Here is a 126,989-nt window from a genome sequence, read left to right as displayed (position 1 = left end):
TTTATATGTAATCCCTGTGTAATTTCTAGGCAAATTAGAAGGGAGGGAACAGGATCATGACTGAAGTTGCTGACTGTTCTTTACAGATTTCTGAAGAAATTGTAAGATACCGAGTTTTCTTTCTCAAAAATCTCTGTGTGATGCCATGCAACACATAGCTTTAATCTGATTTTTTGTGTAGAGGTTGAGACGTGTTTTCACAACACCAATCTTGAGATGCTGGGGTTTCATTTAGGGTAGCCTACTAGTGAAAATTAAGTCAGCAGGCAATATACCATATTTCATATACATATTTCATAACATACAGAGTCAAGAAATCAAATCCTATTTGACATCGATTAATATTTTTTCTTTAATCTTAGTGCTTATGAAGTAAAAGCAACCATGCAGCTCATAGGAGTGCTCTTAAAAGAAATTAATGTAAGCAGAGAGAAGCAATGAGTTGGCAATGAGTAGAGAGCAGGCACTATTAGGTATCTGTGCTTAATTCCACATATTCATTCTGCATCCACTGAAAGAGGTTAGGGACCAGTAATTAAAGAAGGAATTAAAATGCATACACACAAGTAGTTTTAATTTGTTCCAGCTATATTGCTTGATGTTGTAATCTTCATGTTTTATGTATTACACTGCATAATTTAAATAAAGCTGATGAATTATTTTTAGGATCTCTTGCTCCACATTCAAAAACAGCATTAAAAAATTACTCTTTCAAAGAGGAGATGGAGTATCATTTTTCTTTTTCAGGAAAACCAGTCACATTTTTTAATTTGATAGAGCAAATGCTACAATTACCACAGCACTATTGGGTTAGGGTTTTACCTCTAGATGCTTTCTGTATGCAGAACAGACTCTAAAACTCAGTGTCTAATCTTTCCTGGTTCATTCCTCAGATGCTCCAATATCACTAAGCATGAAGAATGATAGTGAAATATGTGCCAGTTTCTCCAGAAAATAATACAGCAGCTTCCCATGCATGCCTAAAGCCAGTAATTACTACTGTAAAAAACTTAACTTATGGGTGCAACAGGAGACACTTGGTCTCTGCTGCTTTCAGAGGCCTCCTAAGTTTGCACCATCCCAGCTGCTGTCTGTCATTGCCAGTACTTGTGTGGCTGCCAGTGTTTAATACCATTGCCCAGAGCAAATGTAATTGACACAGGACTAAAACCAACTGCCCCTGCAACAATCTTGTCTTCATTAAGGTTTCCAATGTTGCTAAAACTGGTGGAAATGCCCACAATGAACTTTGCCTAGATTAGAAAATTCAGGAAGATTTCAAAGAAACTGCTACTTTTTTCCTCTTTCCTCAGCAAGACTTGGACACTTCTGCTCAGAATCCCAGTTAGGGGTACCTCCCAGAGCTTTATTTACACTCATATTTCTTCTCACGCTGGTTTTAGGCCATTTGTTTCTGGAGAAATCTGCTGCCTTATGACAAACTTTGCTTTTCTGATCTACAGTTTTGGAAAAGTAGATAGCCTGACAGTTTCATTAAACATCTATGTTGCTTTTCTTTAAACAAGTAATACATTTTTTGGTGTGTGCTTTTACTGAACTTTTATTGTGGGACAAACACAGCCTGAAAAGGAGAAGGATGTAGGCAGTTTCTTAAGCAGAGTAATGGAACATCTAGGTGGCCAAATAAAGTCTGTGTCATTCTGTATGCAGCATGTCAGGTGGTGATTTTCATAGTCCTCTGGTTTTCACAGAATGGGTGAAGTTTGAAGGGACCACAGTGTCTGATCCAACCTCCCTGGTCAAGCAGGGTCATCCTAGAGCACATTGCACAGGATATTTCTCGAATATCCATTGAAGGAGATTTTACAACCACCTTCACATTAAAGAAGTTTTTCCTCATATTCAAGTGGAACATACAACATTTTTGGGACATGTACTCTGCTGCACGAGCGCTAGAGAAAAGCTGTTAATGTAATTTCAAATATTTTTCTCATTCTTCTTTCCACTCCTCTGAGTTTATATCTAAATTTTATGTAGTGATAAGAACTGTTACCAATTTGTTGTTGCACTCAATATGCAAAATTCTTTAAAGTGCTGATACAACCTACACACTGTTTAAGAGATAGAAAAGCTGCAGCATAGAAGCTGCTGTCTATGGACTATAAATCTGTAGTCAAAATGGCTGTTTGCACAACTCTTGCACCGCTTTGCTTCTTATCCTTACCTAAATGACACTTTTATAATATTTCTTCTGTAGTCTCCACGTTAATGTGTTGGCACAGCCATGAGCAGTGTCTGTTACAAAAGAAAATCAGAGAAAAATATCCATTTCTAATTACAAACTGTATGATGCTAACAGAAAATAAGACATAAGGAAAAATATTTCTGCTGCCTTCTTGTATGTAAAGGTATCTCCTTTTTAGAGATTTCAAAGGACAAATTAATGAGAAAAAGATCCCAGAAATGGCTGAAGTAAACAAGAAAACTGCCTAATCTATTCCTGGTATAATAATATAACTGTTTTAGTTACATGTAGTTAGTTATATTTAGTGACTAACTTACTCAGCAACATCATTGTGGTTTCTAATAAGTAAATTCCTGAGTGGTCTGGAAGCTGGTCCTGAACATTGTCTCTCCTTCCATAAACTTTTCTTATAGAAGGGAACAAGCTTCTAGGAGGCTGCTTTCTGAAAAGGAAATATGTTTTTTGCCCAGAGGTTAGTTTGTTGGCAAGTCTAGTGACATTCAGCAAGGTTCCAAGGCATTGGATTAATGGCTGAAAATATCTTCCAAAATGAATAGAAAATGTCCTACAGCATAAAAATGCACAGTAGGAGATCATTTTACCTACAGTTTAATGTGATAAAACTGCATAATTAATGAAGACCCTTATCATGGACAATATTTTCAACCTGTTGGCACAGGAGATTTCATATTCATATCAGTTATATCATTTGTATACAGCGTCTGGAGCTCAAAGTTGCACAATTTATGCACATGAATTATGTGAAAGGTATCCTTTGGCATCACAGGAGTGGATGCTGCCACTGCATTTGATTGCTGGTCAAGGAATGGCCCTTCTGATTGGGTACTTTTTAATGTGTGATTCTGCTTTGTGCTTCTGGCAGTACAACAGTGCAGTGGATTCTCTCTGGCCCTAGATTTTGACATATGAGATACAGCCCAAAACAAGAGACAAGTTATATTGCTGCAGTGTGAAGGCATGAGTTTTCTCACACTCCAGCTATGGTGCTGACAGGGAGGACAGATGCAGCAATCCCACTCTGACAGCTCTTGTATGGTAATTATAAGAGGATAAATGTAATTGTGTGGGGTTGGAATTAGTAAGATTCTGATCTTGCAGACACTACTGGTTAAAAGACTCATTCCTATGACTGCAGCTTCTGAATTGCTAAGATTCTTCCTGGTTACTGCTATACTGGCTTAAGGGTTGGCCTCAAGTTAGGACATGTCTCTGTAGATGTGCATTATTGGACCATCTCATTAAGGAAAAAAAGCCTGTTTTTATCTCTGAAGAAAAGGCACACCTTAAGGGCCTTTACACCTTTATAGCAATAGATGTTGTGGAGTCTGGAGCATTAAAGGAAAACCATAAAATAACAAAAAGTCCTGAAGATGATGTAAGATAAACACAATGAATTTAAACTTTTCATTCAGCTAGAGAGAAGGGGTGAAGAGGGGGAAGGGAGGAGAGAATCATGTAGCAAATACACAATGTTGGTCATGAAATTAATACCCATAGGTTACACTTTTCTTTTGTCTTTAGATTGCCCATTTGTTTGATTCTGTAGCATTGTTAAGTGTCAAAATCAAAGCCACAGCATAAATTCCACTGGACAGCAAAAAACAACAAGTAGTTCAAAGTGACTGCTGATGTGAAAAGCCCGTGTTCCCTTGATGTTGCTGCTTGGCATCACTACCGACTGGGTAGTGAAGTGGATAACAAATATTGGCATGGGTAAGTGGCAAGTGTTGCTGAAGACCTAGATTTTGTTTGTAGAGCAAACATCCACAACAGATGGAAAGATCCAACCTGGCAGGCCAAGTAGGGCTCAAACTCAGTTATGCCTGAAGAAATGTAGTTGAAACATGATTGTGTGGAAATAAAGTAGAGGATGAAAGCCATTAAGAAAGAAAATAAGTTACTTATTTCAAAGCTGTGCCATACCAACCAATGGAGACTCCAGAGACATCTTAAGTGAAGCAAAGGATGTGTATCTTTTGTAACTTAGTAAAAACATGACTTTTCCATATCTGAGATTTTAACTGCAAAGCTGATAATTCTCAATTCATGTATAATCTCTGTTAAAATATCTAAAATATTTCTCATTCTAATATACTAAGCAGTGATGAAAGTTTCTGGACTCCAGTTGGAGAGAGCTTGTGTCATCATCAAGTTTTGTGAGAGAGGGCTCTCACTTAGCTGGAAAAGGCTGTAGATAATTATCACATTTGAAAGGCATTTTCATGGGGCTGATAAATAGAACTGCAAAAATGTAAGCTGGGAGGGATGCTTTTTATTTTTATTGGAGTCCCATGTCAGCTGTGCCAAATAGCTATGCCCACCCTGGTCCCATTGTCCTCAATGGTAAGGTGGGTATTTACCTATCACCATCATAGCGTCTATTGTACACACTTCTAGAATCATCCATCTTAAGATGCTGAGATCAAGATGTGGGAAACCTTGCCACTTAGCAAAGATCAAAGAAACTGGGGATGATTGTAACTCAGTATAAATCACTAAACACCTTGTAGGAACAGACTCACAGGATTATTTAAATAAGGTTTTGTAACACAGCATCCTGTGGTAGGAAGCCAAACCATTCACTAAGAACGCTTTGGAAAGCGCATATCACAGTGTGACAGACCACACAAGAGAAGAGGACATTGGTTAATTAGGAGTTCCATGCTAACCCCATGACTGAGTGGGAGCCTTGGCACCACTACTTCAATAAAGACAAATCAGAATATAGATCAGAATACTTGTAAAGGAATAAAGTCAATTTTCTGTAAGAGTTTTGAACTGAATATTTCTTTACTTTCCAAAAATTCTAAGTTTCCACCATTCACTGACTATTTTCCTGCTAAGTTTTGAAACTTTCCAATGGCAAAAAGATAGGAACACACAACATAGGCACTAAATCAAATCAGCAAACCCACCTCCCCCCAAAAAAAAATCAGCAAAAATCCCAAAGTAGCAGTAGTACTTATCCATTTCTTCCCACAATTCTAGCACAGGGAATTGTGTTCCATGTTTGGAACATGTTTGATACCATAAACAACCATTTACCCATTTTCTGAAACTATAACTTTTTCAAAATAAAAAACATATCCAGCATATACTCTGCTTCTCTTCTTTAGGATGTGTGCTGAGGATGTTCTAAAGCAAGCTTTCCCAGACCAGAGTACTGGTGGCATGGATCACCTTTGTTTTCATTTGTGGAACAAACAGGGCCAACCACAGAAACTGCTCCAATGGAAAAGAAACATTAAGAAAATATTTAGTCTTTCCTAGCTGTTCCAGCTGTGGTTCTGGCCTTCACTTTCTCTGTGAGGACAGTGCATACAAGAGGCAGTTAAGATACTTATATCTGTCCCATTCCAAGTGCTTAAATAAGATTCCTGACTTTTCCTGGCTACTCCTCCAAGTATCTGGAGGCAAGAAAGCAGCACTATGCATCCTATCAAGTATCTACATTAGAAAATTGCCTCCTGACCCCACCTTTGAGATTGCTACTGTGGAAAACACAGAAGTTGTGTGTCTGTAAATGTAATAATAAATCCACTTCACTTGATTGTGACATAAAACATACCCAATAGTTCATGCTTATCAATAGCTCACTCCACTGCTATGAAGATCCAGATATTTACAGAAATATCTTTTTCTCATACATGGTTTTAATAGGGAATGCATTTGTAGCAGCTGAAGAAGATAGGAATATTAAGGTTGGTGTTACTATGTAAAAATAGTTTAAAGTTTCCTGATTGGGAGGGAGGGAGGGGGGAGGCATTTCTCTTCATAAAAATGTGTCACTGGAAGGGTACCTTATAATGCGTTTTGTGACACTTCATCACAAGTAAGAGATAATTTTTCTTCCAAATAACTAAGGTTTTTTTCTGCAGTCTCAGTGTTCCTCTCTTAGTTTATCCACATATTTTTCTACAATTATGTGTGTTTTTGTAAGCACACATTTCCAGTATCTCTGAACTTGCTTCCCAGGGTACGACCCAATGATTAAGGCTGAACTAGTCAAGTGATTTAACATACAAAGATTTCAGGTAGGGTGTAACCGGAGGAGGGAATGCAGCCCACCCAAGTCTGAGACTGTGAATGCCAAGTTCAAGTAAATTTACTAGCAGGCTTTTCCTTTTAACCCCCCCACCAAAACATATAATCAAAAGGTGAAGAGTTCAGTTATGGAACAAACAGGACCTCTTTAAAAATATGTAGCTGGCTGTAGCCAAAGACAAACTATGATGTCATTGGGTGGGAACTTCCCCTCACTGTATGCAAGCAACATTGGAGTGATGCGTTGCAAGATGTGAATAAAATCACAGGAATGATTTTAGTATATCTTGGGGTATAGATGTTACAACTAGTCTGCAGTATCAGTGATTTTCTGTTTCATACCTTTGAATGTTGTTCATTGATGCCCACACAATTTTCCATCCCCAGCCACGCTATACTCATAGGCAGCCTGAAAGCTAATCTGATTTGCAAAGTTGTCAATCACAGCATCGATTAGATAGTAGATAATGGTGTTAATGCAATCATTAAATGGCAAGCAGCTTTTGCAATGTTTCCTTTGAGTAGCTTGTGGGGCCCCATCTCTGTTACAAATGCAGTTGATTCAGGGAACCTGGCTATGGACAAGTTACCCTATACTGGGTGTTAACATTTATATTGATTGGTCCTGCAGACGGGTTGGTACCTAGTTCATATTTATGTCTGTTTGCAGAACTGGAAACTAGTTTTGCCCTCAAGAGATTTCCCATGCAGCCAGTTAGGCTTAGCTACCTTTACAGCAAACTGCTTGAGAAAAGGCCTTATGTGCTGCTGTCAGAAAATGTATCAGAAAAATGTGTTTTAAAGAAAAATTGGTATCTATGTTGATGTTTTTAATTCTCAGTATTCCATGTAAGACTCTTAATGGTGACAAAAGAAACCAAGGTCAAATCTTGGCTTCACCCTATCACTATAAATCAACCTCTTTTGACAGCACAGGGAGCCTCTATTTTATCCTGTAGGTTTTACACTGTAATATGGTCAGCTGTGCGAACCTCCAAAACACTTAGGCCAAAATAAGTTAAAGAAGCAAATTAGCTTGATTTTTTTTTTTCCTACTACAATATGGGCATAGAATTCTACCCAATCTTTTCACAGGATTGACTATTAGAAACTTTCTTGGTCTGTGGTGAACTACATTATTATATACATATAGTTCAAATATGTAAATCCAGATAAAATATCCCATCTCTTCTTCATTTTGCTTTTCCAAAGGTGAATGGAATGAATATTTCAATTTTGATCAATTTGACTTTTCAATTTCACTGACGTAATTTTCTTTTTTATTAATCACACTCAAGAAAAAACATTGGGTAGATAACAAACAGCTTCACAACTGGCATTGATTTTGAAAGAAATCTGTTAGCAGTTTTCAAGTACTGTATTCACAAAGGTCAATAAACTTAAAATGGATAAACTCGTTGTCTGAGCATATAGACTGCTGAGGGGAAGATGTGCTTCATGAAGAGCTGATCTCTTTAAAATCATCTATCTCAGGTCTTTGCCTTAGGTAGCTTTTTACCATTACAAAAGCGTATAGCCATGACATTGCCAAGACATCTGTGATGTCTTATATAAAAAAATAATGAATATCCTGATTTTCAGATAATGTGAAATTTGCCTGACACAAAGCCAAACACTTCACAGTCTTCTTTTTATATATGGATTTTTCATTTTGTTTCTTGAAAGGAAGAAATTACAATGAATATCAATATTGGGCCAAAAGAACGAATTTCAATTTTTTAATACTGTGTATATTAATAAAATGTTTAATCAGCTTGATTGCTGTATTGATATTTTATCATGACACATGACATTATCCATATGACATTTAACAGTATTTCAGTTTTATGAGTAAAAGCATCTTTCATAGTTTAAAGTGTATGTGACTGGTTGCATTGTTAGTAAGGAAAATTATTTTACTGTATGCAATTCTAGATTATTGTCACTTAAGGAGTGATATTGTCTTTTGGGTGAGTGAAACAGCCATTATATATATAAAGCCAGAAACAATGTATTTATTGACATCACTACTGTTTAACCTAGAAACTCTCAGAAACTAACTTTTGCATTGTACATACAGAAAAACATCTGTCCATGCAAGCTGTGCTCAGGGCAGGTTAGAATGTCTTGCAAAATCCATATTCACCACATAATTTCACTTTAATTTGATTTGAAGTGTCTGCACAGCAGATGTGTGCTAAGTGTTTAAAGTGATTCTTGGGAGACTAGGAGTGCAATTCCCTGTTTGTAGGAGGCCTACTACAGCATTTGAAAAAGAAGCAATAGCAACATCAGCATTGCTCATAATGCCCTTTGGAGCCGAGTGGAGCGGAGGTGCCCCCGGCAGCTCCTTCCAGTGACAAGCATTCCACCACGCTACTGAGTGGAGCGAGGAGTTTGCCCTGAGACACAGCTGACTTCCCCTCAGATGCCCTCTCAGCCTGTAATCCACAAACCCCACTAATCTGCACTGGGGCTTCCCTGCATTACTGTGGATTAGTGACGTGCTGCTGTATCATATAGCATATTTACGCACTGTTTACAAACCCTATGCAGTTTAACCCATGACAAGCATGGCTCTGTAATCTTGTGTACTGCCAACCTTGTTTAGTACAGGTATAAAAATATAGATCTAAATAGTGTTATGCTTACTTCACAGGGGAGTTTTATACAGCATACTGCATGTATACTTTATAGCCAGCTTTTCACATCCTTGGGAAGGGAGGTTAAGTATCATTCGGTGCATTCAGCCGTGCCTTTGCACAACAGCAGCCTCTCACAAATCTGTCAGGAGGCAGTGGTGTTCAGGGACTTCGCCTGGATTCCCCTTTACTCCACAACTCTTTTCTAGTGGCTTGGCTACCAGCCTAGCAGTGTTACTTATTCTTCCTCTCTCAAATAAAATCTGTAAGCCTCTATCCTACAGGAAGCCTGACAGTCTTAGACTCCCTGCTCCTGAAGGCTTCAATCACCCTGTCTTTTAAGGTCTACCAGTAGTCTTCTGCCAAGCATGGCTCAGTTCAAAGGTAGTTGTGACTAATTCAAAAGGAGAAGGGATTTAAAGGAGGCACCCATCACCACTGTATTGTCTCTTTTTCTTCACTTTTCTGTGGTAAGCCAGCAGACGAGTTACTGTAGCAAGATCAGGAAAATTGGAAGAGTTCTTCCCTAGGCTTTTCATACTTCTGTTCTTCCTGTGGCAGGTGCCTGGCGCCTATGCCCGTGGCAGCCCCTCTCCTCCCCCTTCCACCCCATCAGTCCACAGTCTCTCTGCGCATAGCTCCCATACACTGTTGCCATCACCAGTGCAAAAACGTACCCTTAGGCCCTACAGAAGGATTGGCAGCACTGAACTGTTTTCTCTTGTTTGGTAAGAAGGGCCAGACGCAAGCATTGGAGTGCAAAGTCCAAGATCCAGCGAGGAGTAATAGGGTGCTGTGGGAAAGACAGCAGGGCAATCATGCCAGGAGAAAGAGTAACAAAATGCCTTCCTTAAAGTCTGCTTACAGCATGTGGATATGCACACAAACAGCTCTCCATCTCTGCACCTCACAAACACATCACAAATTCCCTAAGATGTCCTTTAAGAAGAGAAAATAATATATGTGGAGTTTCCGGGAAAGACATGTTTGGCTATTCCTTCAGGGCCCAGGTTGGGAACTCCTTTTACTTTTAAAACTTGCACCTCACTTGACATCATCTCTCTCCTCTGCAACCTCCTCTTTCTCTTCCTTTTCCTGTCTGACTGCTGCAAGACCCTGCATCAGTCTCTACCCTGCTAAAGCCTCAGCAAAGTTACAAAATGTGGCAAGGACAAGCACAGGGGAGATTCTGACACTGGTAAGATGTGCAAGCCTGAGTCGCATGGATGACTAATTTTGGTGGCAACAAACTACTGATTATTGCTGTAGTCTTTAGTTCTAACACTAATTTCACTATGAACAAATTGCTGCTTTTTCTATAGTATAGATTCCTTCTCTAGGTACTCTGGCGGCTTGCTGAGCTGTGTGTTTTCATTAATGGACTTTAAACAGAACCAAAAGAGATGTATCTTTCTTCTCTTCTAATGTGGATATAATTTTACATTTCTTCTTTGTACATCTTACTTTTTTTACCAGGATTGCAACTACAGTGAAGGTAGGAAAAGTGAAGTCAAATGAGATTTGTGGTCTATGAATCTCTGGACTACATCATCAGAGTGTTGGATGATATTACCTCTTTCTTCTTCCCTTCTCACTCCAACAGGTGGGGTATTTTTGTGGTGCACAATTGTCATGGGAAGCTGGCCTCAGAAGCAAAAAGTATATTTAGGACCGCCCATGTACAGTAATGACAGAACTGAACTGTATCCTCTACTCTTTGAAAAATGTAAATGTTTAATATGGGGATGCTGTGCCTGTGGAATCAAAACCATTAATGCCTGTTGAAGTTATCACCCTTATTGAAGCATTGTTTTTGATTGACTGTGCAGCAATCTTGGAGAGGCTTCTGTAACTTGCATCTCCATTGAATTTTATACTAGATGCAGCATTTACCAGCATTTCTGAGGAAATTTCTAGGCAAATTGAACTGCAAATTTGCTTTATGTGTGACTCTGGCATACACTAAGAAACCACCTACTTTAGAGAAGTAGTGGGAACACGCTTCACACAACATGCACAAACCCTCTTATGATTTAAATGTGAACAGACTATGTATCTTTGCCATGTTAGCTCAATAATCCAAACTTCCCTCGGGCAAGTTGCCTGTGTGTCTAAACAGCACACATCTGTTCTTTTCCACCACTTGTTTACATGTTCTTCCTCTCTGTGTGCCTGCTCCATCCTCGTTTTAAAGACATTCCTTAATGCTTTGTTTATTTCCCAAGTACATTTCACAACTGCATGCTGTAACAGTAGTATGTGTTGGGTGCTGGTTTTATATAATTTATGATCCAGTGTTTGTTTTTAATGTATTAGTGTGTATGAAGAAAAACTCCATGAAGTCATTCAAGGTTAAAATCAAGCTTTCTGGCTTCAGGCTGACTGGGCAGCATCACGAAATACCACATTGCATGGTAACGTAACTAATGAATCTACAGTGATACATACTGCAATATAGAGCAGGGGGTTTAGGATAGGAGAGAAAAATCTAATTAAAATTAAATTAGCAATAAAATTAAAATTAGCAATTTAATAGTCATCCAAAACATTAATATATTTTTTATTAAGAATAATAATAAGAAAAATACACACTGAATTGAGAAGAAACATAAATATTTTTTAAATAATAACATCTTCAGTCTTCTGTTCTTAGGTATTAAAGAGACTGATTTTCATAAATGCTGAGTAAATATTTGTTCAGTAGCACTGAAAAGATAATGCTGGATAAGTGAAAGAGAACTTCTATCAAGTCCACTATTTTTGCAGTGTAAGTACAATGTTGTACAAATATCAGGACTATGAAGATGCTTATTTTACTATAGAGAGAGCTGGAGTAAAACATTGCTGCTGCTTGAAAATTGTCACTAGAGCAGCCCAATTCTGAGAAGTATCTTACAAACCTTTTAGCTTAACACTATTTTGTGGGGTTTTTTTTACTGTTTAAAGTGTTCTACAATTAATAAACCACAAAGTCTGAAATGGGTTGTTTGTTCCTCTACTGAAATGTCAATTGGTGCTACCAAAACAAAGCACTCAGCACAGGACTTGTTTACATGTTTAGTCTGCTTGCCTATCATATTTGAGTACTGATCAGTGCTGCCTCAGTCTCTTTTTCCAGAGCCTCTGGTTGCCAGCCTGGAGTAGAGCCTGAAGTGTGGGTTTTTATGAAATGCTTCACAATGAAAGTAAAATCCACAGAGAAATATTTTCCCTTTTTTATGTAGAAATCTCAGCAAGCATATGAAAAAGTCCATGGCATTAGGAATGGGCACATCTGACATTTCATTCCTGTAAAATGCGCCCACAGACTAACAATGCATCATTCAGAAAAGAAACCAAGTATTTCCAAGGTAGAAACATAAGCAAAATAGTATTCCTGTACATAAATTAATATTACTGTAGGAAAAATGTTTCTGCTGATTGATCTGTTGGAATTAAAAAACCCTACAACTGGCAGAAGATCAATGTAGAATTAAAAATCAAATGCTGAGGAATTCATTGAGATGATGATTCTGCTACTAGGTTTTTTCTTTTCGAGGAGGGAAAGTAACTTAGCAATGCAAGTCTCTTTTATTTGTGATGGTTGTAAACAGGCAAAAATATTTTTTTAGATGTGTATAAATACTATTGCATAATGCCATGTTGGTCTCTGATCCTTGTGAACGCAATTATTTCCTTTGGACAAAACCCTCTCTTCATTAGCACTGAATGGTATTTGTCAGTCTTTTTCCTGTTTAGATAATTTGTTCTCTGTTTATATATTTCAAAACATTCAATTGGTTGGAATAGTATCTGCAGCTTTCCATCAAAGGAGTGATGGCAGTGGCTGTGGGTCTAAATCTCAAAGCACCACTCTGTAGACTTCCTAAGTGATTAGTACAGAGTATTATCGCTCTCCACCATCTGGCTATCTAATATGGAAACGATATTAAAGGAATCAGAAGATCTATACAGGCTTTGTCATTTTGGACGTAAAGAATGTCACAGCAAAAATGTGGAAGCTATGTTAAAAACAACAAGAGACATGCTTAAACATAAAATAATTATTTCTATTTGCAGGGAAGATGTACGTCTGCCCTCCCTCATTTTAATTACTTGCAAGTATATAAAGCCATACATATGTATGCAGAGATAATGCAGCTTAGCACATATACGCAGGCTGCATGTTTAGCATGCTAGGAGTGAAACCTGTTTAAATTAAGAGTCTCATTTTGGTTTTGATGTCACTACAATCAGTTGATGTGTTGGATGGTTTCTGAGGCTTTGATTCATCTATGCTTTAAAGGTTTTGAAGTTAAATGCTTTGGGTAAGGCAGAATTAAAGAATCATCAGAAATTTCTGTGCTAAAGCCTCACAATCCAATACATAAAAACTCTTGTAATTCAGTGTACTGTCTATCTTTGTGTATAAAAATATCCCTTTATAAGGAAGAACAAAAGATACGCTTCTCCACTCCAGGAACATTACATGGAATAAAGAGCCTCTGAAAACCTCTGAAGCACAGAATGCAAGCTTGTGCTGCCAGACAAAAGTGAAAGCCTATCCTGTTTTCTCTCTCCCTGATGTAGTTGCTGTGTCAGATGAGGGCATCAGGGCAGATTCAAAAGTCAGAATGAAGAAAAGAGGAACAGTACAGAGAGAAGTGTGATGAATTCAGTCCTACAAACACCTAGGTTTTCCCTGTGCAAGACCAGCTTTAGGCTTTTAAATTTGTTTGTTTTACAGAAGTGCAGATAAAGGCAGTAATTAAAAATGGGTTATCAGATTCCACTCATTTGTAGGTGTTATGCTCCAGGGTATTGTAAGCCCTGTATCCGGCAAAGAGGAAAGCAGAAAAAAAAGGGAGGTTTTTTCTCCTGTTTCCTTCAAGCTGTTTAGGAAGTTATTTCTTTACTTCTTTTTAAACGGTTTTATTTTTATCTCACAATGAAAATCAGTTTCTTTGCCTTGCCAGAGAATCCTGAGCTAGTGGGCTTTCTACTCATGTCACAAAAGTGCTGTAGCTGATTATGAGGACACAACATGTTTGGCTGAGCAGCACAACTAATAGAGCCTGGTTTGGTATAGATTTATGTATTTTGGTCCTGAAATCTCCTTCCCCACTGCAGTGATCTCAAGTCCTCCTCTGTGGCACCTGCTTCAGACAAAAGACAGCATGAACTGCAGCTAACCTGGAGGAAAGACAGTAGCAGAGCTAAGAACTTTTCCCTCTGCTAAAGAATTATTTTCCTTTCTCTTCTTGCTGCAGAAGTTTTTTACAAAGCTTGTAAGGCATTAATTGTCTTTAAGATGACTATCCTGTTGCACATATGGCTGAAATTGGTCACTGACTTAGATGATAAAGGGCAATGGCTGACAGCAATCACATGTGCCTAAGGAAACCAGGCTATGAAATCACTTCTAATACATGTTTTTATATTTTATATTCTCAGTACTTTTGATCACAGTTTTCTGACCTTTGGTTATGTTCTTCATGATATCCAAGGAGCATAATAAGTAAGAAAACCCAACAAACAACATCTTCTTATCCAAAATGTCACTTCTCTTTCTTTTCCATATATCATGAAAAGAACACAGTATCTTTTCCCTTTGTTTGCAAATTAACTATTATACACATGAAGGCTGTGGAACTGTGTAGCACTGTTTTTGGCAGCAAAGCCAGCTCAAGTCAAGTTGATGAGCTTTGTTTACTGCTTCCAATCTGATCAAATCTACATTGTACTTTGCATCCACAAAGAAGTTGTGTGCACAAAGCTGTCTCTGGACTCTAGGATAAGGTGGCTCATTGAAATGACACACAATTTAAAAAACCCACAAAATTAATTCTTTAAGGTATTGTTAATCCACACTTTTCAACGTTCTCATTCTCATCTCTTCTGCTTCAGTAGTGCAGAATGTGCACTGCTGCAGTGAGGAAAGGAGCTGGGAGATGAGTCTTAAAGCAGATCTAAAACAGATATGCTACCGAAGTGGAATAAATTTGAGTTATTCCTGAAGTGTAAAATTCTGCTCTGACTGAAATACAGCAAGTTTGTGTTTTATTGCAGAGTGGATAGAATTCCATCTTGGGCAGCCACAGCACAAGGGCAAGAATCCAGACCCTACTGACATCAGGAGTAAAATATCCCATGAATTCAGCGTTGTGGCACTGAATAAACTCCAATAGTTGCAACTCTGTTATAGGAGAACTGTAAAATCTGTGAAATGTTATCTATCAGTTGAATCTCCCCTGCCATTACAAATTCCAATCATAACTATGGAAAAATAATTATTAAAGGACAAAAAGATAAAATTAAAACTCCTCCATACTTAACTGTCCAAATCTTTTCAGAAATTATTTAGGATACAAATAACTTTCAATTCTGTGTCTGCATTTGCATGCATAGTTTAGGCAAATATTTTATGAGAGTATTTAAAATTTTCTGGCACCATTTTTTTTTTTAAAAGCCAGTGTCAATTAGTACAGACTGTGACCCATTTTCTATAAAATTGGCACTAACAACACAGAGAGGGGCATGAGCACAAGAAATGTACACAGTTTAGCAGTACTAAAGACACAAGTTTAACTTACCTAGAAAAAATCAGGTGCTGGCAGAATATACAAGAAGAGAGAAGAATTGTCAGCCTCTGTGCAGGGTTCAGCCAGCTCCTAATAACCTTCAATGTCTGGCTTTTCAGGACCTGCTCATCAAGTCCTAATTCTGGAGGATTCCTTTCCCCCGAGTAAGGAGCACAGAGCAACCCACACAGTGAACACTCTATAACAAGGCCTACGAAAACTAGCACAAGATAGGTTTTAGTAAGAAAATATACATCTTCCAAACAATTTAGATACTTTATTTTCAGTTTACATCCAGAAGTATCAATGTAGTCAAGACACTGTAATAAGCTAACTCAGTTAAATGTATTTGTTCTCAACTTTAACTCATTGTTAGGCATGTACACTCTATGGGTGAAAGCAGGAACACAAGAGTGGCAGTGTTTTTTTCTGATCCTAAGCGGCCATTATTTTTGGCAAAAATTGCCTTTGTCTTCCAAGAGCTACTGTCTCCTTCCAGTGTGCTAGTGGCTTTGTAGTAACTGTAAAATCTCTATACAGCATAATCACAGTAAGCATATGCCCCTTCTGTCTGCAAAGGACTTATTAAATATTCTATTGCCCTCATTGTAGAGAGGCAATATACACGTTCCCTTTTTTATGGTGTAAATTAGAGAAAAAATATGAAAATGCCACTTTGAAAAAAGCAGATTTAAATAAAATATGAACCACTTTGTAATTCTCTAGACTATTCCTTCTACTACAGCTTTTATTACAGCTTTACATCCTGGATTTCTACCAACAGAGATGTCATCTCATGCAATTAAACTAGACCATTTTCAACAGTGTTGGATGCAATGAATCACTCAGAAATAAACTTTATGAAATATGCCTGGGGGACAGTAAACTTTCAAGCAATAATACTTCAAAAGATTCAGGAATTGGTATTTATAAGACATGTCTTTTATGACATATGGTTTACTGGAATTCTTATGGGTTTTTTCTGAAATTATCCACTAGTAATTTAAAACATGATTTTAAAATGAAGCTTTACAAAGGGTACCAGCTCTTTTGTCAAGGCTTGATACTTATCACACAAACAAGAAGTTACGTTGTCCAGTTTTCATTGGACAGATTTTTGTGGTGGTGATTTCTTTAGCTGTAAAGCAGAGAAGCTCCATCTGAGATAGACAGACTGGCGTATACACCAGGGAGCCATATGACAAGCATTAAACGGCTTAGAAGATTGTCTTAGTACATTATTAGTTCAGCAGTTGTAAGGATTATTGCTGTTGTTGTTTGGGATTTTTTTTCTGGCAATATCATAGTAAACAACAGTTTAAAGGAGAACAACAAAGTAGTTTTGTTGGTGCTAACAGCAGTATTTTTCCAAACAGAAGAAGGAGTGCAGGAAAAAAAAACATAGATTCCATGTCTCCACAGTACTAACACAACGTTATTCAAAGATATCTGAGCTGCTTCAGAATGACTTAAATCCACTCTGGGAGCAGAAAAAATTAATTAGTGCAGGATTCTCTTTGGGATGTTTGCTTGGCTAAGAAGCCAAATATATTCATCCAGTTGTACAGCCACAGTAAACACAGCCATCCAATACCCAGTACCCAAGACCTGGACTCTGCTTCTCTTGAGCTATGCAGCAAAAGTAATAGTTCCTGTTTAAGCTACAAACCTTTCAGAGAAAAAACAAACCTTCTCAATATTAAGAACAAGATAATTAAGGCAGTCATTAACCATAAAGAATAAAAGTCAAGACATCTAAGTTGTGTGCTAAAATACAGAAGCTGAGGAGGAATTTAAGATAGGTTACATTGCAAAAGTTGAAATTGTAGAAAAAATTACCTTCCCAAAGACTTTCCAAATTACTGTACAGGAGAATCAAATTGCATTTCTCAAGGCTACAAAAGTTCCAGTACTTGAGACAAGATGAAGATCTGGGCGAGAATTAAAATTATAAGCATTACAGTTTACACTGACAAGACTCTATTTTAGGTAAAAAGTTAACTTCTGCCTAGCACATGACAGATTGAGAAGATCTTTGAGAGGTTTGAGACAAACATAATGCTTAGGTGATAAGTATTAACTGATAGGCAGGAGCTGTGCCTCCAGGTGACTGAATGAATATGGAGAGCAAGGATGAGGACAAACAATATTGCACATAGGCTGAAAGCCAGACATCCCCAAGCAGATGGTCAAAGTTACGCTGAGATCTTAATTTGAAAAATATGAATGAGAGAAAAACCTGAGAGTGAATTTGATAGAGATGGTAACTTGTCCATTAGATGAAAGACAGTAAAAAATTAAGGGTATACACAAAGGAGTCAATGAATAAAACAAATCCTCCAAAGGCAATGCGCAAACATGGGGTAATCATGAGTCAACATTATCATAAAAATCAAGTGAAACAAGATTTCAAAGGCAGAAATTTGACCCTGATTTGAAAGATGTCAACAAACCACAAAAAACAATTAGGGGCCTTGGGTCATTTGAGACTTGAGTGAAAAGAGATTCAGCTGTAAGGCAGACAATGGACTGTAGATCATGAAATTTTAGAAGAACTTAGCCAGCAAATATAAACAGAATATTGACTGAGGCTGGAGATGAATAGGTAAAGTGCAACATCTATAAAAGCAAATACACACGGAGTTATTTTCAAAGACATGAAGAACCCTTAGGTTGCCAGATCCTTGTTGGAGAAGTCAGTGAACTCTACCTAATCACACTTCCTCCCTCTGAAATCTCCCTAATTACCATTCTAATTACATGGATGTGACAAGTCAACTGTCATTTGTGGTACTTCCCATGAGTCTCTGGAGTCCTGCAAATACAGTATGTAATTGGTAAAGCCTGCTGTAGACCCACACAGAGATTTGACACAAGTGCAGCTCAACATATCCTTCAGCAATTCAATTTGCTTTTTTCCCCCCTTGTTTTTCTGCTGGTCCTTCTCCTTGTCAATTAAGGGAACAGATCCTTGCCATACTACATCACTTCTGAAAAGCATTAGTCACTGAATGTACCTCAAGTGAGGGATCCTATTATTGCCTTCCCAACTGTCACAAAAGCATAAAGTGACCTTTTTCTGGGTATGATTTCACCCTTTTTGAAAGCCTCAATGCACCTTACCTATCTCAGAGAGCTATGTTGTGAGGAAGGTCCTTCTTAGGATTGTAGATACCATTTGGCCAAGACAGAGCAGAAAGACAACTACATGTCCCATAGTATTATTTGTCTGTTATTTTCAGTTTTGATGCTTTTGTGTTTGCTCAAAATCATGATGATGTTTTTAGGAATCAGTGAAAATTAGAAAGAAAGAGAGCAGTTATGTCACCCATCATGCTATCTTACATGGGGAGCTACAGCATTTGGTCAAAACTCAATGCAAGTATATTCAAACTGAATATTTTGAACTGAGCATGAGTTACGTGTCAAAAAATTAATTGATTCCCTGTGTGCCCACCAAAAATAGAGCTTTTGATAGAGTGCATTTTAATGTGTCTGAGCTCCTTCCTTTCAGTGTTTCAAAGCATGTGTAAACTTTCATGACTTTTAAGCTGTAGAGTGATTATTTTATATGTAAGCAAGTTCAGCTCTCTTAAAATGAAAACCATCCAGAAAGTGAATAAAAATAACACCAAATAACACCACTTTTTTTCCTTCCCTACATGGGTACAGGTTCTTCTGGTAAGACTAAATGTTTTGATCAGACCAATGAACAACAGTTCTTCTGGAAGCCTGGAGAGATGTTTTTCCCCTCCATCTCCTCCTTTTATCCTAGTTACATTAAACAGCTGTTAGTCCACTATCACAGATACATGATAATGGTCACATTATGGAGACAGACTGGATGCCTGACAAAATGACACCAAACATGGTTCCTTCAATAGGGCTGCTTAAAACATTTTTCTAACCTGGACTGAAAGTTAGATGTACTCCTGGAAATGCAAATATTTTCCTCCCTTTCAGTTATTGCAGCTCATCTAGGGCCAGAGTATGAATGTGAATTGAAAGTGGCTCAACAAAAGTCTGCAGTATTGAACAAGAACTGTACGATATAATCTATTAAAGACATAGCAGTGTGCTAAACTGGAGAATTAAAACGTGTTTCTTTCCCCATTAGTCAGAATGTGTTTCTTTAATTGTATTTGTGGTTTTTTTCATGCTTTGTCATACTAGAATGCAGACACTAGTTAATGTCTTTGATCTAGTTTAAAATCATGATTATAAATAAAGGAACTTTCAAATGGTTCATCCTTGTGATTTTATAAATTAAAACTTTGAGCCTCAAGAAGAGTATCAGGAAACTCCACCATCAGCAAAGACGTGGAAAATAGTCTCAGAGCATTACATACAGATGGATCCAATAACTCTTAAGAGATTTCAGTGAGAGAAACTGGATGCCACATCACATTGCCCCAAGTGTGAGTAGTAGCTAAACCAATGTTAGAATTGAGATATCTTGTTTCTGTTGAGGTCAGGGGCGCTTTTCTTCTTCAAACAATAAGTTACTGTTTCCCTGAATATCTGGTAGGAAAGGTATTTTGAGCATCACTGGTTTTTTGTTCTAGACTTTAGGTTAAACATAAACAGACATCTTAAGAGACTGCTGATGTGAATGGTGGGTGGGATTTTTTTCATGGTTACACCCAGCAACACCGGGGTAAATCAATTTCAAAATTCATGTGAAACATAAAACAAGATCGCTTAATTATTTCTTCCTAGGTAGGCTCTAACTTGGCAGGATCACAAAACCTACACTGCATGAACTTTTCTGAGCACTTGAGCTTTGAAGAATTAGCCATAGCCATCAGCAGGTTCTTCCATCATGATGAGGGTTAAGTATAACAATCAAAAAAGGCTGTTTTGACTCAAGTGTTTCCAGTTAGAGAGCAGATGTTGAATTTAATCATTTGGGCTTCAAAAGGATTTGCCAGAACAAGTACTGGACTAAAACACAACGTTTTTTCCCTAATTCTAAACCAGGTGATAACGAAACTGGGGCCTTGATCCATTTTCCCCACCTTCTGCCTTCTAACCAACACGCAGATTAGAGGCTATGTCTAAGCAAGACACAATCCTGGTTGTTCATGGAGGGAGTAGAGCCGCTCTAGAACTGCTTACTTATGGTACAATATATATATTATTATTATATATACTTATTATATAATACATATTACTTATTATACAAATTACAGTTCACATAAGCCTCTGTCTATATTGACTGGTGAAGAGTCTCAAATTGCATACATTCACACCTTAGGCCAAATGAGCAACTGTCAGAAGCTCTGGTAGTGCTTGTGAACTAATGTCTGGTCTCCTCTTATGAAAAACATAGGTACACATCAGAAATGCATGAAGAGAGAAGAATGAGCTGAACGTCAGGAAGAATTCTTGTACATTCTGGCAATAAGGAGCATAGATTTTCTTTTTCTTAACTAGACAATGGGCTCTGCAAATGTACAGGAAAGCCTCTATTCCACAGACATCCCAACTTGACAGAAAATCCATGGATAAAAAGGAAATAGATACAAGGCCACACACAAAGCCTACATAGTGGTGACAAACATAGTGTGTTTGTGCAATACCTGAAGCTTGAGAAGGTAGGAAGCCAGAGCTAAAAAATAAGCTTGTGGCTGAAGGGAGAGACAGACAGAAGAACAAGAGGAGAGAGGAGAGCAAGAAACAGAACAGACTGGCAGCATAGAATCAAGATTTTTCAGTTTAGTAAGTAAATACGTATTTCCCCCACCCACATCTGGAATAATATGAATTCTGGATTCAAAACTGCATTCTTTACTTGCTTAAGACTCCCAGTAAAGTGTCTTTTGCTCAAGGAATGCAGGATCTAGTTAGTGTCTCAGCTGCATGACTTCTGCAAGTAGTTGGCCATATTCACTCGAACTTTTTAATTTCAGGCAGTGTCTTCTCTTACTTAAACACTTTCCATCCATTTTTCCCCTTCACACGCTTTTCTAGAACCTCTTTTTCAGTCAGGAAAAAAGAAAAGCTCTAGGAAATCGGACATTCCACATCAAACCTAATTTGACCTCTAGACCTAAAAAGTGAAGTGGGTTTAATAAAGTTCCAAAAAAGTGAAATCTGCTTTTATTTCAGGGTATAGTCTCTCATATTGCAGTTGTGTAAAGGTTTCCTATCAAACTGAATGTTTCACCTTGCAGACTGGCATACTTAATGGTCTCCAGGACAGGCAACTTTTTGCTTAAACCCACATTACACTTGTCAAGAATCAGAGAAACAAGATTCTGTTTCAAGATTGTAATAATCAAAATCACTTAGAGTTGTTTTCTATTCTATAGTTTTGTTTGGATGTATATAAATATTTATTAAAAGAAAGCTATCTACTCACATTACAAAATATGAACTACTAGAGATATTCCATTATATTATTTGTATTCTAATTAATTTACACTTTGGAAAATGTAGTGACATATAGAATTTGTGCTTCTGAGACAAAACTAAAGAATCTTTCAACCTGCCAATGGAGCAACATAGGGAAGACTGGTTTTGTTGACTAGAAAAGGATGATGTAACTCTGCTGCAGAATGGGGATTTACTTAGATGGTTTCTGGTGGATTTTCTGTGATGAAAAGTGAAAGGAAGATTAGGAAAAACATAGATTAGGAAAGCATATTCTACATCTGCTGCTTGAAGTATTTAAGAGGAAATATTAAAACTAGCCAGTGAGACAATTTGCAGGGTGAATGGATAAAGCAATAAATTAGCTTTAATAAATGCTGTGTTCAGGGACCAAAGACTGTAGGAGTTCAGGCTAGAGATTACACCTAACAATAACACCCAGTGAAGAGTCCAAGCTGGTAAAATATGTCATGGATCATTAAGTTTGTGCAGATGTGCATCCAGCCATTTTTGCCAAAACCCATCAGGTCCTAGATGCAAGGTTTTAAAATTGTCTTTGTTGAATTTCATGTAGCAAACATCTGCTGTTCTACTTTTCCAGCCTATTGAATCCCCTAAATTCCAGACAATCTCTGCCATCATGCTATCCTGCACCTGCTTTCCCATTATCTACCACCACCTCTCTGTCAGCACACCAGCTTTTAGCTCTCCCAGTTCTCTTCCACCTTAAGTCTGATGGGACTGCTTCTCCATCCTTCAACAACCTAGTTTAAAGCCATCCTCAGGAGGGTGGCAAGCCAGTTGGCAAAGACATTCCTGCCTCACTTTGTTAGGTGAATCCTCTCTCCACCCAACAGATGTCATTCCTCAAAAATCCTGTAAGAACCTGGAAGTGTCTGAAATATTACATTGACATTAACAGTATTTCTTTGTCTATGCTGATCTTTAGGCCATGTCCCTCACAACAGGGTACTATCCAAAGGTTCGCAAGTGAAGAACTGCTGCTCTTGGTAATCAAATTTTCAGCTGCTTTCCACTGTTCTGTTCCCTCCTCCTGAAATGTGAGTGAACTGCCTGTGATCAACAGATCATGAAAACATCCATTTATATTATTTTTTCATGACAGATGTCAATCAAATGCAATTTATATTTATTAGCTACATCTGATAGTATCTTCATGCACTTCTTTTTATACCAGTCATTGTAGAGACTCCAGACTACTTGGTTTTCGACCTTTGCATTAAATTACCTTATCCTAGGCACTCCTCAACCTCTCATTTTCCATTACCTGTAGTACTGCAGCTCAAAATTTTCTTTGTTTCTCTGGAAAATCTGTTGTTACTATCAGGTCATGGTCTGTTATTCTTCACTTGTCAGAAAACAAGATGCTGCATCAGCAGTAACAGTAATTATGACTTCTTTTGTATCAATTATGTCCTCCCTTCTTATCACAACAACCCAAGCTTCCCCTACAGCTTCCATGCCCTCTCTTTACATTACCTTCAACTCCCTCCCATGTCCTACACAGTATTCTAATGTCTCCTCTAGGCTCCCTGTAATACATCCCATTCCTGCCTTTTTACTACCTAACTCCCCTCAGTGAGTCATGTCCCAGATACTCATAGCTCATAGCTCCCCCGTATCTCTTGCTTGACTAAGACATGTATTGATAATATGTGCCATGACAGATAGCGTAATGAGCTGGCCAACACTTGTGGATAGCCACTCTTGGAGAAACAGACACACAGCATTGTTTCTTCTTTCCTTCATTTGGGAGTTAAATGGGTCTTTCTTTTCTCCCAAATCACCCACTTTTAGGCAAAGTGTGGGAATATCATACTCTGAATCCTCTAACACTCTATAGAATTTGCCTGAAATTAGTGGGTGGATTAAGAGAAGGAAAGGTAGGTGAGAGGCTAACAGGCATTGGCAGTGCAGTTGTGTAAGCAAATACAACCACAGAGCTGACCCTGCTTCCTCTTTCTGCTAGCGTCACACAGCTGTCATAATGTGATTTTTTTTCCTTTGAAGGGACAACTGTACTGCTGAGAGGTTAATCAGAAACTTTCTTTAATAAAGGCAAGGCCACAGAAAATTGATAAAGCACTGGCTTTAGCCCAAACCTAAGCAGAAATGAAAAGCAGTTTCTGCCAGGCACAAGGTCAGTGACCTCTGTGAAAGTTGTGCAGTATTTGGGCAGGCAGAAAAATCACAACTTGTTACTTCATCTTTCTTGTCCTCAAACATTTCCCTCCAACACCACTTCTGTGGCTTGTAGGGACAATTAATGGAAACTGCTACCACCTCCAGATAATGTACTTTTCATTTCTCACTTCCTCTCATCCTGAAGGTAGTATATTCAGGCAAGTCATGCGACTGAAGAATACATCTACAAGCATAAATTTAATGCTAGGCTAGTGGGTGCTGGTTAGAGACAATTTTAGCTCCATAAAAATGCACAGCATATTCATTTGTTAAGAGCACTATTAAATGCTATCTTAATATAAACATTGCATTGGACTTCCCTGACAATTTTACAAACTGAAGTGTTTAAAGTTTTCTCACTGACGATTTCTGCAAAAAAATTAATGAATTGTTTTGGAGCAGTTTCAGATACAAATTGCTTTTTAAATTCGTATTTATACAAAGACACTTAATTCCAAAAATATTTTTCTTCCAGTATTAAATCTATAACTCTCTAGAATCAAAGGTTTATAGAAGTACTGTACTTGATAATGGTAACAGGCTAGGAAGATGTGACCACTTATGCATTTAGTCTCCTACTGATAGCTGATATTCAAATGAAATGTGAATAAACACTGACAGCAGCCTCATCCTAAAGCTTCTCTTGGATCCCAGGACTTCTGCATCACATCCAACCTTTGGCCTCTACAGACCTATGCAAATCAAATAAAAATTCTATGTGAATAGCAAACACAGCTCATAATGGATCAGAATAATGGTAAAAGGAGGAGCCAAATACAGGAACTGGCCTCATTTTTCACTGTTCTTTCAACCAGCTTCTAACCTCCAGCAGCCATGCTGTTTCCTCCAACCATCCTATTTCATTTCTTTGCTTTTGTGACCTATGGAGAACCAGACATAAGCATATTTTGCCTCAAACACTGTGACTATTACAATGGGAAAGATGTGATCTAAAGATGTAGAGGTGAGGCAGCACTGTTCTGACCCAACTTCCTGCTCTACCTTGACACTTGTGCTCAGTGTCCCCATCCGCACTCACCTCCTGTGGGAGGGGTCCAAGGGCTGGCTATGCACTTGTGAATAAAACAGGGAAAAATATCTGGCTTACCTAAGAGGTTTGCACCATGTTATCTATAAGAGAGCAGGTCAGGCCCTCTCACACTCTTTTCCCTCTCTTTCACTTTCTTTCTCACGACCCCAGCTGCAGGCCGAACACATCAGGACCCGTGGTGGTGTGTTTTTATTGTTAGCTGTTTAACTGATGTTAATCACTTGTACCAATGGTCGACCCCAAATTCCTTTCCCCTGAAATAGAATGGTTTCTCCCTAAGTTCTCCCCACCCTTCTCCTGTGTCACTCATCATGGTATCCTTCCCCTTGTTCCAGAATGGTCTATGTCAGTTTCTCCAAACACCAATGGTATTGAAGTTCCCCTTTGTCCATTATTGTAAACCCTGCCCTTTGTTCTAGACCCTTCCCTGTCAATCCCTTAACCCTCGAGGTCCCATTGGCCTATGTGACCAATCCTCTCCACCCCCTCATCCCTGTTGGTCCCTGCATTGTAATCCCCTCCTCTTGCTCCTCCTGCCTGAATTCCCCATTGGCTGTTTGTTTGTACCATCCCATTGAGTTGCTGCTGTATAAAATTCCAAGCACAGTGATGCTCAGGGCTCTTTGGTCCCTGACCCCCTTAGGGAGTAGAGTTCTCTGTGACTCATCCCAAAGGCTCCTCTTCATCCTTTATCCCTGTCCTTGGCACTTTCATTGACACCAAAAGCCATAGAGCATGCCACTCTGGCCCACATGTAACTCACCAACCATACCCCCTGATTGTGTGGATTTCTGGGGATAGCCCATGCACCTGCTGTCGTGCCAGGGGCTAGCCTGGGCTGGTCAACCTCAGGCACAGCAACAAGGACCAATGCAGGATCTGAGGATTGGTGATAATTATTTGTACTCTCTCCCTTTTCTTTCTTTCTTTCTGTTCCATCTTGCTTTCCCTGGACAATACAAAGCTGTCATATTCTACCTCCCATATTGAATTCTGTTGTGGGTGTAGGGAGCTTGTGGAAGTGTGTTGTGGCTTCTGGGCCAGCACCTTTGAGTAGTTCATTTTACAAGTTGAGAATGTAATGAAGAGTATGGTATAGAATTAAGGAATTGTTAGCCATCGCATTTGTGGAAATGTAAGAACTTAAGGGCTTGTTAGCCAACAACTTAAGGCTCAACAGTGGGCTTGCCGAAGTTAAAAATGCAAGAGTTCAGCCTGATGAGAATTTGCAAGTAACCTCACCCCTCTACTGATGAGTCATGACACCATCCCTACTGTATTTAAAAATGAAAGTAGGAATCTTTATGTGTATATATACCACCTGCTCCCTCAGGTCTGGTTTATGTGGGTAAGCTAATCAGTATCGGCATTCAGCTTGGCTTCTCCCATAAAATGTCATGACAGGATTTGGCTTCCAAGAGGCACCAAGTCCTTATTTAAAAGAAAAGACCATCTTCCCTCCCTTCCCTCAGACAAGCAGCCTTTCCCATACACTGTCCTATTTGTTTCTCCAGTGGTTCCAGACACCCTTACAAACCTGTGTGCATACCTTTACATCTTTCTTTGCCAGTCAGTTTTTAAGCTCTATTCGGTAGCTTCAGGGAGACTCAAAATTTCTATTCTTTATGTAATTCATCACCCTTGAGGCCATTCCAAACACGAGACTCTACAGCCAGAGGTGAGCCCTCAGTGCAGCGGTCAGAGTGCCCGGGGCTCCGTAAAGCAGCGCACATTCAGATCAAGACTGTCTGTTCTCTCCTAGACCGCTGCTAAATTACTGTTAATTGTCGCTTTGCTGCCCTATGCTACAGCGGGTTATTTTCAGGGACGCCACTCCCGCTGCCTGCAGCCCAGCATTGGGGCGAGCGCTGAGCAGACGCTTCTCGTTAAGATACCGAGTGCAAGCTGCGCTGGAATCGCGGATCTCCGGTTCCAGGCCGCGCCTCTCGCTGCGAGGGGCGGTCCCGGCACACGCCGGGGCAGCTGAGGGGCAGGGCCGTGCGGCCGCCCCTCCCCGCCGCGGAGCGTGCCGGGAGCTGTAGTTCTACGGCCGCACGGCCCCCTTTCCCCGCAGCTTCCCCGAGGGGCGCGGCCGCTCCGCCAGACCCTCTCGGTCCCGCGGCTTCCCGGTGGGCAGCACTGCTCGCCCCGGCCGGGCATGCGGCCGCTGCTGCGGCGGATCCTCCCCGCGCTGTGCTCGGCGGCGGCCCGAGCCCTGCTCGCCAGGCGGGCCGTGCCCATGGCGCTGCGGCCCGCGGAGGGAGCGGAACGGGCCGGGGGCGAAGCCCGGAGCGTGGCCGGGGTGGCCCCGAAGCACGGTGAGAGGCGGCGGGGCGGGGGCAGAGGGCAGGTGCTGGCGAGGCCCCGCGCCCGCCTCCCTCCTGGGCTGCGGGCGGACGCTGGGGCGTGCGGGGCGCAGGGGAAAACTTTTCAACTTCATTGTGGGCTCTTGCTGACAGGGCTCCGGCGCTTCCCTGCCTGCCCCGCTCAGTCCCTGGGCTTGCCGACAGTGTATGCATCCGGCTGAGCACTGAATCTGCTGACCCTGAAACACTGACCGAACACTAAATCTACCCTTTTTTCCCCCCTAAGTTTACTACTACTCCTTTTCTTTTTAGTTCCCTAGCTCTGTATCTGACCTGAGTTGAATATTAGCCCCCCCCCCATTTTTTCCACAAGAAATATTATTGTTGTTATTATTATTGTTGTTGTTGTTGGTTTCCTTAGCTATGTAAATTATAGTGCCAGCCCTGGAGGTTCAAAACGCGTCAACACTAAGGTCATCTACTTCTACAGCGGCTCTTAGCTGAACTGTCTCTAAAGGATTTATTATTAAAAACATGAATAGAAAGCAGTGGGTGAAAGCTCAGCAAGAGTCAAGGAGCCCCAACCCTATTGCCCTCAGGCAAATGGGAGGAAATGGAAAAAGGTCCCAGCTCAGAGAGTTAGGAGAATTTATGTAATTAGTGCCTTTATGGAAAAGGTGCCTTTATGGAAAAGGTAGGAGGCCCTGGATCTTGAGGGTCAGGCAGGCAACAGTGGAGAAGAAGATTTATCTGGAGGGTCTTCCAGATCAATGCAGTCAACCAGGCGGATCACAAATGCAGGTATTAAGAAAAAAAGAAGGGCGGCTGTAGTGAGTGACTTGTTTCTCAGGGTATCTGAGGGCTCCCTGCATGCCAGGTGGACCTGCTCCACAGGAAAGTGTGATGACTTCCTGTGGCCCAGGTAAGGGATATTACCAGGAGACACCCTGAGCTAATTCTGTGCGCTGGTTACTACCCACTGCTGGCTGTCCAGGTTGACAGTGGTGAGGTTGATGAGAGAAGTACCAGGGTAATCAAACAGGACTTCAAGGCACTGCATTGACTTGTTGAAGGGATAGGAGCACGGGTGATGTTTTCCTTGATTCCTTTGGTATCAGAGATAAATGCCAGAAGGAACGGAACAGAAGGAAAACCCATGTGATCAACAAGTGGCTTAAAGATGGTGGAATCTGGGTTTTTTTGATTGTGAGGAGATTAATGCAGCACCAGAACTGCAGATGATGTTCACCTGGCTAACAGGCAAAAGTGTTCTAGACAATGAGTTGGCAGGGCTGATTGAGAAGGTTTGAAGGGGGAAGGGAATGAGGCCAGGCTCACTAGGGATGGATCTAGGGCCTGCATGCCAGAGTTAGGGGTGAAATTGATAGCCCAGCTGAAGTGCATCACCAGTACCTGCAGTATGGATAAGAAACACAGTTCCAGGAGGAACTGGAGGCCATCGTGCAGCAGAAAAGACGTGATGTAGCTGCCATCTGGGAAAAGTGGGGGGTGACTGTCATGACTGGAGTGCAGCAGTGGGTGGCTACATGCTCTTCAGAGGGGACAGGCAAGGAAGGAGAGGCTGAGGTATACCTTCTTTGCCTCAGTTTTCAACAGTAAGACTTGGCCAGGTCATCTGGCCCCAGCTGAACTGGTAGATGGGGAGGAGAAGCAGAATGGACCCCCTGTAATCCAGGAGGAAGAAGTTAGTGACCTGCTTAACCATTTAGATGCTCACAAGTGATGGAGCTAGATGGGATCCATCCTAGGGTGATGAGGAAGCTGGCGGAAGCGCTCATTAAGCTGCTGTCCATTATCCATCTTTCATTAGTCATGGCTAACTGGGGAGGTCCCAGGCAGCTGGAGGCTGGCCAGTGTGATGCCCATCTACGGGAAATGCTGGAAGGAGGATCTAGGGAACTACAGGTCTGGCAGTCTGACCACAGTGCCCCGCAAGGTGGTGGAGCAGGTCATCTTAAGTGTGATCATACAGCACAGGCAGGACAAGGGATCATACCCAGCCAGCACAGGTTTAAGAAAGGCAGATACTTTCTGATCAACCTGATCTCCTTTTATGACCAGGCGACCCACCTGGTGAATGAGAATAAAGCTGTGGATGTTGTCTATCTGGACTTCAGCAAAGCCTTCAACACCATCTCCCATAGCACACTCCAGGAAAAGCTGTCAGCCCATGGCTTGGACAGGTGCACTCTTCTCTGGGTTAGGAACTGGCTGGACAGCCAGACCAGAGAGTGGTGGTGAATGGTGCCACATCCAGTTGGCAGCTGCTCACTAGTGGTGTCCCCAGGGATCAGTGTTTGGTCCATTCCTCTACAATATCTTTATTGATAATCTGGTGAGGGGATCAAGTCTACCACTAGTAAATTCACAGACAAGATCAAGTTGGGTTGGAGTGCTGATCTGCTGGAGGGTAAGAAGGCTCTGCAGAAGGACCTGGGCAGGCTGGATTGATGGGCTGATTACAATGATAGGAGATTCAGCAAGGCAGAGTGCTGGGTCCTGCACTTTGGCCACAACAATCCCCTGCAGCACTACAAGCTGGGGACAGAGTGGCTGAAAAGTGACCCAGTGGAAAAAGACCTGGTACAGGTTTTGACAGTCAGGAGCCAGGAGTTTTCCCAGGTGGCCGAAAAGGCCAATGGCATCGTGGCCTTGAACAGTTATAGTGTGGCCAGCAGGACCATGGCAGTGATTGTCCCAATGTATTTGCCACTGATGAGGCCACACCTCAACTCCTGTGTCCTACTCAGGGCCCCTCAGTTCAGGAAGGACATTAAGGTGCTGGAGCCTGTCCAGAGAAGGGCAATGGCACTGGTGAAGGATCTGGAGCACAAGTCTGATGAGGAGCAGCTGAGGGAACTGAGGGTGTTTAACCTGGAGTAAGAGGCTCAGGGGGATCGTATCTCTCTCTCTCCAACTACCTGCTCAATTCAGTTTACTCAAGGTGCAATGTTAATTGCTGTAGCTGTGACTTTACTATAGTGAAGAGGCAGCATTTTGCAAAGTGGCACAGGTATGATGCTTTTTGAGCAGAGCGAAGGAAACCTGGAATCTGCAATGTACACACCTTAGATTTATGTGAGTCCTTGTTCTGTAACTGATGCTATCTTAACAAACCCCTTTTGCTCCCAACTGATGATGATTCTGCACTGCTGAATTTTGAGGTTTTCTGCCCCAGCCTGACCTACTTGTCAGTATGATGGACCTCTGTGTTGTCCTTCTCTTTGAGATCTCTTTGGATTCAGGGTTGTTTTCAGTATGCTTGTGGATACCAGAAACAATCTGTTTTGTGTGAGTTTAAATCTGAATGTTAAGTAATAATTTTATTATTGCTTTAGCGTCTGTTTGTTATGCATAGTTCTGCAGGGAGAACAAGTAACAAATCTAAATACTTTTTTTTTCCTTTGAATAGCCTGGGGGGATAAAGTTAGGTGTCAGACTACAACCACAGAGTGATTTATGCCTCGCTACTTTAGCCTGGAGTGAATTAGCATTTAATCAAGTTGTTCTTTTATTTATCTTCCTTAGCATAAAGTGATATGTGTAAGAAACATTCCACAGGGTGATAATCACGCATGCTGGGTCTGTAATATCAATTTTATACATGTGTAGCCTTGCACGCCTCAAGAACATAATGTACACTTTTGCTGCTGAATTTTCCTCTTAGGCCAGATTTGGGCCATCTGTGCTGGTCATGAGCAGAGCTTTGAAAATGTGTTGTCTGTAGTAATGAGCTGTCCTGGGATAAACTGCAATTCTAAGATAAGGCTCCTTCCACTAATCCCATTGTGGAGTTGTCCCAAAAGAGTATCGCTGGGTGCCTGATTATATGCCCATTGTTTGCTGCTAGAGAAGATTTTGTTTGTTTTTTTTTTTTAAGGTATAACGTAGTATGCCAATATTAGAGTTTATTGATGCAGAAATGCAAAGTAGACATAAGGAAAAAATAAGGAAATTACTTAGATGCTCATACTCAGTATTCCTGGGGGAAAAGACCTTTTTAAAAACTTGTTAGTGGACATTATTCTGTCCTGCCTACTGTGATTGTGGTATTACTCTGATGTAGAGCTTCATGTATATCTTCGTACATGCAGGATGTGTTTTCATTTACATTGATTTCCTTATTTAGCTTAAATACTAAAAGTCAGTTTTCAGAATGAGAAATTCAGATCATTGCTGTCTAAAACATGCTAAACTGAGTGGGAGATGCAGGAATAATCATCTCATTCCTGAATGATAGAGTCAGCTGAGAACCCTTTGTTATACATGGAATGATGGGATTCCCTTCCTTCTTCTTCATGCCTCATTTTCAGTGTGTTTACAGTGGAATTAATTTGCCCATATTTGTCTGCACTGAATTTCATATACCGTTACTGTTACCTAAAATGAACTTCATGTGATGTCTGAAGGGCATTATTTTTTATGCTCAGCTATAAGTTTTTGGGTTTTTTTTTGCAGTAACTTCATTTACTTGGAACCAAACAAGACCATGGGTTATTAAAATATAGAAAGCAGAACTGTCTTTTTTTGCTATTTCACATAAAATGCTAACATATTTTTACTGATCTGTTGACAAGAACAGGATCCTCGCAGGGTTATATGTCAATATTTATTTGCTGTTAATTAATGAAATGTTTACTTGGTATGTTGCTTATGGATAATGTATCTTATCTGTTTATATCAAAAACTAAGACCCAGTGTGTTATTTTAAATATATTACAGATGGGCTGGAAAATATACAGCAAAAGAAAATCTTTAAAGAGAATGAGGAAGAAACACAACAGAGAGAAGAGCCATGTGCTGCTGATTCAGTAGACTCTCTAATGGCAGAAATGCCGTTTGTGGACACAGATATTGAAGATGAATGTGCTAGTAAGTACATTAAACAGAAGTAATGTGAAAGCATAGACACATCATGCACTCAGTTCTTGGTCCTACCTGTTGGCATTGACACATGGACCGTGCACATGGAACATTCTGTATTCTGTATTCCTGCAAACAGGTTGCAGTCCAGAGCCCTTCTCATTAGTAGTCAGTCCTGCAGTACTTGAGCATATTAAGAATTCACCCTTTTGTTATTCTGTGGAGCAATGAGTCACAGAATAAAGACATTTCATATGTCAATTCACATTACTGTATGTGGGCTTCTCAGGTTTTGTGAGCTGTCTTTCAATGTGTGTATTCCCAGCATGGGGCTGGAAGGACACTTCTAATTGCACAATGAATGTCTGCAGCCTGATCAGCTGATGACTATGTATTAGGCCATGTGGTGGGAGAGGGTCTGTAAAGGCTCAAGGAAATGAGCTAAGAGAAAAACAATTTTGTGCAAAGGAAGAGCTGAGGACACACACATTTCTTTCACTAGAAAGAAGTCACAGAAGGTGTCTCTGGGAAAGGAGGAGGTAGAGAGCAGATCTGGCTGGGATGATACTTTCTTCTGGGCTGAGTTTGGCTCCTGTGCTATAGGTTAGTCAGTCTTAGTCTACTACAACTTTTTGCTTTAATAATCCTTTGTATTATTGTGTTTTATATTTAAAAATGCAGAATGCATGGGATTTTTCAAGCTTAATATTGGCCCTTCTGCTCTACAGTCATGTCCATGTTCAAGTGTGGACAATATGCAGGCCTGTAGTCCTGCTGCACACATTGGCTAAGGGGGGAGGCTCAATGGTTTGGAAGCCGTGTGTCTGTCTGTGTTAGCAGCTTATAAACCTTGCTCAGAGGTGTAGGCTGTTAGTTCAGGTGTGGTACTTCACTTGTATGGCTACATTTATTCAGGTCAGAGTTGGATCCCAGTCAGACAGTTCAGGGCATGAACAGAGCAGGTGAGTGGGAAGACATGCTCCAGTCAGTTGATTGAAGTCCAGCTCACCAACAGGAGTTGGTGTCATATTAAGACTATCTTTGTTTAAATGTCTGCATACTGAAAGTAACCTTTTTTTTCTCTTCAGTGCGTGCAACTTCTGAACTAAGTATTAAGAAGAAAAGAAAGCGGACTGCTGGAAGGGAAATTGAAGAAGACCTTGAGAGAAAGAAGAAAAAGAATAAACAATATCAGCCAAATTATTTCATTTCTCTTCCAATTACTAATCCAAAGGTGATAATCTTTATCATACTAATTTGGTATAACCAGAATTACTTCAACAGGTACATGTGTTTATAAAAAGAACAGTGTTTGATATCGTGCAAAACAATTTTTTTTCAGGTATTTTTAAAGAAACATTAGCAGTCCATTCAATGAGTAATGCTATGTTATGTAACATTTTTGTGAATAAAATTGCTTTTCCAAAAAAGACTGGAGGAAAAATACTTGCATTTTTATTCAGTTTGTCAGTCTTACAGATTTCACTGAAGCTGGCTGAAATTTCCCCTCTGTAGTGTTATGCTATTGCCTGTTTTGTTGTTCATGTAGAATAAGGAATTGAGACGTTAGTTTTTAATTTAATAAGAAAAACTCTAGCAATATTTTTAGATTTCTTTATCTATAAAGTTATATTTGGATCTGTTACTGTTTTAACTTGGCAGTTTATAGTTTAGCATTTTCCAGTAAATTGATTCATCTTATTTAAAATTCAAACAACTGTTGTTTTAGTGAGATGCTGTTCACGTGGATTCAGGAAATGCAAAGAGCTCTTTAAGAAAATGTATTTTCTTGCAGTTACATGAGTTGTCTCATTTAGGCAGTAAATGAAAAGGATTTCTTATATGCTGCAGGTTGTCTCTGGTACATCTTTGATATCTTTCCTGTCTGAAACAAGGAAAATAGGTGCCTTACATTTAAAAAGTTGAACCCAGCAGTTTAGCACCATTTGCAAATTTAGTTTGCGGGTTTTTTTTTAATATCAGGAACTATCTCAGATGAATTTTAACTCATCCTACATCTGTATTATCAGTTCTCTGAAAAAGTGAAAGAATATTAAGAAAATATGAAAAGAAAATAACACTGCAGTCTTTGTTTATTCAAAATATAATATATGAAGAAGAGATAGTAAAGGCTGGTTTTATAAGATCCAGGAAACCTGATATAAATATTTTAGGATATCTTTTGTGATATCTTATTTTAAAATATCTTTTCTTCCAGATCCGTTTAACAGATTCCATGATTTAAAAAGTGCAAGAATAATGTAGGGGTTATATAATCTGGTAATTGAGAATTCTTGCTGATGATTGTTACTATGCCCAAGGGTTGGTTGAGAAGGTCTTAAGTATGCTTGATTTTTTTATATGTCATTATTTAGTCATGTCATTTACAGAGGTAAAGAAACAACTCTTTAAACTGAATCTCAGGGCATTTGGGAATTCCAGAACTTTGCTAGAAGGTTTTGTTTATACTTGCCTTAGAGATAGAGTTGTACTGAAAGTAGAAAATACATGTTGGAATTTTTATAGGCAATATTAGCCAAAATTCAGATATCTTGTTTCTTGATAGTCAGAGTGAATCTGTCAATTGCTGGTAGAATTTCAGTTGGTAATGCAAGACCTTTATTTTTTTGAAGATCTGCTTTTATTCCAGTGAAGTATTTTAAGCATTAGTATTACTTCTTCGTATTTTATGTAGTAATTTAAGCTTTACACAGAGGACAATAAAGGATATTTCTGAAACATTTAATCAACTGTTCCTCTTGGAAAATGAAAAGCTTCCATGTTTTCATTTTAATTGTTTTGAATCTTCAGAAATTAATTTTGAATTTATACTGAACTGGTGCAAAAATACTTAAATGGATTATGATCATTGTATCTTTTTTCTATTTGTTTGGGGTTTTTTTAAGTTATGACTTAAATTACATGTTATCACTTGGTAGGTTAGCCCTCAGGGTTCTCCAGTCTTGATTATAATTATTATTGATCGGAAAAATCTTTAAAGCTATACATTTACTTACTAGTAGTATCTTTGCAATATGCAAATCTTACTCTATTACCCTTCAGAATAATGTATTTCAGGTAATGGGAGAGAAAATCTTGAAATCGGTAGTTGAGGCCTTTTTTTGAATGTTTTTTTAAAAAAATTCAGAGGGAGGAATTGTTAAGTGTGATCTGCTTTCAAAAAATTTTTAAATTAACTCATGTCAAGTAAAAAGAAATAGCATGATAGCAGTTGAAATGTAAAAATGCTTTGTAAGGTTATGCAAGTAGCAGGTTAAATATCAATTCATACTATTTATGACTCATTTATGCAGTGAGTCATATCTTGTTATATAGCATTGGAAGAGTCCTAGTTTGCTTAATTAGAATAGTACACCCAAGTGTTAATTTCACCTTAGATTTATTGGAGAAAACAGAACAAGTCTGAAATTGTGATACGCATTGTGATGGCACACCTGTTTAACAGTTGTTGTGTTACACTTTGATCGCATAACTTCAGGGAAAGCATCTGAAAAATAAGTTTCTGAAATTCAGTAAAATTTAGTTGAGAACTTTTTTTTTCTTTCCAAATAATGTTGATTATGTAGAGCATTGTCTTTCAGCCAGAGAGGGAGGACATGCTCAGCCTTCTTTTTATTTCACCTGTATCCAAAAGGTGGGATTTTTCATACTTTCTTGATGGATTCAGCAATAACCTCTCTGGAACAGCTAACTGGCTGTCTTTGGACTTAACCTTGTTCCAAAGCCATATTATTTGTTAAGTTTTTAACTTGGTCTCCTAATAAGAGTTTGTACAGCTATGAGCCTGTCCATTGGGGTTTTTTGAATTTTCAACCTCTTGTCCAGTTTTGGAGAGAAAAATTGACATCTCAGAGGCATTAATTTCCTACATTTTTTGTGCCATGGGTGCTTGCATAAAAGAATGAGCCTTAAAAGAACGTGTGGAATACTTGTGTGGAAGTACTACTGAAGGGAGCTATAGGGTTATGGGGATGTGGGACTGCTAACCTAAATGCTGAATAGTATTGATCTCTTTCAGAGCTAGGGTGGTTTTTACTGCAATGATAACACAGTTCCACATCTGTCTTCCATACTCTGAAGGACTTGTACACTTACATTTATATTTTTTCTTTTGCCAGCTCACAGGTGCAAATTAAATTTAGAAGCAATGGTTGAAATTTGTAATTAGTATGACACTTATTTAATTTTTAAGTTTTTCATTTTTTGCTTTAGCTTATAAACTTAAATAATCATTCAGTCAGTACATTGTAATTAGCAGGGATCACATTTACCAGTTCTTTGCTTAAATATGGGTTAAATACCTCCTCCATCTGAGACAATGAAACTGTTATTTATCCAGGATAAGGTCAGTTCTGACATATGAAGGAAGATGGTCTTATTACAACATGATTTATGATAAAATGTTGGTGGAATTTTCATCATATGTCCTACACTACTTAAGACACTCGTGGTTTTGTAAATTCCATATCCTGTTTTCTGGCAAGTAGCTTTTGCCTTCCATCCTCCTCACTACCCTTGCTAGCATCAGTTCCTTTGTGTTATAATTTAGTTATATTTATATGACAGTAGTAGATATCTATGGCTTACTAGGTAAAACTTCTGCATGGCAAAACTCATCCTAAGAAATTCAGTTCAGAAAAATATGGAACACTCCCATTAGACTGTGGGGTTTTTTCCCAGGAAATTTATGTGTTCGTCATGATTATCAGAGCTACCAAAATGTATCAATGCTTTTTTTTTATACTTAAGAGCTACTTGTGCTTATTTTGTAAAAGTAAAGTAATTAGTGAAGTATTCACCACTGAATTTCAAACAAGTAAACAACAAAAAAGTGAGATTGGTGTATAAAGTCTAAAAGAAGCATGTGTAAATCTCCAAAGATGATTTGTCTTTGCTCACTGTGCTTTAAGAAGTAATTCATTTTGTCAGATGGTCAGGTTTATTTGACTTGATTTAATTGTCACTAACATACTCAAGAATTGTTGCAGGTTTTTAGTGTTTTGGTTTTTAAATTGCTACAATACAACTAGCATAATATCAAGCATAGTAAACATTCTGGATGCAATTTATAGCACATGTATAACCATATAAATAATTTTCAATAAAAAAATTGCAATTCCAGTATTTTTAAAGAGAAAGACTGATGAAGTTAGAACTCTATACCTGTTGCAAGGCAATATATCTAAATACATTTTAAGGAAGTATATACATTATATCTGTCTATTGGACAATATAATCAGAATTGCAAATCAGATTTCTGTGAATTATTTACTGAATATTCTGGTTTTCTATGTGCCCAGTCTGTCAAAGCTCATTTTTTTCTAGTCACTTACCTTTGCATACCAAGATAGACATTTAGCAGAGTGGGCAGAGAAATTCCTTGAAGAAGCTTTTTATTGGTATTACTGGCAGTGTAAAACTGGATATCTTAATCTGCTTCAGGAGTTTACGATACTTATGGAAGGAAACTCCTATTAAGATGTGGTGGGGAGTGTCCAGTGATTTATTAAGCGCTCCATTTGTACCCAGATTGGGTTCACTCAGGTCAATTAGCACAGCTTTGTCAGAGGGTAAAACTTTCTTCTGCTAGAATGGTTTTTACATAAACATTTGTTTTTAGTTGTGTGCTTTCTTGTTCATTTGCATGATGGGATACAGTAATTGTTGTAGTGGCTAACTGCTGTTTCTGTATCTTTCTTCCCAGATTACTGGAAGTATTCAGACTGTCCAAGACGCAATAATACAAAAGGATCAAAGGCTTTCCAAAGCAATGGTTCGCTCTGGCTCATTGCATGTCACCATGCTAGTGATGCATTTATCCAGTGAAGAAGAAATTAGCATGTAGGTGTTTATTACAAATTAAGTCTATACTAGTATTTTTGCTTGATGTGCTCATAGAGAAACCAGCAGGGTTAACTGACACTTTTTTGTACCATACACAGCCCTAATTTTCTAGGGTTATTGAACGTTTAATTCATGTTGTTTTTAAAATGCTAATCTTAATATTAGCTGTTTTCATAATCTATGGTACGTAATAAGCTCTGAACAAAGTATGTGTTTTTCCCTTGCGTTTTTCCTACTGTGTGCTGAACTTGCACACATAAATCTCATGTTTGCTAAAGTAATTATTTTAAAACAATGTTTTGATATAGGGGACAGGGGAATTAAAAATCTGTTGAAATGCAGATTGCTCAAAAGATAGTGAAAATCCAAGGCAGAATGTAGGAACCATTTGGTAATCAAGGGCATGCTTCTAGTAAGTAGAAGTATTTTGGCTGAAAGCATTTGACACACCTAAAAATAATGAATGATCAGCATGTCTAAATCAGTTGCTTTGTTTCTGCACATTTGTTTCCTTCGAATGCTGTATCCTTGAGATCTCTGTACTCCTACCTGTCCTGTGAAGGTGCAAATTTGTCAGCATCTTCAACAGTCTGATCTAAGGGGAGAGTAACAGCCAGGAACAGAGAATAAGAAGGCAAGCAAAGGATACTAGACCTGGTAGATTGTCTCCCCTCTCCATGTGCCTGGTTAATGAGTAAACTGTGATAGCATCTGAAAATTGGTGAGAACAACCACCAGGTGTTTCTGTGAGGGTTTTTTTTTTAAAGGGTTTGAAGTACAAACTTTTAAAAAAAGGAGCGTGGGATAATACCTCAAAGTACATGTGTGTTTTGTACATGTACTCATGTACTTCATGAGTATTTTTTAAAAGACCAAAACAAATATTCTCAAATTCAGGATATTCTGCTACTCTGTGGGCCCCTTCTCAGCTTTCACTGTCTGAATGCTACCAAAGCACTGACTTACAGAGTTCTTCTCTGCCTCTCCCAGCAGAACTCTGCAGTCCAGGCAGACTCAGACTATCCTCTAGTCAGCAGCAGCTTCCTCAGAGATTCACCCTTTCCCTGGCCAGATGCCTCCTATAGGTTTCTAGCTCAGCTATCCTCAGGTATTCTAGATTTCATGTTCTTTTAAATGAGATTTTTTTAAAAAATTTCATAACTGATGTTTTTTGTTTCATCTTTTGGGAGATCTCAAAGAGTAAAATGCTGAATTTGCCTTTTTCTTGCTTCACCAATTTTTGATACCAGGTTAATGGAAAGAAACCAAGATCCAGGCTGGCAGAAGAAGCTGTGTGTAATGTAGGGGGAGCGTAATCTCTCAAAGTGCAGCTAGTCAACTGGGCATCTGAGAGTTCACAGATCCTTAGGTTTGGATCCATTAAGTTACTTAGATATCTACAATTTTTCAACTGTGTTTGCACAATAGTGCCTCTGTCTATACAGAAATGAAATGTGTTGAATGCTATTTGAAGTCAAATGCGTGATAAGAATGTGCTAAACATAACATTCAATTCAGCACAAAGCCCTTTGTATGGTATTTTAGTACATACTGCTTTCACCCTGAAAATGGAGGATCTGTATTCTAGGCCGCTCCTTCTAAGGGAATCCAGACCTGCAATTCCCATGTGAGTGTCCTAACTAATTGACTGTGGTCTAGCCTTCATGAATACACTATACATCTCTTTTTGTAGGACTGTATGAAATCAAGAATGTGAGATTTTGAAACTAGAATGAAAGAAAGCAATCAAGAGTCATGACAGCAGTCCCTTCAAGCCAAGAAGTTCTACTCTCTGCGCACTGTATGCATAGTCATGGGATCAGATGCTAGAAATCAGGATATGCCTACTTTTGCAGTAAATTCCTGATTATGTGATTATAGTGTCAAGTTTTTCTTGCTAGTTTTTTGTCAAAGACTCTGTGAATCTCACCTTTGCATTACAAATAACAGAACTGACAGAATTGAGTTTGGCTTTTTTTGCAAGATCACTTTTTCTAACAAGTGATCAAAATTAAAACTCAGAAATTGCTACAAAGAAACCTCATGAATTTTAAGTGCTACAATATTTACATTACAACAATATAGAAAGAAAATGGGCACTGCTTCTATAATTCTAGCTTGTGTTCACTTAGAATATGCTGTTTAATTATTTGTTTTATTTCCTTTTTGACTTTAGATCAAAGTGCTTGTAAATTTTTTGGGTGTCTCTGTGGATTAGTTGCACTGAGTGTAATTACTAGTTGGCATTGTAAATACTATTTGGTATGGAATAACAAGAAAATACCACTGTTGTGTTTTTAGCTATTGACTTCAATAGTGGAAATGTTTGTCCTTGTGCATTATTCTTACAAAGCAATTGTTAGACGTTATAAAGTGGTTGATAGAATACAAAAGGCAAAATGGCTGGAGTGAGATGACAACTATTTTTCTGCATATTTTACTGTTTGCAAGATTATAAATAAAAGGAAAAGTAGAACTAGATCTTTGATGCCACAGTATGCTAAACTGAAAGCACACTGTACTGTGTGGATTGACCTTTCATAGAACTCATTTGGTATACCTGGGCTGGTCAGTGAGTTCTGCAGCAGACCCTACAGCATGGAAATATAAATCTCTGTTCATCTGAGGAACAGAGCTTTCCATGGACATTCTGTGGACTAGTTCTCACATACAAAAAATCCAGAGATGGATTTTAGATATATTCATGAATCAATACTTTAAAGCCTTTTGTAAGCTTTAACTTAATTTGACTCAGTGTATTTAAAGTATCTGTACTTGTTTTGCACCAATTTTTATGTTCATGTTGGTAAATAAATCTATGCCTGCTTATATGTGAAGTAATCTGACAGGTAGAACCAGTATTAGATTTTTTTTTTGAAAGGTCTTGAAGTACAGCACATAGGGAAGACACAGGAACAGGCTTGTCTCTTAACAGTGATAAGAGGGTAGGTAAGTGACAGAGACTATGCTTAAAGTAAAATATCTTTGCCAAGGAACAAGTAATGGCATTGTTGTTTAAAATTGTTATAAAGGAGCTAAAGTACTTCTAACTTCCAGATGAAAGCTCTCTAAAAAGACCACAGGGGGGCTCTATCAATGAAGGATATTTTGTCACGTAATCAACCTTCACGTGTTTCTTAACTTGGCCTAGGTACCAGCTAATGTACAGTTCACATCAAGAGTCCACCTTATTAAACACAATGGGAATGTGTAGAGATTCTTGGACTTCTACAGGCTTCAATGAAATCGTTTAACCTACTGTAGAAATCATGGTGATTGCTTTCATCCAGCTAGAACAGAAAAAGTAAAAATACCTCTTTTGTGCATTTTTAACCTATTACTGCCATCTAGTGTTTATAATGTCTGCATCGATTTAGGGAAAAGATTACATTCAGGTTCATTGAAAAGAATTAAAACTGTGAGATGTGAGAGATCTTTTAGAAAACACTAAGAATGTTTACATGGTTTTTATTTAGAATTTTAATCACTTTAAGTGCAGGTCAAAACAATTATTTCATGTAATTGTACATACACTTGATGTGGCTAATTAAGATGATTATTAAAAGGTTTGTGCCTTGTTATTGCAGTGTGTGAGTGCCTCTTAGCTCTCTTACAGAAAGTAAATGTAAATTGACATAGTACCTCTTCTAATAACAGTTCTCCATGAGCTTTATTGTAATTTCCACATAATTTTATCATTATATAAGTAATGTCACATTTGTTTATAATTTAACTAACACTGTATTAACTTTGACTGAAGAGGAATCTTCGTTCAACTGACATATCAGAAGAGGAGAAAACTTAATTTAAGAATGGAAAACTAAATACGTCTGAGTAATCATCTTATTTAAATGGGATGCACAAAGTAGTAGGGACACTGTCATGTTAGTATCTGGATATCTTGAGGACTGAGGAGAACTCTTGAGGAATTAAACCCACTGCTAAGTCTGCCTTATTATTTGTATGGTTTTATAGCACAGTGTATGAACCACTTTACGTTTATAAAAAGATGGTGGTAATAATAACAACAACAACAACTGTATTGATAGGAAATAGATAAAAAATACCACAGTAGATAATAAATTGATACTAAAAAAATCTTTGTTTCATTTATTGATATAATGATTAATAGCAATATTAACAGCAGAAATATATTTGACATCGGTATTTTCTTTCCTCTCAACAGAGCAGTTGGTGCTCTTTCAGACAGCAAGGTTTTTGTAGACAATCTCCTGAAAGGAAAAAGAGTGGCTTTATCTTTTCAAGGAATTGATCACTTCAGAAATCAAGTTGGATTTGTGAATTTGGCAGAAAATGATCATACAACACTGCTTAAGGAAATAGCAGGTACAACTTGTCAATCTAGTTAAAGTGTTTTAAAGATTTCTCAACAACCTAAATGAGAATGGAACACAAAGATAAGTTGGTGCTAATTTATTCAATATTAATTTACCTGTGACAGTTGCAAATGCTACATAATTAACTTCCTAGCCTACTTTGCATATATTCAAAAGGATGTTAATGAATTATAGACAGTACTGTTCTCTGATAACCTTTGATTTAGTATATGTCAAAAACATAGTGCAGATTTGTAAATGGGATGTAAAGACTCCATGCTACCTTGTTTTGGTCCATTTTTGTCTGCCTGTGAGTCTTTACTTAAACTATGTTGTTTACAGATATTTAATAAAAATTCTCAAAGAACAGTACTGTCTGTAGTTCACTGGTGTCCTTTAAAACTATCCCAGCAATTCCAACTATTCCTTAGAAAGACTCTTTAAAAGAGTTTTTCAGTATTGATGAATTATCTTTTGTGCTCTGAGGAATGTGAGGTCACACCATTTTTTAATAGAGCAATAACCCATATGGGACATTTTGCAGAGTAGCAAAGACTGCTGCTGTCACACTACCTCTTTGCAGTCCAGTACAGAAGGAAAAATTGTAAAAGTCTTTTATTAATACAGTGTTTTCTCTAGCAATTCATTGATTTCATTTCTGAAGTGCAGCTGGTTTGACCTTTTACAAAGACCTCAGTTGAATTTATTAAGGAATCACTGTTTTGCTACTTCAAGATTATGTATGGCTTCTGCTATGTTCTAAGGTGAATTTTGATTTCATGCTGTTATTTTGTGTTGTACATGAATGAAGGAGAAATACTGATAACATAGGCAATAGAAAATAGATGAAGTTAAATTCTAAATTTAATACCATTCTTCTAAATGGTAGTTCTATAAACTATATAGAAAATTGTTTGATAATAAAAACATCTGAAAGTGGCCATTGCATGTTTGCTAATACCAGTGTAAATGTAGGTTTGCCAAAGATGTAAGTCCAGGAAAAGCAGAGCTAATGTGGATCTTCTGTTTGTTCTGATTTGTTAGTTACTTCCCAAAAATCCATTAAAACATATTAGCATAATTTAATTATCTGCCAGGAATAGTGCTAAACTGTTCTGACAGAGGTTTAAGGAGTATTTTAATAACTCTTTGTCAAAGTCTTTTTATAAATGGTGCCCTTACAGTGACATAAACAATTACAGGACTTTTTAAAAAACTTTCTTTCTTATGCTTTGCTGCATCACAGAATATTTGAAGGACTGTTGTGCTTTAGTCCCAGCTGGCAGCTCAGTCCCATGTAGCCATAGCCACTCGCTCACTTTTCCCCGGATATTTAGGAGAGAGAATCAGAGGAGTAAAAGTGAGAAGACTTGTGGGTTGACCTGAATTCAGTTAAACAGGGAAAGCAAAAGCCACGCACTCAAGCAGAGCAAAACAAGGAATTAATTCACCTCTTCCCATGGGCAGGCACATATTCAGACATCTCCAGGAGATCAGGGCTCTATCACTAACAGTGACTTGGGAAGACAAGAGTCCATTCTCCTTCCTTCTTTCCCCAGCACAGTATATGCTGAGGGTGATGCTATACAGTATGGGATATCCCTGTGGTCAGTTGGGATCAGCTGTCCCAGCTGTGTCCCCTCCCAGCTCCTTGTGCACAACTAGCCTGCTTGCTGGAGAGGTGGGCTGAGAAACAGGAAAGGTCTTGGCTCTGTGCAAGTGCTGCTCAGTAGTAACCAAGACATCCTTGAACGATCAAACCTCTGTTCATCATAAATCAAAAAAATAACCCAATACTAGGTACTATGAAGAAAATTACCCAGCCAAAAGCAGCATAAGAACTAAGTGAATTTGGAAAAGATAATGAATTGCTTGATTTTTATTTTAATAACTATATTGTAAATGCTGCTTGAAGCTGATAAAAGTGAATAAGTGAATCCTGTTTTTCACGTACAGGATTTGCAGATGTTGATTTTATGGATTAATGATGCGTGTTATGGTCTGACCATGAGAGGGAGCTTGTATTTCATGAGAACAGAAGAGTTACTCTTCTGTTTATACATACAAATACTTCATTTGGTTTTGGTCCTTCGTTTTTAAGAAATGTTGATTTGTTGGCTTATATATTTTAATACAGTTAGGACTGCACTGTAGTACAACAGTCAGTTAGTACAACTAACTTAGTAATTTTCTTTAGCTTTAGTTGTGTATAAATGACATTTAGTCTAATCTCTTTGAATTGATTTCGTAGCAGTCTACACTACAGAGCAAGAGAAAAGGAAAGCGAGTCATTTTGCCCATCTTCCTCTCCAGATGCATTGCAGCTTTACTCAAGCATAAACTTACATTGCCACCAAGCCAAAGCAATCTGACCCCTTTATGCAGCCACATGGAGAATTCAGCTGTGGTAAAATTAACGTTTTTACTTTTGCCAGCTAATCTTTAGCCTATTCAGCTTGCCCATGAAGTTTACTGTATAGCTACATAACTGCTGGCAGAAAAGTCAGGAGCAGTGGCAGGTATGGGGCTGGAGAGGAACAGTCTTATTCTGACAAGGATGATAGTTTATGAGCTTCTTTAAAAATTGTGAAACCACACATTTAGCATCCATTTGAAGGTGAATTGCATTGCCCTCCCTTCAGGCAGCCTAGGGAAATAGTTTAATTCAGTTAATTTAGTTCACTTTAGTTACAGTTGGCTGAAACTATGATAAATTAATTTTGCCTCTTGTTGGTTGTTCTTAGGTCATTTCATATGATGAAAAAATTGGACTCTCAAAGGTATTATAATTTTCCATTAGAACAACTGATTTGTATGAAGTGAACAAAAAGGTGGCAGTCCAAATTGCTGTTGTTTAGTTAGGTGGGACTGGAAGTATGATTCTCTGAAATCATACTGAAAGCAGGGACAGCAAATGCTTTTAATTTACATTCTTTTTCATATAGTGCTGCCAAACACTGAATTGCAATAGCTCTGATAAATAGCTTACTAAAATGAAGCAGTATGCTTATTGTGGTTTAAAAGAAGGTACTCTCACCCACTTTTTGTGATCATAACAAACTTATAGGAAGTATTAGAATGGATTGAAGCCAGTATAAGAAGCAAGTTTTCTTAGGAAATTCTACTTATGTTTCTTTTTCAGTTTAGGACTTCGCTTTCACATTGTCACTGTTGTGTAAGGTTTACCTTATGTACTGACATAGGTGCACAAAGTGGGGATTGCTTGGCCCAGCTGCTCCATGGATCCTACTTTATGAACGAGCTCATCTTTCTTATGTATATGTGTGTGGTGATGGAGAGAAACAAAACAACCCACGCATACTTCTGATTAGTGCTTGAAAAAACAGTATAGCTCATTGACATATGGCAGTGGTCTGGGACAGTGACAGCTCACTGTAGAAGTACACAACCAAGGAGCAGTGCAGCAACTGCTGGGAAACTGGCTTGACTCTGGCTTATCTTTTGGCCCATCTCTTAAAAAACCCTAAGAACATAATAATTTTAGCATGGCTTAACATGATAGTTCTAATGGTAAGTTTTCTATGCTCAGTTTTTCTTCATTTCCAAGTGTAAAGTCAAAAACAATTTAAATAAAAAGACAGAATACAGTTGCTAAATTATAAATCTTTTAATTGAAGGAACATATTTTGAAACAAGCAGAAATTAGTAGTCTGGAAGTAAACATGTATGTAGCAGGTTTCTGTGTCTGATGAAATCCTGGGAAAGAAGATGGCCATTTGTATTATGGAATATGGCTCAATATGCAATTTTACTATGAACTGTTCTGTATTGATCTAGCTGTTGAATTTTTGAGCTTTTCCTACATAAAGTGGTTCTGAGTAAGCTTCATATATCATATTTCCATTCTAATTATAGGGAAAGAGTTGTCTAATGGATTCAGCTGCATCCAGTGTAAGAGGCAGATGACATTCAGTAATTTTGACATTATAAAAATGAGGTACAAAATGATATTACAGAGTACTTCAAACTGCATGAATGGCAGTCTGAAAGCTGTCCAAAAATTTGTTCCAGGAAGTCATTGAGCTTGTAAAAATAGCTTTAACATTTCTAGGGTATACTTTGAAGCTGCAAACATCAGTCAGCCTGAGGCTAATAAAAGAAAACATAGATTTTGTTAGATTTTTCAGTCTTAGTAATGATAATGTCTGGAGGAAAGATGGAGAATACTCATTTGTCAAGACCCCTGGGCATTGTCTGTCTATTTTTCTCATCCTTGGCCTCTAATTTCTTTCAGTTTACCTCATACCCATCATAAACTTCAACTTTTGTGTATTTGCCAGTCGACAAATCCACTTTTATGCTGTCTCACAAGCCTAGAACTTTCTCTTGCCCACAGCATCCATGTGTCCTTTCCAGTTACTGTTAAATCCCTTCTTGTAGCCACTTCTTCAAAGAGCTTCATGGATATTAATAACATTACATTATCTTGTACCTTCCTATGCTCTCAGGAAAACATTTTTCTTTATTTCTTTTTTTCCCTTCCACTTACTCAGATTTCATTCTATTTTCATTATTTTTGAAGAAGGAAACATTGTGTTAATTATGTTCATAAGTTACCTTAGCCAGTAAAATGTCACACTTTCTGTACATCAAACTCTACGAAACTGGGGCTATCTGTGGTCCCAGCAAGCCCAGTGTCTTGAGCCTGTGATGTTTAATACATCTATGCCAGGACAAAGCCGTGTGAGAACTCTGATGCCTATGAGAACATGTGTAGACGCACACCCGCACATAACTTCGTTAAGTTTAAAACTGCAGTCTCTCTTTCTCTGTGTGCTCTTCTCTTCTGACCCAGGTTTTCATTGTTTTTTTCTTAATGGGAATTGCCAGGTATGAAAGAGGATTTTGGAAAGATAAGTGGAACAGATATTGAACAAAGCTATTTCGCACAAAATGAAGAAGACAGGCAGGCCGGTGGTTCTGTTCAGCAGGGTAAAGTGCAGGTGCCCAGCTGTCCCACCCAATTCCCACACATTCACAGCACTGTGCTGAGATGCCTGGGTTCACAGTCCTGTGATCAGAGGCACATTGGTAAACCTCTGCTCTGATACTAAGCTCTTACCAGAGGGGACACTTGGATAGATGCAGATCATCAGCACAGATCCTAATTGCAGAGTGTGAGATAGGACTGCATGGCCCAAGATGTGATGGCAGGAAAAAAAATGGAGTTTTCAGAAGGGAAAAAAAGAGTGCTATGCACAAGACTGAGTCAGAACATCACATAGTAGTGTAAACCTTGGTCTGGTAAGATTTACCCTTTGCTGGAACACCAACATCAATAGGTCCCCAAATTGTGCTGTTCAGAGAATAGATACAGGAGCCAGAAAGCTTAGTGGGGATTCAGTGTAAGTTTAGAAATGTCTCCCACAGACAAAATTTAAAATAATACAGGTTGGTCAGCTGTACTTGTGTTGTTTGCTTCACAATGTGATACTGTTTCTTCCTGGTGTCAGAAAGAGGACTGTTGAACTATCAAGTAAAGAAGGTATATATTTAAATGAACATACATTGTTTTGATAAGGGCTGATTAAATTTATATGATAGAATTACTAATTTTTTCCCCTCTTTTGATTTTAGTTTGATTGTATGAGTGAACTAGACCTACACCTAGCAAAAAATTGGAAGCTGTACTTGCAAAGAAAAAAAAAGCTTAAGGTTTTGCAGTTTTTCTGTTTTTCAGCAATAGAAATATTCTATTTGCCAGTATTATTTTTACCACAGATTTTACAATTTTTTTCAATTTTATCTAAACCTTTTTCAAACAAATTTTTCATGTTGAAAGTATTTAATCTAAAAAAAATGATGGAACACAACTCAAAAGTTACGCTGAAATTTATTTCTAAGAAATTAAACATTATATTGGGCAGATGAGTTGCAAAACAATAAACTAGGTAAGTGTTGCAGAGTTGTTTTGGCATGGACTATAAAGAGATGAAATTATGAAAAAGTACATTAAAAGTAGGAAATTACCTCAGAAGGCAACAGTGAAGCATTAAAACCCAAGCAAAAATCATCAACACACTTGATATGTTCTCTAATGCTGGCATGTAAATCCAGTGCCAAAACTTACAGCTTTCACTTCCAGATTTCCTCTGGTCTGACTGCGAGATTAAAAACAGTATTCTGTGGTGAATTCTATTATCTGTATTTGGGTAAATTGAGAATTTTGTTACATACTCAGAGTTTTCCTGAAGTTTCCCACACTTCCAGTGAGAGCGACTCCTGAACAGTGCTAATGTTGAGTTTCTAGTTTGATAGCAAAATAAGACATCATGAACAGCTTTCTAATTGCCATTATTTAACTGATATTAACTGTAAATATTTCACATTAAATACTATATTAATTTTCACATGAAATAATATACACCTCTGAAGAAATAATATGTACCTTTGAAATTAAGTAGAAATCTCCCTGCCATTTAGTACTCATCATCTTTTTTCTTTCATGTGAAGGAGCCATGACTAAAATTACATCTGAAAGCACATTTTAAGCATGATATTATGTAATATTTTTGTATTGATACACTTTTCTCCTTCTGTCAGAGACCATGAAAAAGATATTTCAAGAAAAGGGGATCATGGCAGGTGAAGAAAGAGCTTTTAAACCACATCTGACCTTCATGAAATTGTCAAAATCAACAGAGCTACGTAAGGAGGTGAGCTCACATTTCTCATAGCTCAGCAGCAATCTACAAAGTTTAATTTGGAGATGGGCAGTGTTCTTTATGCTGTAGCATCATATTTGCTACTTTGTAACCAGCTGAAAAGGTAAGACTTTAACACTTGGTTTTTAAAGAAAAAATTAACGTATCTACCATATAAGCGGTCCTGTACTGTAATTTACCCCTCTTGCCCCTCTTGATATGCTCAGTGCAGTAGAATCATGGTCTGTTTTCTGTTGGGAAATTAGGCAAGACCAAAGGATAAAAGTAAAATAATAAAAAAAATAAAAAAAAAATATTTCATGTTCAGAGTTGCAGAACTCCCATCGGGGGTAGATTGTATGCATGCAATTTTTTTTTTTCTGAATTTTGTTACTGTATAGGAGAAAATGAGCAAATAAACAGTGGAATTTCTGTTTGGATTATGCACAGTAGACAGACTGTTAGTTCTCTCTATTGAATATGCTTTGGTGAATTTCAGAGTAATGAGGAAAAACTATATTAATATATATATTAATATAATATATATATATAGTATATATAATTTAATATAATATATCTTCTATATTCTCTCTTGAAAGTTATTTCTTGCCTAGTAATTAGATTTTTGGCAAAATACAGAAATACATGAAAATAGGATATAATTGTGATTAAAATATATAGAAACAATATTAGTGTACCTATTTTTTGTTTCATACTAATTTAACTGTAGTACTGTATTATATTTAACACAAGGTATATGTCCATACATGTTTTTACTAACATTATATAGAATATTTTATGTGATTTTTTAACACTGACTAGGAAAATAATTTTCAGGAAAAAATATTTTAAATAGGAATTATAGTACATAAAACTAATCTTTTGATACTTCCTTAATAGTGGGCATTAAAAAAATCCTTAAAAGTTTAATTGGAAATATCTCTAAAGATGCTAAAGGTGCATGTTTTAATTAAGTAGTATTTTGAAATCAGTAGAAAGAAGGTAGTGAGATTTGAGATACATCAAGAAAATTTGAGGACAAGCATACCTGCTCTAAAATAGAACTAAGGACTTATCCACAGGATATAGGTGGTATTTGATACGAAATTTGTAAACTCACAGAAGCTTTTGCTTGAAATGACAGTTGGATTTTTAAAATGCTAGTTTCAGTCCACTTCTAGAATATCTGCTGTTCAGTGATTTAGTTAAAACATCTGAGACAATCAGGGTGGGGTTTTTGCTATTCTGTATTTCTACTTTTTTTGGCTGGTTGGTTGTTTCATTTACATTTATCTACGTTCCATGAAATATTAGTCAGGATACATCCTTCCTGTGTTCTGATATTCACTGCTGCTGACAGAACCAGGTCAGTGTCATTCCAAATCATCTTCCTGAGCCCTCCATAATGTTGGATAATGCATGTGATCTACTGTATAGAAAGATATTATGTGTTAAAAAACTGTACATTTTTCTCTGTCAATTCAGTGTCAGGCATCAGTCTTTACTATATTTTTTTCTTTTATTGTATTCCTGCATTTAGTTAGTTTCATGCATTTACAGAAAACAGTAAATAAAAATATGAATCATAAAAGGAATAATTATTTTGATATTTTGATATATAATTATATCATACAATGTCTAATTGCATTTTCAAAGCATGCAACAATATGAAAAGCAAGAAAAAGGAAGTGGATGAAGCTTACATAAGCGAGCTTATAAGAGCAAATAGTACTGAAGTGGTTGAGTACAGTTCTCAGCCATTGCTTTATAATGATATTAATTTATTTTTTAAATATAAGCTTCCTTATTTGACACAATATGCTTTTAAGTCACTCTCCTCTTAATGGCATCTAAATTCCACCAAAGTTATATTTTGGGGAAAAAAAATACCTGTTTTTAAATTACATTATATTTTATATAATATATATATATTATATTGTATATTAATTATATTAATTTTAATTAATATAATTGCAGGCATTTTGAAATGCATATATTCTGAAGAGACTTTAACTTTCCTAAAGTTAAAAATTATATTTACAAAGCAAAGAGTTTGAGAACTCAAAACAAGTAAAGATCTTAAGAAATCAGGTTTTCAGTTTGAAGGCACGTCACTGAGCACATCTAAAAAACTTGGAAACATATATTAATAAAGGATGAAAGTATGAAATAAAGTGGATTAGAAAAGAGCTGTCTGGTTTACTGTACCCCCTTCAGCTTCTCAGATTAAAGGACTTATTTACCTACTTAGAAGTGGGACCAGCTCGTTCCTCATGCTTAGTTGGACATTTTTCAGTTTAGATGTGCCACTGAAAACTTCCCAAAAAAAGAGGTATCATGTGCTCCTAGATGTCCTTGTGGAAGGAGACAAAGGGATATAATTTACCTGAATATGTTCAGCTATTTCCAGCATTATTTGCATGATAAGAATCCTGGGTTAGTATCGTTACCTTCTATGCAAAGAACCGAATGAAGCACAATAAAATAAGCAACTGGAATTTTGCATTTGAAGATAATGTTTCTGTTCCTTCTTCCCACGCTTAGCTCCTGAGCTGCAACCAGTCAATCACAAGTCCTGTATTTTCCATTTGTCCAGGTTCCTGTTTATTTCAGGGTGTGTTGTGAGGTACTTCATAAATGCAGTATGACGTTTGAAGGTCCTTTGATAACTAGTACTGCCAGAAATGCAAATGCTGTGAAATGAATTTCATAAGTAGATGACTGACAGCTAAATTGCTCTGATGGCATCTGCTTAATTAGTGCAGAGTGTATCTCTAGCCTAGACAGTGGTTGACAACAAAAAACTGGCAAAATTATAAATTATGAATCTTTTATATATTATATTCTTTCGTATGGTGTATCTTTGAGATGCTGCATGTATAGTTAGTAAAACAGAATATATTATTGAGAAAAACGTTTGTATTTGCAACACTTCTGAGTATTTTCAATGCCTGATTCACTGTTGCCAGTCACTTTAATGGTATCATCATGATACCAGATATTATGCAGGCAGTATTATTATGATTGCACTGGAAATAGCATTAAATGCACATTTCAGTAATTTACTCTTGTATTTTTTAATGTAAATTATGTTGAATTTGTCACTTTCCAGTTTTATACAGAAATAACTTAAGGTACTTATTTGGTAATAATAATAGTTTCCTTCATCATCAAGGAGGAAATTCCAAAACAAACCCAAAGCAGTGTCTCCAATTTCAGATCTTTTAGAGGTATGTTGATACTCATCTTTTTGCTATGTTCAGCCAGATATACCAGGTAACATGTTTAATACTGATAATTATGAAGGGATTTAATTTTTTTTAATGTAAATTTTCTCTCATTTTGTGACATTAATATTTTCGGCTTCTTGAAATTACATATAGATGAGAGATGTAGTATGTCTTTTATTTGCCATAATGTAAATGGTTAGATCAAGTTGTGACAGACAATAAGCTATCTAATGTCTCTTCTGTCTTATTTACATGGGGAATCTCAGGCACTTGTCTGGCTACAGGAAAGGTTATTACTTTGATGGTATTTAGATATGGCTCTTGCATCATTAATCTGTTAATGATTTTTTTTGCGTATGTGTACATAAAATACTGTGTTCAGTAAAGATTGTTTGCATGACAAGAGAAGTGAAAGGAAATCCTCCCTTTGTGGTATTAATCCTCAAATGTTAATAACTGAAAATAGAATAGAAAATGTGAATTTCTCTCTTACATTCCTAGGTTTATAATTTTGCCTTTATTTATACCCATGTGGCATAGACACATAGTACGTTTAATACAACTGTATTATACAGGACCTTAAAGAGAACAGTTCTTAGTAAAACCATGGCACTTTATTTATCACTGAATCTGACCACCAGCATTCTTTTTTTAATAACTCCTGGGATCTCTTGCATTTGGATAGAAAAGCTGATAAAAGAAAAGCCATAGAGCCATTAAATCCCTCTGCATTGTCACTTATCAGCCTCTATGTCAGTGGTTTGTATTTCGACAACTGTTAGTTGTTGGTACAAGAGTCTGAGTCACATACTTACTTGGAATCTTTGATGCTGATCCTAAAATGGCTTAAACCGTCACTTTGGCACAATATGAAACAATAAACAAATTATTTTAATAGTCTTCTAAGACCAGAAGAAATGTATTGTGATTTTTCTACAGTATATTTTTTTAATCTGAGGTTCCAACAATAGGGACAGAAAATACACAAACTGGGTAACCCAGTAGCTGGAAGAGGTTCTTAAAATTCTTCCTCTTCATACACTTATATGATACACCATATAGCAGGGATATGTAAGTACTTGGTTTAAACAAGAATAAGGAAGGACATAACTGCAGATAGTTTGTTACAAGCTAAATGTCCTGTGAGGTGTTATGTCACAGTGATCATTCTTTGAAGTGCCAGACTCTCCATGGTAGATATGATGCACTCTAAGCATTTACACATACCCTTGCTACAGGACTGAGGCCGCAGAAGGCAACACCTCTTTAGACATGAACTCTTCTAAGTTCACTTGGGGATCATCAAGGTCTATGCTAAGAAACTTTTCCACAACAGACTTGCATTTTTCCATCCTATCACCTTTCGAAGGATGATCAAGACGTTTGATAGGCTTTCCATTGCGGATCAGTTCTGATACTTCCACTCCTCTTTCAATAATTTTGGCTGGCATTCCTGCTAATGCAGCAATATTGGCAGCGTGACTAATGGTGGACACGCCCTCTTTGATCTGATAGAAAAATATCAACTCCTCTCCATCCTGATGGGTCTCCATGGTCAGGTACTCCAGAAGAGGTGTGTCAGGCAGGAGTTCTAGTTGCATCAAACTGTGAAAATTAGTAGAGACAAAGACCTGTGGACACTGTGTTCCTTGTCTGATCCAGTACCTCAGGACAGCAGCCAGAAGGGACAGGCCATCCACTGTGTTGGTCCCTTTACCAAACTCATCAATAAGTACTAGGGACCTCTCTGTGGCATTGTTTACAGCCTTGGCAACCTGGTTAAGATCAATCATGAATGTGGAGAGCCCTACAGAAACTGATTCCCTACTGTGGATTCTTGTGTAAATCCCATCAATTACTCCAATCTCTGCCTCTGCTGCAGGGACGTAACTGCCGATTAGAGCCATGAACACTATAAGACCTACTTGCTTTAGGTAAACACTCTTTCCAGAAGAGTTGGGCCCTGTGATGATCTTTATTCGTCTGGTAGCCTCGCCGCTGTCGACAGGGTTGGCCACAAAAGTCTTTGCACATAGTTCCATGAGTGGATGTCTTCCATCCTTGATGTGGAAGCCGTGGCGGTGAGTAAAGCGAGGTCGGCAATAGGCGTTTTCCCGGGCCATCGCTGCCAAGGCTAGCAGCACATCAAGGTGTGCAGTGTACTCAATCACACTGTTAAGTACTTCAGACTTCTCCAAGATCCTTGTTTGCAGCTGGTGCATGATGAGTGTTTCCTGGTCTCTGATCTCAGAGTGCAGGTCACCCAGCAGACTGTCTAGCTCCTTGGTCCGGGCACTTCTGTATTGCAGTTTATTGTCTGACATGAACATGAAGTCCAAGCCTTCAATTTCGAAGTCAGTCTTATCCACCATATTTGGTAGGCGTGGAATGGACAGGAGGAACCCAATCAAAGGAATGTAGATCACAGAACAAGAGGGAATATGACTGTCCAAAGTCTCCAGTTCTTTTTGTGCCACTTCTGTAAGGAAGCCTGGCAGTCCCATCAGCTTTCTTTTCTTCTCATCAATCGTGGAATCTACATTGGGTCTAACAGTGAAGCGGTTCTCTGAGAGGCTGCCTTCAAAGTCTACCACTTTGCTAATTAGGTTAGCAATGTAGTGCAGATCATCAGTGAAGACAGATGAAATAGTCTGAAAAAGTTCAATAGTGCTGGGCAGAGAACGACACGTGTCTCTAAGGCACACTGCATTGTATGCCGTCTTATACAGTGCTTGCCAGTCACTAACTTTTGTGTTGGAAAGAGTCATTCTCTTTAAAATAAGAGGCACATTTTTAATATTCTTGAGGCAGTTTTGAAGAGTAAGGACTGTTTCATGGTTCTGAGCCAGAAGGAAGAAGTTGATAACATCCAGCCGTTTGTTCAGCTCTGTCAGGTTCCGGGTAGGTCGTGTGAGCCACAGCCTCAGCAGTTTTTCTCCCCATTTGCATCTGCAACGATTTAAAATTCCATATAAGCTGAATCCTTCTTTTAGTCCACTGGACAGCTTGTACACAGAAGGATGGATATCACTTTTAAATATCTGCAGGACACAGTAAGCGTCTTGGTCCATATTCACAGTATCTGACAGCACAAATTTTTTAAAGGCCAAAATAGGAACTGCTATACTGCTGTCTTCGAGTTCAACTCCAACTCTTCTTCTGTCTAGAAACTTAAGGAGGCCCCCTAAGGCTCGTATCATGAGTGGACTCTCAAAAGGGATGACTGAGGACAAATAGAGAATTTTCTCAGTGGCAGTCATATGAGATGGGATAAAAGGAAATTGCCTAGACAGGATCCGTTGCTTGCTGACTTCTAGACCAAAATCTATGTTAGGAAACAGGACAATTTCTGGTTTTCGTATGTCTTTATCACCAGCAGTAGCTGTTAGGTTGGTCAGGAATTTGGCAATATTCTGGTCCTGTTTTGCACTGGTCACTATGCATTGAGGGTTAAGTTCCCCAGTCACTTTTTGCAGTAGCTTGAGGTCTTCATTATCAGGTGTCTCAGGCATGAAGTAGACTGAGCAGTCTTCTGTATCATAGTAAGTAATTGCCAGCTGCCCTGCATACCACAAAACAGACATATGTGTCTCCGAGTGCTCTTGCTCCTCTTGTTCCTCTTGCTCAGGCCCAAGCGACGGTGGCAAGGCACAGCTCGTGGCTGATGTGGCACTCATTCTGTTGGCAAGAGGTATTTTTATTCACAACTCATCCAAAACGTCCTGAGAAGCAACTTTAATTGACAATAGGAGGTTGACACTCACTCTTCCAGCTCTGGAGAACCTAAGATGCTGCCAGGAATTACCTATAAATGTTCAAGTGAAAAGATGCAGCCAGTAACTACAGCCACTGTCAGCTTCCAAGGAAGGTGTAACAGAGCTAACTACCAGCATTAGTTTTACAGTTTTTCTTCGTGTCCTTTTAAGTATCTATGTACGCCCAAGTACCCATAAATACAGTAACATGCATGGACATGTATACCCATGTACAAAATCATCCTCCCTCAGAGGTTTGTTATGCGCACCTGCGCTGACCATGGCTTCTCTCAGCAGTGCGGCCTCGTGGCTTGGCCATCATTTCAGGGCCGCAGCCCCATATTTATGCTGCACCATCACACAGCACCTGTTTCTGTACAAGCTCGTAATGGATCAGACATATCAGTCCCTATCAGCACCATACTTCCAATCCTCTCCCGTTTCTTTGCTCGCTACTCACCCTCCTCACCACAGACGGGCAGCTCGGCTCAGCTGCTGCGCCTCCCCGCATCCCAAAAGCGTTGTGCTGTCCCCTTTCCCTTCCTCTCTGGGCGGGAGCTCGGCGCTCCGTCCCCAGCGCCCGTCAGGGGGCCCGCACCCGCCTGTGCAGCCGGGCCGCGCCCACAGCGGCCCTGGCCCGGCTGGCGGCTCGGCCGCCCCACAAGGAGCGACCCTCGGGCCGCCTGCGGGCCCCGCCTGGCTGGAGCACCGCAGTGGGGTGCTGGGTTGTGGGGTCTGGACACGGAGCCCGGAGATACTTGCGGCTCTGCTATTTGCGCTGTCACCACTGGAGTCTTCCTGCTCCTGGGCCCGAGGCTGGCTGTGGCAGTAGTTACGGGGGCTGCATGGGGTTCAACTGCTGGGATAGCGGGCTGTGCCTTCGCAGAGACACGGGGAGAAAAGCCAGACACTGCAGGGCTGCCAGAGGCATTCTCCCCGGTGATCTGGCAGTCCTGCAAGAGCTGCTTGTGCTGTGCCTCTCCAGGCCCACGTTACACAGCCACATCCTTTACAGACATCACCCATTACAGTGCTTCCTCGAGAGGCATATGTCTTCCTCCTTCCCTTCCAGCACTAAACACTTCAAAGTGGCCTCTCAAATAGTCTTGTTTCTCACCCTCCTCCACTATAGCTTATCTTTATTATCAGCATCTCTACTATTCCCGTGTGGTAACAACTTTTCTCTTGCATCTCTACTGCTCCAGACCCTTTCAGTTAAGAAATGAGCCGTGACCTTCTCATGCACCTCCATTGCTTCATCCTTTCACATCTCACTGCAGCAGCACTCCAGAAACTATTCCAGTTACTAAAAATACCATAGATTTCCCATGGCTGCTTTTCCAAATACCTTTCAGTAGTGCATCGCAAGCACAACTCAATTCCTGAGCATTTGACATTTTGATTCACACCTTACCAACCTGTCTTTGACAAGCAACATCCCAACCTCTTGTAAATGTTATATTTTTTATTGGAGCATGGAGTTGTGATTTTTGTCTTTTCTTCATTTCATTCTAGAAGTACTCAAGGCTTCACATTTTGACAAGTGTTCTCCTGGCTGAAAACATATTTTTTTATTACTAATTGATGTCTACCTGTATTTCCAAGAACTGTCAGCCAAAAAGCAAGGAATAATGATTTCATTATGAATCAATAATGATTTCAGAATAGCCTTAGTACATAAGGGCTAGTCTAGCCATAGAATATAACATTTTAAATAACTACTGTGAGAACGGAATAAATGTAGACTTCCACAGAGATGTAGACTCCCAGATTTCCATTTTCTGAAATGAAAAGCATGCACCACTAGATGTCATCATTCCAGTGATTAAGGAAATGAAAGGACATTGGACCTTTGCTAAAGTAGACTTTTTACACTGATGAGCTGCCGAGAAACCACAGGCAAACCGGGACTTTGCAGTGGTTGGGGTTGTAAAGCTGAGGGTTCAGGGTGTTGTCGGGTTCACTGTGCAAACACATGGGGGGGTGTGCAGAGAGAGAGGTTAGGGAGGAACACAAAAGAGGAGTGGATGATGTGGTCTGCAAAAGGGGCCAGTCCTGTTTAAAATGAGGCTGGTGGGCACACTTGTCCAACTCATTGCCGAGGGCAAATGTCTGTATCCTCCCCAAACTGTGTGTGTGGGGAGTGCAGGTGTTCACTGCCAAACCTCAAGCTGGCCCAGCCAGCAAGTGGGAGACCCATGGGCTCAGTAAGAGGCCAGCAATCTGGGCAGGGGTGTTGTGGGGACAGAAGGGCCATGGTGGTGCTCCAGGAATGCACAAACGTGAACATGGAGAGAAAGTCATGCGCATCCTACACTGTTGACCTTCTGTCCCTGCCAGGAGTGACCTGCACTTGTATCTCCTGTGAGCCCCATGTGCAGGTGCTGGTGAAGGCAGTGGCATCCATGTAGTCAGCCATGTCTGTGTCCTTTGAGCATGGGTATGTGTCTCTGGGAGGTGAAAGCAGCAGGTACATCCATTGAAGACTGAGGCTCCCACACACTGGGCTGCGTTCCAGCAGCCAGGCCATAGGGACCACTGGAGTCGAGCTGCTAGAGGCTCCTAATATTCCTTAGCATAGAGCAATGATACTTAAATAGCAAACAGCATTATTGGGAGATAGATTGAAGGAGAAAATACTGAATTTCTACAGAGATCATTTATTTTTATTGACAATGCAGTGGAATGAGGACCCCTAAACTCTTAAAGTAACTACTGAAATATTTTCTGAAAATAGCTTCATAAAATATTTATTGTGTTCTGTTTCATATATATAAAACTGCATGATTCCAATATTATAATCCCAGTAAGTTTTTAGATATACTGAGATTAAAAATCTAGCGCTGGTAAAATACAACCATTTTTTCCTGTGTGCTGATTTAATGACTCAGAAAACTGCCCTTGATGACCATTTGAGATGCTTCCTTGTAGCAGCATGCCCAGTGATGACAGCAAGAATAATTTCCAGTTACTTGTTCCATGGACACTGTTGCAAACCATTGGAAGTTAAAGCAGTTATATATCTATTGTGTGTATCTATTTGTTTCCTACACACTGAAAAAGAAGTGGTGGAAAGGAGGAATAATGACACTTTCATTTTATTGTTAACTTCTGCAGTAGACAGTGCTTCCCTAAAAGAGAAGATTTGGAACATGATTATTTCTGTATTCTTTTTGCATCTTGAAGTAGTTTTCCATATTAACTGTACTTACGGTTAAAATGAAAACTATAGAAATTAAATATGAAAATTCATTCTCCAAGCAGAATGCCTAACTGAATTTTATGTTGATTTTCAAAGGTGAAAAAAATTGACTCTAGTCTGTATGAAGATTTCAAAAACCATTATTTTGGAGATGAAGTCTTGCATCGCTTTGATCTTTGCTCCATGTTCAAAAAAAAGCAACCAAATGGTTACTACTGCTGTGAGTCCTCTATTGTTTTTGGTGAGTACATCTTAATTTTTTTCTGGTCAGTTGCGTTTCTGAGTTATATGTGCAAAAAGCCATTTTTTCTGGAATGTGTGTTAGGCAATTATTGTAAGATTCATGGAGTCTGACAGAAGTCTCTCCCTTAGTCTTGGCTCGGTAGGAACTCTATGCAGTGGTTCTCACTGACAGCTAAAGTTTATGTTCGATTATCCATCTCCAGAATCCCATTCCATTTCTCATCCTAAAATGAGTGTTTAAGTTAAGTGAGATGTATCACTCCCCAGAGCTGCTTATCTCTCTGTTGACTTTAAGTACAGCCTGTGTGACTAAGTCATATTAGACACAGTACTTATAGATGATTAAAGCTAAGTGAAATGTCTCTGGTTTGGCAGAGATGTGACCTTATTTGGACTACATTCATGTACAGAGAGAATTTCAGTGGCAGATTTGATAATAACTCTTCAGAATACTGTTAGACTTTAAACATTGTACAGACACCTTGCTAAATTATTACAATGATAGAAATCACAGTTGTGTTTTCCTGCTTTGTCTGATCAGAAATACCACTGTTAGAAGTTAGTGCTGGTTTCAGGACTATATTTAGGATTTTGTTGACAATTTGGTTTCTCCCTTGTGGTGACTTCTTTGTGCTGCAGCATTGCTGCTGGAAGTGCTTACTGGCTTTAAGGATTGTTCTGAGGACTTTAATTAATACTTAAACAATACTTGAAACATGCCAGGCACTTCACAGATTCTAATTGTGTTAATATTTTGTTTGTGCTTAGGGTCACCTTCATTTAGCTTAGCTAAATTGTTATCAAAAAAATCAAAAGCAGTACAGAGGAAAAAAGTATAGGATGTGGCAAAACTATTGCAAAATCCAGATCAGTCAAAATCAAAATGAGATATATTTATTTATCGATATATCTGTCTTATCATATTTATTACCTTGTGTTATGTATGACTCATAGTTTTATCTTTGTGTATATAACTATATATATAATATCTTCTGTACATGTTTGTGTATTTAAATATTTTTATATGCATCCAAATGCTTCAGAGAAAGAGAAATTGCAAGATCATTTAACGTGGTCTAGCATTTTTGATCTGGGTGAAATTGAGGCTCTGCTATTTACAAATATTCTTCAGACTATTCTGGAATATGATTAAGGAATTTAGTATATAACTCATTACAAAAAAAGAATCTGCTTAGTAATATATTTGGTAGATATATTTTTCCCAAACATTTGTTTAAATCTGCCTTGTTGAACTTGTCTTGTGACATCTCAGATTGCTGAAATGAGACAGTCTTTCAGCAGTCTTTTGAATGTGAGTCCCATTAAATGGTTTACAACAGCAGTCAATCAACCAGTATTCAAAACAAGAATCAGATGCTTGTTTGGCTTTAACTCAATCCCAGTATGACCATGCGTAAAGAATTTATGTGTCGTTTTCACAGTCCAAACAGAATTCTGCCTTGAATTATTTTCACATGAGCACTGCATCTGGCTTTCTCTAGCCATAAAGAGAATGGATGTTCTTCACTGATATTAGATTAAGAAAAAGTGCTGTACAATCCCCATTTTTCTTAGTTTTATATGGATTTAGATGCATCTTGATGAAATATGTGCATTTAATTTCTTGGTTTTGTACATGTTAATATATATTTATTTAAAGCTGACAAGTGAAGAAAAACACTATACTGGAATAAAATTTAAATGTCTTATTTTTTAATTTCAGAGAAGGAGAAATTGTATTTTAATGAATTTTTAGAAATTCCTTTTGAAGTGTTTTAAAATGTGATTTGAATAGTGGTTTTAGTAATTATAGGTAGCTAGGGCATTAAAATAAGGGAGTTAATGTAGTTCTATTAATACGTCAGAAATAGTGAAATTTAAAAACTACTTAATACATACAAAACACTGTATCCAGATCTAGTTCTTCCTACATGTAGATGTACACAAGCACTTACATTTTCCTTGAAGTACACAGAAATTACAGAGACAGAATTTACTTGTTACATAGAGTTTAGTCAGAGTTGAGTATTTCGCATTTAATAAGATGAAAAAATCTGGAAGGGCATCAGAATTAATGTTAGAAATACATTCACAATGGATTTACTACATTACTACGATGTCCTGGCAGCCATGTCCTGGCTAAACTGTCCTGGGGTGCATCAGGCACAGCATGGCCAGCTGGGCAAGGGAGGGGAGTGTCCCACTCTGCTCTGAGCTGGGCTGGCCTCACCTCCAGTTCTGGGGGCAGTTTTGGGTGACACAATGTAAAAAAGACATTGAGCTGTTAGAGGGTGTCCAAAGGAGGGCAGCAAAGATGGTGAAGGGCCTTGAGAGGCAGCTGCATGAGGAGCAGCTGAGGTCACTTTGTCTATTCAGCCTGGAGAAGAGGAGATTGAGGGGAGACCCCATTGCAGTTAGAGCTTCCTTGTGAGGGGAAGCAGAGGGGCAGGTACTGATCTCTTCACTCTGGTGACCAGTGGCAGGACTCAAGGAAATGGCATGAAACTGGGGTGGGGGAGGTTTAGGTTGGGCGTTAGAAAAAGGTTCTTCACCCAGAGGGCAGTTGGGCACTAGAAGAGGCTCCCCAGGGAAGTCACAGCCAGAGTTCAAGAACCGTTTGGAGAATGCTCTCAGGCACAGGGTGTCACTCTTGGGCTGTTCTATGCAGGGCCAGGAGTTGGACTCAATGATCCTGATGGGTCCCTTTCAACTCAGCGTATTCTATGATTCTATGGCTAATAAGTGTCACAACATATATCAGCTGCACATTTATTTAAAAGTGTGTTTAAAAAGAGGGGAACCAAATGAGATTGATATGAATAAAAGGCAGATGTACAATACTTGCTGAACTGCATCACTATGCACTGTGGGTAATCAGGCTTTGACAGGATGTTACAGAGCATCATCCACTAACTTTAGCAGAGTCTACATCCACAGCAGAAGCTTTCTCTGTCTGTGTGCCAGCCCCACAGGGTATCTGTTCAGGAGTTAAAAATTGATGTGATAGTGAAGGTAATGTTGAAGCTTCATCTTCAAAGCAGAGTTCATTTTTCTACTTAAAGCTAACAAAACAGCAAGGCAACCAAGCGTCCTTCTTTGGACCACCCACCTCATGACAGCTGTTGTATGTCACCACAAATCCCAAAGTAGAGAGTGAATACTGGGATGAGTTAAGCTTTTCAATATATACTCCTTCACCTGAATTTGGTCAGTTTTTGATATCCTGGTAAAGATGTTCGATAGATCCTCTGACGGTCAGAAGGAGCATTATGTAAATCTTATGTCAAATATACCTTTAGTATTGTAACTTAAATATTTTCAGGATCCATTAATGAAGATTTTTGTAGACTTGTTTCAAAGAAAATTGGTTTGCAGTATTATAATGTAAAATGAGATTATATGCACATTAAAAAAAGTTATCACATGCCAAGCTGTTTTCTGTGATGTTTCTTCTGAGTGGCTTGTAAGAAGTTTATACATCTGTCTTCCCCTGTGCTATCTCTGAGGTAGAGGAACTTCAAGAAGTCTGTTGCTTGGTGGAAACCACCCAGCAGGTTACTGTTACTTTCTGCATAGCCAAAATTCATATTTCTGGAATGTGGTCCAACCTGGAGGTTAAAGTACTCTTACAGTCCCCCTCAGTCCTTGCAATCAAGCAGTAGCAATATGGAAAATAAAGTATCAGACTACAAATGTCTGTTTTATCTGCATAAAAGCATAATAATATAGTAAAAGGTAATGCTTCTTTCTGTTTAAGTAATACCTCAAAGAGATGCCTTTTGAAGTAGCAGAACACTAGTGGATTGATTTGCTTTTCAGTGGATCTATGTACAAGTTTGATGTCCAGTGTGACCTTGTCACCAAGGTCATTCTGCAGTCTCTGAGATGGGAAACAGCTGCAGAAAGTTGCCCTTCCAATCCTGAAAGGAGTGTCTAAGACAGGCAGGATCTAAAAAGTGTCTATGGTAGCCAAGCTGTGAGTATAAAATACACTGCTTGAGTAGTTGTTAATATTTGTTAATTAGCTTGCTCGTTAATTTCACATATATGTCTATATATAAAAACATAAGTTTTCAACATGTTACTGAAAAATTCATTCTTGCCAATTGCTGGTGTTAGGCTATTTAAACGATTTAAGTAACATTTTTGTAGTTTTAATAAACTTGATAAGGCTTTTGTGATACTGTTTATGCTTGTGCATTACATAGTACAATGCTAGCCAGGCAGCTGCTCAACACCCATGGCTCAAACGAAGAATAAGATGCTTCTGATGGTAAGTTGTATATGAGCCCTCCAGACTGAAGATAAGTTTGTCAGCAATAGGTTTGGGAATACCCACAGGGAAGAAAGAATTACAGAAGGAAAAACAGGAGAAAGATTCATCTGTACCTGAAACATAAAATAGATATGATAATGTCACTCTGTGAACTCTAAACAATACTGAGAAGAAACAGAAGACTGAAAATAAAAGCACTGGAAATCAATTGATAGTTGGATAGATTGTCAACATCCCTCAGTTTGCTCTTGATAAAAATGAACTTACAGTGTCAACAAAAAAGACAGTAGCATTTTGCCTTCATCATCAAGGATGAAGACATTTCACATACAGTATGCAATATGAAATTTTGCCAGTTTGTCTGAAAGCTTTTTATAGTGTCACTATCTTAAATGAAAGAAAGATTGTCATTTGTCTCCTGTAGATGCTCTCCCGCTTCTCTCTTTACTGGTGGTTTGACCTCAATGTGGTTGATTTTATTTGTATGGCAATTGAGCGTTTTCTCACACTGGGAACAGCAATGGTAAATAGGCAAATGCTGCTTTAATTGTCCATATTCTACATCCAGCAAGATTACACATGTGTTGGTTTCTATTCGCCTTCCTTCTTAATTGCATGACAGTGAATCACTTTTTGTAAAATAATGATACGTTCTTTAGTTTTACCTGTTATATGCCTTTCTTTCCTCTTGCAATTTCAAAATACCCTTAGGTTTGTTTCTTTCACTTCTTAATTTTCTTTCATTGATAGTCTATTTGTAGCCTAGCTTCTACTTTCTCCACCCTATTAGCTTGTGAGTAACTGTTTTTGAGATTATTGCATATTTGTGGCAATTCTCCCAAATTTTAATTAGCTATATGGTAGTCATAGTGCTTCTGGATAAAAATGTCTTGGGTGGTTTTCCAGGGGCTGTTTCTTAACACTTGAAATTAGTAATTAGATCACGGCTTGTGTTGAGTTTATCTAGAACTGCTGCAGTCTTGTGCATGCAGAGTGCTGAATAAGTATTTGCCTAAATAAAAAGCAACAGGTATTACATGCTAATCAGTGAAGTCTTTCCCTAAAGCACTGTTTCTCAGCTGAGTCATGTGGTAGAATATTGACTTAGAAAAATGGTTCTTTCAAACATGGCAGAGAAAAATTCACATATTGGTTATTAAGCTAGAAGCCAGGCTCTTTATGGACACTGACTACAAAGTAGCAATCCTGGGGTTTCTTACACACATCAAATACTTATCAGTTTCCTAATGACAACAGAGTGGTGCCCTTTGGATTCCTTTTCATTACTCCTGCATTAGAACTTGATGGATGGGTTCTAGCGATGTATCTCATCTTGTATTGCTACACTGGGCTGTTGCTTCTGTATTTGGTAATTTCCTGCTTTTGAAACACTGATCATTAGTATTGCGTTTTTCAGAATGAGATAGCATTTTTGTATTAGTTTTGTAAGACCAGTTACAACCTAGAAGCTGTATGGCTACTTACTGTGTCTGGATAAGGAGAAGAGGCTAATTAAGAGGGAGGTAACTAATATGGTTTGAAAATGGAAGTTTTCATTTCAGAATAATATTTCATTGTTCTGAGGCAAATTCTAATGTTTGAGCTTTAATGTTGGCAAACATGTGACAAATTCTTCATGAGACAGTGCACAGGGAGCTTCAAAGACAGGAACATGATGTTTAGAATTCAATCATTTATCTCCTCTTACTGAAACAAGCAAAAACCCTTCTCATTACTTTCTGTAATAATGAGATTTGTTTTTTGCATTTGATTATGAGATGTAATTTATTGTTCAGTATTTTTGCTATACTCTTTTTAAAATATCATAATTCATTTCTGTTCAAAAGACTATTTTCCTTTGTTTGTCAACAAAAAAGTATTTGAAGTAGTGATGTGTTTTTGTTCCAGAGCTCTTATCAGCAGTTGAAAATAAGTCAAAATAAGGTTTTCAAAAATATGTGCAAACAATGGGATAAAACTGATAAAGTAAATGTAACAGGATGCACAAAATCCTATTTGATGTCAGTAAGACTGTGATTCATAATTGAAAATTTAGTTGAGTATGTGAAAAGGCAGAATTGATTTTTCACAACATAGTATGCCATAAAAATACAATTTAATAACATCCAGCAGGTTTCTAGTGTCTTAAGTATTTATGCTTTAAAGATATTTTCCTCAGCAGACTTTGGTGTTCAAACAACTAATTTATTTTTAAATTTAATATATTAAAAATACATTGAAAATGCTTAAAACATTTAATAGTTCAATATACCTTAATTGCAAAAAAGTAAACAGACAGGTGGTGTGGAGTAAATGAAATATGTAATGTTTTTTATTGAATGGATCAGTAAATATATAATATTCTTTCATTGAATGGATCAGTGGAAGATAATTAATTTATATTCTTAAAATTTTCCTAGCTTGCAAGGTGCTTTTGTTGATACATATTATTTGTATAGTGTTGACATCAACACTCTACAAGTAATATGTTTGATTTACCATAATTGAATTAAGCTCTTTCTGCAGTGTATGAGGAGTCTTTTTTAGTAGTTTGAAGGACCTGGAATGAAAGGACAACCAGTTTTCCACTGTCCAAATGTCATCATTTTTTAGTAATTTCTGGTTAGTGTAGAACTCTTACACAGTGTATTGCATGATTCCATAGAGACTCTGTAGGTTTCCTACCTAATCCTTATGAGGTATTCTAAAATAAGATGTGGTTGCAGATCAATAGAGGTCTGTACCTCAGGGATAATGACAAACACTGATATAAAAATGTAGCTGTTGGGGAAAAGGGCTTGTTTTGAGTAATACGGCAGCTTGCATTTCTCTTTCACGACAGTACTCAGATTAATAGAAGCAGGTGTTTCCAGGATAGAAACAATAGTTTCCTTATTCTAGACTGTGCATAAAATATTTTTGAGTCCCCTAATATTTGTAAAAGTAGGTTCTTTTAGTGAAAATAATTTCAAGATAAAATGTGACAGATTTTAAAGATGCATTGTTAATGTGGCTTGTAGTGTCATTTCCTGTTTCCAAGAAAGCCGCAATGCTGTTTCTCATGAAAGCAGTAGAATGTAAGAGCAAGATTACATCAACCACAAGCTAAAACATGGCATCATTATTTTAACAGTAGCCTGCCAAGTTACTTGGTTTTAATCTGTTCTTAAACACAACAGAGAGGATTGTCACAGTACCTGCTGACTACATAGTATGTGATCTTCTATTTTTAAAATGAAGATAAGATATTTAAGATCCGCATTAATATTTGATGACAGCTAAGAGACCTGAACCTCCTCTCTGTTCATTGAACAGTTAGGCAGATATGTTGGGTAGAAAAGTTTGGAGATGTCAGTCAAGCAATATAAAGACCTTTCTGGGAGGGTGAAACAAGCTTGTTGCTGTATTACATACATGAATACATACATGAAGTTTTCATTTCTTCTTAGTGGAGTATATCTGAGTCTGCATGTGGACCCTTATTTGTCAGTGTCATGGTTTTAAGCCACTTAACTTTTTTAAGTTATCCAGCCAGGGACAGTCCAGCATTGCACATAATCCCCCTGCCCCGCACATACCAGAGGATGTGGGGTTTTTACACTGCCTTTCATGCTAGTGGCAATTCCTTCCCTGCTCCATTGCAGAATTAAATGTGCTAACCACCCATGGCATGTGCTATGTGGTGTTACTCTAGTGTTTGATGTACCTCTCTCACTCGTGCTTTGGAAGTGACAGGGAGCACTTGGGATCACATGGAGATAACAGTGCTAAATGCAGCTATTTTCCCTGCTTCTCATGTGTGGGTGCCACCACTAGACTGATGCTATAATGTTTAGCTATGTACTAATTTCTGTATCGGCATCAGCAGCTCAGGAGGTGTGCATGGCCAAAGCCATGGTACCCAGGTGTAGGTTGAACAGGCAGACATGCTTACACTTACCAGACATGCTTATAGACAGCTGAAGGTATGCTTCCAATTTTTTAACTTTCTAAACATGCCTACTCTGTATTTTCTGAGACAGAGTGGGTTCACACTGCTTGCAATCTGAGCAAATATCTGGGCATATGTGGTTGCCAAAGTGCTGAGCTTGACAGTTTCAGTTGGCAGCACAGATTTCTATTCACATAGATTTGTATTAGCTATTGGTACAGCAAGAGTGTCCTTTCTGGACTGCATGTTTTTACTTTAGGTAAATAGTTTACTTTGTGAGGTCCCAAGACATTGCAGTTGACCCTTTAACACGTACTTTTAAAAACCTCTGCTGTTACTTCATGTTTTGCAAAGAGCAGGCTTGTCTTATAGAATTCTAAGTAGCCATCCACAGCCTAGGGATTACACCAGAAAGTAATTGCTGACTGAAGACTGTTTGAAAAACCTTTTGCCTTTTAAATCATTTATTTAGAGAAGCAGTGAAAATGCCACAGTTGAATTTTAATACCTAGGCTACCATCGCTTATTTTTTTTTTTTAATGTTTAAGTTGGTTTGAATCAGAAACCTTAGATGCTGAACTTTATTGTTTTAATCAAGAGAACAAACAAAAGCCTTTTTTACACATATAAATGCTCCTAATTAAATGCTTTTGGAAAGTGGGTCAAGCTGAACAGCAACAAAGCACTCTCTTATTCCAAAATAAGACTGTTCACATATGGAATTATTCAGAAACAGCTCTTAGTACTTTAAAATTCCCAGGCAGTGTTAATCTGTCTTATCTTTCAAATGCAGACAAGCTCTATAGTTTTCCTTCCCCATTCCTATCGTATTGCAGATTCAAAACACATTGGATATTAAAATTTTTCATCACTTGATTAGTTTGTTACATCACCTCTGGAAGAAGAGGAGATTTGTTAGTATATCTTTAATATTAGAAATGTTATTTTCACATGTAAGCAAGTAAAAGCAGACATTATTTTGATTGGGATGTACTCTTTCAGATGATTATGTTGAATTCTTTGTAATCTTTATTATTAGTAAATTCAGCTTTCTGTACATTGTAGTTTCCTTTCCTGATGTATACAATATCTCAAATAACATATTGCCCACAATCCAGATTATGGTTACACTATTTCCTTCTTCTAGTTGTCTTGCAGTTAACTAGTCAGAGCTTCTCATTTTTATGTTTTTATTCCCAGAAATATGCTGAATATCTGGTTTAACTTTATTCACAATTCATTGCCAGGACTGGTTTGACTGTACTTAGTCAGTACTTACTTGACTCTAGTCTTGAGATAGCTTTTCTTAATTTTCTAAGAACACAAAACACATGAAAGTATGCTGTGTCTCCAAATGGAGTTTAAAATATTACAGTACAACTCTTTCTATATAGGCATAAAACCCTAAGTATTTCAGAGAAAACCAAATTGCATAATTTGAAATATAGATGTGTAAACCCTAATGCCCTAGTTATTTGAGAACTATTGCAAATATTTCCCATATAAAGAGTCATCTGTATTTTTACTTCTTTGTATCATGATGCCTTTTATTTGGTTTTATGACCAACTTGCATAATGATATTGTGTTTATTCAGGTGCTTATGAGGAATAAGGAATAAGGTTTTAGAGGTTTGGTTCTTTCTTACTGTTTATCTGCACATTCAGTTTTAAACTCTCCACTCACTTTCAGTCCTTCTCTTCTTTCTCTGTTTGGGACTTAAGTAGTAGGGGGCCAGTGGTGGTGAGATTCTAAGGAAAAGAAAATATTATTTTGGGAGAATATTGGTTTGTGTTAGTAGATTTGAAAGGTGAGAATTATAAAGTAGAATGTGATAGCTGAGTACAAAATATTTTTTATTATCTGGATATATTTGAACTATTTAGCTTCCCTTTTGTTTAGAGGAGGAATCTTGTCTAAATGAGTTGCTAAAACACATGGAATTAGTCAGCTGCATAAACCTGATAAGTTTCTCTTCTTTAGCACTAGCTATTCTGACTGCTGAATTTTTATTTCAATACTTTTGTCTTTATGGTTTATTTAATATAGCAGAAGAATCTGTAAGGGTTTGTGTTTTGTCACATATATATATTTTCAATGTAAATTTACATTTGTGCAAATTCAAGTGTAAAGATCTGTCAGTGCAGTTATGTTAACAACTTCGTACTAGTAGGGCAATTACAATAAGAAATCTGCACATCTTCAGACTCTTTTAAGGGCTGTTTTCCCAAGCAAATTTAGGTCCACAGTGCTGGCCCCCACAGTCTCCTGCACTGTGAAATATAACATGTATTGAATGTATGTACCTGGCTAAAAAGTGCATTTCATAGGTTGAAAAGTCATTCTGTTTTGTATTAAAGGAGGGGGTTGTTACATATCCTTGTGTATAAATAAAATTTACAAGTAAAAAAAAAAAAAGTATTAGATTAATATCTTCTGTAGGAATTTGGTCCCAGAATGAGATGCATCCATTTCCAGTTGTGGGGAGTCCAGTATCTCAAGAGTAGAGTCAAGAAAGTCTGAACTGAATGTTGCATTGAACAAGCCAGGCATCAACACCTCTTTGTCTTACTTTGATTTTTGAGTTAGGCATCTCAACCAACTGGGATCCAAAACCTCTGCTTATGATACATGGCTACTTAAATCCGGTTTCACGTTTTATTTTAAAGAGGAAATACTTCTTACATACATAGTTTGTTTGCAAATTGAACTGGATATTTGGGCTTTTTTCTTCTCTCAACTTGGGGAAATTCAAGCCCCCAAAGACTTGCAAAGCCACAAATGGCAGCTTAGTGTGGAAGCTTAATGATGCACCAGTGTTCTTCAGGGAGCTTCACCAGAGCAGCAGAGAATTCAGACTTCATGGAGCCAAAGAATGAGCTCCACCCCTGCCCCAAATCAGACTCTGTAATCCTATGAATATTTTCTGGAGTGTTTAGTCTTAAGGAAGTCACAAGCACAATGCTAAAATGCTCGCTGAGCTCTTAATCTTGTGGCTGATTTAGAAAAGGGAGTGTCCAGATTCTGGATTCTAAGCCCAGGCTGTTCAAAGTGAGCCAGTTACGAACATGACTATTTCTGCTACTGGACAACAGGAGAATATGTGGGGTTTATTCAATTTCTGGATGCAGACACATCACTCCTGGCTAAATGCTCTGTTTGATGCTTGTCTTTTTTTGGTATTCATTAGAAACAAATTATCAATATATAGGATTGATAAATGCATATTATATTTATGAACCTCTGTGTGTGTTTACATGTTTGCATATAGTGCACATGCATGCATGTTTACTGTAAGGTGATGCAAGACACTGCTTTTAAGCAGCTCCTTTTCTTGCTGAAATCCTTGTAATTAATTTAGCCACAGTGGTGGGTGTTCGTTCACATGGAGGAGGTTAAAAAAAGCACAGCAGAAAAGCATTGAATAATGTGGGTTTGGACAGCATTTGTCTGTGGGACTTGTATGGTGCCTTGACATATATCCAAGCTGCTTCCTACCAGTTGCACAGTAGATGCCCCCGTGATAGGCTTTGGATTGACTGTAGCCCAGATGTTCATTTTCTCATATATCATTAGTATATGTTTCATTGAAATATTTCTTTTCTTTGGAAACAGTTCAGAGAATCTCATACCTGAATGTCCATTTAAAGGAGCATCTTTTTTGACTGTTGCATGTCGTTATCTTTTGTATGTGAGCTTATTTTTCAAGCTGTGCTAGCTTTCGCATTCTTACATAAAAGGTTCATTAGCACTTTAAAAATTAATGTTTAACATCATAATTAAAATGCATAGATACATTTTATCAATTAGTATAAAATACAGTTTTAAAATCAGAACAGATACTGGAGGTATTACCAGGTATGGAGGTATTTCTCCTCTCTCCAAAAGTATCTATCATTGCTAAGGATGAAAACAAATGTCTCTTTCCCTTCTCAAGGAGTTGTACAGTACACAGAATTTTTATGGAAATAAACAGAATGAGAACAAACAATAGATGCTTTTTTACTTCATCTAATCTTTGCTTACAGGAGTAAATTTTGTAATTAAATACTTTTCAATACATTGAGGTAAAGAGAAAGAATTTGTAATTTCACTTAGTTGATGTTGTATCCTCTTGTTCACAGAGCGAGTGCAGAATTCCCTTTTTTATGACCTTTATAAATACCACTGTGTCCTTGGAGTATAGAAATATGTAGGAATGCCCACTCAGTTAATTACATTTTGCTCAGTTAATATAAGCATCTCGGTCTCTCAATTCTTAAATTCCTTCTTAAGAATGAAAGTATTTTTCTCAAAATGGCACAATTTTTGTACAAATAGGTGTTCGTATATGAAACCAAAATTCCAGAACACACTTCCCTTCATATTTATAAATTTTAAATACTGAGATTGGAAGGCAATAAACATATCTCTATGTGAAAATACAAGAAAGTCTTTGAGGAGTAGTACTAGCTGGCTTATTTTCTGAGAACCTTCCAGTAAATCGCTCCTAGCTGTTAGATCACTTTTGACTCCATAGTTTTCTAGGACTTTGAGATTATGCACTTTCAGTGTTCCAAATTTTATATTACGTAGATATCACTTCTATATCTTTTTATAGACATGTGATGAAAAATCACAATGCATAATCTTTGCTTCACTTGTTCTTACTTTACGTTTTACTTCTTCCAAGTATGCATAACATTTAGATTAATTGTTGTCAGTAATTTTATGTTACCTACAAAGAAACTTATCCATTTATTTAAAAATGGATATATTTTAATTTTAAACCTATAAGCATATTCTGTTAATGTCTGAGTCCCTTGGGTAAGTCCTATAATTACATCTACATTATTTTAGTGAACTTTAATACTTTATCTCATCTCATCTCATAATTGGTGGCCAGTGAAAACTGGCAGAACTATTTGTTTAAATCAAAATTAGGAGGTTGTTGATCTGTAGCAAAGGAATGGCTGGGTTCTAGATGGTGTCTGTTAACTTTAGGGCAGGACTTGATTTTTTTGTTACTTATTGGGTTTAGAGAAGAATGTATGAAAGGAATAACAAGAATCTGTATATGACTAACCAAAATGAGTTTAGCTCACAGTCATCTGAGAAAGCAAAAGCTGGCTGGCATTCCCAGTTCTCCTTTTCTTTCCATTTAGAATGAGTTTTCTGCTTTGGTCTGAAGAAAATCTTGGAGCAGAATAGCATAAGAAATGAGTCAGTGTTACTGCCTGTCCTGATCCTTTAGCAGAGTCTATCTGGCACTTCTCTTTGTGATGATAAATCTGGTAGATTCACACACAGGCAGTCATGGCAGTGTAATGCCTTTTAGTTAAAATTACACCAGCAGTTACCCAGCTTTCAATCCGTTGGTGTGTTTATGATGTGTTGGTAGACCATATGCTAGGGGGTCAGCTGGAAGTGATAAATGCAGATTATTCACTACACTTACTGCAAAGATACATTAATAATAAATGCATTTTTTGCACCTGTTTTCAAGATCAACATTTCAAATTCCATGCTCTTTTCCCCTTTCTTCTCATAGTGTAAATTAAAACAGTGATAAGAAAAATGCAAAATGAAAGAAACAGCTTTTTAAAATTACAGTCAGTAAATGATTGCTGGATTAAATGTTCACAATATTCAAGAATATGTGAGCTAGGTCCTGAAATATTTTGAAATGTCCTATTTCTGTCTTTTTAGGAAGGAGTGAGAGCAAAGGTTGCCTGAAATAAGGTTTTTTTTAACTGGTATACTTAGAAGGAAAAGTAGCAGCTTAGTGCATTTGTTGTCTGCAAAAGATTGCTGTTTATTAGTTTTAGCTGATCATAGATGTGAGCTTCACCTGGCATGTACTGCTTTAAGTGACATTGTGCATATCAGATGAAAGCCATGGTGCTGCACATTAATCAGATAAAACTATTCAAACAAGAGGGTGGCCTGAAGGATCAATACTTGGTTTCTATGTGAAACTCAAGGTAGCAAGCCCTTTGCTGAGGTGAATGGGTTTAGATAGCCCAAAAAGATGATATTCCTGAGGAATCTCACAGATGTGTGGTGCAAGTGTGGGATGGGAATATTTTACCTACGGCCAGTGGCCAAAACCCAGGCACTGGGGGAGAATTAACTGCTTGGCAGACTAAGCTGCTTTCTCATCTCATTGTCATGGAGGAAACTAGAATTCTCTGGGCATTGACTTTGGCCTGACTTCTTGGCAATTTTGTGTGTCTATGCCGGTCAGGCTCTTAAAATTGAGGATTGATCAGGACTGAACATGATCACTGGTCAGAGCATCCTTCCTCCCTGTTCCATTTACAGACCTTCTTTCCACTGTGGCTGATCTTTTCAAAGGACTGTTGGCCGTGGAAGAAAAGGCTGTATTTAAGGATTTATTCAAATCTAGACATTAGTTTTCTGAAAGGTTTTGAGATTAAATGTGTGATTTCAAAGGAAATAATTAATAATTTTCTTTCAGAATATTTATTTTCTGTAAAATCTGACCAAATGGATTGGTTGTGTTCCATATACAGTTTACTAAAGCAAATAGCAGCACACAAACAGATTTCAGTGAACCATATTAAGGTGCAATCTAGCTGATGACATCAAAACCTTATTAATTGTGGTTTTTAAATGGAAGTTGTACATGGATTTCTTTAGTGACTTTATGCTACTTTCCTTTCCTTTAATCCCCCATCAGTCATAAAAAACCTTTGATACAGCCTTAAAAACATAGCTGTAATGCACAGTAACCAGTATTGGTCCCTGCATTTCTGTTCTTTAATGCTAAGTAATTATTTGCACAGTACCAAATACCTCACTTTCACTGGCATTCAGGAATAACATGGCAAAAGGTTGAAGAATTATGTAAAGCACAGGGTATTTGTTCTCACTAGAAAGTCAGAAAAATAACCTGTTATTACTGATTTCTGGAATTTCAAAGAGCATAGGGCATCTGTCTATTTGACATTTAATTTTTCTTCAGACCGTAGAAATATGTATTTAAGGAGCCTTCTGTGGTTGTACGATCAAGTACTGCTAAAACAAAAGAAAACTTTTACAGAAAGGACCACCTTAAATATAATTTCTGTCCTGACTTGCATTCTTGCCAGCAGTTTTAACAAGCAGGGGAAAAGGAACTTTGTAATTTTTCAGAAAATTAACAAATGGGCACTGGAGCACCAGATATACGAGATCAGGGAGAAGCTGCAATGCTGGGGAGTGTTGCAACAGGAGAAGGGGACAGCAATAAGGACCTCTCTGTGAAACTTTATGCCAGCTAAATTTTGGGTACATTAAATGAGTTATTTATGTATTTTGGTAATCCAAACCTGAGAATCATTTTAGTAAAGAATGGTATTGAAGAGCAATAGATCAGTAATAAAATACTGACTAGGGTCAGTGGCAGTAGCAGATCAGATACACAAAAGTGTGGTACAGTGTCAGTGCATTTCAGTGACTTTCTTGACAGTGTTCAACGTAAAAGAGTATTAGTAGTCACAATTAATTGTCATTTCTTTTTTTCCTTTTAAAAAAGTGTATTCAGTTTGCTTGTTCTTGTAGAAAAATCAGGGTTTTTTTTAACAAGAATTGTTCTAGTCTATGTACAACACTCAGCATTCCAGAAAGAAAATTTTAACATAACATGATCAAAAATATATGCTTACAGAAAAAAAAAAATCACTGTGCTGTGTGCATGATGCATTTTATTTTAAATGTAAAAATTAGTCATGTTTGAATGGAGAACAAGGGAAGGATGTTCAAGAACAGATCTCTAACTTCTTTTTCCTGGTAGCAGGGTTTTCCAGTTCTTAAAAATAATAATTTAGAAACACTACATGTAATCAGGAAAATAAAATATTCAAAACAACATTTGGGGAAAAAAAATGAATGTCCTCTTAAAAAAGGCAAACAGCATAGCGATAATTCGTTGGAAATTTAGATTTAGCAATGTAGATGTCAGAACATAGTCATTAGACCCTTGCCACTGCCACATCTTACTCCTGTTTAATTTTTATGCACATAGGAAAACCACCCATCATTATTTTGCTATAGTAAATAATTTGAAAGTGAGAGGAATCTTTTATATTCTCCTTAAATCTTTTTTGGTGCCCTCACAGTCAGGTTAACTCTCAGTAAACCATCATTGGACAATAATAACTGTCTGTAGCTACTGACCACTTCATAGAATTGAGAGATCACATACGAGGAACAGAACTCTTCTCAAGCCTTATTATCTCAGCTGTTCAGTTTGCCTTATTTCCTTATTATTGCCTTATTATGTAAATACCAAAAATTATCCCTTGACTTTTTTTTTACAGTTTATTGCACACATGGCATTTAATAATTTGTATTAAGATGAGAGAATCAGGATTTTTAAGGGCATTTCCCTCACAATAATGAATGTATCCTTCAGTTTCTGGTCCTCATGTTTTTATATATTCTTTAATCTTTCTTTTCCACAGAAACAGCAGGAACTACCTGAATATTGAATGAAATGACTGCTTAGGAGATCTCAGAGGCTTAGGCTTGTAAACTGAGCCTTGGGAAGACCATGAAGTGTGAGGTGTACCCTGCCCTGGTTTTTCACAGTGTCAATTGTTATGGGACTTATTGACAGGTCTCGTATGTCAAAGGGAGTGCATTTTTGTACTGGCAAGCCAGTATTAAAGTCCCTCTCCTACACATCCTCTCAGTGAGGCCAAATCACTTCAGGAACAGATGGGATACCTTGGGACATAGACACCGTAGGTGGTCACATCCACTCTGCAAAGAAGGGTGCCATGATATGTTTGTGGTTTGCACCCATAAGTGCTGTATGGCTTGTTCTAAATGTGGCTCTGAATGCATTCCTGAGGGTAACAGCTGGTACAGTTTGCAGATTTGGTCTTGAGCCTTGCCCTCAGGTTGCATTTAAAATAGAAGGCAGGCTCATTGGTGGCTGGCATCCCAGCCTTTCCTGAAAGGTACAGCGCATTCTGGAAATGGAACTCACAGGAGTAGTGGTTTGCGGTGAGTAGGAGCAAGATTCTCTCTCTAGAAGGCAGTGTTGTAAAACACATATTAATGGTGAGAGTTCCCTGGATGATTTTAATGTGGTTTTAAAAAACATAGCTAAAATATGCACTCCTGTTTTATAATGCAAATGCCAACTCATTACCTTCTTTTTTTCTTCATCTTTTTTTTTTTTTGTTTCTTTTTGGGTTTTTTTTGTATAATGTATGTTTCTAGGAATATTCTTAAGCTATTGAAAGAAAATAAAATACATTAAACTTAATTTAGGCTCTTAATTTAAGTTTTTTCTCTAGAAAAATTAAATTGGAAGTGTTTTCAGAAAGATATAATTAAAAATAGTTTGAATTATACAATGCATTGCAAACCAAGTATCAGAAAGAAATGGGAGCATAGTCTGCATTGTCAAACACAGTAGGAAGATGTTTGCATATTGGCAAGTCCAACAGATTATTTATTTATCCCTTTTTTATCTTCTAAATGGGGATTGTAATTCTGATTTGGTAGGTGCTCCCAAAACAAAACTTACAGTGATATACTGTCTTCTGCACTCCGTATATGTGTATGTGTGTTTTTATACATAAGCTTGTGAACAGCTTAGGTTCTGAGAGCAGAAATACTTTTACATTGAAATGCAGATCAGCTTTTCCTCCTCACCCACTTTTTACATAATTTGCACCACAAGCATCATCTAAAAAAAGCTAGGTTCCTTCTGATCAGCTGAACAGTATTCAGGAGTATTAAGAAGGCTGAAATTGCCTCTGCTTAAAATGAATGCATTTTCATTTCTCTTAGTCTTTATCTGTTGTGAGGAGAGGGACTTTCCAAGATTCAAAACTATAATTTCTGTTTGGGGAGGCCAATAGTTCTGTTTGCTGGTTTTGTTTCAACCACTTTGTTTTGGTTAATCTGAACAGCCATCCTTGATAAAGGATGGTAGCTTGCCATTCCTTACCTGGAAAAATTGTATCCCTCTGTTTCAATTCCAAAATGTCCTTCAGTTTCTCTGCCTCCCAACAAAATGTATACCAATATCGTTTGGGACTTAATCATTTTTAATAATGCTTTGGCTGTTTAGGCCTCATGTGGCTAGGGTTATAATTCTATATCCAGTCACATGTGCCTGAAACAGCTGAAAGTTTTGCTCCTCTGCTGTAGCTTCTGTCAGAAATGTACTTTGTATGTCCCACCAAAATTTTGAGAGATGTCCAAACAGAACAAATAGCAGGCCTTGAGCTAGCAAAGGACTGAAAATGTGATCAGACACACTTTTGTTACTGAATATAATATTTAAAATATTTAAGACAGACCCTATCCAGCTCAGGAGGTTTCAATGAACTTGATGGTCCCTACCCTCATCTTGGAAGTTAGAATGCTTGTAGACTGATGGGGCCAGTGTAAAAAGGCCAGGGTCCTTCTTGAATCCTCTGTTTCTTCTTTGTTCCCACATTTGTGCTTATGTATTTTGTTAGTTTTGGCTAAAAGATGACTTATTATGGATGGATGAAAGAGGTCTATCACTGGTTCTGACTACTCCAAAACTGCTTAATAGATTATTGTCATCCTGACATCCATGGGCTGCCAGGACTGCTTCGAAAATGATCAGTAAGAACTGTGGTTGTTGCATGTTTTAACAGAAGGATTCTTGTGTTTAAGTACAAGAGGACTTTGTTCTTTATACTGCTTGGTTAAACGTACTTGTGGAAAGATGAGAGCACCAGGAGCTCTGTATTCATTTAGGTACTACATAGATGTGATCTGTGTATATAGAAGGAGATTATGCTTACATGAAACTGAAAAATATATGTTAATGTTTGTTTCATTGCTTGAATATTTTTGATTGTTTGGAGTTTTTCTCTTTTTAAAGTTTTTTTTGTTGAGAATATTTGGGAGATTTGCCTAAAATGTTGTCTGTCTTGTTTTGATCCTGAGCTATGTGGAAGATACGGCTCACTCTTAGAAATACTTTCTCAGTGCTTAGATGTCTGTCTTCACTTATGCCCTGTAGTATTCATTTTTAATTCATTTATGTTGTAGAATATGGGTCATGTTCTTTTTTTTGCTCTGGGTTAGGCTGACAACATCGCCTCAAGTGAGGCAACGACTTAGCTGAAAGGAATTTCATAGAATATAGAAGTTAAAAATTGTTACAGTTATTTTAAAGACTTATATACTGTCCTGATTTTTTATTTCTGCTACTGGAAGATAATTCTTTAAACAGTAGATAATCTAATTATTGTTAATAACAGAGTAGTAATAGAAAAGAATAAAAATTACCACCTCCCTACCAACCTTATGCATTTAGTTTTTGAATATTACATAGCTTAAAGACAATTCTAATTTTATGAGAAACTGTGCTTTACAAATATGTTAAATATATTACACTTGATCTTCTGAGATAAGATGACTTATCCCTGTAAAAAAATGAAATATTCATAGGATTTTCCAGTCTGATATTCTTACTTTTGGGAAAACAAACATAAAATTTCTTGAATCAAATAGTAGTTTGAATGCGAAGTAGTAGACATTTTTGTGAAGAACTTCTGCCACTGGTGAAATTACTGGCTATATGGAAAGTATGTCATATGAACTAGAACATTGAAAAAGTGCAGATTAATAGCAGTGTGTGGTGAATCCAGTGGTAACTGGATTCTTTGCTCATGTGTAAGTATTAGTCTTTATAATTTAAAGAAGAATAATAAAAAAGTCATCTGAGCCTTATGTTTTATTTCATCAATGTGGCAAGGAGAAACTTGCATGCTTCAACATCCTTCATATTCGTATCAAATGTTAAGAACCATTGCTATCACAAAGCTGTCTGTAATGTTACTCAAGTGTCAGTGACTGCAAGTATCACCAGAGATGGTGTGCAAAATTAGGTCTTTTAATGGAAAGTAATTGTGGATTTGGTTTCTTCTGGTTTATTTTTACTTTCTGGATGCAGAAAAAATTACTTTCAAAAGCAAATTGACTGCAGTCATGAAAGGCTGGTTTTCAAGTGCACATGGAGGATTTCTCAGTGAAACTGTGGTTTTCCTAGATCTCCTGGACAGGAAATTTTGTTGTGGTTTAACCCCAGACAGCAACTAATTACCACACAGCTGCTCTCTCCCTGTTTGCTCTCACCCATGGTGGGGTGGGGAGAAGAAGCAGAAAAAAGTAAAAGCTTTGGGTTGAGATAGGAACAGTTTAGTTATGGAAATAAAGTTGTTGTTGATGATGATGATGATGATGATGATAACAGGACAAAAAAGGAATAATAAAACCCACTGACAAATGGGTTGTCAGCCTGTCCCCAAGCAGTTATTGGTGCCCCCCAGCTAACTCTCCCTGCTTTATACACAGGGCACAACATTCTACACTGTAATATCCCTTTGGCCAGTTCAGGTCAGCTGTCCTGGCTGCACTCGCTCCCAGCTTCTTACCTGCTCACTGGCAGAGCATAGGAAACTGAAAAGCCTTTGACTTAAAGTGAACACTGCTCAGCAACAGCTAAAACATCAGCGTGTTACCAACATTGTTCTCATCCCAAATCCAAAACACAGCACTGTACCAGCTACCGAGAAGAAAATGGAGCTCTATTCCAGGACAGTGTGCAGATTTTCTAGCCTGTAATCCCACAATTTTTATGTACACCTGCATTCCTTCATTATTAGCCAAAACCCTAACCCAAATGATAGATCTGTGAGATCATGTTTTGCTTATGTGTATATATGTGTGTTACCTGCCCATTACAACATTAACTTTAGAAGTTGTTGCCAAGTTTCTGGTAAACTAATCAGATGTAGAAATCTTGAAATATTAAATACTAAATATCTACATGTTGGCAGAAATACACATCCAGATAAAGAGAGAGATATTTTATTAATTCCCACAATGAAACAAAAATTGCAGTATGAGCTTAAGAGCCACAGGGCATCAGGGAGTCTTGCTGTTATGAATGGCTGACCATGGGTCAGTCTTCAGTACGAGGTTTTTGGACACCAGAGAGCTACATCCACATCATGTACATTCCTTGTTGTTTAACAGAACAGTTTGTGCTGACAGCTAATTGCAGCAAAAACTGGGATATTCACATAGATTTACCCTGCAAAGATGCTTTGATAGCCAAGAGCGTGTGAGCACCCCAATAGTGTTTGATTCCTTTAAATTAAAGGCACCACAAGATAAAATAAGTAGAAAACTGTGTGGTTTTTGTTTTGGTGAATGGAAGAATACTTAAACAAAATGTATGTCTTTTCATGTGTTTTTATTGACATACTTGGGAGAAATGGACTCAGTTTTCCAAAGCCATACAGGCTGTGATAATTTACTGTTGTTTCTCACAGTGTATGCCAAACTTTCACTCTTAGGTATTTTATCATTTATTTACTTTCAAGTCAATAATAACTGTGTTGAATAATGTTGACTAGGACTAATCCTTGTAGGACTGCCTTCAATTCTTTTTTATCTTTAATCACTAACTGATGTTGCATCTCGTTAGTATTTTATTACCTTAGAGAATCCTTAATTTATTACATCCCCCAGGTGACCTTCATCACCTTCAATTGTCGTACACACCGTGTTGAGAAAGGGGGACTAGTAACCTGGAGTGAAGGTGGCCGGCTCTATTCCTTCTGAAGTCGGTGGCAAATCCCCACCACACCCAGAGCCATAATCCCAGTTGGTTTCTCAGCATCTCAGGCTAGGGCTGCTGTGTCGCTCCTCCAGCTGCCGGAGCAGCTTTCTTCCTTCCTTAGTCTTTTAACTTCATTTTTCCTTATAGGTGGAAAGAAAGAGAGCCCATCTATTAACTATAAATACTAATATACATATACACACTTAATACGTCCCTAACTATATTTTCTCTCGTTTCTCAGCACACGGCTGTGGAGCGGAGAGGGACAGTGGTGGCAGGGGCACTCAGTCCCGCTGGTCGGTGCCGTATTTAAGGTAGCCAGACGGGTGCTTGTATTTTTTAGCGCCCATCCCTCCTGTAGCATCAGGACGGGAAAGGGAAGAACTGTCTTTCAGCAAATTGGATGTCAGGGAGACAGGCGCAGGATGCCGGTGATGCCCGGCCCCGCGGGCTGGGGCTGGCGCTGGGGTTTGGGCTGGGATTGAGGCTGGGGCCGGTGCTGGGCGGGGGCTGGCGGGGCTGTGCCGGGGGTGGGGCGGGGCGGGGCGGGGCCTCCGCTCGGTCCCCGTCTCCCGCTCGCCTCCTGGGAGGAATAAGCAGTTTTTGCACGGACCGCCGCCCGACTTGCAGGTTTTGCTTAAGGTGCAAGCAGAGAGGACGAGGGAGAGGCTGAGGCGGCCGGTGCCATGGGCCAGCTCTGCTGCTTTCCCTTCTCCAGAGGGGAGGAGAAGATCAGTAAGTGCGCGGCTGTGCGCGGCGCTGGCTGCCGCCGCCGCGGGGAGGGAGCTGCGGGAGCATTCCTGCGGGGTTTTGCCTTCTGGAAAATTAACTGATTGCTTTTTTGAGAAGGGGTTGAGACAAATGAAGCAATATTTCCAGTAAGCAGATGAAGATTTCTTTGTAATAGAGATAAGTAATCAGGTCTAATTTTATGAGCATTCTGTCGGTCCATTTCTGCAAGCAAATGTAGCCGAAGTGAGTATTTTGATTTTCCTTTTTGGCAAGTGCAGTTTAGAGTGAAAGATGAGAAGGTTTTGATGTTGTAAGCATGTGCATGTTAATGGTAAAGCTCTCTAGCAACAGATAGAAAGAATGGAGATTTTTGTTGATGTCAATGTTGACAGATGACAAAGGATTTCCATTTGGGTGTTGGTTGGATGTGTAGTTTTAAGGTGACCAAGTGAGGGAACACTCACACTTTATGTATGGATCTGGTAGCATCTGGTTTTGCTTTCAGTTGAGTAAATATAATTTGAATCAGAGGGAGCAGTTCTGATCTCTTTATCCTTTGGTGTACTCAATCCAACTAGCTAATTTGACTGGAATGTTGTTTCTGTTAAATTCTGTGCTGAAAATGATGTTTGTCCTAAATTTGGTTACACAATAAAATATTTACTCTCAACTTCTTGCTCAGTGAAATACTTTCAACCTTTCTTCTAGAGGATGCAGCCAAATTTCTGTCCCATTGTGTCTGAAATCAGTTTTAACTAAATTCACGTAATTCATTAGCTGTACACTAGAAAATGCAGTTTTCTAATCTGGTTGATACTCCATTCTTGTTTCTCAGGAAGCTGTCTAGGCATAAATAAAGTAAGAGTTTATACCATCAATTAAACAATAAATGTGTCTAGCAATAGTGTAAGATTGTAGAAAACAGCCTCAAGAAGATAAGTTGGCAGTTGTTTTAAAATGTTTTTCCTTCCTAGGTCATGCTATGAAAGTAAATGTTACAAATTTTTCACTGGGGAAATGACAAGGAACATTTTATATTTCAAAATTATTTTTTCATCTAGCCAGTACAGAATGCCTTTATATGAAGAGCAAGTAAGAAGTGTATCTCACTTCTAATATATGAATTGGTGAAGACAGGCGACAAATACAAATTGAGTTTTTAAAATTGTTCTGTTGACAGAGAGAAAGAAAAAAGCAGTATATTCCACATCCTGTTTCTCTCAATCCCCTCACTTCACTGCTTTTTAACTTTTCTTCTGACATCAGCTGTCATGCACCAGCTTTCTTTCTATGTGCTCTTGTCAGTCACTGGAACATGCACTGAATATAACATTTAGGACAGCATGGCCTCAAACTATGTGCAACCAAAAAAATCATTCAGGAGATGTCATTATGTATGTGCGAAGTCACAAAGGCTTTTGAAAGATGTCTGCTTTTGGCATGTAGCAACTGAAAGGTGTGGCATAACCCCTTGAGAATGTGGAAAGGAAAAAATGAATAGTTATAGGATGAGAGGAATCTGAAGCAAGCAGATCTGGCTATGGGTGAGGTAAGAAGGTGGTTTCTGAAACAAGGAGAAAGGAGTAGATGCGGCACTGTTTAACCAGTGTTCATGAGGGAGTAACATGACTGAGCCATCTTAAAAAGGGAGAGAGAGAGGAAGTGTAGGATGAGCAAAGTGAACATGATTGGTTTTTCCCTTCCTTCAGTACTGACTGAAGAAAAGGGAGAGAAGGGAAATTGCTTTCCTTTCATCTGGCTTCTCTCCCTCTCTTCTGGCACATCTGTTTCTCCCTCTGTGCGCTGGGAGGAAGCACTGCTGGGCATCTAGCATGGCCTCAGCCAAGAGAGGCGGTTTGCAGCTGGCCATGAGGAACAGGCAGAAGGGAATGTGTCTCACATCCATTTTTCCTCTTCTTATCATATTATCATGGTGACCTCTAAACTAATTGTGTTTAGAAATTAACCTAGGCTTTTTATTACCACTAAATTATACTGGTTAGGAAACACACAGGTGCAAATCATGATCATGTGGCTGTTGTACACTCAAAACAAAATGTTATAAAGGTTCAAGCATGTGCAGTAAACAGCAGCTCACTGTGCTACTTGACTCATTTCAGTTGCAGTGAAAATGAAAATGTATGAACTTAATTACGGTTTTCCTATAAGTTTTGTTCCAGCTGAGTTGCCTCAAGTGAACTCAGCCAGTTATTGAATTGCTGAAGGTTTTTTCCTTATGCAGTAGGGAAATGTTTTCATTTCATGTAAAGCATAGTTTCAAAAGTGTTGTAATTATATTATCTGGTACTGTTGCATAGTACATCTTTGTGCTGAGTGAGGTGAAAGCTCAGTGCTGTCATGGTGTGCTTTTTAAAATTTGAGTTTAGATCTATTTCACACCAAGTGTGAATTGAATTTTCAACCCAGTCTGCATTGTTAAAAAAAAATTAACCTATTTTACCTTAGAAATTAATAGGTGCTTATGACTGAAACACACCAAAGTGCTGACAAGTGGAAGTTGAGTTGTATTATTTTTAACAGCCACTCGCTTACATCTTGTGTCTGCACACTGTTAGGTACTTCACATCCCTTTCTATTCCCTTCAAATTTAGGTATAACCATGGAAAACATTTAGCCAAGTTTTGTGATTATGGTAAGATGGCAAGATTGGTTGTCTGGACCAGATTTAGGATCTGTCTCCCTAGCACATGCTTAACAAAGCCATCAGAAAAGGGCAGGTATGCAAGAAGGTGTTTCCTCAAAGTTCCAATGCTGCAGCAGTTCAAGATTTGTGGACTTTGTGAAGTGGGGTGGCATGCTTGATAATCATGAGTTACCAAAATTATTTTTTCCAGTCTCCTTTTGGATCCACAGAAATTTTTAGTATCTGTACTATATTCTGGCAAGAGGCTTTATGGCTTAAATATGGTTTTTGTAGAGAATCTTATTAGTCATGCTTACCAATACAATTTGGTTTACTGTAACTATCTTAGTAAAGAGTTTTTCTGGTATGCTTGGTAGAAATAAATTCCTAGAATGGACTCTGGGTAGCAGAGATCTAGAGTATTCTGCAATGAAGGAAAAAAGTATCTCTTCCCACCACTGATTGTGGGATAGACACAAGTAAAGCATGAATAGAAACTGATAAAACTTAGACATGTAGGACCTTCACAGCCTGTTCTTTCTGTTGTCTTAGTAAATGGTCATGTAACCATTCTAAGGCTGAGAAAGCTTTCTTACAAGGATACAGACACCCAGTTCAGCATGTTAAGTTCCAGTGAAGTTGGCTGGAGTTTCAAAATTTGGCTCGCTGTGTTCAAGGAGCCTTTCAAAGAGTATATATTTCAAATAAAGATTAGTGTTTAGTCTAACAATTAATGCTTTATATTTCTGAGATCCTGAAGGAATTGCCTGCACGATAACCCTGTAGTTAGACCTTGTATTGATTTGCTTATGTCAATGCTCAATGAGTGCTTTTTCATTTTGGAAATGGTCTCAAATTATTTTTAACTGCTTTTTGAAGTCATCTAATTGTAAGTTCATTTCTGGTCTAAAGTTTGTTTTAACTTCACAGCATGACACTTTTTAATCTGACATAAAAGAAAGCACTTTACAAAATAAGCATTATTACACTTCTTTATGGCTGTATATGTGGTAGCCCATTTGCTACTTGATAGGAAACCAAGGAACAGAGACTTTTTTTGTACTTGCAAGAAATTGTTTTAAAAGGCTGTTAAATATTGAATGCATACAAAATTCCCATATTATATAGTTACTGATGTGAAATAAGGCTGGTTGTATAATCAAAATAGAATATTAAACTTATTTGCATTCTAAAATATGTGATTCCCAACTTTAAAGGGCAGAGGATAGCAGTGTGGGCACTTTTGCATGTTTTAATTTAATGAGATTAAACAATTTGATAGCTATTACAAACAGAACGAGAGCAGTCCTGCTGCAAAGGACTTGGGGTGCTGGTGGATGAGAAGCTGGACATGACCCAGTAATGTGCACTGTCTGTCCAGAAATCCAGTTGTATCCTGGACTGCATTCAAAACAGCACAGCCAGCAGGGCAAGGGAGGGGATTCTGTTCCTCTGCTCCTCCCTGGTGAGACCCCACCTGCAGTGCTGCATCCAGCTCTGGAGTCCCAGCACAGAAAGGACATGGACCTGCAAGAGTGAGTCCAGAGGAGGCCACCAAGATGATTAGAGAGATGGAACACCTGTCCTACAAGGAAAGGCTGGGACAATCAGGGTTCAGCCTGGAGAAAAGATATCTTTAGTGTGAATTTATTGCAGCCTTTGGTACCTGAAGGGGCCTGCAAGAAAGATGGAGAGAAACCATTTACACAAGGGCATGTAGTGCCAGAACTAGTGGGAATGGCTTCAACTGAAAGAGCATAGGTTTAGATCAGGTATTAAGAAGAAATTCTTTATTGTGATGGCAGTGAGGCATTGGCACATATTTCCCAGAGTAACTGTGGATACTCCTTCCCTGGAAATGTTCAAGGCCAGTTTGGATGGGGCTTTTAACAACCTGGTCTAATGAAAGGTGTCCCTGCCCATGGCAGGAACTAGATGATCTTTAAAGCCCCTTCCAACCCAAACCGTTCTATGATTTTCTTACTGTATGTTAATAATCACAGTGCATATTGAATATAGATTGGGTAAATAGTTGTGGAAATGAGTAAATAAACACAGGGCCTGGGGCTCTGTGGCCTGTGCAGAGGAGCTGAGCAAGCTGGCAAGTTCCAACATACAGCCTGGCCAGCAACACGCAGTCCAGATCTTTTGGGCCTGACCAAAAATTACTGAGCTGTATCAAATTAGGTATTGGTTTTTGAGGGTAAAGCAGAGTTCAGTGAACAGAATGTAACTGCTTTAAGTCTTAAACTGATTTTGAAAATACTGAAAGTTACATTTGCAAATCAATGACTTGGTCACATTTGCAGTTTGGTGTAAGTTATCATGATTTATTTTGTGTTTAGATAGCTGTAGTACAAAAGTTGCATTGTCTGGCTTTCTGTCATGGGAGACAGGACAGGTTTGCCTACCGCAAATAGTAAGACAATCCCTGTTGTTAAACAGGTCTTGTACATTTGCCAGGTTGTCCAATACAGATTGCTCCCTGTCCTGCAGGTTGTGTCCTTCTCACTTCTGCTTTGTGAGGTTTTAACTCTTACTGGCTCAAAGTGATACCGGCTGTGGTACTATAAAGACACTATTCTTTTCCCTTCTTCTTCCTGAAATGTGAAAATGCACTCATCAGCTGAGGTTGGTGAGTCCTATTTATACTCATTCTCCAGTGCTTATATTCTGTCTTGCCAATCTCCCTGTGTGATGTTGTTTCTTCACTCCTACACATACGTTCACACAAGATACACACAAAGAGGTGCATAATGTGGATGAAAAAAACCAAACAATTTGAAGGAAAGGTGCATTCCTCAAAATGACATTTTGATTAACAACTAGGTATTGTTTGTCTTTTTCCCTTATAGAACTTCACAGTGCCTGTGATGAGATTGCAAAGATTGTTTCCATTTTCTTTGGGAAGAAAACAAAGAAAATTTAGCAGTCTAAACCAAAACTAAGTGTTCAGTACTTACCATGTCAAAGTTGAAAATTACACAAGTCTTCATCCTCCTGCAACCAACATTAGGTTCGATGACCAAGGCCATAAGCCCAGCCAGGGCCTGAAGACAGCCAAGACTGTCATTAGTGTCAGTAGAATCATGAGTCTCTCACATGTTATGTCCATTCTTGGGTCTGACAGTGGCTGTCAAAAATAACCCCCCAGTAATGCAGCTAAATTGCTAAGAAAACACTTAGTATCTTCACACTAGTGAAGATAAAGAGAGATTTTTTTTAAATCTACGAGACAAAATAAGGTGTTAAGTTCACTTTCACTGCAAGATATCAAGGAGATGGGTGATAGAAGAACAGGCTTTTAAATCAGAGTGATATTTAAAAAACCCAGCAGAAGTGGATGCCTTTTGTGGCAAGAATGTCTTGCCTTTTTGTCTTCAAGAATGAAGAATATAGTCACCTTGAAGTAAAGAGGATAAAAATACTGGTGACTGTGAAAATGGGAAGTTTTAAAAATTGTGTTGGATGTTTCCATATGTCTTAGGCAATCCTCCTTGAAATTAAAATGTCTCAACATATTTGGGGTTGTTGGTTGGGTTTTTTTAATTGATGACTGCATTTAGAAAATAGTCCTAGATGATATGAACACATATTGCTGAATTTTCTTCTGTGTCTGATCTATAGTAATTTTAGGTAGCATTTGACTTTAATTGAAAAGCGGAATTTAATATTTTTTTTCTCCCTTTGTGTTTGATACAAATATATATAAGCCCAAATTTAAATCCTACCATCATATATGGTCTGTGGAAAGATACTAAATTATTGAATTTAATTTTCATACCCATTTTTATTTGGGTATAAGGAATTTTGAAACATAGAATTGTATTTTTTTTTTAAATAGGCTACATTTTACTATTTCACAAGTATGCAGCAGATTGTCTCGCTCTGTGATCTATCACACTGCTAAAGTTGGGCTCTCATCCACCTTCCTGACAGGATGTTTTGTGTAAAATAAATTACAACTAGAGATTCTGGAGATGGATCAAGTCAAATGTGATTGCCTTGTGATTAAGTTATGTTACTGATGGTGGGAAAAAGCAGAAGTGTTTATTATATAATTTATTTAGGGATATGACAGAACTGCTTCTTTTCCTGAAAGGGAACATGAGCAAGTCAGGGAGTTCTGTGGTTCATAATCCAAAAATATTGAGGTTAATTTGTAGCTGTTCTAAAATACTGAACATTGTAAATTCCTCTAAAAGACTAACCTTTATATTATATACACTTATGTATGAAATGAGGATGTATCTGGGGCTGAAGACCTTATTTGGAGTGCTATTGGCCACAGTGATCCATAACTACACTATGCTGAGAAACTTCAGGAAAAGTTTTAACTAAACCTGTTTGTAGTAAAGGTCTTGAAGAATAACTCATGAGAAGATAGGAAGAGATTTCATTTCAGCTGTAGCAAGCATAAGACCAGAATTAGCTGGATGGAACAGGTATCAACACTTCCCTTGATCTCAGTAAGAGACGATGAGAAAGAAAAAGAAGATCCTGATGAGAGACTTCAAAATGGAGATGAGGTCACTAAAATTGGCTCCATGTTGATGGAGTTGGACCTTTAATGAACTTAATGATCACTTTTTCATAAAAAGTATGTCAGCAGAGAACCAGTCTTCAGTGAATTGTGGCTGTGTAGCAAGATGAGATCTGCCCAGTTAACTGAGCAGCTATTCTTTTTATGTGCACTGTTTCTTGTCTTGCACTGATGCCAGTGGGAGCCAGTGGGAGAAAATGTCTGGTTGATCTCCTTTCAGCTTCCATCTAGCATGTTTTTGTGGGTGGTTTCCTATATTGTGTGTTGTATCTAGACTTTCTATTAGCTTAAGTGTTCAGGGGCTATCTTACCTTCAGCTTAATTGCCAAAGTATCACTCTACATAGGTGGAAATAATAAGTATCTTTTTGGCTATCAGGTGACTCATTATATTGTGCTGAATATTCCTCCTATGTTATTGAAATTGTATTTATTTTCTACATTCAAACTAAGTGCTCTGTCTTCCATTCACATGCTGCTATCACTTTACCATCAATACCTCTGGAACTGTTATTAGGTCCCAAACATACTGGAAGAGGGTATCTTTTATATCAGTTTAATGACTGGCAGCGGAGGATATACATAATGTAACTGTTTTTTGCTTTCACCCTCAGTATAATCTCAGTCCTCCTTACCCTGATGGGAGAGTTGTGTGATCTTTGGATAAGACTACCATGGTGAAAACTGGCCACACTTTTTTATAACCCTGCTTGTAGTTTGTGGGAGGTTACTACAAGCTGCCATCTTTCATAGTGAGTTCTTGCAAGAAATATGTGTTAGCGTGCAATACTGGTTAACCTGGCTCCTTACAGATAAATGTTGATAGAAACAAAGATAAGCAAAACAATAATGGTTCTATGACCATAAAACTCTATCCCCTTCTAGAGATGAAAAAGTTCTGGCAGAAGAAGTTTCAGATCCCATGGAATCATTGCTGCCTCCATCCCTGCTTGTGTGCACTGTGCACTGGTGATCTGTGCTGTGTAGACTGATCCACAGCAGAGCAGGTTTTATGTGAGCACTCCTTTAATAAAGGCAAAAACACCCCAGTGAGGTTAAATGCTTCTCCATCATTAGCTGACTAACCTGGGTAATTTTAAGTGAATTAAGTAATTATCAAAAACCCTGGGGCAGCTGATGGGAAGGGTGACATAGTTACAGTAGCTTCTTCCATTGTGTGAAGGGATCTAGTGAAGAGTAATAAACAAGAGAAAATCACAGGCTCAGTATTGCAAAGTGCTGAGCAGCTTTGATACCTGGTGAACATGTGCACACATGGAGATGCTTCCTACTGCCAGTAGACCATGCTGGAGTGGCAAGGAGCTGAAGCTTCTGATGTGTGTGGAGAGAACTAGCAGAGTGGGAAGAGGAGACATAGACCAGAAGAGCTGATTATGATGTCTTCTCAACAGAGTATACTGTTCCCTTGGTATAATGAAAGGGTTTTTACTATGTTTAAAGTAATAAGCTCTGCCTCTGTGCAGATTGAGCCATTGGTACATGTGGATCAAATGTTAAATTTGTAGATAGCAAATGGGTCAGCCTTCCTGCTAAGTGTAGCAGTCTCAGGACAGTGAAATGGTGTCTCTGTACCTACCCTGGATTCAGATAGAGAAAACAAGGAAGACCTGCCTGGTTGTAGCCAAGTGCTTTTCAAAAATTGCAGCAAAAACAGTTGGAAGGGCAGAGCTCTGAGAAGAGTATGGACTCTGTATCTCCCTTCTGCCACCCCTCCCAGCTGTATTGCCTCATATGGCTGCTGCTCTGCAAGGTAAAGTCCTGTACTTCTTACTGGTTGGCCAACTTCCAAGGTCCTGTAGCATTTATCATGCTTGTATTTCACAAGAAGGTTATCTTGATATTTGTGTGCTTTCTCATCCTCTTCTGATCTGCAAAGCTATAATTCAGAAATGAGTTTATTGACAAAGAAATGATTATTAGTTTATGCTAGTCTGGAAATGTTAAGAGACATGAAAGAAAATTTAAAAACTGATGAAAGTTTTTCTGCTGTGAAGGGCACTGTTTGAGCCATCTGTGGATTTTTTAGGTAATCACTGTTTAGTCCTGTTAGTACTGCAGTGGAGAATTCTGTTTTGGGACTTCTCATTGAATGAAGAGGAGAGACAACATTAAAACTGTTTTGTTTACAGCTGAAGGCTTCTTTGCAGATATGGGAAGTGAGCCTGTGATCCCAGGGAGTCCATACAAAGGTCACCACTGCTGGAACTAGTCAGCACGCTTGTCAGGCTGACAGAGACTGCTGGTTGAGGGGCTTGTGGTTGTGAAGAATGCATTAGTTATACTATGGTTATGCAGCTCTCTGAGTGGAAATAAAACACAGTAAGAGGTGATGATGAGTACCATGCAATATTGCTGCTGTTATATGTGTGGTACTGTAAAGGAAAGAAAAAATAATCCTCCGTCAAGCAGAGTGACCTTCCTTAAAACGTTTATTTTACTGCACATTGATGCAATTAATTATTTCTGAGATTTGTTTTCTTGATTTTGCTCTCTATTTTAAAATTCATGGCCAAATAACATTTTAGTACACTTGGCTACAAGGTCAGACAACCTATGTAGAGAAGTAATGCAGTGGAAAGTTGCTTACGTATGACATTAGCCAGACATCTTGTTCATTGTTTCTGGAAAGTATTTCATTCAAAAAAACACATGAAAAAAACCAGCAGATTACAAAGGAACAGTAGTATTTTCTTAAATTCCTTACTTAGCATGCTGATGCTTCACCAGTTAAATTGATTGACAAAACTTTGGGGAGACAGGAAGCTTCAATAGATGCAGAATTGAGTCCTGTATTTCTTAGATCATATAGATATCAGTTAAAATTCCATCTACCATAGGTAAATTCCTTGACATGTAAGCAGGGAAAAAGAGGCCCAAAAATATATCCAAACACTCCAATGGCAGATGGAAAAAAAGAAACTTTATGATGATCTGGAATATGAGCATATTCTCCTGCAATCACACTCAAATAGCTGTGAGCATAACTGTGGACCACCAGCTGCAGTGGCAGATTACAGCTGAAAATTGCATTTAAAATTCCGAACTGTGCTGCTTTTTGGTTCAAACAGCCAAACAGACCAAAGAATAGTGAGTGCTATTTCTCATGGGGCTAAATCTTTCAAATGCAATTGGTTTGTTTTGTAAATCTCCAGCATAAAGTTAGACAAAAAGCTTGAACAGAAATTAGTAACTCTTTTAAAATATACTGTAATGATTAATTGCTTTTCATTCATTGTAAATGGGTAATAACTGACAGTTAACTATTGTCTATCAGTTTGCAATATAACATAAACAAGAATACATGTTGCTTTTGCAACAAATTTTGCAAAATACAAAATTTATTTCTGCATAATAAAAATAATTACGCAGATAATTTTTCTGGTAGTGGTAAAATCTGAGAAAAATTTCCAATATCTAGCAAATGAATTGTTAATTTTAATGTTTTTTACATTAATTAAAAATAATGATGTCAATAATAATATACCATTTACTACTGCAATGCTTGAAAGCTATCTGAAAGGATGTTTCAGTTGGCATCTTCAATTAGAAACAAGCTAACAGTGTTTCAGGATTTTTGCTAAACATGCAAGTAAAACCATGAAAGGGAAACAGATTAACTGGGGCATGAATCAAGCGATACTGAAAATGTCAAGTGAAACCCTTAGCAGCAGTAAGCAGGAATAGTGCTGGTTTATACCAACCAAGGACCTGGCCTGCCAAGTGTCGTGGCTGTGACAGTCCACTGGCAGCCCCTGGAGTCCAGAGCTGCAGTAAGATGGATGAGAATATCAGCCAGCCCATTTAAAAGCAGACCTTCTATAAATAGTACCAGAAAGATTGGTTCAGATGGCAAGCCAACAAATTGCCAACTCCATCTGGAATCCTCTTTCTAAGTACATGCATAGCAAGGGAAGCAGCCTGGGTAAAATGCTGTTTGTGCAGCCCTGGGCATTAAAAATCAGACTGGTGGTCTGCTCCCTTGGCTCCTGCAGGAGACTTCCAACATGACTTCTTCAAGAGAAAGTGAGCCTGGAAAGAAAATAAGATCACTTTTAAATCTGCATTTACACTAGTTTTTCCAAGCAGTGTGTCTGCTGCCAGCCCATATTCTTTCTGGATTTTAAAGGGAAAATAAAGGCCAAAAGAAAAAGTAAATGTACATAAACATGTCATATTTACCTGATGGTCCTGCAGATGTTCCACTTAGGAAGAGAAAGTGTAATGGATTTCTCATACTTCTATAAGTCTGCAGGTTAAACATTATTGCTCATTAGTGGAGATTATGTTTGGTATCCACTTCATATACACCTAGATATGAGATATTCCTTTAATCTGTAAAATGATTTAAAGATTATCTTAGTAACACCATTGCCACAGCAAAAGGAAGTCTGGGTTCTCAGAGAAAGTCTTGTTTGCTTTACTCTAGATATATTTGAATAAGGCAAAGGCTACAGCATTATGTTTTTATTGAATTTCAGAGGGTAAATTACAGGTCATTGCTATCAGATAATATTAAAAGCTGCCCTGTATTCCCAGTGAACAATATCCAAATACCTTATTCTGTATTATGGGAGTCCTCTCAGTACTGTTTCTCTCATTCGTTGTTGCACGGTCCTGTCACGGTTTCCTGAGATTTGTGTGTACTCTGGCACAGTGCCTCTCTCTATTCACTATACAAATTCTGCCACTCTTTACACACCAAACAGTAGAAGGAGCAGCATGGTTTTCTGAAGTGCTGTAAGGCCTGCCCTGAAAAATAAAAAGAATTAGAAGGTCTGAATGTTTAGAGTTATGAATTTTGCCTTTCCATTTCCTTACTTCTGCAGGTTAAATCAGAACTACAGCAGTCAGATTTCATTGTAGTAGAAAAGGAAATGTAAATTCTGTTGTTCCCACATCTTTACTGGAGTCAGGAGCCAAATCCTGTCCTCTGGCATGTGTGTTACTCTAGCTACTACTGCATTACTCTCTGAAACTGTTCTTAGTTCATCCTTCTGTTTTCATTTGCTCTGGGCTGCTTTGGAGTTACAATTCAAAATCTCTGCAGGAGAAATCCACAGAAGTAACTGTTCCACAGATGCAGAATTTGGCTCAATGTGCTTCTTAGCTTCGCTACCTACAGGCACAGCCCAGCTCTGTGGCTGCTCTGGGTGCCTCGGTCTCCAGTGCGCTGGGGTGTCTAGGGCTGCACCTGAACACTGGGACTGCCTTGCCTGTGCCATCACCCTGGCGTAGTTCTGGGCCTGGCAAACATGGTGCAGAAGCTCCTGGGCACTGGTTAGGAGTTAGCACCAACCCAACTCCTTTCCCAGAAGTCAGTTTGAATACAGCTGCAGCGTTTCAGAGGCTTACAGAGCTGTATGGGATGGACTGAATTGCTTTGTGCTAACTGGCCTTAAAGCACACAAGTACTGGCATTGTAGAGCTCACGTGTGTAAACATAGGCAGGTTCCTCTGCATGAAAGACCAGGTTTCAGAGATGGCTTTTCATGGTACTGTGAGAACAGGTGTTTATCTAATGTCAGCATAGAACCCAAACTGAATTTTCCTTCTCTGCTTGAAAATGATCCATAAGCAAAATCCATATTACAGCCAAATAGAAAGTGCAATATGCTAAAAGTGAAATACCATTCTCTGTTAGTATATGTGAACAGCTACCCCTTCAGTTTAGAAACTCATTTGTGTCAACCTATTGTCTTGCTATATGACAAGTCCTAATGTAACCTAATCCCTGTAAGCTTAGAGTGGAGCCGCTCACAGTGTAGAAATTGTAGCATATGGATAAAACATCTATCACAGAAATAGAATAGCCACACTTGAGAGTGGGAAAGTGTTTGTTATACAACCAAAATGTGGTAGTTGCCTACTCCTTCCTATGCTCATATTTAATGTTTTCCTCTTTTTAAAAATTTTAAAAATTTTCCTCTTTGTACTGTCTGATTTGTGATGCTAGGTAATTGAGTGCTTTGTTTGCTAACGGGGAGTGGTATTCCTGGAAGCAGGCAGGCGTGTTCTAACTTCGTTTCAAGAAACCATTAAAAAATTAAATTTTCTTTTAAAATTACAAAATTGGTCTGCACAGCCTCCATTAAAGATGCCATATAATTAAGAAAGAGAAAATCAGTTATTTTGTTTCATTACAGGTCTCTAGAAACTCAAATATGGACTAATAATCAGACTCCATTTTAACATTTCTATACTGACCTGCAATGATCAGGAGGCTGTACTCAGTCCTCTTTCAAAAAGGGGTGAAAACAGATTTCATCTGTGGAAAAGGTTCACTTCTGGGATGGAATAAACAATCATCAAAATCTCTCTTTTTCCCCTCCAGCAAGGTCGTGTGCCGCTAGACCTATATAACCTTTTAGCAGAAATGGCATGCATGCAGTGCTAGCTAAGTCTGCCCTGGAAAGATCAGTGTAACTTTTGTCCTAGAAGCTCAAGAAGCTCATGGAGCAGAGGAAGTAGATGTTTGGAGGAAGTACTGTGTTTCCAAAAGAATATAATGCTCAAAAAGTGAAGTAGGAGTCCAGGCTGTGCTTCAGAAAATGGCTGAGGAGCTGCAGAGCTGCATCTTAGGGAGCTCTAAGAGCAGGAGCTAGCTTGTTTTTGGGGGAAAAAAGAAGCTACAAAACCAAAAGGCAGGAGGAGGAACTGGTTAATATAATTAAGCAACTGTTAGGATAGCATGGGATTACTTCTATTGCATCATATGAAATAAGAACAAGAGAGAACATTTTGTATATATTTCAGGGAAAGCTTCCTGTCAGTGACAGATGCTGGGCTGCAGAGAGTCTACATTTTGCAATGTTGTGACCAAGATTTTGAGATTAAGGCAGACAAACAAAGAAGGCAAGACAAACAACAGGTCCTTGGTTGACTGAGGGATTGTCCTTTAGATGACATTGGTCTGTTATTATTTGTGAAATTATAGGCACAGTGGAAAATAAGATAACTTGAAAACGATCATGGTAAAGCATACTTATACCTGTTCAACATACTGAAGGTTTAATAATGTTTTATGCCAAATCATTTTGCCATTCCTAAAATTTGAGTGGTCCTATTTCCATAAGCTAAAGGGGAGAACTGGCAGAAGTTCTCCGATGAATTTGGAGTATATTGGGAGTATATGCTTTTCAAGTTGGCAATGGTGTCCCTGCCCATGGCAGAAGGGTTAGAACTAGATGATCTTTAGCAAAAATTTAGCAATAATTTTTAAATGACATTTTGTTCAATCTTTCATTTTACTACAAAGCACAAGGATTGAACAAAAACATATTAAGACTCAGCCATGTTTTCTGTATCACTTACTGTGGCTGAGTACAATCAGCATTTGTACATTTTTTTCTGTCCTAAAAATCCATTACCATCTAGTATAGCCTAATGCAGTCAAAAAGGTTTTCCTTTCTTTCTCTCTCACATGCTCTTTTGCTTTTCACATACACCTCATTAATAATGTGAGAGGTTTTTCCAGCAAAAAATGATGAGTTTACTCTTGCAGTTCTACAAACTGTAACCTATGATGAGGTGAGTTCTAGGGACTGAGATCCCTTCTAAGAGTCAAGGTTTAGCTTTTTCTGTTAAAATGAAATTTTCTGTAGTGTTTTTGTGTTTTGAAGCACAGTTGATCCTCTGTTTTAATGACATAAATGTCAATTTATGTTGAGCCCCAGCTGTGTGCCCTGTTAATAATTTGCACATGTGTTCTCTGCTTCAATTAATCTGAAATACAGCCGGGATCATGGAGTCACTGCTGCACCCAGACTGTGAGGACAGGCCGGTTCTCAAAATAGGTTACTGCTTCTGATGCCCCACATGGTAACCCTCAGTGCATAGCTACACCTGCATTCTTGGAGTTCAAACCACATTGCATTGTGCTGAGCAACTGTTGTATGTGCTTTCCTGTCACAGGAACTCTCAAAATCATGAATGACATAATCTGGTCTTGAGGAGAGACATTGCCCTTTTCTTTCTTTTTCCTCATCCTTAACAAGTGTTCCTTGGCCCCTCTTGCCAGATATAGAAATGGGAGAACTTTTTTGTATGGAAAACATAAAGGCAAAGCAAACTGAAGTACCAGCTTTAAACCACACAGTTGGTTCTGAGTAGAGTGAAAAGAAATGCAAAATCTGTTTATGGTGTGAATATCCACTCTTTATTCTTTTACTCTTGAACTGAGGAAAGACTGAGAACGATACTGCTTTAAAATAAGAAGACAAAGAAAATACATGAAACTCCAAATCAGAACTGTTTAGCCTGATAGAAATAAAGGCCCAAAAGACCAGCTGGCATAAATAAGCAGTTTTCTACTGATGTTATGGGACAGATTTAGAATTATTGGGATGCTGAAGAAGAAGGTGTGGAACGCTGTATAGTGTGTAGGTAGAGAGAAAATTTGCGAATGGAAAAGTAGTGTAAAGAGATGACAACCATCAGTTTTAAGGCATGGTAATGAGCAATCCATTATGGTGTGGAGTAAATTGGTAAAAATTGTGATGATTAGTTCAGTTTTTGGCATAGCAGACATATTTTTCTGGATTGATTTCACTGAAGTGTTGCTAGAACAGTCTTTGACTCACCGAGTTTGAGGAAGTAGAAACATAGGGGAAGAAAGCGAGGGGGAGTTATTATTTTGCTAGAATGCAGTATGAAAGCTGTAGGGATTCACTCTCATTAAAGAAGTGTTGCTATTAGGTAGGGAAATGGGTTTTTAAATGAGTTTTATGTTGTTTCAAAAAGAAAATGCTTTTATAACTGTTTGATATTTAGCATAGGAAGTATATGGAAGTAAGGCCCAGTGGTTTAAAAACAGTAATTAAGACTCAATTATTCTTGATTTTTAATGGTGAAGCAGACTCAAGAATAATGTTAATTTTGATTATTAGGTGCTTGTTCAGCAAATGAGGTTATTTGCTCTACTCATAAAGAACATAGGATGGGGAAAAAATTAGTACTGTCCTCTCACAGTCTTTCAATTCTTTCTTGCCCTAGATTATAAAGTCTGTTTTTTTATGTGAAGGATTGATAACATTAAATTTAGTTTTATGGCATGGTAATGTTTCAGGATTTTTTAAATCCGCAGATTTTGTTCCACAATCCTCTAGCAACAATTTTAAAATTTCTGTGAATTAGATAAAATGAGCTGTAGTCATACCTTCAGCATTCTTAACTCTTTTCTACAGCTATTCTGATTTCATGTCTGAGGTCACCAAAACTCCGTGGCACAGAGCAATTTATTATGACCAAACACATGCCTGAATTTGTTGCTTATCTTGTCTTTGGAATATTTTTCTTTGGAAATCAAGAGGGACTTTCTACAAGGTCATGTGGTGATAGGACAGTGGCTTTAAACTGAAAGAGGGTGGTGAGTCCAGGGAAGTTGTGGATGCCCAATCACTGGAAGTGTTCAATGCTGAGTTGGATGGGGGCCCTGAGCAACCTGGTCTAGTGAAAGGTGTCCCTGTGCCAAGCAGTGGGAGCAGGACTAAATGAGTTTTAAAGTCCCTTCCAAACCAAATCATTCTGTGATTCAGTGTTCTTGCAAGTGGGTATTTTTGGACTTTTAGCGAGCAATAAAAGTTGAGGAAGAGCTTGTCCTGAAGAAGATCCCAAACAGTGGTTTTATGGGTTCCAGGCCAGGACATTTAAAGAGAGGTCTGAACTTCTATGTACTAGTAGTCTCCAAGTATCAAAAGTAAGCTTCTTGTTGACAAACCTTTGTGTGGTAGAGCAGTGAACATTTATACAGCTACATCTCAATACCAGATTAAAAACGGATAACAAATTCCAGCTCTTAAAAAAAACACCATATTTAAAGTTGAAGTTAAGTGGCAAACAAAAGGGAGGGAAGAAGGAACAAAACTAAATACATTATTTAAGGCAAAAATCTGTGATAGATAAAGAGGATTCAGATAGGAAAGGCCATGATAAGTACTTAATAGTAGGGGGTGTTTTTAAATGCAATTGAAATTGTTTTAAGGGTGTCTTGTTATCTCTTCCAAAGCTGTTAGCAAATTTGGTCAGATTCTGTAGACATGAAAGGAAAGACAGCAACAATATTACTCATACATTCAAAAATACATAACTTCATGTATTGCCTAAGAAGCTTATGAAGCGGGTTCAGTTCCTTCAATAGGAAGATTCTGGGGGAAAATGATTAAACCCATCTATTTTGTCTGCCTTTGAATACAGTTATGCTACCAGTTCAAACCTATGTAAGGTGCTCATACTGAGAGAGGGAACTCTAACCTTCCTCCATTGGATTCAGAATCTAATTAAGTGTGGTTACTGAGATGTTGAAAGCGCCTTGCAAATGACCCTTTTTTCATTAAAATTCTACAGGATTTAAAATTATTAAATCAAATTAAAATTATTGCAGTATTTTATAGACACTATTGGACATACTATTGAATTGCAGTTATATGGTTTTTTTTGCAAGATTTCATCTTCCTTTTGCAGTTCAAACAGTATGCAGCTGTGTTTCACAACTCATGTTACTGCAACTGAAATAATTAAATGAAAATGCATGTTGATTAAAATTTGACTTTTCTGTCCATACAAAATATATTCATAATTGCTTTCCCTAGGGAAAGAGATGTACTATGTGAGAGACTGTGATAACATGAGTTTGTATGGAGTCTCTTACTGAGCTCAGGAGGAACAACAACGCAAGTTCAGCTTGTTAAGATTCACTTATTAACACTCATTTAACAACCTGTCTTAGTCCAAAAAAGATTGCTTTTTTTAGTATACTTGACAGTAACATGGAAAAGTGGCAGCCAAAATAGCATCCCTTTGGAAGCTGTATAGTAACAAATGGATCCTAAAGATGTGAAACTGAAGTTCCCATAGACTGTTGGAAGGATAAGAAAACCATAACAAGAGGTTTGTTAAATGACTTGCCTTGCAATGCTTGTGAGTAAATAGTTTTTCATGGTTGACAGGTCCATTAGCAGGGACTTGAAGATTTTGGTAAAATATTTGGACTGTGGCAATTAAAATCTTTATATATACCTTTTGGTTAGCTGCTGTGTTTTTTGAGCCTACACCTCCCTCAGTTTGGTGATCTAGCAGGGTGATTTTCTGCCTTCAGCACCATCCAGCTCTGTCTGTGGTCACTGGTGACCGAGGTTGATGGGGAAGCAGCCTACGCTGTCACCCATAGTGATTATTTCACCCAGTATTATTTCTGGAGGACCAGTGAAGGCAAGGGACTGATGTTTCTGTCCTGTTCCAGAATTCAGCTTTTCCCTGGGAAAACTGGGAAACCTAATCTCTCTATTAGGCTCTGAAAACAGTAGGTGGCTTCCCTCTTGGCACCATCTTAGAGGGCAGAGTAACTCTTCTGCTCCTCTCGATCAGCCTGCTGACCCAGGCCGCCCTATTCCCTGTTCCTGGGAGCTACTGACACCAGGCAGCACTGTGAATGGTGGAGTGAATAATGTTGCCTGGATGTTTGTCTCACAATCTGCCTCAATCCTTTGGTTCTCCCATTGCCATCTTGTACATTGGATGTTACTGTGGCTATGTAAAACCACTTCCGTAACTTGGCCTGTTTTCTCTACTGGAGTGTTGGTGCAAAAAATGGAGTAAAACTCACAGCTTTTTATGCCATCTTGGTTTTTTTCAGGCACTTTACTATCTTTCCTGCCTCTTGCACTAGACTTCTTTTAAATTAGTTCGATTTAAGTATTAAACTACATTAAAGGAGTTGGGGAATTTCTCTGCTAACAGGTCTCTTTTAATAGAAAAATAAACTCAAGATATTTAACAGAACTCCCTGTATGCCAGGACTAGAGTCTTACATAACTTTTTTAATCTTGCTTGTTCTGGAGACTCTTGCCTGTGCCATCACATCCCTCAGTGCAGAGGGATGAGTAGGTTTCTCAGATTACATCCTCTTTCTTCATTTAGAGGTGCTCAGGAAATTTATATCAGAGCTTCATAGGAGTTTGTGTGAAACAAAACAAACTTTTGCCATGTTTTCCAAGTCTGCAGCTCAAAGGGTCCTGCGGGTACTACTGTCATTACCGATTCTGGCAAGAGCACCACTTTCCCTGAATAGCTGCAACACCCTTAATTTCCTCTTTAGCAGAAATTCCCAACTTTATCAGGCTTATTCCATGGTGTGCCAAATTAAATAAAAAAAACCTTTCCAGCAAACTAGAAACCGTGTATTCAGCAGGAGGGACAGATTGGTATTGCCTTGTAAGACAGTCCTGTATTACAGAGCAATATCTGTAAACCTAAAGAAGTTTGTTTGTGATGTTCCCACATCAGGTGGGAACATCCAGCAACAGAAATGTCATCACCTTCATGTCATAATGAGATTATAATTTCACCCTTCCTCCCAGTGCCTTATTTATGCCAATTTCTTAAGTGAACAGTTAAGAAACTTTTCCTGCAAGACCTTCTTAATTAATAAGGAAGTGTCCAGAGTTGTGACTTTCCTGTCTGTGCTTACTGTTTATATTAGATATGGACACGTGCTTATGTTTGTGTTCATGGTTTGTAAAAATGGTATTAGAAATAATTATTAGACTAATAATAAGGTAGATGGAGGCATATCTGTTACCACAGGCCTCCCCAGGCTGCAGTGCAGAACCTCTGCCACCAGAGTACAAATTTTTCAGCTGGTCTGGATCACCTATTCAAAATACTAAGGGTCTCTTTTAGAATGTTCCCCATGTTGTCAGCGTTTTGTTGCCAAGAAAAGTTGTTGGGAGGAAATATAAAGCCCGGTGTATTGAGGCCATGAGGGAAGCATTGCTGTTAAAAGGTTGTAAAACTGGCTTTTCCTATAGAAGGAATCCCCTGTTGCTTCATTCAACTAAATCTCCTACAAAAAAAATCACAATCCATGGTCTAATCATATGAACAATAGAGGGATTCAAACTGTCGTTCCTCTCTCCAAATCTGAGATATCTACATACACTCTAAACAGGCTGTGTCGGGGCCATGAAAATGCTGTACCTGGATCATGATACCTGATTTGTTACAATACAGTATTTCAAAATTCAGTTCACAATCCTGTAACGTGTAGGGGGGTGTAAACTTGGAAAGTAAATCTAGTCCAGTAGAAAGATACAGCAGTGAATTTGAACCCAAACTTGGCTGTGGTTGCAGGCATCTGTCCATAACTGCTAGCAGGAGGATGTAGGATCATAAAGCCTCTTTTGAATAATTCTGTGGAGCTGATAGTTCCCTTTGTAAAAAATTATGGTCATTTCAGGACAACTGGTACGCTTCAGTTTTAGTAATAAAAAACACTGCTCAGCATGAATGCATTGAGGTGCATTTACAGAGTATGAATTGGTTTTCATATTTTGAAAATTATAGAAGAGAATTCTGGGATAAACAAAATGAAAGGTTTTTTCATTTTTTATTCAGAGCAACATTGAGGAGAAAGTGGAAATTTTTTATTCACAGGCACAGGAATAAAATAGTGTCACAATATTGCAAATACAATGCTGTGGTATATCTGTTCCATTTTCAGAACAGAGATTACAAACAAAGCAAGTGTGAATTTTTAAACCTCCCTTTTGAATCTAAAACATTCATATGTGCAATAACTTCTACAGACATTCCAATAATTCACATAATATTAGACAGTCCATTCAAAGAAGCATTTGCCTTCTGCAGAGGAACTGTATTCTTTAAAGAAGCAGGTAAGCAGCAGCTGCAGTATGGAAGGAGAGATGTAAACAGGACAGATGTTTGTTAAATTGTCAAGTAGATACAGATGATCAATACTCATTTTTATTACATGACCAGTTTCATTTTAACAACAGTCATGAATAGGAATGATGCAATGGTACCCAGCTACCTTGCCAGCCAGCCCTGGCATTGCAGACACTCCCAGCACTGCTATTTTGGGAGTATGAGAATAGAAACAGAGCATAAGGGATTCATATAAGCCCATGTGCCTGTGCACCAAGGTGGCTACACAAATAAATCCAAGCAGTCTCCATGCAAGGATGTGCATGCATTTGCATTCACATGTCAGTCAGATGTCATTCCAGTGGGAGTGCAGAGCTCTCTTAGGAGGTGCTACAGTCTTCACCCCAGACTTCTGATGAGGCATGAATATCTCAAAATACTAAAAACAAACAGAAAACCACAAACACATACTTCTGTAGCTGTATAAACTGGACTTTTAAAGGCTTATTTAAGCAATCTGTCATTTTTCATGCTTAAGAAAGTACTTATAATTGAGCTACCTGCTTATTTTGAAATAATAAACACAATAGTAGCTATATGGATTTTATACATGTATCTGCAAATGAGAACTGTTCTGCAGAAAGTAATCATGGGAGAAGAGCTCTGGCCTTTTTTAGACCATAATACATGATGTATTACAGCTCAAATTACATTGTGAGTAAATACAATCACTACTGTTGTGTGGTATCTGGAGGCCTCTGTGACTGATTAGTCATATTCTCTATATTAAGCACTACAGGGTCAAGTGTGAGTGTGGCTGAGCACCATATATCCCATTGATTTTGCTCTGAGTTGCATGGATAGATCATTAGCACTGTGTGAGTAATGATTTCTATGACCCATGAGCAATTCTGAAAAACAAGAAACTCTGCAACTGAAAACCAGTTTTATTTTAAATAATCATTAATTATTTTAATTATTTTTTCTAGCAACTAAATAGACCAGGGGAACCAAAACATATTTGAGCATCATTACTAAGAGCAAAGGAAATTAGTAATCAAAGGGCTTCATTCAAAGAAGTGTGTGGGATCGATTCAAAAAAGCTGTGAGGAGATGCTGCTCATAAATACCTTGGGTGTCCTAAGAGAGAAGAATCTGAATGAAGTCCCTCCTTCCTGTAAGTCAAAGGATTAGACAGAGGATTTAGAGATAGCAGAGAGATATGGTAAGCAATGAGTCAGAGAATGTGGAGTATGTAGCTGTTTAGTTTTGGGAATAGTGCCTCTGCCTCTGTTGCATGGTAGCGTAAAATATTTCTCCTTTTATTATAATTATGTTTTTAATGTATTCTTATATTTACATGTTTATAATACATTATTATAAAATATTCTTATATTTGGTTTTAATCAAAACTGTCCCCCTAGATATTCTTTTTAATATCTTTAGAATATTTATCTACACTTTCTCCAAAATGTAAAGGAATGCAGAATGTAAAAGAATGTAAAAAAAGACTACTAAGAGGTAGTCTGATGATTCTTCAGGGGGAGAGCACAGTTCTTCCTTGCCTGTACTGACAGTGCTGTGGAGGCCCAGAACTGGAAGAGTTGCTGTTCCAGAGCAGAATGATCAGATTAACAGCTAACAGAGGCACTACCTCTACATATGAAGAGTTTTGTTTGCTTCTCTCTCTCCTCCTTGAATCCCTATATGAATTATGCTTTATCAGTGAAATCACTCCTGGGTTGTGCAGTACTCTAGGAAGACTAATAAAAGTCTTTCATAACTATTATCTAAATGTGTTGGCAAGCTTTAATAAATTTACATACATGAAAAATGACAAATTTAGGTAATTGAACAGTACAGAGCTTTGTGCTGAGAGCGTACAATAATATCTCTTTCACCAGATGCATGTGACTAAGCAACCTCTTATTGCTGGTTGCAGAATGCAAACGCCAGAAGAGGACATTAAATGTATGACCTTTAAATACAGATGGAGGGAAACAGTTATTTACCTAGTGCGGGAGACTGTGAAATAGCAAATGGCATGACCAATGAGAATTTGACAATAAAATTTGCTTTCCCTGCTTTTTTTTTCTTTACAAAGAATTTACAAAAATTCTTTGTAAAAGGAGGATTCTGCAGTGGGGTTTCTAGTTTATTAAAAAAACCTTTCATGGAAAAGTAATATTTCAAATTACATGTAATGATGTATGAGAATCCTCACTATGTATGCAGTTGCTTTGTTGTATATGTTATTCATGTGAGGTTTTAGCAAAACAGGGAAATGTCAGCTTCTTATTTTTATCAGAAGATAGTTAAGATTGGACTGCTGGAACTTGCAGTCCTTTGACGTTAGAGCTTTAAGATAGAAGACAGAAGAGAGGCAGGGAGGGACTACATGGTTTTTCTAAGCTTTGTGCTTTTTTTAGAAAAATATTTGTAACCTGTGCTTTGAGTGTTTTAGTAATTTTTCCCATGAGAAACTCCTGAATTACAAGCAATGAATAAATTTTAGATTTATTAAGCAAAATCACAAAATGGTGGCACCTAAATTTAGGAATGCAGCTAAAGTGTAAAGATGCCTTATGCTGTATTTGCCTCTGAGATCAGCTCAGTTGATCAGAGCATGGGGCTGATAATGCCCTTAAGGGCCATTTGCTTAAGAGTTGGATTTGATTTTCCTTATGGGCCCCTTCCAACTCAGAATATTCTGTGATTCTGTGATCTTTTCTCAGCTGTCACACGTGATGGTTGACCAGAAAAAATTAAATTTCCACGCTTTTCTAAGCTGAATGATGCCTTATAATGTTAGCCAGTGGCTTCTGCTGAAGTGTTATAAGAGACATGAACAGTGAAATATCTTTGATCTAATACACTGTACACATCTTTATGGAATACTTTTGGTTTGGAGCTTGAGGCGGGGATAAAATTACTTCTTACAATCAGGAAGAGGCAGCTAATAACTTAGAACCCAGCTCAAGTCAGAGGTTCCTGATACAATCACAGCTACTGTCTTTGCATGGCAATGAGTTCCTTCTCTTGTCTGTTGTGACGCATAGGTGAAAAACAAGCAGCAGAGCCAGACGATGCGGAGCTGGTGAGCCTCAGCAAAAGGCTGGTGGAGAACGCGGTGCTGAAGGCTGTGCAGCAGTATTTAGAAGAAACGCAAAACAAAAGCAGACAGACTGATGGGAGCCCTGCAAAAACTGAGGAAGCAGAGAGCGGCAGCAAGAATGAGAGCGACAATGATAACAGCAAGTGAGCACTGTGCAAAAAGCCTGGGAGCAAATATCCCACCAAGAATAACCACAAAACCGTGTTCCGCTCCCTGCTGAAGTTTGCAAAGTGGTGCTGGGTGTCAGGCACTCTGCTTTGTGAGTCTCTTATCAAAAGTTTGTTCTGAATTGAAGGACACTGTCTACTGGTTTAATAAGTGTTTGCACTGCTGAAAATCTGTCGAATGCCAGGAGGGATGGATGGTGGAAAAAAGACAAGAGTGGTGAAGCAGGCAGCTCCAGTCTTCACTTGCTCTTGATACCAAGAGTCCTTTCCTTGCTTTTGAAGAGAAACTGAACATTTTGCACTTGTCATTTGGATTGTCGTGGATGGCTGTGGATGAGGTCTTGCCGTAAGTGGAAGTGATGCCCTGCGCCCGAGGGTTTGGCAGCGCTGCAGGGCTGCTTGCTCTGTGTGAGAGCACGTGCTGTTTCCTAGTCAACAGCAGTCAATACCAAGCTAAAAATTACCACTACAGATACTCATCGCAGATACTATTACACAGTATGTAATAAGACAGGAGTTTCCCTTAAATGTGATGCTGTACTGTTCTTTACATTTTGGTAGCATTTGTTGATGTAAATTATATTTTTTGATGAAATACCTTTTTATAAAAAATCAGTATGGGTGAAACACTGAGCACTTACTACTGTCCATGCCAGATATGATCTCTTTATCTCTGTGCATTAATGATTCTAAATCACATTAGTTGTTATAAAATGTATTATATTGTTGTTTTCCTCTAGGAAAGAGCCATGAAGCAGACTTAGTAAAGGAAGCTTTACGCAGAGAAGCGCAGGCCCTGTTACCCAGACTGAATCAGATAAAGGCGCTGTTAACAAGTCCTGAGATCCGCACAAAAATTAGCAAAGAACTGTTTGAAGACAGTCACAACTCCAACAGTAAATGGAAAAGTTGTATTGACTCTGAGTCTCCAAATGCATGACTGTAAATTGCCACGATGGAAAATCTCATCAGGTTCTTAAAAGACAAAATATTGTGGCAAGTAATTTTTCAGGTTGCTTTGTTTGGGTTTTTTTAACTGAAAATGTGAATGGGTGTAAATGGCTCATGAGGAATCATGCTGAAATACTTGCACAGAAGGATTATATTTCATAATAATGAAGTATATATAGCCACTTCTCAACACTGCATTGAAACATGTTTGAGTGTGCAGGTATATGTCATGACTCCAAAGTGGAAAAATACTGGTTTCAAATAGATCTGAGCAAACACTGTGCCCTTCCTTTAGCATTGTAAATAACTCAGTTTTTTCTCATATACTCCTTCCCTAACAATGATGTAAAAGTACTAAACAATTGGTGGTTTTAAATACTTCAAAATGTATATTTGGGAAAAAAAATCCTCTTTTAATTATCTGCCTTTTGTATATGTACTGGCATTTTGGGTTAGCGTTATATGTTTTTTATTGTTTTTTTAAACAGCACTTGAATACTTGTATAGATGCTGACATTTAGGTTCTGCTGATGTTTACACTAAAGCAAGAATGTTTTAAATTTCAGTATGAAATTCAGGCTCCACTGATCTCAATGGCATACTCTCATTGGCTTTAATGGAGTCAGGATGCTGCAATTAAGATTTCTTGTGCAAATAATAATATTCCTTGGGATAATATTTGCCTTTTTACTTTTGTAGAACAGTGTTTTTGTCTTTTGTTTTTGATGTTCCTCCATCCCTGCCTTCTGCTGCCTGAGGTGGGGTGTCAGTTTGCTCTCATTGTTCCCTCCACACCTGCAAGATTCACTGAAGATTTGGATGATGGACAACAATGCAGGAGTAGGTCCAATATTTGCAATTATTATAAACATTGTCATAAAAGCTATATAAAATGTTGTGATTGGTATCAGAATTGTGCTGTTGGAACAGCTGTGTGCGTGTTCTTCATTGTCTGAAGCACTGTTCATTTATCTCACGTCAGAACTTTTTTTTCCTCATTTGATATATAACAATATATTCTGAAACGCATCTTATATATGCCATGTTCACAATAAAATGTTTTTCCTTTGCACTCTGTGTACGTTTTCACCTGTTGCCAAATGGACTTGAATAAAAGTAAGTACTTGCAAATAACAGGGTTACAGGAGAGAAATAGTGCTCCAGTGAATCACACCATTACATTGACTACAGGGTGTTGTGCCAACATACTGCTCTGAAACCTGGCTGCTGAAATCATGCAGATAAACTAGGCCCAAGTCATTACTGTTCTCCAGGAAAAAGCTTTGAAACTCTTGGACTTAATTTATGTTCTGGACATAAAGGAGTAGTCTCAAATAGTCTCAAAATACTCTAGAATGATAGATTAAAAAAAAAAAAAAGTCTGAATCTGAAATCATCCCTGGAGATCATTGGGAGGTAACTTTTTATAGGCTATCAAGCAGTTTAAATCCAACTTGCACATAAGAACACCAAACCAGACACTCAGCTATGAAAACAGGAAAACAATTTATTGTATTATATCTGAATCATGGATTGTCATCTCCCATTCCTCTGTACAAGTCATTTCCATGATTAAGGGCCTTTTTGTATCATTCAGCTTGTAACAGTCATTGTTCTCGTGTTTCAAGTAAAACTGGAAATTAATCACTGAATTTATGTCCAGGCACTTTGATAGATGACTTCATTATTAGAGAGCTTGCTCATTCCATTCCTATGGATGGCATCAAGAATAGCAGCTCTGAAAAATGTTTAGGAGAGTTAAGGGCTTGAGCATAGGCATCATCTGAGATGTACTGGAGTGGGTCTGCCGGATATGATAAAAATTGTAAAGGAAATGTTCCACTGGATCAGAACTGTGGGATAGGGGACACCCCAGAGCCTCTAAAAAGACTCTGGATACCTGTGTTTAAGCAACCCAAACCCATCTTTAATTTTCAGATGCTTTGACGCAGAAAACTCAACAGGGCTTTCTGAACCATTCATGTTCTCTTAAAATAGCCTTTACTTCTGGTTTTGACAAGAACGACTGTTAATTTACTCAAAATCCAAAACAATAGGGGGGAAAAACCCTTGCATCTGGATTCATTTTCTTATGACAACCCTTCTTGCTTACTCAGAGCTTTTTTCCACTGGCAGTGAAGCCTGGCTGCCAAATTGAAGGATAAATCTCTTGTATGGAGCTGTGAGATGAGCACTGAAGAATGCAGATACATGAAGATTGAACCTAATACAGGCAGGTGTGAAGCTCCGAGCTGCACCCACCAGAACAAATATGTTGCCTTCCTCACACAAATCATTTTCAGTCTACGATTCTGTTTCTTAAATAAGCTCTTCTTGTGGGGGAATGTCTTAAGGTAGAGATGCATAGGTTATTCTAGGAAAGTGTTGGCATTTCAAAACAGATGGTGCAAGTTTGTCCATGTTTTGTTTTCAGTTCTACCTTCCAGTTTGTTCATACTCAAAAGAGTATTTCTACACTGCTGATTGTAAAGCTGTCTATGAGAGATTTAAAATCAGTAGCTCAGCTTCCAGGACTAATCTAGCTGGAACTGCCCATGACCTACTGAGAAACTTCTTGACATCTAGCCTTGGTCCAGGCATAGACCAAAAAAATTGTGGAAGGCATGCATTGGATATTTGAGCAACCCATGCCATAAATTCCCTGCACTATTGGACAGTGCATCAGAGCTGTTTAAGAGTTGACAGAGTAACCAGAGAGACAGTAAATCCATATAAGTCTTGACTAACAGACACCAATTCTCTGATGAAGGAAGGGAGACTGTTATGGAAACCCATTTCTCCAAGCACAGGTGCACATGGCACAAGGATGCTTAGCCTGCTAGCTAAAGGGTAACACACCAGCTGAATGTGCATCAAGGCCTTTGTGAGAACAAAGCTAAATGGCATTTCTGTGTTGACTGAAGGTGACCTAAAGCTAAATTGGGTTGGAGCTTAAGGTCAGATTTGAATGCTGTATCCAGATATAAAAAGGTATTGGGAGCACACTGGATAGTGCCATATGTCTGTTGATGGTCCTACTGAATTGTTTGGTAAAATACTACTTCTTGGCAAGGTTATACAGTCTGTAAGTTAGGATTCAAGAGGCTTCATGTTACATATTTATAGAAGTTTCTGATTATAACTGTGCACACTTCTGCATGTGCTATTTTAGCCTAAAGACCATGTGAGCGTGTCACGGATCAGAGTGTGAGCCATGCTTCATTCTAGTGACAAGAATGATACTGTTTCATTTTTCTGTCAGTCTAGACATGACTCACATATTCTTGTTAGAATTCTGACTTTTTAGAAGTCTTGAGTGATATCCTACACATTTATGTATTCACCAAGCAGGAAAAATAGAAGAGCAGGGCTGCTGCCCTCAGTGGAACTTGTAAATTGAAATTTACTAAAAACACACATTTAATTTTTCTTTCCAGTTATGTCCAAGAATATGCTTGTGAAATTAAGTGTAAATTGAAACTTTTTCACTGCAGATGAAATGTTACCTGCAGAGCTGTCTGCAGCCCAGTGGAAGGCAGGAGGAAATCTGGTTGCCCCAGGTGGAGCCTGGTAGCCAGACACCTGAGGGTTGCTTCACTCTGCTTTTAGTCTCAGACTTCGTTTTGCACAATCTTTTTCAAAACAATGTTTTATCAGTGAATGCCCTCTGCCTCTGTTCAGCTGTGGTATATATATAGTGGTATATTGTCTTGGCCTGAAAAAATGAGGGACTGAACTGCTTTCAGCTGTTCCCATCCCTTTGGAGGAGGGGAGAAGCTGTTGCTGAAATCCCGAAGAGATTGATGTCTTTGCAGAGACACCTCTGGTCTTGCTCAATGGGCCAGAGGTCGAAGGAGTACCTACATGACTGTTCACTGAAGTCTTCATTTGGCAGTAACTACTGTCTGATCCAGCCCAAAACCACAAAAGCAGTTCCCAAGGAAAGCACCCACCCAGAAATGAGATGGTGAGTGGGTCAACTGTGTGATTAGTGAGCAGTTGGATAAAGTAAGTGGTGTTTTAGCTTCATGAAAATTGTGCCAAGTCATGGTCATGTAATAATTTAATTCATGAAAACCTTTTGGAATTTAGATTCTTCTGTAAGTTTTCAAACAGTGACAGGGGGTAATATCTGAAAGTGATGAAGGTGGATTTGCTTTCAAACAGCTCTTTAGTGCCGTACCATAATCTTCTATAGAAATGCTTTCCACTTTTTATTTCAATTAAACAAAGTCTTTCCTGGCCTGGTTTCAGAGGCAAGGAGTCACACTATTCTTATGGGAAAGGAAACTGTTTGAACCGTGAAGTAGGAGCACGTTAATGCTGACATGTGTTTTACTCTGCTGCTCCTTTGATCAAGAGTTTCTGTATAAGCAACTTCTCAGCATGCACTCATCTTCTCATTTATATTCTCCTCATGTTAAGGCTTTATAATGAGAACATTTGTACTGAATGAAAATCAGTCCCAAGAGACGGCTGGGCTGAGAAATAAAACACACTCATAGTGGAGCAATAATTAGAACAGTACAAGGGAAAACAAAAAGTGATATGCCTGCCATTCCTGGCATAGCAAAAAGGGCACTCTGGCATTGATAAGCAAATAATTCTGCAGCAAGAGGCTGGAGTTTGACTGCTGGTTTGTGGTCTCCTCTCCCACTGCTGTTTATGTTCTTTGTTTAGTGACTCTTGGACGGAAAATGCATTAGCAGAGACTGGGATGTGAAACTGTTTCTTGAAGGAACTCTCCTCATTGCTGGAAAATAAAGCCCCTTTCTGCTCATGGTGATTAAGGATTAAACCAATCCAAAATGCAGAATTAGGGTAGTTAAGAGGAGATAATTAAAAAATTACACATGGGGATTTCAGTAGAAGCTTATTTGAAAGAAAAGTTGGTTTTCTTTCAGATAAGAAAGAGATGATTTGAGGTCAAGATTGACTCTAGAGATTCTGGTGGGATTTTTTTAGCAAAACTACAATTTCAATTTAAACTCAGAGAAAGTATTGCATTTCCAGAATACTTTTTACTTTTAATTCTTTTTTTATTTTATTTTCTTAGCTGTACAGAGAACTTCAGGCATGGAAACACTCAGAAGGTTAGAAGAAAACATGCTGATATAACTCCAAAAAACAAAATATAACATAAAAACAATGCAAAGAAGAAATACCAGCAAGTAATAATTAAATTAAAATAATTAAATTAAAATTCAAAGGTAGCTGCCAGTGTGAAAAAAATTTAGTAAGTCCAAATGTTTAGAAGAACAGCGGATGCAGTGAAGGAAAACAATAGTGTTCTCTGCATCTGGTCAGTCAAATGATGAACAGTTGTGTTTGTCACTCTGCTGCACTGTACAGGCAAATGTCCCATTTCCCAGTCACATTTTCCAACCAGATACATCCAAGGAAAAAGGCTGAATGAGCATGTGGCTGTAAAATGCCACTCTAGCAGAGCACTGAAGTGAAGGGCTGCAAGAAATACTGCAGGATAGAGGCTAAGTCAAGGTAAAGTCAAGTCAGAGCTCAGGGAGATCTCTAGAGGAGCAGGAAGAAGCAAAGGAGCAGTGTGCATTTGAAGCTTCATTTATCACTGTATAGGTTCTCCAAACCTTCATCACTTTCAGAGGTTACCCGTTATCACTATGTGAAAACTTACAGAAGAATCAAAATTTCAAAAGTTTTTCACGAATTAAATTATTACATGACCATGTCTTGGAGCAATTTTGATAAAGCTAAGACACCACTTACTTTATCCAATTTCTGTCAAAGTAAAATAAGTCAAATCCTTGAATGTGCACAGAGAGCTACAGGAAATCAGTTTCAAATGATCTTAAATTCTGAGGTGTTCCCATGGCCAGCCAGCAGAGCAGAGTGGGCAACAAACCTCTCTCCTCCAGAAACAAATGGATGACTGAATGTTTACAAGTAGCTCAAGGTGATGGCTGCAGCATCAAGCCTTGTTCTTGCTAAGTACAGAAAATTGGAATACAAACCTCAGCAAACTTATTTAGGTTGATTATCAGAAAGGGTCCATGGCAAAACCAGGCAGAATCACCAAGTAAATATGATAACTTGATAAATTAAAACCTTCTTCACCATTGTGCTCTGAAATTAGATGTATCACTGGACTGGGATGGATCCTATTGTTTGTAGAATGATTGCTAACAAAGGGAGTATGTTGAGAATGGCTAAAGCACCATCCTGAATTAATAATTCTGCAAATGTAAGGAAGGCATTTCAAAAGTGACGGTGCAAAAAGGAAAAAACAGATAAATTTTTTAGTAAGTCCAGATATTCTTAACTTCATCCATCCGTCCATCCATCCATCCATCCATCCATCCATCCATCCATCCATCCATCCCATTAAAACTTCAAGTACAGGGACAAGGCTAACGTGTATAGTTCCATTGCACTTAAAGCATAAAAATATGTTAATCAAGGAAACATAACTGAAACTGTTTTTAGTGGTAGATGTAGAAAATATAGAAAAATAGATTTGTTGCTCATTGAGCTAACATTGCCAGTGACCTGCCTCCTACATATTTATTCTATAATTCTCCATGTACACATAGTAATACTTTTTCTAGAGATGCAGGAAAGGCACTGAAAAACAGAGAACATCCACTTAATTTTTACCTTAAGTTTATAAAAAAGGAAATGAGGTAATGCATTTTTTGAGAGACTGGAAATTAACTGTATTAGTTATTTATTAAATAACTAATATTACAATAATAATAAAAATAATGATAATAATGATAATAATAATAATAATAATAATAATAATAATAATAATAATAATAATAAAATGTTTTACACTTTCAATATATAAGAGTGTACCACTTCAAAAATAACACAGACAAAACACATTATGGAACATCACTGGATTTAGTGATGGATTTAGTTACAGAAAAGATGAATACAGAAAAGCCACAGATCAATTTGTCTTGTTTTGTCTTGTTGCCATCCTCTAGCCTCAGACTCTTGGAAGACCACTTTTCATTTGTCATAACTACAGAGATGCTCCTTCATAATTACTTACTAAGTCTCTGAGGTTTTTACTGCTGTAGCATTTCTGGATCATCTGCATGAATTAATAATTTATATGTATTTCTAATTTACACTAGGGAGGGTGATGGAGTAACATAGGCTGGAGGCCATGGGATCAAAGGGAAGAAGGATCTTCTCTATAGACAGTGAAGCACCAGCATCACAAAGAGAGGCTAAAAGACAGTGTATGGAGAGGCTGATCTCTGGGTAGAGAAATGTGCTGTACCAAATTGGGGGAGCAATCTATACCCCCAGCACATGAAAACCTGGGCTGGGAAAGTGAACATGAACAGGTCCCAGCTCAAAATGTGTTATGACCTCTCTTTCAGATCAGTTTGGGCATCTTTAACCAGGCATAAAGAGACTCCACAAACTCAAAATGCATAAAGTGGCTGCACAACTCAAAAGCATAAAGTGACTGTTTATTACATAACACATTAAAAAATGGGGGTTTACAAATTACTAATCTAAGCTTGAACATGTTCCCCACCCCGAAGTCTCTCTGCTGGTTAGGCAGACATGAAATAGGAGGAGTCCCCTGGATCAAAGTCTCCATGGTTTCCACCCAGCTTCCACCCCCTTCACCAGTGCTGGTCCACCAGCTGTGTGAGCCAGCGATTCCTGCATTGCCGACCTCCTGCCACCCCATCTCACATCCTTCATCCAGACTCCATCAGAGCTGCACTGGGCAGCTGTCAACATGAGACCTTGTTGCCAGGCTGGGGGAACCACAACATGTCCAGCAGCCTCACCACATCCACCTCTGTCATGTGGGCTGTTCACACCAACAGACATTTCCATCCAAATACTGCATTAGCTTATGCATGGGTAGATTAATGTTACTATTTGTATTCCAGACTCAAACTGGTCCTTGCAAGAACTGGATTAAGGAGGTTTCAGAGAAGTGTTAGCTAATATTTGTTAATCATTATTCTTGAATGGAATCTCAGAGCACTTGGCTTTGCCAAAATATTGGGCATTTTCCTCACTCTGTCTCCTTTCCTCACTCCAGAGAAATCCAAAGAGAAGCTTGCTTTAGCCACAGCTGGCCTTAGAAGATTGGTCACAGAGGTACAGGAAGCCTATGGACAAAATCAAATGTAACCCTATGGCAATGGACACTGAACACACTGATAAAATCTTCGTATTGCACATAGTCTCCTTCCTCTGGTTTACTTGGAAGTCATCCTGCAGTGCTCCTTTGGTGGCGGCTGTGCCACACGGGAATGCTCAGTTCAGCTGTTTTGTGAAATTCATCTTTCACTAACTGTGTTATTTAGGTTTGGAGGTTTGTGTAACACCAGTTTAAAAATAAACACAATCCCAATATAGACCTAGCACAGTTTGGTGTGAACATGTTGCAGCATCTGTGTTAAACTCTCCCCATATTAAAGCAACTCCATAATCCTACCAACATTTAGCCTGGAAACCATACAAATATATTAAGAAGCTTTCAAAAGAAACTAGAGTGGATTTAGCCACTATCTCAGAGTTTTATTAATTGTACAAGCAGACACACCAGGTTATGCACTTGCATGCACTTTGTTCTGCTACTGTAGAAGTCCGTATCATGTAAGTTATGTGACATGTTTTGTTCATTCATGTGAGCACCATAAGGTGCTTTAACTGGAGAGAAAAAGAGGCTCAGCATGGCAGCACACCCAGGAGCTGAGCAAACCTGGCTAGGAGACACCAGATCTAGAGAATCTAATTTCAAACTAAAGTGATCATCATGAGGGTCTTTCATCACCCAGATTTCTTCATTGAAAGGACAGAGAGAGAAGTAGAATCCCAAAACTGAACCAGTAAATATTTATTAGGCAGTTTTTTATAGAGTGGGCTGCTGGCATGATGTCTAAAATAGCCCTGTTTTTAATCAGACTACTTTAGAGTGTGTTTAAAAACTGAAAATGCCCTTGCTACCCAAGTGAGGCAAATTCCTCTAGCAGGCTATAGGAAAAATGTAACCAGGGTGTCACATTTGCATTAACAGAAATTAAAGTATACTAAGGCCCATACTGAATAGCTTTAAAACCCTTCTTCTGAGCCTCTGGGATAAACACAGTTAAATAATGGCAAAATAAACCTGTGAGCATACTTACAAATTCATTCCACAAGTCACAGTGTTGCTTTTTATGGGATCAAAAATCATGCAAAAAATTATGCAAGGATATTCAGCCAAGTTTTTACGACAAACAAAACATTAGAGAAGCTCAACATTTTTTGTCTGTTTTTGACTGTTTCCCTTATGGCCCCCCTCCAACTCAGAATATTCTGTGGTTTCAGAGCCAAATGAGAATAGAAAACCTGTCTCCTTCCTTAACAGGTATTACACATATCAAGCTGTAGTTTACAAGCATTAACATATTACTTTAAACAAAAAATTTCCCCCTCTGCTTTACTCATGTGACTGTAAGATCTGAGATAGCACAAAGAGCCATGTTCCCGCTTGTAGGAGCTTCAGCTGAGGGTTTCTTTCCCTTGTACATCCTCCCAGTTTCCAGCAATCAACCCTTAAGGGACTTTGTGAGTGGGAACTTGCATCTGGAACCGGAGGCTGTGATTAGTAGCCTGATTAGCAGAAATGAAAATTATTTCCAAAGAGCAGAGACATCAGATGATAATAAAAGACAGTTGAAGTAGTAAGTGAATTAATGATCAAAAGACAGACTCAGTCCTATTTCACAATAACACTGTGAGTGCTATTTGGTATAGTCCCACCTCTCACAGAAGCAGAGCTGGGCTGCAAAACACAGAGTGGCTTGGGTTGCTCTTATGGCCTGCTAGGCCACAAATCTGTACCCACAGTGTGCACAGGAAATGGCCAGGCTCTTTTCTTCAGGCCAGAACACCATGGTTCTTAGCATCCTGTAGCAAGCCTTCCCCAAAGCTCTTTGATACTCAAACTGACAGCTGTCCTTTTACTGCTGTGCCAAATCAGAAATGTTTGGCTGCCAAGGTCAGGGAGATGTTCCCAGAAATAGGTTGGTGGGCAGCTCTGTCTTTCAGACAGGACATTGCAAATCCTCACACCCTGGGACGATTTGCCTCCAACTGCGGCACCATGGCGTCCAACTAAAGAACAGCCATGTGGTAGTGCCTGGCATAGATGTGGTGCCTTGAGCAAGGTCACCTTCCCACAGGCAGGCAATCTGGGTAATTCACACCCTCCCAGGGCAAACGTATTTCAACTAGACCAGAGAGTCAAGTGCAATATATTGGACCCATATGTTATATAATATAGATATATAGACCAATATAGATAATGCATGATAGATTGTCATTGCAGAAAATAAAGAAAATAAAGATTTATTTTGAAAGGAAACCTTTTTAGTGTGCTATTATATTATGCATTTCGGGATGAAATGTTGCCTGAATAATAATTGCAATTGAAATTACGCTTTTGTTTTTCCACTTTGGGGTTTGAGGGTGAAGTAGCATTGCCAGAGCTAGGAGAAACTCTGGTTCTTCTTAGTGCACCAAAGCTGCTAACTGGAGAGAATGTGTCATTCATACTGTTTTTCTGTTACGCTCCTTTCCTATTTATCTTCTATTAAATTATGGTCCTTCTTGAAGACATACCAACAGGCTGGGTCTGTGTTATTACTCGGTGCTTCAGCTGCCTGGATCCTTTCAAAATATTGTGTTGCAATAAGGGACATTAGAGGAAGCTGTCAGGACACAAAAAGAAGAAGGATTTAGCATACAGTAGATAATCGACCTGTGGAACCGACTCCAGAAGGATCTTGTAAATGGAAAATCTTTACTTGGCTTGGGGGATGAATGGATGACAGGAAATCCACTGTGAGTTGATACCAAAACCACAGCCACTTTAGGAAAGCCCCAATGTAAAGCTCTTTCTGTCTTTTAAAATATGAAATTTTCTAAATGTTTCATTTGGCCATTTTGCAAAACATGTGACCTTTGTTACCCTTCCTCCTTTGGCTTTGGAAAATTGCTGTACTATTCATTTGATCACATACAGGAAAAGCAGTGTTATCAAGCTGAGATCAGATTACCAATAAAAATATAATTGTAGGATTGGTAAATTCACAAGAGCCTACTGAGGGTGATAATATGTGCAGATTGCTCTTTTAAAGCCCAAGGGGATTTTTGTGCTTCAGCAGTGTCCTTCCCACCCCTGGCATAGGGAATTATCCTCATACCTTGCACCTCAGCTGAATTTAGAACTCCTTACTAACACAAAAACCCACTTGCTATTTCTCTTCTATTTGAGAGTGTTTACTTCTCATATGGGAACTGTTTTATATTTCTGTATTTTTATTATTACCTCATTTTTACCTCTCCTGTGCGCTAGAACAGACCTTCTGGACTGATGTGACCAGAACTGAAGACATTGTTATCATTCCAGAGTCATATATAGTCTGGAATGATGATGTTTTATTTTATATTTCCCATTTCTTTCCTGATAATTCGTAACATTCAGTTTAGCTTTTTGATCACTGCCCTGAACTAAAGTGAAATTTTCAGAGAAATACTCACAATGATTGCAAGATCTTTTTCCTAGGTAGCAATAGCTCATTTAAAGACCATTATTGTGAATGTGTAATTAAGGTAGGTTTTGCATTGATTTGTATTTATCAGTATTGAATTTATTCAGCCATTGCATTATTTACTGATACTCTCACAAAATATTTTTATGGGTCTCAGTAGACTTAGCTTTGACTACTGTGATTAATTCAATATTATCAGCAAAAAGTGTCTCTTAAATTGTCACATTATCTTCATGATCACTTACAAACATTTATGGAATTCTACATTTCCTATTACTCTACTAATTTTATAATCATGATTGCTTAGTTTCTTTAATGCACTTTGAAAAGAGACATTGTTAAAATTATTTGATGATTAGCTCATCCTTAATTGTATGTTTGTTGGTATCTTCAAATAGCTCCAACAGCTTTTATTCTAAAAGCCATGTTGATTCAATCCATATATGACATATTCATCTATTTTCTGATGTTTTCCCATTAATCTGCTCAGTGTATAAGGCACATTTGTCTCGTTGTAATTCTCAAAACTTCCCCAGGGGTTTCATTACATATTAATGCCACATTTACCACTTTAGACTCCTTGGGATCTGAGCTAATTTTAAGGAATGGGATACAGTGTGGTCACTTCAAACCATCCTAGAGCTGAGTCACACAGAAATTACTCATGTTCCGGTAGCCAGATTTCACCATGTCTGTTCTTCTGCACTGCTTCATTTTGGAAAAGCAGTCTGGACATAGCACGTCATCCACCTGCAGATGAGCAGCACCTTTCATTTGTATCTGTTGCTCTCAGTTCCAGGACTTTTGGATTTGCCATGCTACTTACAATGTCATGACAGGAAGTAGTAAGAACACACAACTGCTGCCAGTGACCTTGGTGGACTGCAGAGTGCCCTTTCAGCTGGAAGATTTTAGTGGTCCCTGTGTCAAAATATACTGGGAAAACTGTGCTAGATCCTTTATCAATGCAAGTGTAAAAAAATTGTCATGGATGAGCTAATCTTCCTATATGAGAGGCTCAAAGTGTTGAGTTCATGTGCAATTCCCTAATTCTCAATTCAACCGTTACCAGAAGAAACTTGGACCATACAAAGCCTCTCAACCAAAAAGAAAATGGGTCTTTCTTCTCTTTCAGATGAACAATTTGGCTAATGAATGCTCCTAAGAGCAGGTTCACCTCAGGGGAGAAAACAGAGATCCTAGTGGAGGTAGAATTGCATGTCTCCTTTCATACTTCTGCCAAGGTTCATGCAGGCAAAGTTACAGCACAAACTCAGACAGCCGTTCATTATAGGAAGGAGGTGATGGGAGATCTTCCAAGTATTTACCACAGTTCTTTTCTCATTACTTCATTTAGATTTGATCAATTTGAGAGGTAGGAAATATAGTTCCGAGAAAGAAATAATTTAACAAAACGAAAAACCCTGCATGCTGGAGGTAATAATATTTTGTACAAGAAACTTTGTTTCTGGCCTTCAAAAAGAAAGATGCTTTCAATTCTCTGTAATGCTAAAACCATTTTGCACCATCTGGACTTACGTTGCAGTTTTCAAGCTGGAAATTCTTTCATTCCAGTGTAATCTTCACATCTTAGTTGCAGCAATCTCCAAAACTCAGTTCCAGTAATGATATTTTATAAAATAGACTAAGCATCAAGCATCAAATACCAGATTGATTTTCTCTTCAGAAATTACATTTCTTTAATATGCAAGTTATTTTGTCCTTGCAAGGAGTCTGTTACAGCACTTACCCTTCTGGTGATGGAAACAGAGCCCTGTTCAACCCATGGTTTGAGCCCAAACCTGCTAAGTGTACTGGCAATGATGCCTGCGATTTTAGCGCTGTGGAAAGCAGACTTGAAAGACCCAAGGTTCCATCAGCCTTCCGAGGGATGTGGCAAGAGTAATAGATTCAACAATCCAGTCTAAGTCTTCATTTTCAAATGTAAAACTCAGCACTAGAGAAGACCTTTGGCATATACCAATGTAGTTTTATTCACTTGAGTTTATTCTGTATCTGGACAAACTTACCTGAAAATTTACTTTTAGGATTGTATTTTCCACAATGACAAACAGATGTATCCAGATAAAAAAAATCTTTTATATTTAGATATAGTCCACAGCACAAAACTCATTTTCAAGAGTTAAAATGCTTGAACTTCAGTTCATAAAATCAGTCATCCTAATATTTAAAGCAAATTCAAAGCAAATACAATAGTCTCATGCCCCCAGTTATCTCAACTGCCAGCAGTAAGTAATCCTGGCAAATCCACTTAGAGATAACAGTAGGTGTTTAGATACACAACTGAAAAAGTACCTTAGCCTTGTGCCTGGGTTAGCACAAAGTTTCCTTATGATTACTTGGATTTCCTGCTTCCGTTTGGGCTGAAACTGCTTTGGGAACAGCTTAACTCAACTATGCAGCAGTTTCAGTCATAGCAGCATCTGTGAGACAGAGAACAAAACATGAAAAAAGCAAAAATTAGCAAGTCCTAAAAATCCCATAATATTTGTTTGGCATTAGTTATTATTTTGGAATTAAAATCTGAAGCAGAAACCTTCCTTTGCGGAAAAGCTGCTCGTACCTTTCTTTTCTTGTAAAGGTCTCTCTTCCCTCAGAAAAATGCTGAAAATACCAAGAAACAAACATGCGATCTCCCTAAGTTTTTCCAGCTGGGCGGCTTTGTTCAGCTAAAATATTCTTAATCCCTGAAGTGTGATCTGATGCCACTTCTTTGCAGGCTGCATGAGTCCTCTTCTGACCTTGTAAATTGAGTTTGTATGTATACTCATCTACCGCTGTCATTTGCAATGCCAGAGGCAACTCAATTGTTTGGTACTTTCATTAGTCCCCTATTGATCGGTTCCTCTTCCCCCTGCTGTGCAGAGAAAGGTACATTTCCTGTTGCTATTTGCTGTTCAACAAAATCCTCTTGCCATTTTTTGGCGTTTTGTTGGTATTTGATACTAATCTCACCTGGTTGTTCTTAAAGCAGCATTTTAATTTAATTTTTTTTATTTAAAGCAAACTTTGAAGCAACTTTAGTCAATCACTTCTCCTTCCTCCCAGCATCTATTAAACTGAGTGCTGGGCTGAGAAGTGGGAGGCTTTCCTCACCTAGCTGAAGGCATTCCTGACAAATACTGCTGCATGCCCTCTAAGGCTGCTGTCCAGCATATGCTGGGAAGCACAGCACTCCCTCACACTGTGGGTGTCATTTGCTGGGACACTGGGACCTCTGAGGTCTCAGAGAAGAGTCTGCAATTGCCAGGTGACCTCACTGGAGTCAGGTGAGGGAGCAGCCATGGGCAAATGCTGACCTGCCTTGTTCCAGTCAGGGGTGTTACACAAGATCACTATGATGTATTAATTTAGTACAACCTTTCTTTCATGCCATAAAGCCACAGCACTCCCATCCCATTTCTCCAGCATCTCTAGGACATTTGCTGACCCATGGGAGAAGGGATCCTCCAGTTCACACCTTTTGGAGGCAGTGTTCTTATGGGAACAGGGATTTCCATGGTGGGATGCCTCTGCCTTGTGTTTTGTGTTTTGCTCCCATTCTGCCGTCACCAGAGAGCAGGACTTTCTGTTTCCAGTTTTCAAATTAAAAGTCTCCTTCACTTCAATATTTTTTATGGCATTGGTTTTGTTTTGTTTTGTTTTATTGGGGTTTTGAACTTTAGAAACAGCTTGGACATGTAGGTCTAGGAGAACGTGTTGTTTAAATGCTCACTACCAGAGAGGAAAAAATAAAAACTTCTTTCACTTTTTTTACAGTAAATTCCAACAAATTTGTACCATGTCTTTTAAGCTTGTTATTTTTAAATTGTACATGCTTGCATTCAAGAGTCTTTAGGTGGAGCAGTGACCAGCTGTGAGGTCTCACAATATACAATTTGAGAGGTGCACTAAACCTTAGGGACAGAGGACAGCTGAGTTTGCTAGTCAGGAAAAATGACACTGAATTTCCAAGTCTGTGTGTTTTCATGTTCCCCAGCTTGCACAGAACAGGACTAAAGTCATTGGAAGTAGCAACATGCCACTTCGTCAGTGCTGAACCTTCTGCCAGAATGACTCAACTTCAGCCATGTGATGTGTAAGTAAAAATAGGAATAAGCATGGACATTGGTGATTACGGTATGAAAGATCACATATTGAAAGTCAAATTGTTACAAACTTTCTTTTAACCTGAAAAGTCATAGGACAACCATTAAGAACCTCTGATAGTGAAGTTCTCCATTGCAAAGGCATTTTTTGATGCTATTGGAAAATGTCAGCTGAATTTCTGAAGCAGTCTCCAGCGGGGAAATCCTCCTGCCAAAATTCCATGATCCAGCATGAAAATCCCAAGTGTCATGTAATATATCCCTGAGGGTAAATATCAATATGGAAATTGTCAGTCTTCTATTTGTTTCTGGCTGTTGCCCTTGCTTCCCAGAACTTTGCATTTGTCCATGAAGTTTGTTTCCATGGATTTCTTCTTTTTCCTCAGTCCTACCACCTGTTGTGGTCCAGGCAGAGCTGTGCTTTGTCCACCTGTGGGCACATGCAGGGGCACCAAGCTCCCTCCTGCCGCAGAAAAAGCCCTCTCTCTGCTGCCATCAGTGACAAAGCCACTGCCTTGGACAAGTTGTGTGGCACACAGCTGCGGGGTCCCACTCCATCTCGGACAGTGATGAGCCCTGAGCACTTAGTAGGGAAAAGGAAGAGGAGTTACCAGAGCAAGGTAAGAAACAGTGAAAGCCTGAGGGAAGGGACCCCAGCACCTGCCCCTTTTGGTTCAGCTTTGTCCCAGTGACACAAGAGAACGTCCTGGGGTGCTTGGGGTGTCTCCTTACCCTGAACCCAGCTCTGATGGACATCTCCTTTCCCTGCCAGCACATTGTGGTTTTGATCACCATGTTGGGAGGGCAGTGGGCTTCCCAGTAGGCTTCCTGGAGGCAGGAGACCCTTCCCCCTGTCTGGGACACCCCATTTTGATCCAAAGTTGGCCAGAAATGGCTTAATATGGTGCAAAGCTTTTGCCTGTGGGAATGAAATCACTGAGCTGGTCTTGGGACAAGTTCTTCATCTTCCTTCAGGGAAGTTGAGTGTCAGTGTCTTGTCAGCCAGCGCAATTCCTGAGCTGGCTGATGGCTCTCCAGCCCTGCCCCATGTTGCAGACTCACCACCTCCCTTGCTGAACCTCCCTGCAGGGCCCCTTTGTGCCATCTATCATTTAAAATGACATTCCAGTAGTGCCCAAGAACCCAAGTACTTGGTGGTGTCTGAGGACCTGGGGGTTGCTCTTAGGCATACTTGAAGGCACCTAGATGATGGCAGCAAAAAGGACAGGGTACAGCCACACAGTCCTCCGCATTTCCAAACTTTAAAACAAATACAATTCTTTCTACTCTAGCTTGCACAAAGAGGAAGTTTTAATTACATCCTGAGAAAAAACAGCGTGATCCTTACTGCTTTGAGAGTTCAGGTTCTGCAGCCCACACCCCTTTCCTTCAGCTCCTCTACCCGGAGCTGGGCAGGGCTCCTCTGCTTTCTTTTGTCCTCACTTCACTCTACAAAAAAAGTGCTCAAATCCCTTGTGGATGAGGGTTAGCCAAGGAAACATGGCTCCAGGCTTGCCATATACCTGGTGTTGAGCATGGCAAGGCATCTCATGGTTGGTTTGGGAAGGAGCAGAAGAAATCACCACAGCTTATTTGGCATGGGATGAACCCCTGGACTTTGGGGTAAGGTGCCATTTGACACTCAGGGGCCATGGATTGTGCAAGTTGTGCTTTCCTGCTTCTGTCCAGTGCACATGGCTTCCTGTTGGAATTGGGATGACAGAACCAGATCTAAACAAGCAAAGAACCCAAATCATCACATTTTGAAGAGCCAGAGCTAAAAGGCAGCTTGGAAAAAGAAGTGAATACAATGCTGTAGTTACTGAATACGAGCACTGGCTTTGTAGGAGCGCTGAACGGAGAAGGAGCAGCTTGCTCACAGATAATGGATGGATAAACAGGACATTTATAGGAGCCATTCCCAACACATTGTAGATGATTTAAAACCTGATGCAAGAGATCAAAACCAGCAAATATTTTGTGCTGGAGAGAAGAGCAGAGAATCTTAGGCATTCCCTGGGTTTTGGATTCACTGCATTAAATTAAACCCCTGGACAATCATAGAAAATGGACCATAATCAAGTGAAAACAAAACCAGAGCACTCAGTGCATTCCGTTCTGTCCCACTGACATGCTGGAAGGATCACCCAGACAAAACTGTTCAGTTCTGTATGGACAGCTGGGGTAAATGAATGTGGGCAGTGTAGGTGACAGGAGTACCAGGAAGTGCATGTCCTGCCTTTGGGTGCATAGCCCCTGAAAAAAGGGAAATTGTTTATCTGAAGTAGGCTGCAGATTACCAAAATAGCACCTGTCAGACATCTTAAAGCATTTACATATCAGCCACCACCTGGACTAAAATATCTAGGCTGAAAGGCAGCAGATCAGATTTTAAGGAACTCTGATTTTCCTCTCTCCAGAGAGTGGAGAGATCTTGCCCATGCCCAGCAGTGTGGTGTGACAGGGCTGCTGTCATCAGCTCTGTCTCCCTGCCCCATGCAGTCACACTCATGTCACATGGCCAACATGCACAGTGGGTTCCTGCCCTGTTTTCATACAAAATGCATCCAGCTTTCTATGGAAAACAAAAAGAGATTTCTTCATGTCTGTAAGCAGCTTGTACCACTCTTGGTGGTAAGAATATGATCCTAATTGCTGATTGGATTTATCTGGATTTGCATTCCAGGAAGAGATTTTTACTTTTTTGAGTTTTTTCTGATAGATTAAAGAAGCCTTTTATATCTTTTATTTTCCACTTGGAAAAATACATTCATGCTGCAATCATGCCACTATTATTACCACAGTTATCACCTGATAACTGAAATGAACTGAACAAATCCTATAAGAAGTGATTCTCCACTTTTATTTTTAATTATTACTTTTCCTAGGACTTGTGGCAGGCTGCTATATATATACTGCATTGCATTATTCACAATGATAGTATTTTTAAAGTATTGGCACTATATTATCACCCTTTCACAGCATCTGAAACTTCAGATGCTCCTCAACCATCTCTTTTGGGATGTGGATTGTATCTACTGACTTTAATGAATTCGCTGAATTTTCTTAACTTCCTTAGGAGTTCTTAGTGACATCCTTATAGCATATAGGCAGCTTGAGATATTTCCAAATGCAGAGCAAAATATGGAATAAACATGCAGGATTTTTTAATTATTCATTTAAATGAAATGGTTGATTAGTTGTCAGTGGGATTCACAGGTATGTGCACCCACTTTTGTTAGCAAATCCCTCTAGTTTTTGGTATTAGGTGGAAACATCAACAACAGCCAGAAATTTTAAGATCACTCATCTTACTGCATGCCATCAGTGGGGTTTGTGTCACTTTGAGCAACACAGCCAGTGCATGGAAGACCAAGCAGATGTGATGCTACTGTTATTTATCATCCATTTTCTTTTAAAGAAAAAGATACTTTAAAAATAGTAAGATTGTTTATAACTAATGGATACCACTGACCAGAGCACACAGGGAGGTGTGTGTATGCAGACACAGATACTCTGAGAGCTTCAGCTTAACTGAACATGAGGCAGGTCTAGCACAGCACGTAAACAAATTTCATCTTATGGCTCATTTGTTCAGTCACAGAGATGGTTTGTGTCCTACCAGCCTAGAACATGGACATAAGATATATATTCATCCATTAACTCAAGCCCTCAGTATGCTGTCTCAGTTTTGTTTCAGTCTCTGCTCTGGACTGATGTTGACGTTTGTTTGGGGTTTTTTTCACTTTAATGCAGAGATCTAAACCAGAATTTGTTATTTCATCATTCATTAATTTCAGCCTATTTATTCAATAATAATAAGAAATTGGACCCAATGTGTGGACTGATAAAGTGGAGAGATCCTATTGGCAGTAAAAGTCGATCAGGCTTTTTACAATTCAGTTGATACATTTTGAGGACATATTTGACAACTTCAAAGGAGAAACAGATCTTTGAACACACACATCTCTGTTACACCAAACCACTGCTTCAGGCATTGGAAGGAAAATATTGCAAGCACGATTAAGTTACTGGGACACTGTGTAAATGTATTCCTTTGGATTTGTTTCCCCGGTTTATTTTGCA

At 38.4% G+C, this 126,989-nt stretch overlaps 2 protein-coding genes across 3 annotated transcripts; one reads left to right on the top strand and one right to left on the bottom strand.

Annotated features, from left to right (window-relative positions):
• The first annotated feature begins 27,184 nt into the window (after positions 1–27,184).
• AKAP7 (A-kinase anchoring protein 7) lies at positions 27,185–108,311 on the top strand. 2 transcript variants are annotated; one of them, XM_088053621.1, is made up of 8 exons: positions 27,185–27,422; positions 32,154–32,303; positions 33,383–33,528; positions 38,020–38,156; positions 42,346–42,506; positions 49,061–49,173; positions 59,445–59,589; positions 107,029–108,311. In XM_088053621.1, the coding sequence occupies exons 1-8, from the start codon at positions 27,263–27,265 to the stop codon at positions 107,226–107,228; spliced, it is 1,212 nt and encodes a 403-aa protein (XP_087909747.1). In that variant the 5' UTR covers positions 27,185–27,262; the 3' UTR covers positions 107,229–108,311. The 2 variants fall into 2 exon arrangements, with proteins under 2 accessions (XP_087909747.1, XP_005518405.2); XM_005518348.3 differs by having other exon boundaries at positions 106,066–107,152.
• MSH5 (mutS homolog 5) lies at positions 53,624–56,068 on the bottom strand. The gene has a single exon (XM_005518347.2). The coding sequence runs from the start codon at positions 56,066–56,068 to the stop codon at positions 53,624–53,626; it is 2,445 nt and encodes an 814-aa protein (XP_005518404.2).
• Positions 108,312–126,989: the final 18,678 nt, after the last annotated feature.

Source organism: Pseudopodoces humilis, chromosome 3 (assembly GCF_049639895.1).
Source record: "Pseudopodoces humilis isolate 2021_Gansu_Grassland_sample_001 chromosome 3, ASM4963989v1, whole genome shotgun sequence".
Classification (NCBI taxonomy): Eukaryota; Metazoa; Chordata; class Aves; order Passeriformes; family Paridae; genus Pseudopodoces; species Pseudopodoces humilis.
Note: the sequence above shows the minus strand (reverse complement) of the source record. Positions and strands in the feature narration are given on the sequence as shown.

Excerpts from the sequence above, each read along its gene's own strand:
- AKAP7 (XM_005518348.3), top strand. The coding sequence starts at position 27,263 with ATGCGGCCGCTGCTGCGGCGGATCCTCCCCGCGCTGTGCTCGGCGGCG. Across the intron at positions 27,423-32,153 it reads CGGGGTGGCCCCGAAGCACG|ATGGGCTGGAAAATATACAG; the intron begins GTGAGAGGCGGC and ends AATATATTACAG. Across the intron at positions 49,174-59,444 it reads CAACAGAGCTACGTAAGGAG|GTGAAAAAAATTGACTCTAG; the intron begins GTGAGCTCACAT and ends TGATTTTCAAAG.
- MSH5 (XM_005518347.2), bottom strand. The coding sequence starts at position 56,068 with ATGAGTGCCACATCAGCCACGAGCTGTGCCTTGCCACCGTCGCTTGGG.